Source organism: Sphaerodactylus townsendi, linkage group LG08 (genome assembly GCF_021028975.2).
Source record: "Sphaerodactylus townsendi isolate TG3544 linkage group LG08, MPM_Stown_v2.3, whole genome shotgun sequence".
Lineage (NCBI taxonomy): Eukaryota > Metazoa > Chordata > Lepidosauria > Squamata > Sphaerodactylidae > Sphaerodactylus > Sphaerodactylus townsendi.
Genome location: NC_059432.1, coordinates 46,730,917 through 46,875,095, shown reverse-complemented (window position 1 = coordinate 46,875,095; position 144,179 = coordinate 46,730,917). Strand labels below are relative to the sequence as shown.

General features: G+C 41.3%; 1 protein-coding gene across 3 annotated transcripts; it reads right to left on the bottom strand.

Annotated features, from left to right (window-relative positions):
- Positions 1–52,050: 52,050 nt before the first annotated feature.
- On the bottom strand, positions 52,051–138,939 carry CHST15 (carbohydrate sulfotransferase 15). 3 transcript variants are annotated; one of them, XM_048505841.1, is made up of 8 exons: positions 138,749–138,939; positions 79,172–80,207; positions 74,847–75,186; positions 68,817–68,966; positions 62,857–63,013; positions 56,407–56,563; positions 55,418–55,565; positions 52,051–52,641 (listed from the first exon to the last, which is right to left on the bottom strand). In XM_048505841.1, exons 2-8 carry the CDS (start codon positions 79,712–79,714, stop codon positions 52,451–52,453), a joined length of 1,686 nt encoding a protein of 561 aa, XP_048361798.1. In that variant the 5' UTR covers positions 79,715–80,207; positions 138,749–138,939; the 3' UTR covers positions 52,051–52,450. The 3 variants fall into 3 exon arrangements, with proteins under 3 accessions (XP_048361798.1, XP_048361799.1, XP_048361801.1); XM_048505842.1 differs by having other exon boundaries at positions 138,754–138,939; XM_048505844.1 differs by lacking the exon at positions 138,749–138,939 and adding an exon at positions 82,393–82,409.
- Positions 138,940–144,179: the final 5,240 nt, after the last annotated feature.

Here is a 144,179-nt window from a genome sequence, read left to right as displayed (position 1 = left end):
ATTCCACAATGGAACTGTCCAGAGTGCAAATCCCGCTGTCCATGAGGCTGGTTGACATGCACAGTCCTGGCTTCAGTAAGGCAGAACAGGGGCAAGGAGTCTATCCCAGTCAGGCAGCAGAGGCAGGGTGGTGAGGCGCTCAGATCGAGGCCAGCTCCCTGGGTTTTTAAAGGGCCACATACAAAAGAAGCAGAGGCAGTAGTGTTGGTTCGCCCCCACCCCGCGGATTTTCTTAGAAGAAAAAGACAAACTGCAGCTTGCTTTTAGTAAAAGAGAGCTGTGGCGAATATGGGTGAGGAAGTGGTTGGTTGGGTGTGAGGGAGGGAGGGAGGGCAGAATGAGGTGTGTGAGGATGAGCTGGATGTGGATGAGAGTATGTGTGTTGTGTGGTAGTAGTGGGTGAGGCACAGAGAGTGAAAGTTACCTGCATGTGTGGGGGGGGACACCCCACCTGACGTCTCACACGGCAAAGTGTGTATGTGTTTCACTTCCACTCGTATTACTTAACAGTATTACCTATTTTCACTGCTCATCTCTGCTCCTCTGCACGAACATTCTAAGCCCTCATACCAAGCCCTCAGGCCACAGACAGACAGGCTGCATGAACATTCTAAGGGTGACAGTTAAACACAGCCAGCTTCATGGCCTGGTGCACCAGGAAAAAGACGTTTTACCTGGCTCAGGTATGGACTTCTGGCAATTTGAAGGTCCGATTACCTGCCCCAACAGGGAGGGACATCATGTGAAAATTTGGGGGTGATCAGTCCAGCCGTTTCGGCATTAGAGAGTCACCAACAAACGGATGGTTAGCTTTTTATATATATAGATAGTCCTTCAGGCATCTCCCATTGTTCCCAGAGGGCATTCTTGTCATTTGTTTTAGTACATCCTGCACAGTTCTTTATGTATCTAGCCACTGAAGAACAAAAGGGCTCTTCCGCAATAGAGAGAGAAAGAGAACTGTGGCTCACTATGGCTCATTTCCAAGGGTGATTGACTGGAAACACACTGTGTTTCTCCCTTGCAAGGATCCGATTAGAGAAATATCGTTGCTCCAGAAGTCAGTAGAATTAAGGAAGAACTCAAGCTTATGCTGTCTGCTTGCAGCACCTGAAGTCAAAAACAACATGGATTTCTTTGAGAAGGAGAAGAAGAGTTTGGATTTATACTCTCCTTTCTCTAATGTAAGAAGACTTTAGATGACTTACAAACTCCTTTCCATTCCTCTCCCCACAACAGGCACCTTGTGAGGTATGTGGGCTGAGAGAGTTCCAAAGAACTATGACTAGCCCAAGGTCACCCAGCAGGAATGTTGGAGTGGGGAATAAAACCCAGTACTGCAGATTATAGCCCACCTGCTTTTAACTACTACACCGAACTGAGAAGGGTATTTTCATTTCACACAGTATGATTCTGGAACATCATAATAATGATCTCAAACAGCAATTTCCTTATATATCTTTGCCTTGGGCATTTTAATATGCATGCCCCATTTCATGAACACATGAAGTGGCCTTATACTGCATAATCACACCACTGGTCTACCAAGCTCTACTGTCGATTCAGACTGGCAAGAGTTCTCCAAGTTCTCAGACAGGGCTTTTTTTTAATCAACAGCTATTGAATTCTTTTAAGTGGAGATACCATGGATTGAACTTTGGACTTTCTGCATATCAGGCAGATGCTCTACCTCTGAGCCACAGTTGAACCTCAGTTCCACCCCCTCCTCCAGATCCTCATCAGATGCAAGTTCACATTTGTCATGGCTAATCAAAGGTCGCTTCCCCACTTGCCTGGGTGAGGGGTCACTGCGCGCTACTCCCAGTGTGCGTCATTTCTGACGCATGATGGGGCTTCCCCACGACTCCGCGCAGACATCAAAAGGTGCCATTTCAAAAGGCTCCAGGAATGTCGCGCGCTGAGGGGGTGCGACAGCGGCAGTGTCAGGGTGGCTGCGTTGTTGCTGCCCTTGTAATGGGGGGTGTCGGGGGACCCCGCGCTACTTGCCTACAGTAGCTTGGGGCAGAAGGTACGTGGGAAAACGCCCAAAGTTACACTGATCTAAACCCATTGCCTTCAATAAAATTAGAATAGGGCACTGGTTTTATGCCTAATAAAGGTTTTTTGGATTTGGATTTGGATTTGAAAATTAGAATAGTTTAACTCTTCTTGAAATTGTACTCTTAGTGCCTCTGGTTGCGTAAGTCTGAGCATGGTCCTTCAATATATTTAATACATTCACAATATTGTAAGTTTCTAGTCCTCTATGATTTAAGTAAGTTATTCTCCCAAACCTGTCTATAGTGCCTTGAATTTCGTGAGGACATAATGCCTGGATAGAAATTCAATGTGATACTTAGGTTTAACAATTCTGAACTATTATGTTTGAGAGAAAGGCTACAATCTATTATTATGTAGCAAAGCTTTTATTTATTTCAGTTACAGCAGCTCTGCCTTTCTGTTCCAGCTTTGTTTTGCATTTAGATTACTAATGTTGTTTACTCCCCCCCCTTGCCCCCACTCCAGCCCAACCACCTGCCAAGGACACAGGATAAGTGGAATAATTTAGAAATCACCAACTACCCCACATGATAAAAAAAAATTAAAAGTAGTAACTTTCCTGTTTTTGTGCTTGTTCTTGCATGCTGAGCTTTTCAGGGATCAAACACATCAACTTCCAGCATCACAGGACCACCTAGAGCACATTACCATAAGAATGATTTAATAACCCATTCCAAATTCCTCCAAGTCACCAGCACAAATCAGAAGAAACAAAGCCCATCAAAGCTTGCCAAATTATTCTAAAGTGCTTGTGACTATGTGCGCCATTTCAAGAACGAAATCTTTGTGTACACCAGCCACTTCTGTTGCAGTTCATTTTGATCCTCAGCTTTGAAAAATATCTAGTACTACAGATCTTGCTGGATGTTGGGATTCTAATCTAGACCAGGTGGGTAATTCATTAAAGGGTTTTGACTAGGCTAACCATTAGAGGCATATTATTCGAAATATGGAGTACTAGATAAAATGGTCAGAAATATTAGAATGCAATAATTTACATGAGTCTTAAAGCATACTGCTAAATTTTACCTTTCCTAAAACAGACTGGAAGTTGGCATATTAAAGACTGAATTTATTGTGGCCTATAGTTTCATTAAATACAGACATGTAACCACTGGTGGAATGTGCCATGACAGACTAACAGGACTAATCTTCTACATATGGCTTTGTCAAATTTCCTGGTTTGATTGCCTGTAAATAAAGTTCTTAGTAGGAACAACAAAGGTGTAGCAGATTGTGAGTGACAGCAGAATAAAAGTATTTCCCATATTCTTATGCCACACACAACTGAATGAGCCTGACTTAAAATGCTCTTATTTAATAAGCAAAGGCTGTTAGGAAGGAACAAGATCCTTACTGTCTCTGAATACCATTTTGATCTGTTTTTAGCTTCTTCCTCTTTCAGGTTTTGGGGTGTTTGTCCCTTCCATTGACTTAAGTAGTTCCAGCTGACTGAGAAACAGGTGCACTGTCTCCTCCTAGCATTATGGTCATTTGTTTAGATCTTAACTTGATTTTTAAAAGTAGCATCTGAAAAGATAAGAGGCACAATTTTTACTATTCCCTTTAGAGCTCTTGTCTTCATATGTATATTCTTCTTTTCTCTATCCCCCATTAGTTCTGCCATCCTCTCATCCCAGAGAAGAAGAAAAAACCATGTCCACAAAAAACTTTCCATATTGCCACATGAAATCCTAGAGCTGGATTCAGGATTTTTTAAAATGAAGTATAAGAAAAACAATACTGATATCTTGTCTCCTAAATAAGTGACAATTACGAACAAATACCTTTCTGATGAATATAAACAAACAGAAAATTCCTCATATTTCTCTAATTCAGTGATGTCACAGAAATAATTAGGTGAGGAACTATTTGTATATCTTATCTGTACCAACAAAAATCCCCTGTAATCATCCTTTGGTATCATGGTACATGTTTGGTAGAGAAGAGGAATGACTGGCAGCTATTAGTGGACATAGTTTTACCCAGAGAGCAATAATGCTACTTCAGTTTCTTCTGATTCCGGTTGCCCAGTGCTTGTTATTTTCCCTCTTATGTTTGACCTTTGTCTTTCTATGACTGCCACAATGTGAAGTTTCTAAGGCACTGGGATCCTAAAGCTCTGTTAACTTTTTATGAGGTTTTTATTCATCTCAATAAAAGGACTTCACATATAACAGTTGAAACAAAAATTTCTTCTTGAGATTCAGCCAACCCTGCTCTTTCTCTAACTAAAGAGCATCACTAAAGCATTTTCTTTTCAATCTGTTCAATGTTGACAACTGTGCTTCTGCCTGAGAAATAGCTACATACCTCCCATGACACTTGTTTACTCAGCCCAGAATACTGAACTAAACTCAAATCTGTACAGACAGGCACAGAGGACATAAGAAAGAGTCCTGTTCCTTGTCCTAGGATAAAAATAAATCTCTCATGCTGCACATTTGCTAAGAGTGATTCACACGGTGCTTTTGGTATACCAGGAAATGTATTGAAACAAGCTGGGTTGTGATTTTGCTCATTTGTTAAGAGGTCAGTGTGGAAGTTTGTGACAATTCACAATTGGTGTGCACTACGAACCATTCTTGAGCTATTATTTCCAAGCAAATTATCTTCCTAGATCACTTCAACATAATCCTGACAAACCAAAAAGTATTCAAGATGTGAGTTGTTTAAAACCGTTTATCTTGACAATTGTCACAGGATTCTGCTATTTTATTTAGTCATAAGTTTCGGATCTATTGTGGGAGGTGGAGATATGTGATTTGATGTGTAAGGGTTTTTTAATGTGGTGTGTTCACATAATATATTATCTGGGAATGAGAGGAATTTCATGCTAGGAAAGGTTTGTTACCTCCAAAGAGATCAGTTAGACTAAGAATGTGTAACTGACCCAAGGTTTAGGGTAGCTAGGCTTCCTGACATGGAAATGGTGTAGGAAAAAAGTTTAAAAAATTGTATCAGGATGATAGTGTGACATTACTTCCAGTGTAAGCCCAGAAGTGACATCAGTCCTCTCTAGGAATCATCATAAGCTCTGTGGTTTTGCTATAGAATTTCTAGTGATTTCTAGAGAGACACCACATCATTTCCATTTATAACCCAGAAATAACATCATGTCAGGAGTGCGCCCTCTCCACATTCTTCCTGGTTTCCAGGACATGCCTGGCAATTCTACCAAGGTCACTTAATAAACTTTCACAGTAGATTTGAGCCTAGGTCTCTCAGATCCTAGTCTGAAATTCTAATCACTACACAACATGGCTTTTGTGAACAGGTTGCTATTAAATGATAGCAAGCAGTAAGGCTTGGGTAAGTCATGCTAATCACATAGTATCAAGATATTTGGAGGCTGCTGCCAAGCCTAATACCTATGAGCTCTCCCTCAAAGGCCAAAAAGTCATGGAAAGGGCCCTGCTCCCTCCTGACCATTTCATGACAGAAACCAAGGCTTGAAGGCTGGCAATACTGTCTGGCTCTTTTTCTCCTTCCCATGAACTGAGAACTCCAGCTAAAATTAAACAAGAAAAGTAGAATGCTGGCACCTGAATACAGAAATTCTGACAAACTGGAGTTTAATTCAAGGCTTCCCAAACCATGATGCTTTTGTTGTGTACAATGGCAGTGCAGGAAGGGAATGTGCAAGATGCATAAGCACAATGAAAACCTGTGTTCATTCCTATCATGCTTATCAGTTCTGCTGAAATCCAGAATGTTCATTCAGCCCTTTTTGTTTACAAATTATGAGCCCTTGAACATCAAAAAACTGCTTTTTATACATTCAGAATTGGATTGTAAATGTTGTACATATGGTCTCTGCATTCCATACCCCTTCTGCACTCCATACCTCTTATCCGTTATCTTTGTTGTATGTCATATATTAGAAAAATAAAATTTTTGACAATGAGTTTTCATTTGTATTCCAGCTTCACTTATTTTGCCTGGTAATGGTGCTTGTCAAGTCTAAATTGCATTTAGGAAAGTCGCAGATTTTGCTGTATATGTGTTCAGCCTTAAAATATGCAGTTTTAGATTGTGTCAATCAGGCCAGTCACCTGGTGTGTTCGGTTTGGCACAAAATAACTCAAAACACCTACAAACGAGGTTTGCATCAATTATTTTCTGAACTGTAGATCAATGAAGATGCTGCTGATCCAACCATTAATGCTGCTAAGATTTATTTAGACAAATACCAAACTGTAGGATTCAAAAATACAGCATTTATTCATAACTAATTGATTAGTTCTGTGACTGAAGTAAATATCTTTTTAACTTCTACCAACTGAAGCAGCAGCCTAGCAAGGAAGTTGGGGTAGTAGAATTCAATCAAGCTGAGTAAAAACATCCTGGCATGAAAAGTCAATTGCCCTGTTAGGAAGGAATATGGTGTAGAAGCCTGTTGAACAGGCACAAAAATTGGTGAACAGGATGTCAGCTAAACTGGCAAGTGTTCAAGCTTCCTTAATCTCAACTATCACAGCTGTAGCTTTCCCTATAGGAAAAAAATTGCCCTATATGGAAATGGTGATTTCCTTGGAAATCTCAATCCTGCTTTTCCAAAGAGTGGTCAATTTTAGCTCTCTGCCTGATTCCCAAAGGCATTCATACTGGTATGCATTAGATGGATTTAGTCATTTTCACCCTGCTGCTTGGGAAATGTAGTTTGATCAAGGCAGTTCTGAGCAAATATCAACATGTTAAATGCTGTTGACCAGCAGCTATGCAGATAGAAAACAGACCATACATACAATGTGTGTGTTATGCACAGTCAAGTTCTTTTAACTTATGGTGACTCTGGGAACGAATGACCTCTAAAATATATCATTAACAGTTTTGCTCAGATCTTGCAAACTGAAGGCAATGGTGTTTTTTTAATTGAGTCAATCCATCTCATGTTGTATCTTGCTTTTTTTCTTATTGCCTTCAACTTTTCCTGGTATTATTATTGCCTTCAACTTTTCCTGGTATTATTATTTTTTCCAGTCTTGTCTTCTTATGCTAACATGGTTAATTTTAAATGGTGCTTGATCTGATTATGATGGGCCTGCATAATCCAAGGCCTGAATAACCCAAGGGAGCCAGTAAATTGTGAATAGGCATTAATAGCAGGGATCTGGCCACCCACCATGATGAATGCCTCTACTGTGCAGATGCAAACAATTAAATTGCTATTCTTTTTTTGACTAGAGCAGCTTGGCAAGGTGTTTGAAATGATGCAAAACTGGCTTTCAAACTAGTATATCAATCACTTTTTTTTTGCTAAATGCATCCCTGATTGAAATAAAAGCAAACCAAGAACATGTACTTCATATTGGGGGAGAGTATTCAAGGTGTGCTGCTGGCAGGCAGGGTGTGATCAGTTCCAGCCTTGCAAGGCAATACGGGCAGTGAGCACAAGTGTGGTCAGGTCACAGTACAATTGGTCAAGGCAGGCAAAGTGTAGTCAGGTCACAGTCCAATAGGTCAGGGCAGGCATGGCCAGAAAGCCCCAGGTCCAGAGCACAGGAAGCCAAGCAGGCAGAAAGGCAGGGAGCTAGAACAAGCACAGGAAGATCCAGTGGCAAGTGCATTCATTGCACTCAGGCAGAGCTAAGCCCAAGGCAAGGTTTATATAGGAAGCTCTGGTTACTGAGGCTGCAATCCTGCAAGAGCTCAGTCCTCCTCAGATGCAGATGCTTCCATCTTGCAGAGCCTTCTGCCATACCTGGCAGAGAAATGAGCAGTCCTCCTTTGGCTCTGTAGCTGCTGCTGCTGCCTCTGCCTGCTTTACACAGCTAGCTCATCACAGGGCTTGATGGAGGACTGTGCTAGTTGTCTCACCCGCCTGGCATCAGGTGAGGAAGGGCTGATAGATGACTCTGCTGCCTGAATTTCCTGCTGAGCAGCCTGCTCTGGCTGAACAGTGTGGCCAGCTTCTGCTTCCTCATGAGGAGCCACTTCTGAGGCCCCAGTGTTAGCAGGTTCTGCATCTGAGTCCTCTGAGTCCAGGCTGGCCCATTACACAAGGTCTGCATCACTACTTCATTATTTTCAACATGATTCTTTAGGATTTGCATTTGATTTAAAATAATCTTAAAGTGTGCTTGTATCTGCACATGCAGACAACAATATGTAGATCACTGAATGTAATGGGCACATGTGGACCACACACCATTTTTAGGATGAAGCACTCTTTTGCACTGTGTATCTGCCCCCAATGAACTGTGATCTGGAGCACCAGTCATTTAAACCTCACTTCCTCTTCTGAATTTCCTGTATCATGTCATTTGCCTGGACATGTGCAGTCATTCCAATTTCAGTATATGTGCTTCAGAAGTAACCACAGTCAGTTAATCTGATAAAATGGCTTATCTTTAGATCTAGCAGTCACGGCTAAGTCATGAAACTGAGACTAATGCTAACAATTTACTTAGCAACATTAGAACAGAAAGATGTTGCAGGGAGCTGGATTTCCCTCTGCAGCTGTTGTTTCTCTATAAAGCTATGCCAAAACTGAACAAATCTGTAAATGAAAAGGGATGATAACAATTTTAGAATGTCAGATATATCATTTAACCAAATTTCTCCTGTTACATAGAGCACAACCATAATTAAGATTATTTTGGAGAGGTAGAAAGCCAGAAATGGAAGATTTTCCCCTTTTACTCATGGTTTCTTGGGTCTGGTTTCATGCTAATGTTTGTAAGATGGTTTCAAACCCATTCTGTATAGGTAGCATTCATCAGTTTAAAAAGAGTGCTTTTCTGAAAATTACAATTCTCATGTGCAGACTAGATGAACTAGAAATAGCAACCCAGGCTATATTATTTCTCTCAAAATGCTGTATGATTCATTGTGTGATCATTACTGTGACTCTCAACCCTCAAATATGTCTCAATTTTTTAAATATAATTTTATAATACAAATATAATACAAAGCATGACTTTCCTGAAAGTCTGCAGTGTATCAAATAGTTTTTTAATGGATTTTTTTTTGAAAAACTAGATGAAGGACTTGTACATTGAAATAAATTTTACATTGCATGTTATTGTCAAGCCTGAATTTAATGCAACTTTAGTATTTTGATCCAAACATCACTATAGATGTGCAATCACAATGCAGTTATAGGTACTACCGGTAAAAGTGTGCAAACAGGAAAAAAACAGGATAATTGGATTCAGGTATATCGGACCCTCCAAAATTCAGATTTTGAGAATATTAGCAAATTGGGTTGTGGGGGGAATCTAATATGGGTTGTGGGGTGGGGGATCTGAAAAGAATGACTTCATTGTAACCTATGGGCAATCTTTTTCTTGTGGGGGCAATGGAGGAAAAACAGTCTTTTTCTCCTCCAGTGGAAAAGCAAAGAGGCATGACTTTGAGCAACTACAAGTCAGTGCCTTCCATCCCAAGAATCAACACAAGTCCAAAAGAACCAAACCAGAACCCAGGGATCCAGCAAAACCACAAGGTAATATGGCAAAGTCTAACAAACTAATGTCAAGCCAGAGAATCACAGAACAAAACAAAAAAGTTGAGGGAGCACTTTTGCTGGGCCACATGGACTGAATGAAATGTGCAGGTGCCCAACAGAATCCAGGTCCCCTCTGGCAGTGAAAGTTCTTTCATGGAAGAACCAAGAACAAGCCCAACAGAACCACTGAAGATGCCAGCGAATCAGACAGGACCAATATCAAACCAGAACATTTCTGCAGTGGAAACTTAAGAAGGGGCATGTTCACAAACTCAACAGCACCAGCAGAAGAACCCAATGCTACTGTGACAGAGCAAGCTCAACAGGACTAATGTCAAACCATAGAATCTGCAGACAGCAGAACAAATCCAAGCAGGGTTTTGGTGGGGTGGGAGTGGGGAGTTGCAAACACAACAGCTAAAAATACCTTTCAACCCAACACAAAGCAACCTTGACAAATAAAATACATCTTGAAATTGATAAACTGACAGAAGCAACCTGGCAAGTCATAGAAAGCCCTGGGAGAAAGAGAAACAAGGGGAAAACAGGGTGGGGTAGAGAGAAACATTCCTGGAAGCCTGAAAACTCTGGCTTTCTGGTTTATCCCAAATATTGCTGTGATCATTTTTTCATTTGGGAGAGGAAGGTGAGTGGAAGCCACTCTGAGACTCCTTAAAGGTAGAGAAAAGCAGGGAATAAAAACCAAGTCCTCCTCCTCCTCCTCCTCCTCCTCCTCCTCCTCCTCCTCCTCCTTCTTCAGTATCCCACAAAACTATAAAACTGTGAACACTTTCTCCTATCTGTCCAAAATTTGATCTTGTCTGATCCTGATCCTGCTGCACTGCTTGGGCCTTAGTTAGCCTCATGGCTTTTACTGCCCATTCTACTCCTTCTTGCAATGCTTTTCTGAGTTATGTTGGGTTTTGGAGCATGTTTCACATTTGCTTTCTCTCTAGTCTTGTCACAGCTTGTAGTCGACCCACGTGGTCAGCGTAAGAACGAGACGAGACGCGGAGATAACATCTGGTGGAGATCGCCAGCAGCGGGAGCCCTCCGAGGTCCGTAGTCTCTAATGAAGTCTCCCGTGATGCCGGGTTCCTGGCACCTTTTATTGTTATTCTATCGGGCGCAGGGAGGAGGGAGGACCGGGGGGAGCCCGGGAGAGCGGGAGGCGGGAGGTCGGGAGATCATCATGTGATGTATGATCTCATCTGGCTACGCGGCGGAGAGGGGAGCTGCAAGCTGCTCTGAGCCTAATCTCCTCACCTGGGGCAAGACCATTGTCCCTGCGCCCAGTGAGTGGGCCAGACAGGGCATGACCCGTGACGCCTGGGGGATGAGGGAGGGTGCGGTGCGACCAGGCGTCAGTAGGTCCAAGCATATTCCAACGTTTCTACTCACGGTAAAAAAAAAAAAAAGCTGCTGGGTCAGCAGTGCATTACTACACAGCTGTATTGGATGAGAACAGCATGAAGCTGGATCCATTTTGGGGAAAGGTAGCCTATGTGCCCGTTACCCTAATTTAAGGAATTTTGGAATGAGGGGTTATAAAGGACATGCCCAGTCTGGGGGCTGTCAAGGTACCCTCACTTCAAGAGGCAGTGGAAGATAGTCCTTGTGAAATCCTGCAAACTACCATCCTATAGGATTTTCCTCATATGAGCATGGAGGCTGGGGCAGGGTGAAGTGCATCAGCTGGCAGGCAGGTAGGTCATTGCTGAGATCCATTGCCCCATGCTGTGCCAAGGCTCTGTCAGCTGCTGTACTGATAAAGTTGTGGCCATTTTCAATACCAGAAGGTTGTTGTGTTGTTTTCATGTGTTTTGCTTTAGTGGGTGGGCAGAACTGTCTTTTTGCCTTTCACCACTTGGCCCACAACAAATGGTGTGGTCCCTGTACTGACCAACGGCAAGTAAGCTTAAGTAAGGAAAACTCCAAGTAGGCAGTAACCAAAGTCCCTCACGTCCTTTAATTCAGTGGCTTCTGATCCCACACAAAATGTTTTTAACACCAATGTTCCACAATAATTCCAAGCCTGACTTGTAATCCTGACATTTTATTATCTGGATGTGTTTTGCTCATTAGGCATATGTCAGCGTGAAGGATGTTTCCAAGACCACATTATTATCAAGGCTTCATCTATGAACTCTGAAGTGGCCTAACAGGTTTAGTCTCCAGACCTTTGAAAGAAAATTAGAAGAACTACATCATGACAAAAGAGGTCTAAGTGGAAGTAAATAAGAATTCAACAGAGAAAATAGTTTCTTTCCACAACAGTATGTTGCGTGCCTTTAGTTAATGAGGAATTTTGTTCCTTGGGCACATTGTAAACACTAAACATTAGAAGAGAAACTTTTCAAAACAAAGGAAATGTCCCCATGGCAGATTAGTTTCCAGAACAGTCTCAAGGGCAGCCCTACATTCAGTGAGTTAACAGAAGTCTAGCTTGGAGGTGACCATTGCATGGATCACCATAGCAAGGTTGGGACAAGACAGGTGATGCACCAGTTGTCTGGTCTGGCACCAATGGAAAAATGCCAGCCTGGAAATATGTTGAAACTGGGGCATCCAAGGTCACACCCAGGCTACTGATGGATTGTGCAGGTATTAGTTATACCCCATCAAGAGCTGGAAGCTGGCCACCTAATCCTGCATCCTCTTGACCCAGCCATAGGGTCTCTGTCTTCTATGGATTTAGTTTCAACTGGCTCAGCCTCATCCAACCAGTCATAGCCTCCAAACAGCTGGTCAAGGTATCCAGGGCAGTATCAGGCCAACTGCCCATCAACAGATACATCTGGATGTCATCAGCATATACTACTGAAAACCCAGCCCGAAAACTCCAGACCAACTGGGCACATCTAGATATCAAACAACATGAGGGAGAGGACTGCCCCTTGACAGATCCCACACATCATAGGTGTGGTGGTGAAATCCTCTCCCCTAATGCCACCCTCTGTTCCCGACCCTGGAGAAAGGAGCTCAGCTACTTTAAGGGTGTCCCACCACTGGCAAGATGGTGAATCAAAAGTTCATGGCTGACAACAGCAGATAATGCTGTCGGATCAAAAAGGATCGGCTGCGCTGACCTGCCTTGATCTATTTGCCTCAGGACATCTTCCTTGAGGGCAACCTAAGCAGTTTCTACCCCATGGGCAGGTCAGAAGCCAGACTGGAATGGATTGAATGTCTATATGTCCTCCAGGAATGTCTGGAGCTGCTCTGCGACCACTCTCTCAATTACCTTACCCAAAAACAGCAAATGCAAGATCTAGTGAAAGTTTTTTTCAAAAATGGTCATACCACCAAAGTTACCAACATTTAACAGGAATGATGAAACTCATTAATACTTTAGCAGTAGAAGCTCACACTTTTCAACAGCTCACTACAAAAAATGAATAAAAGGAGAGGGGAACCAGAGACAGGGGGAATCCAGTATGACTAAAGCAAAATACCTTCAAGCTAAACAAATGAGTTATTCAAAACAGTTGCTTTGATTTCATACAGCACCAGCATGTATTGTTCTTACACATTTTGTAGAAGTTGTATATAGATGGTGTCAGTACCCCTTGAAGATGATAGACATGATCTTTAATGCTTGGTAGTAAAGAGTCTTGTTTACATAAAAATTAAACCAGTCTAAAGTGGTGAACTCAATCCAAGATGGTTTTGTCAAGCACCTACTTGGGCCCCAGTACAAGGCTAGTATGGAGAAGAGATATTGTGTGGGCTAGGAGAAATACAATGCTGCATTCAGAGTTACAAATTAGAACCTATAACTAGACAGAGATTTGAAGAAGGGCCAAAATGATTTTTTTTATTATAATGGCTCTAGAAATAGTCTATTGCTGGCTGTGTTCGAGATGTGAAGTTAGTTGAACATCGAAACTTCAAAGGGAGGCTTCCAGTTTAATACATCATACTATTGCTATGCTATTCAAATAACAATCTGAATATACCCTTCATGTTGTGCCTTACATAATTCAGCCAGGATTTTTTTTAAATTCAAGACTCACCATGTGATCCATTTTATTGCCTTCAGCTATTGAATATATTTTTACCCACATAGACTGCACAGGGCTTAATTTCAACTGATTTTCATTACTATAGTAGTTGTTTGCCACTAGATCATCATAAGAGATTCATGGAAGGCATTGTGAATCTGCACTAGATCAATTTGGCATGAACATAGTAAAATTCAATTCAGGTCTGACTTTTACAGATTTAGTTGTTCTCCCCGCCCACTACTGTGAGGGGGTAATCAGATGTTCAGATGCACAGTTATGAGTTAACTGTACATTGGCTTGCCAGGTCCCCCAAGGAATCAATGGGAGACTTAATGGGAGACATAATGACATTTCCAAGATGTGCTGATTTTGCCAGAGATACACTGTTGTTGGTAATGTGCTGAAGTCACTTGCCATGCACCTGGCATTAGGGTATGCCAGAGATAGGCAAAACTTGCCATGCACCTGGCATTAGGGGATGCCAGAGATTAGGCAAAACCATATCCCTGCATCCCCAGACTTATGACATGCTTTTTCGTGCCATAACTCTGCCACTGACCTTTGGGGGGGGGGGGGGTTCTAGGCTGAAAGCCCTTTGGAAGTTGACCACTGTCAGCGCTGCCTCCAGAAATGTCTCCAAACCACACTCAAGCCTGCCGGCACAAGATTTTGTGCCTGATGGACACTGTTGCAGCCCATGCACTCCCGCCGGAGGTGTCCGGGTCTGCGCGGGTTGGCGATCCACATCCTGAGGCTGCCTCCCGCCCGGTGGAGAGTGCTGCGGCGAGGAGGCTAACGGTGGGCGGAGGATCCGATGTCCTGTAAGCCTTAAGCATGTCGGCCAGTTCAGGATTTTTGCAGGCCACGTGATTGCCCTGCGGCCTCCGTGAAGCGTTCTCTTTTGCGGCGCGCCCGAGAGCTCGTTTTGGAGCCTCTTCGCTATCTACCTGCCTCTTGGCTTCCTGGAGCCTGTTCACAAATCGGCATATTAGGGCTCTTGGGGTTTGCGGATGGAGGAGAAACTCTGGGTTGGCTGGCGGCATTGCCGGGGACTGGGCAAATGCCTTATAGAGGCACTCAGAGGCGACCGCCAGGGTGGCCTCAGGCAGGACAATCTGATCGTTGGGGTTAGTAGCGAAACCCGTAAATGGCTGTGTGAAGAGCATGGAGGCTGATCATTGCTGGCGAACTTCGCTTTCCCCGTCCACAAAATTGTGGGGCTTAGGAGCATCTTTGAAGATTGGTTTTCAGTCGTCGAACCATTAGGTGATTCCTGGTACCGCCAGCTGCCTCTCCGCGTAGGGGCTAGTGGTTTCGTCTGCGCGTAAACTGCGGAGCTCAGTGAGGATGTTATGGTTAAAGGCGATTTTCGACAACCCGCCCGAATAGCGCCACCCTCCCCTCAGTATCTGTGAAGTGGGCGGGCACAATGCAGAATCTGCGGCATAGATCTTCCGTCAGGGTTTCTTTCTTCTGCAGATCGTGGCTTCTCGATGAGTTTGGGAAGCCAGCGCCATTACGATGGCGTAGCGAGGAGTGCAATTGGCTTCAGAAAATGAAGAAGTGAACGGGGGGAGGCTGGCTGAGCGTGAGAGAGTTTGAAATAGGCTGAGGAGCAAGGGGGGGGGCAGAAGGAGGACAAAGCGTCCAATTTAGTGGATAGAGAAAATTCCGGGGTTGAAATTGAAGGTGAAAGATCGAGAAGGAGGCTGACCTACAGCAGGGAGCCATAGGTCTGCAGGCTGATGGCGACAAACTGTCTCACGATCAGCAGCAGCGACATCGTAGCGGGCTCTGTCACGAAGAGTCTCGGCGATGTTTTTTAGTCCTTAAGATTCAATGTCCCCTCTGGGTACCATGGACACCCTGAGCTTCAATCTCCTCAACCAATTTGCGCAGCTCCTTCTCTTCTGAGGGGACCCTGCAGCATTTCGTTAGCAGCTTTCGGATTAGATCAACGTGCTTGTCATAAGCCTCTTTGCACCAAGCTCCCATACTCACCGGTGTTCCGTCCGGACGAGAGGAAGTGTCCTAGGGCCAGCGTGTCTCTGGATCGCGATCCAGAAGGACAGCGATACGAAGCGGTGGTCCCTGGATAAGCCGATCAGCGGACTTGGTATCCTTGACCCTTCCCAGAAGCTGACGGTGAAGCAGGGTGGAGGTTGAGGATTCCGGTTTGACGCAACTTGTAGTGGAGCCGTGGTCAGCGTAAGAGCAGGCGAAGGCGGAGATATCTAGTGGAGATACGCCAGCGGCGGGTGAGCGGAGGTCCGTGTTCCTAGCGAGTCTCCGCGTACCGGTTCCTGGCACCTTTATTGTTATTCTATCGAGTGTAGGAGGGGGAGGACCGAGGAAGTTCGGGAGAAGCGGGGCGGGAGAGTCGGAGAGAGATCATCATGGCGTGCATGATCTCACCTGGCTTCGTCTTGAGGAGAAGGGCGTAAGCGTCTGACCCTAATCCTCACCTGGGGGGCAAGACCATTGTCCCTCGCGCTGATGATTGAGCCAGACAGTTCATGACCGTGACTCATGGGGATGAGGTGAAGTCGCGGTGGAAACCAGAAGGCGTGGGTCGTTGGCGTCTAGCGTTCTACCACGGTGCTGCTGGGTCAGCAGTGCATTACTACACAGCTGTATTGGATGAGAACAGCATGAAGCTGGATCCATTTTGGGGAAAGGTAGCCTATGTGCCTGTTACCCTAATTTAAGGAATTTTGGAATGAGGGGTTATAAAGGACATGCCCAGTCTGGGGGCTGTCAAGGTACCCTCACTTCAAGAGGCAGTGGAAGATAGTCCTTGTGAAATCCTGCAAACTACCATCCTATAGGATTTTCCTCATATGAGCATGGAGGCTGGGGCAGGGTGAAGTGCATCAGCTGGCAGGCAGGTAGGTAATTGCTGAGATCCATTGCCCCATGCTGTGCCAAGGCTCTGTCAGCTGCTGTACTGATAAAGTTGTGGCCATTTTCAATACCAGAAGGTTGTTGTGTTGTTTTCATGTGTTTTGCTTTAGTGGGTGGGCAGAACTGTCTTTTTGCCTTTCACCACTTGGCCCACAACAAATGGTGTGGTCCCTGTACTGACCAAGCGGCAAGTAGAAAGCTTAGAAGTAAAGAGAAACTCCAGAAGTGAGGCAGTAACCGGGGGGCCCTCCGTCCTTTAATTCGGTAATGATCCCACAAAATGTTTTTAACACCAATGTTCCACAATAATTCCAAGCCTGACTTGTCCTGACATTTTATTATCTGGATGTGTTTGCTCATTAGGCATATGTCAAAGCGTGAAGGATGTTTCAAGACCACATTATTATCAAGGCTTCATCTATGAACTCTGGAAGTGGCCCTAACAGGTTTAGTCTCCAGACCTTTGAAAGAAGAATTAGAAGAACTACATCATGACAAAAGAAGAGGTCTAAGTGGAAGTAAATAGGAATTCAACAGAGAAAATAGTTTCTTTCCACAACAGTATGTTCGTGCTTTAGTTAATGAGGAATTTTGTTCCTTGGGCACATTGTAAACACTAAACGTGAAGAGAGCTTTTCAAAACAAAGGAAATGTCCCCTTGATTGGTTTTAGAACAGTCTCAGGAGCAGCCATTCAGTGAGGTTAACAGAAGTCTAGCTTGGAGGTGACCATTGCATGGATCACCATAGCAAGGTTGGGACAAGACAGGTGATGCACCAGTTGTCTGGTCTGGCACCAATGGAAAAATGCCAGCCTGGAAATATGTTGAAACTGGGGCATCCAAGGTCACACCCAGGCTACTGATGGATTGTGCAGGTATTAGTTATACCCCATCAAGAGCTGGAAGCTGGCCACCTAATCCTGCATCCTCTTGACCCAGCCATAGGGCCTCTGTCTTCTATGGATTTAGTTTCAACTGGCTCAGCCTCATCCAACCAGTCATAGCCTCCAAACAGCTGGTCAAGGAATTGTCAGAGACATTATCAGGCCAACTGCCCATCAACAGACTACATCTGGATGTCATCAGCATATACTACTGAAAACCCAGCCGAAAACTCCAGACCAGCTGGGCACATCTGAATATCAAATATAGCATGAGGGGAAGGACTGCCCCTTGACAGATCCCACACATCATAGGTGTGGTGGTGAAATCCCTCTCCCTAATGCCACCCTCTGTTCCCGACCACTGGAGAAAAGGAGCTCAGCTACTTTAAGGGTGTCCCACCACTAGCAAGATGGTGAATCAAAGTTCATGGCTGACAACAGCGAATGTGCTGTGGGATCAAAAGAGGATGGGGCTGCTGACCTGCTTTGATCTATTTGCCTCAGGACATCTTCCTTGAGGGCAACCTAAGCAGTTTCTACCCCATGGGCAGGTCAGAAGCCAGACTGGAATGGATTGAATGTCTATATGTCCTCCAGGAATGTCTGGAGCTGCTCTGCGACCACTCTCTCAATTACCTTACCCAAAAACAGCAAATGCAAGATCTAGTGAAAGTTTTTTTCAAAAATGGTCATACCACCAAAGTTACCAACATTTAGCTTGGGAATGATGAAACTCATTAATACTTTAGCAGTAGAAGCTCACACTTTTCAACAGCTCACTACAAAAAATGAATAAAAGGAGAGGGGAACCAGAGACAGGGGGAATCCAGTATGACTAAAGCAAAATACCTTCAAGCTAAACAAATGAGTTATTCAAAACAGTTGCTGATTCTTGCAACCTCAGCATGTATTTCTTACATTTTGTAAGTTAATATATAGATGGTGTGTACTATATTGAATGATAGACATGATCTTTGTACTTGGTAGTGAAGAGTCTTGTTTACATAAAAATTAAACCAGTCTAAAGTGGTGAACTCAATCCAAGATGGTTTTGTCAAGCACCTACTTGGGCCCCAGTACAAGGCTAGTATGGAGAAGAGATATTGTGTGGGCTAGGAGAAATACAATACTTTCACATTCAGAGTTACAAATGCATTTCTCTCACTAGACAGGAATTTGAAGAAGAGCCAAAATGATTTTATTACTCTTGGCTCTAGAAATAGTCTATTGCTGGCTGTGTTCAGATGGCAAGTTAGTTGAACATCAAACTTCAAGGAAGCACAGTTTAATACATCATACTATTGCTATGCTATTCAAATAACAATCTGAATATACCCTTCATGTTGTGCCTTACATAATTCAGCCAGGATTTTTTTTAAATTCAAGACTCACCATGTGATCCATTTTATTGCCTTCAGCTATTGAATATATTTTTACCCACATAGACTGCACAGGGCTTAATTTCAACTGATTTTCATTACTATAGTAGTTGTTTGCCACTAGATCATCATAAGAGATTCATGGAAGGCATTGTGAATCTGCACTAGATCAATTTGGCATGAACATAGTAAAATTCAATTCAGGTCTGACTTTTACAGATTTAGTTGTTCTCCCCGCCCACTACTGTGAGGGGGTAATCAGATCATTCAGATGCTACAGTTAGCCAGTTAACTGTACATTGGCTTGCCAGGTCCCAAAGAGTCAATGGGAGCCAATGGGAGACATAATGACATTTCCAAGATGTGCTGATTTTGCCAGAGATACACTGTTGTTGGTAATGTGCTGAAGTCACTTGCCATGCACCTGGCATTAGGGTATGCCAGAGATAGGCAAAACTTGCCATGCACCTGGCATTAGGGGATGCCAGAGATTAGGCAAAACCATATCCCTGCATCCCCAGACTTATGACATGCTTTTTCGTGCCATAACTCTGCCACTGACCTTTGGGGGGGGGGGGGGGTTCTAGGCTGAAAGCCCTTTGGAAGTTGACCACTGTCAGCGCTGCCTCCAGAAATGTCTCCAAACCACACTCAAGCCTGCCGGCACAAGATTTTGTGCCTGATGGACACTGTTGCAGCCCAGACTTCCAGCTTTGGGTGCTGCATGCAGCACATACACACACACACTTATTCCACTGTCATATTTATCCCTTATGCCAGCAAGTTGTATACCTATGTCAGTGCAACTCTGTTCTGATTCCACAGTAGATTCACACACACACCCTTCTGGATTGGGCTGTTAAAGTTTAACAATTAGCTTTTCCAAAGTCCTTAAACAAAATGATGAGACCATAATTAAATTTCAAGCTCACAGCAGAGGCGGCTCATACTTCCCCTCTTCTTAACTCCATGTATCCTGCACCTATTCCACTTGCCTGCTTGCTCATTTCATTTCCTATCCTGAGTTGCACTTAATATGTAGTTTCTGTTGCTGCTGTTCAAAATGTGAGACACAAGACCTTGCCTCCATTTTGTGAATAAGCAGAACCCCTCAAGTGGTTTCCAAACTTTTAAACTAAACTGATAATTCTGACTATGAGGAACCCTTATGTGTGTCTCCACTTCACTCCTATAGCCAATCACTTCCTTTTCCTCTGGAAAGGAACTCATCAGAGTGGCAAATATGGTTCTTTCTCCTCAGTTTTATTCTCACAACAGCCATGTAAGGATGTATCATTTGAAAGAAGAGAAGTCATCTACTGAGCTCTCATGGCAGACTGAAGATTTGAACCCAGATCTCTGTGAACTAGTTTTATATTCTGACTACTGAAATAAAAGAGACTTTCAATATTGATAACAGAACTAGGAGTCACCAAGTGCAATTTCTGCATTGCTCATTCATGGCAAATAACATTTCTTCACATAAAGCAAAAATATAGAAACCCTTCCAGCATATGTGATGGTGACCATTAGCTTCAATGGCTTCCATGTGGATTTGAAAATTAATAGAAGATAGAACTGCCAATGGCTATTAAACATCATGATTAAATTGAACCTTGAACACAGGGACTTTTATTTTCTGAATATTAGGTGCAAGGGCTCTTCCTTGAGGATTTCCCAGAAAATCAAATTGACCATTTGCAAAACAATGCTAGATTAGATGAACCTTTGTTATCTATTCACCAGGGCTTTTCTTTCTTTCTTTCTTTCTTTCTTTCTTTCTTTCTTTCTTTCTTTCTTTCTTTCTTTCTTTCTTTCTTTCTTTTTTTCTTTCTTTCTTGAATTTCACAGGAATTGATGTAGGAAAGGTAGAGATCAAAGATGAAAGGAATTCTTTTTAAGAAAGTGATGTAGTGTTTTCATCACGAGAGATTTAGCAATGTCATTAATTTGGGAAAGGTTGGGAGGGAGGATATTATGATGTAGTGATTAGAATACTGGACTAGGATCTCAGACCCAAGTTCATGAACTTGTTCCACCATGGCTGAATGACCTTGGAATAGTTGTATACTCTTAGCCTTACTTACTTAAAAGGTTTGTTGTGAGAATAAAACGGAGGAAAGGAGAACAATGTAAGTCACTTTGAGTCTCAGTTATGTGGAAAGGCAGGATACAATGAAGCACATGAAGAACTAAATCAGATAGTAAATAATCTAAACCTGAATGACTGGTTTTGTGCCTTCTCTGAATAGAACAAATTGAAACACCAACCAATTGTTTCTAAATGGTTAACAAAAGATTGCTGCAGTTACTAATTAGTACATACAAATGGTGGTTCATCATTTGGTTAATTATAGAGATTTCTGTAATCATCAATGATAAAACAACGCCTACAGTGCTTAGTATTGTGCCGTAGAGGACAAAATAAAATGAATGTTCTGCAGTGCTCACTGTGATCAGGAGGGGCTGAATAAGTTCAGGGATGCTGAAACCAGAGATTGCTGAGCCTAGTGAGAGGGCCCAGAAAGCTTCATGTAGCATCAGAAAGCCTCAGATGAACCTTGAGCACAAGCAAGGGCTGAAAAGTCAGTGGAAACTACTAAGAAGTCCCAAAGAGCTGTGGAAGCCCAGACCCCAGCAGGAAGAATTCAGGAGACTCTCAGGCCCTTTCAGTGCAGCAAATATATAGCGGGTTGCAGTCAGGATAAAGTAACCTGCTTTCCTGTTTTTGTGTTCGCATGCATCCACGGACCCCTCAGAAACAATGCTGGTTGCTGTTGTGCCTTCGCATGGGGACATGTCCCCATGCCTCTGCAGAGCAATGGCAGCTGAGAGGAGGTAAGAGAGGAACTAAAGTGGCAGGCCCCATGCAAAGGTGGCGTTGTGGCCTGCAGGGGCATCAGGGCTGTTTGCACGACACCGTATTGTACGAATAAGAGGTTCACAAGCATTTGATTCAATGCAATAAACACACACACACACACAGAATTCCTGAGATATAAATAGGCTGGAAAATAGGTTTGGAATAGAAAGGGATATTATAAATATAATTATTATTATGACCTGATTGAAGATTTGGCGTTCAGAACCAAACAGCCAGTGTCGGATTCCAGGGGGCACAGTGACAAAGATGGAAAGGTGTCAATGGCACTGGGCAATTGGCCCTTTGGAGGGCAGGTTATTTATAGGGTGAAGAACCACCTTTGGGGAGTGTCAGGAAGACACTCAAGTATGCCGGTGCATCACTGCTCCTGAGGCCTGTGCAAAATGGGCCTGTGAGTTTGGGCCACAAAATATACTCTTGAAAACTTGGGAGATCTTCCTGGAAAATGACTTGAAAAGTGACCCTCAGGTTGCTTGGTTCTGGACTGTTTAATGTCTTGCTTAAATTATATAAAATTCTAGAACAAAATTGAAATCCAGTAACCATTTTGTCAGATAGTGCAACTCAGAGTAAGCTTTGACTCACAAATGCTGGAAAATATTGTTGGTATTTAGGGTACCAGTGGACTCAAATTTTATCCTAAGCAGAGTTGTTCCTTCTAAATCTGTTGATTTCAGTGGACTCTGTTTAGGATTGTTCTGTAAGTGGCTTATAAAATAGGAGTGGTTTGCTTCTGATTTTAATACTTTTCTCAAATTCTTTCACACATATTACTTCTCCCTCTTATACAATGGTTTACAGTTGCTTTATAAAACTATTTTTTAAATATTTGTGAATTTATCCTGCCCTCTTGTGGTATTATATTTGGAAATTATAGTTATATGCTCATCTTAAAACAACATTTAAATGAACACTCTTGTGCACTTTATTCTGTCCTCTATGGCACAATCTTTTGTTAACCGTTTAGAAACAATTCCTTGGTGTTTCAATTCCTTCTGTTCAGAGAAGGCATAAAACCAGTCATTCAGTCATGAGCTCACTAGATTACTTCTCTTCTTTCAAATGATACAACCTTACATGGCCGTTGTGAGAATAAAACTGAGGAGAAAGAACCATATTTGCCACTCTGATCCCCTCAGAGGAAAAGGAAGATAAAATGTGATTAATATTATAGGAGAAGGGAGACACACTGGGTTCCTCATAGTCAGAATTATCAGTTTAGTTTAAAAGTTTGGAAACCACTTGAGGGGTTCTGCTTATTCACAAAATGGAGGCAAGGTCTTGTGTCTCACATTTTGAACAGCAGCAACAGAAACTACATATTAGTATAACCCCTAGATAGGAATGAAATGAGCAAGAAAGGGGTGGAATGGTGCAGGATACATGGAAAGCAGAAGAGGGAAGCAAGGCTGCCCTGCTGTGAGCTTGAAATTTAATTATGGTCTCATCATTTTGTTTAAGGACTTTGGAAAAGCTAATTGTTAAACTTTAACAGCCCAATCCAGAAGGGTGTGTGTGTGAATCTACTGTGGAATCAGAACAGAGTTGCACTGACATAGGTACACAACTTGCTGGCATAAGGGATAAATATGACAGTGGAATAAGTGTGTGTGTGTATGTGCTGCCTGCAGCACCCAAAGCTGGAAGTCTGGGCTGCAACAGTGTCCATCAGGCACAAAATCTTGTGCCAGCAGGCATGAGGGTGGTTTGGGGACATTTCTGGAGGCGGAGCTGACTGTGGTCAACTTCCAAAGGGCTTTTAGCCTAGAAAACACCGCCCCCCCCCAAAAAAAGGTCAGTGGCAGAATTATGGCAAGAAAAAGCATGTCATAACTCTGCTGTTTCAGTGGGGGTTCTGGGTGGCAGGACCTTTTCTCTATTTCACTCTTTCTGTGCTGCCCTGAACACCTTTGAAAGCAGCAGGGCTACTGCATTCTCCACCCTCCGTCTGGATTGGGCTGTTAAAGGTCATGATTGTGTTGTGTTACAGACTTCTATGGTTGAATTATTGCAAGATTCATTCCAAGTTCTGCTCCATAGGATCCATAAGGTGAGGTTACACTGGCACCTGAAAATGCAAGAAAAAAATGTGACATTCCCTATGAAGTTTTGCATGGGTCAAGATGCATTGAATGAAAAACTAATTTTTTTCATATACTACCCTGGGTGTCAAGTCAGACTTCCTGATATCTTGTGACACACACGTTTCATCCAAACTTTCTGTTTTTAAAGATAAATTTAAAGTAACTTTGATGATACCAAAATGCAGTATGGGGTGGTCCTCGTTTTACAGTTTTAAAAAGCAACCCTAATTTTAAACCTCACATCACATCCACAGCATATTCTATTTAAAGGGATGAAGTGTGATCAGAGAGCAGATGTTTTCATGATTCTAAGAAAAGTGCAGACGCACAGGAAGAACTTGGCTTGACTTTTCTGGTAAAAGGGCTCTTCACGGTGGAGCTTTGTAGTGCTTCCAATAACAGTGTTCCGCATTTACCATGGCAACTGCTACTTTGGTAACAAGAAGCAATCTGAGAGCTCTTGGAGTATTTATTGTGCATGGACTTTCATCAACTTCTTTATGCCTGCAATGGATAACCAAGAGGTAACTAAACCATAGGCTGAGGAGAAAAATCAGTTAAGGAGCCTTAGAAAACAACAAAGTGTGCTTGTGACACATGGTCTGTGTCTTGTTTGCCATGTGTAGCCACTTCAAGGGGCAATCATAAAGGGATCCAGCTTCCAACCAAAGAGATGGAACTTGAAAACCAGACTGAATTGAAAATGCATTTTAAATTAAAGTAACTGCATTTATTATTTAGCCACAGCCAATGAATTCCCTTTCAAAGCTGTTCTGTTGAGGTATCCCATTAAAACGCAAATGAGTTCACTCTGCTCTTGTTTAATTAGGTTCATTTTCTGTCCCATGCTTGAACATCTGACCAGACACTACCACTGTCATGGGTAAAGATCACACAGTAATCACACTGCATCACTAGCTGCTTTGCTTCAGTGGTAAGATATCTGGAAAATATTGAAGTGAAGGGGATATTTAGTTTCTTTCATCCAAAGTATTTTCAAAATTGCTAAATCAAGCAATATATTTCAGTAGATATCAGTGGGTCAGCTGGAAAACTGGGAGCCATAGAGTTGAGTGAGGGGAAACTGGCTATTGTATGAAAAACTATTTTCGTAGAGGGGAGCACAAAACAAGATCATCTAATAAGAAGTGTACAACAGTGATCGTGAAGAAATGCCCCCCCTTCCCTTTTCCAAACAGGTATCATAGCTTTGGAGGACTTAAAAATGCCAGAGGGACATCTGAAAGAGCTACTTGACCTAGGGAGAAAAAACCCAGACTGACTCTGACAGAGGGGTGGGGCCTGGGAACTGATACATCTGCTGGGAACAGAGGGGCATGGTCTTCTGGGCTACTGAAGGGAGCAAAGTTCTTGCCTGGACTCTGGAGAGAGCAGCCATTTTTGGACCATGTGCTCACCCAGGGAGCTGACCCAATCTTCCAGGTAATGAGAACTCTGTGAGAATTGTAACCTTCTAAGCTTAAGAGCCTATCCTATTGTAACAACTGCTAGGGTATGTCTAGAGAAAGGGATAGCAGAATTGCATCTATATCTCATTTGTTTTGGAAGCCCTTGCTCAATCTAGTGCAGTGCTAAAACATACTTGTAACCATTCTATTTTTAATAAATACTTTTGAGCCTCAGTTGTGGAGAACAGTTCTCTGTACCACCTAGGCCTCCACCGTGGTGGATGTGCTATCGGAATAGGAGGGCACCAGGAAGAAGACAGGCAGTTGGTAAGCATCTGTTCCTCCAGTCAGCCCTGTGGAACCCAGAAGAGGGGAACCAGGGGAAACTGAGACTAGGCCTCAGAGTTGCAGAGCCCTGACCCTCCCCAGCCAGAAGTTCCTCAACTTCCTCCCAGAAAGAGAAAGCAAGTCCTTTCCAGGAAAAGGTGGCAACTCCTGGTAGAGGCTTGGGTGGAGTACGGCTTGCCAGGCAAAGCAAGCCCATTCCGCCACAGTGATAAAAAGTCTACAGAATTTACCTCATTTTCCTGCAGACTCCAAATATCAAGAAGGCAGTGGATCTACAATATGGAGACTCAGGGAAGAACTGGTGGGGGATGACAGGAAGGTCTGTAAACTGACAGTGCCAAGTAGAGCTGTTACAATTTTTTCTGGAATTTTTGGATTGAGGTTTTTTTGGACTCAACGTTTTTTTGTAAAGCTGTAAAGTCAAATACCCATACTGGTAAATGGTATTTTTCAGCTTTTTAGGGGAGGGGAAGAATCTGGAAAAGTTTGGTTCAACTAAAGTCTTTGAGGAGGAATTAAGTCATGGGGGTGGGGGCAAATTTTCAGCATAGCTGCAAGTGACTCTCCTTAGAAGAGCCTCCAGGTTTGGTGGCATTTGATTTAGGGTGTCAGTTGGTTACATTAGTCTCAAGTTACAATAGTCTCAAGCTTACAGAATGTCAAAAAATTCTTTCAAGAGGCTTGTGTTACATGTGGTGGAGAGAAAATGGATGGGATACATGCATGGAATTAGGACTGTACCCCCTTTTCAACCCTGTTTAAATGGGGATGGCAATATTTTATGGGAAAACACAGACTGCACTTTTAAAGCATGACTTTTAGGAAAGAGTCTGCAAATGTGATTTTGCATGGTTCAATTGACCATGTTTGTTACACCAAGGGATCTAAAACTTGTGGCTCTCTATGCTAATCTCTCTTCCTCTGTTAAAAAGTGCATCAAAAGCTAGGTGTCTTACATGGACTTCAATAAGACCATTTCCACACAACACAATCATACCAGGTCAGAATTGGCATCTTACAATCCGGATCTCTTTTATCCTGGGTTCTCTCTTTGCATGGCTGCCCATTTTGTGAAGGAATCCAGTGAAGACCAGGAGGAAATACTCCAATTACTTTCACACAAGCCTGGGTCTCTTGTATTTACAGTGCAAGCATATCCATGCATACCCGGTGTCCCACATTCTGATTGGCTGTTATTTTTGAGCGGCAGCTTGAATGAACATCAGTTGGAGAAATCGGGGGTGGACAGCGAGTTGGGCTGGGGTGGGGAGATCAGGCGCCTGGGCAGGAAAAATAAACTGGTTCTGCTCCCATAGTATTTGCATGGTAGCGGACTCACCCTGGGATTTTTTTAAAGAATTGCCAAATTGCCGATTTTTGAAAATCCCAAGATGAGGGAAATATCGCAAGGCAGACCCACTTTAGGACCAGGAACTGTCCGAACTTCTGGGCCAGACTGGGATATTTCCCTTGCTCAACCCAGGATATTTGGACTGTGCAAAAACGGCTTAACTCACAACCACAGCAGGACCCAATTTAGAATGGGACAACAGCATAGTATGGGGGGTTGTTGAGCCTTGACCATTCATTCTCCCTGTATAAAATATCCTCAGAGGTGCTATTTGCCCTGTAGAGAAACAAATGTACATTTTACAGGCAGGTAGTAGGTGGGGAGGGGAACATTATAGTAGGCAAAGCAAAACAAGAAGGATGTTAAAATCTTCCATCATGTAATACCCCTGTCCCAGTTCAAACCATGCACCTTTTCTGCAGCTGCTATTTATAGAGATTTTTAAAGACTGGAGGTGATCCCAGATCTCCAAAGTCTTGCTGTATTTGACTTTAAATTTAAAACAGGACTTAACAAATCTCAGGCACGAGGGCACCTGGAAATTTCATTGTGGCACTCAGTACTTTCATCAGTCATTTATTGTCGGTTCTTCTGGGTGATTCTCAGTAGAAGTACAAAGTTTATTTAGGTAAGAGATAGAGGATAGCTTTTTGCTGTGATGACAACTGGAGTTATTCTATAATTTATATACTACAACTTTTGTTATAACTGTAGAAAATGATAACTTTTGCAGAATTTAGGATTCAATTTTATAGTAGCAATGATACGAAAATGCAGTCATTAAAATATAAAACCTCAAAGGCCAAACAATAAGCCTAGGTCCTGAATTTTTTGAATGTCTCATAAAGCCAAATAAAAATGGTCAAAGCTTACTTTAAGAAGTTTCTGGTAAGTTCCTAAAACTTTAGGTTTACAACAGTTTCATTTTAGTGGATGAATGATTCAAGAAATAGGCAATGGTGCCCTCAAGTGGTTTTCAGAGGAGTTGAGTAAGCTATCTAGTAAACTTATAAGAAACAAAAGTATTTGCCCATAATGGGTCCTGGATCAGAATTTACATGTTTGTTACCAACAGCAAGGTAATATTTGTGACTCTGTAACTTTTCTAATATGCATGCTGCTAATTCTGAAAAAATACCAAAACATTTGTTTAGTTGACACGATTTATTGCAGACATGTTTATTTGAAGTAAACATGTTATGAGCCAGTCACTGAATTAAATTCACATTCTTTCTAGGCAAATGATTGGCCACTGATCAAGCTGTTCCACGACAACATGCAGATTTGCTGGTAAACATTCTAAATGCTGCACATCCTAAAGACCAGGTTATTTGGGATTCCAAAAGGGGAGACATTTGAATTAGGACAAATTCAGAAGCTCTACTTTGATAATAGATCTATGCAAATCTTTCCTATTTTCTTTTCATGGATGACCTGATAGTATTTAGCTTAAAAGGTTCCAAAACTCTGCGGGCATGAAGTGAGGGCAATTAAGAGGGTCTGCCATTGGAGAATGGTGGATCCAAGTATTTTTTATGGGGGATTCATGCTGGTCCAGCTGCAGTACTGTCAGTGCCCTGGTCAATCCCAGGGGTTAAGGCTTTGACCTGTGCTCTTGTTTAGATGCCCTGTCCCACCTAGTAGAGCTCATTTGCTGTTTTGTTGAGGAGCTTGGGCAAGGATGATGGTGAGAGCAATGGTGACAAGAGACAACAAATGGAAATGGGCTAGAGATTTAGAGGCTATTGTATGGCATTGATGGTGACAAGGAAAGTATTGTTTTCTGCTACACTTGTGTTACCTAGGATGGAAACACAGTCTCTCAATAATGTGGGGAAAATTAGTTCAGAGCAGACTGCTTATTAATATTGCAAGAGGCAGGGTATGGAATCTTTAATACCAACGTATATGAAGATCAACTCTTGGAAGAAAATCCACAGAGAGGAATATAAAGCAAATTTGACAACCTTTATTGTATGAATAAGAGGTTCACAAGCATTTGATTCAATGCAATAAACACACACACACACACACACACACACACACAGAATTCCTGATATATAAATAGGCTGGAAAATAGGTTTGGAATAGAAAGGGGTATTATAAATATAATTATTATTCTGACCTGATCGTGGCTTGAAGATTTGGGATTCAGAACCAAACAGCCAGTGTCGGATTCCAGGGGGCAATGCACTGGGCACAGTGACAAAGATGGAAAGGTGTCAATGGCACTGGGCAATTTGCCCTTTGGAGGGCAGGTTATTTATAGGGTGAAAAACCACCTTTGGGGAGTGTCAGGAAGACCTTTGGGAGGTACTGTAACCTCTGGGAGGGGTCCATATGGATTGTTTGAGAAACAATAAAGTCCATTATAAGGTAGTTAGGAGAAGTTAGTTACAGAAGGGAGTATTTGAGTTAAGATAATTAGGGGAGGCAATGACATCAAAGGTCTTCTTGTGGCTGGAAATGAGTATCCATTTAGCAGGGCTATTGTATTGTGTTGAGGACATATTTTTCTTTGGTTGTGGAGCTGAAAATGTGCTGCTATGGCAAGCAAGCTGAGAGCATGAGAACAGAAAGAACAAAAAAAGATTCCTAGAAGTTCCTTGTAGACAAAAGTTCCATTTGCCAGAGAATGGGTTCCCTGCACATCAGCATCACCCTCTAGGCTGGCATGCGGGCAGGAATACCTGTGAATAAGCACTGCTCCCTGCTATGCAGAGGCAGAGCTACCAGGGGAAGGGGTCGCACATTGCTCCGGGCATGCGTTAGGGGGCAGAAAATCATCCCCCACTGCCACCCACCTCCCCCCCACACACACACATACACTTACCTTAGTTCAGCCTGAAAGTGGAGGCTGGAAAAGCTGTCTGTTCACTTGAGGCTGAAAATGGCCTGGTGGGAACTACACTCCCCAGGAGACCTCGCGAGCCCTAAGGTCTCCTGGGAAGTGTAGTTCCCACCAGGCTGTTTTCAGCCTCAAGTGAACAGGCCGCTTTTTCCAACCTGCACTTTCAGGCTGAACTAAGGTAACTGTGTGTGTTGGCAGCAGGGTGGGGGGAGGTGGAAAACGCAGAGTGCGTACCGGGTTCAGAATGGTCCAGCTACGTTTCTGCTGCTATGCCAGGGTGTTATGGTTACACTTATATTTGCACAAATCCTGTTGTTGAGTGCTTTAGTACTTTGCAAGCTTTTGTGGGAATCAAAGGAGCCCTGAAAGGCATTTTGCAGATAAAATGACAGCAATAGCTAACACCTTGCAGCTAGACAGGAAGGATCTGGCTTCTGATATTCATGCCCTCTTGACATCCAAGTAGAACTATTGTAATATATTGTGAAAAGTGCACAAATGCTACAATTAGGTAGAAATGCAACTGCCAGATAGCTGGTAAAGGAGCAAATTACATCTGTTTAATCCACACTAGTTGTCAGTTTCTAGAACCAATTAGAACCCTTAACATTCTAGGTCGGTGGTGGCTAACCTATGGCACGGGTGCCAGAGGTGGCACTCAGAGCCCTTTCTGTGGGTACGCGTGCACAGAGTTCGTCATGTGGGGGGTGGAAAATCACCCCCCCACACACACACACACACACATCTAGGCTGGCTTCGGCACGATCCTTTATCTGGGAGTAAGCTCGGTTGCTGGCAATGAGGCTTGCTTCTGAGTAAACCCTCCTAGGGTCGTGATTCACCCATTTGAAGCGTTGCATAGTTGCTTCGCCAAGCTTACTCCTGAGTAATGGGTACCTTGGAACCAACCGTTTTATCTAAACTAAAACCTCAGTATTTAGGTTAAATTGCCATGTTGGCACTTTGCGATAAATAAGTGGGTTTTGGGTTGCAATTTGGGCACTTGGTCTCAAAAAGGTTTGCCATCACTGTTCTAGGTGGTCTGGGACCACAATATCTCTAGGACTGCCTGCTCCCATATATGGCAGCCTTTTTCAAATTAAGCTTCTGTTACTGGTTTTTTAATTGATAAATTCATTATTTTCTGATAATAGTTTTATTCTGATGCTGGTGTTAATAATGTTGATTTTCATAATGTTGGCTTTATGCTGTTTTATTGTCAATTTCTGAGTTTTTTTAATGTGTTCTAACTCACACTTTGGCTCTATTGTATGAATGTTATTTATTCATGTAAACATTTATATCCCAGAAAAAGTTTAGAACTCAGAAATGCATAAAATAAATGTATGGTGCTGTATAATATCAACATATTTTATCTTTTAATACTATAAATGTAAACAATTTCTTTTTAAAAGTTAAAATATAAGAAAAAGTAAAATTCAGACTTATTCTCTTGTATGAAGAGAAGGTCAACATTTTTATGTGAATTTCCAGATTGCAGGGGTACCCCACCCTCAACCTCAGTGATGCTGAAGCAATAACTGTATTTAAAGACAATGATAAAATAACATGGAGGAAGATACAAGAGGATATGCAAAGATTATCTAAATTGAAAATTTCATGGCTAGGAACCTTCCACAATAAAAATGAATGTATTACAAAACTTATTGTTAAAAATTTCAGCTGTTACCAATTTTTATACAAGAAAAACCTTGAAGGAATGACAGAGTTCATATGGTATGGTAAAAAAACAAGAATCATATTTAAAGTTTTACAAGATAAAAGAGAGAGGAGACTAGCAGTACCTAATATTGTCAAGCAGCTAGTCTGGATTGTGGATTGGATCAAAACGTCCAGACCAAAGAACAATAAAACTAGAAACTAAATCTAGAAGAAGGTTGATACACTTGTTTATGGACTGAAAGGTAAACTACAAAATAATAATAAGGAAGCCATATATTTAGAGATGGGGCATTTAGAATTTGGAAATTCTGAGATCTGATGAGATCAGGCTAGCCTGGAGCTATACAGGTCAGGAAATTCCTTTATTAGAGTCAACTGAAGAAAGCATTTAGCAAGCATTGGAGTTTGTCAGAATTCTTTTATACTAGTTAATAGTAGCCAACTAGTGTGAGATGAAGTGCTGTTTTGCTATCCATGTTACAATAATGAATGAACAGAAACCCTTAATGGCATTCAGATAGCAAGGATAATACATACTTTTAAAAATAGAAATTTGTAAAAAAACACACCATGTAACAAAATAGGGATCTATATTTTTAAAAATCCTCTAAAATGATGATTTAAAAACTGAATAAAATGCTTCAAAAATTACATTAAGAGAACCATGCAATTACAATATAGAACTTCCTGGCAGCCAACTCTAAGACTTCTCTTGACCCACTGTCCAGAAGGAAGAGGGTTTTCTGTTGGTCTGTGAGAATGCTGTTGTCAATCAGCAGAGGAGCCAGGAACTTCCTCCTAGCTGCGTTATATAAAGGACAACGGTGCAGGATATGATGAACTGACTCTTCACAAATCATGTTACAAATGCAAAGCCTTTCATGGTGTGGTATTTTCATCTCCCTACCAGATCTCAGAGAAGATGGGATGATGTTACATCTTGCCAAGGAGATTGCATGTCACAGTTTGGGATCAGGAAGTAAATATAAATAGTTTGATATGATTGTTTTCCCCAAGGAAATGCCAAGATACAAAGGTGAGCAGAATCTGCTAGCCTGATCAATCAGGCTCTGGTACTCTAAATCAGGGGTCTTCAAACTATGACCCTCCAGATGTCCATGGACTACAATTCCCATCAGCCCCTGCCAGCATGGCTAAGTGGCAGGGCTGATGGGAATTGTAGTTCATGAACATCTGGGGGCCATAGTTTGAAGACCCCTGCTCTAAATCATAGAGTCTGTCTCTGATTCTGTTGAACACTTCATTACAGGACAGCAGAACTAAGGAGTCTACCGGAAGCCCCATCCTTTCTAGTTGGCCCTCAATATGGATCCACTATTCCGCGCAATGCAGTACGGTTAGGGCCTGGTATGAAACCTTGCTCTCACGGGTGAAACAGGCAGGTCCTGCAACCCACTTGTTCCATTATTCCCCTTCTGAATGGTTAAAACTTCTATTTTCCAAAGAGAGAAAAATGTATTTAGATTGATATAAGGTCACTAAAGTTGGAGTTTTATTCTCAATCTTATTCCTAATAACTACTGGGAAATCATGGACAGATAAGACATGTGACTTCAGGTGTAACTTGAGGTATTCTGCCACAGTGTGAAGCAGAAATAAACAAACTTTCTCTAATGTATTCCTTTCTTTAATGTTCTGAGAATTTGCTTTAGCCTGCATTCAACTCCTATGGAATTCTGTTTTAATTCAGAATGTATTTTAATAGTGAAGCATGCACAGTCTGCCACAGCCTTCCATTCAACTACAGGCTTTCTTCTCAGTGTTGTCAAAGTACATATAAATGTTGAGAAAATGCTGCCCCAGAAGTATTCTTCATGTGATTATAAGAATGATTTCAAGATTCTTTGCTTGGAGAAAGGGATTATTGATGCAAATACATGTCTTCTTGTGAGAAGATAAGCCACCACATAAAAATAACCTTTTAAGAGCTGTGCATACAATTACATCAACTTGGGGAGGGGGCTTGGGGGGTGTTAAATAAATCATCTATGTATCCTAAGGCACCTGCACTCTGTACTTTGTGGAAAAGTAACATTTATGAAATCATATTTACAAATCCAATCAAACCGCAGTGCTTTAATATCTATATATATATAAAAATCTAACAGTGTGTTTGTCCCTGATGGTCTCCCTCAGAAGCTGCTGGACGGATTGCCCCCAGATTTTCACAGGACGTCCCTCCCTGTTGTGGGCAGGTAATCGGACCTTCAAATCGCTGAAAGTCCATACCTGAGCCAGGTAAAACATCTTTTTCCTGGTGCACCAGGCCATGAAGCTGCCTCTGTTTAACTGTCACCCTTAGAATGTTCGTGCAGCCTGTCTGTGGTCTGAGGGGTTAGAACAGGGGTAGGGAACCTGCGGCTCTCCAGATGTTCAGGAACTACAATTCCCATCAGCCCCTACCAGCATGGCCAATTGGCCATGCTGGTAGGGGCTGATGGGAATTGTAGTTCCTGAACATCTGGAGAGCCGCAGGTTCCCTACCCCTGGGTTAGAATGTTCGTGCGGATGGGCAGAGATGAGCAGTGAAAACAGTAAATAGGTAATACTGTTAGGTGATACGAGTGGAAGTGAAACACATACACACTTTGCCATGTGAGATGTCAGGTGAGGTTCCCCCCTCTCACACGCAGGTAACTTTCACTCTCTGTGCCTCACCCACTGCTACCACACAACACCATCCAGCTCATCCTCACACACCTCACTCTGCCCTCCCTCACATCCAGCCACCACTTACCCACTTCCTCACCCATATTCGCCACAGCTCTCTTTTACTAAAAGCGAGCTGGAGTTTGCCTTTTTCTTCTAAGAAAATCTGCAGGGTTGGGGGAGAACCAACACTACTGGCTCTGCTTCTTTTGCACGTGGCCCTTTACGAACCCAGGGAGCTGGCCTCGATCTGAGCGCCTCACCACCCTGCCTCTGCTGCCTGACTGGGAGAGCCTGCTTGCCCCAGTTTTGCCTTACCCAAGCCAGGACTGTGTGTGTCAACCAGCCTCATGGACAGCAGGATTCACACTCTGGACAGTTCCGTTGTGGAATGGGAAGGGTTATCTTATACTAAAAAAACAAGACAGCACCATATAACAATGTGCATTGAAAAGGGAAAGAGGGATTCCATTTGACCACCCCAAAAGGCTATGCTGGGTATCATTGGACCTGCATGGACATCTGTGTGGGTTGTGGACTGTGATGAGAAGGACAATTGCCACAGCAATGCGTGGCTGGGCCCGCTAGTGTTTAATAAGTTTGCAGTGCTTTATCAATATGCATCAAGGTACTGTGGCAACTGGGAGATGCAAATGAATCGATGAAACAAGTATTTGCCTCATACCATATATAAAATACAGTGAGGCAGTGAAGGATCCTAATGTATTGATTGCATGTTGGAAACAGGACTACATACTTCAGAATTCCAAAATTTAAAAATGAATGAATAAAAACAATTTTAATAATAGGCCATCACTTGTCAATGCAGTTACCATAACTTTTTTGACCAGGAGAAGGAAGCTTGCTCAGGCCAATTTCTGCTGTTCAGGTTCTTATTTTCATCTGTTTCATGTTTCTAAGCAACATTTGTTTATTACAGCTTCATAATTGAATTTGCAGTTGGGGTTTGCATTGAAGCTTCTTTTTATTGCATCCATAGAAAAGAATAAATGTCCCCATATTTTCACAGAACAACCCAACACCACAATATCTATAGACGTCCTTTATTTTTCAAGTTCTAATCTTACATTCTGCAGGACCCCTCTGGTTTCTTTCAGCTTTCAACTCAGCAGTCTATTAAACCCCAAACAAGATGACTTGAAGATGAATCATTCCAAGCACCATTGTGTTGATACAGCACAGAGACAAAAAGGCTGGAAGGTTGTAGCAATTCCATGAAAAGTTAATCTCCAAAAGGAAAGCATAGAAGGGTCAATAGGCCTTAGCCATTACTGAAACTAGCAGTCACCATCAGCCTGAGGAGAGTTTCAAAACATTTGCTCCCAGGACCCATAATATCAGGTTGGTTACTGAAATATTACCTTTTTTGTTGCCATATCAGAGAAAAGATACAGTTAACCTTTTACTAGCTGAACATTCTAGCCTGGTGAGTGGGTAAAAAGAACTACAAAATGCTTGATATTTGACAACATTAATGGCTTATTATGTAAGCAAAGGTTGACTTCTCATCTGTTTCTGGTGGACCTTCTGGTATCTGCTGATTGTTAGGATTCTTGCAACACAGAGAAGATGTGAAAAGTCATAGACATACATTCCACTGGTTGAATCAGGTTTAATCTCAAATTGCAGCCTGTACAATTGAATTCTTTAAAAACTTTTCATTTTATTAAGCCTTAGAAATTATTCTGGTATGGTTTGTATTTCTATTGAATTATTTTAGAGTTTTAAATGTTTTTAATTGCTGAAATGTTTTCATGTGTGCTGCCTTGGGGACCCTGTGAGATAAGCATAAAAATGTTTTGAACAAATATATAACCACAGTTAAAAAGAAGCTTCATTGCTCTAATACAGTCTACATAAAACTGCAGCTGATGGAAAATGTGGCCTGGGGGTGGACACATGACTGCGGGGATCATACTGCTCTTATTTAGCAATCTGTGAGCTGGACTTGAAAACCAATAGGCAACCAAAGCAAAGTGTGTGCGCTTACCTATAAAGATCTTCTTGGCTTGGGATGCAAATCTCTTTTGATAAGAACTCAACTACCAACTTCAGCAGCACAGCAGCACCTGCCTGTTATCCCAAACCCTGCACATCTGTGTTCCATTGCTTCCTACCCACTGGTTTTCTCTACAGTTTCTCCCTCCCAGTAGAACAGCCTTCCAGGAGAATTTAGAAAGACCCTGTCTCTTATAGTTTTAAGGGCTTTACAGTATAAGCGTCAAGCTTCTTTACCATCGCGAAGGGCCGGTCGGCGTAATTGACGCCGATCGATGACGCTGAGACCGTCCCCACGCGGACGGTCCCAGAAAAGAACCAGGGAGGGCGCCAGCTGGGCCGCCGCCTGGTCGCCTTACCTGTTTCTCCGCCTCCACGCCGCTGGGGCCTGGGGACATCGCCTCCCCTGCCCCGCGCTGCATGCTTCCGGTCGCAGAGCAGGGAGTATAATCCCCAGGCCCCGGCGACACTCCGGAGGGCCGGAGAGCAGGTAAGGGAAGCAGGGGAAGCGCCGGGAAACCGCTGCCGTTCGCGCAGCAGTGGCTTCAAGACGCCTTTCCCGAGCAAGAGCGCTTCCCAGCACTCTGGGAAAATGCCGAAGTGGGGACGGACGGACGGCGCGAGGGCGGCGCGGCTGCGATGCAGCTGCGCCCCCTGTGCGAATGGCGGCCTGTGGACGGCGTTTTTGCAGTCCCCAGGCCGCCATATTCCGCCCGTGCGGAAACGACCTAAGTTTCTCAGAGTTTTTGGAGTCTTGTGATGGCTTGTGCAGGCAGCTTTAATCATTTGATGGTTTAAGCTTTTGTGTGATTTATATTCTTATTACCTACCTTTGTTACCCAAAATGGTAGGGTCTGCTCCTTTAGGATGGGGAATTAATGGGGACAGACATTGCTTTGCAAGAGGGGATAACCACAGATCTTTGCCACTGGAGTTTATAAAGGTGAACCTCTGCAAGAAAAATCCGCAGGAATCAGAAAAGTAAAGTTTGACCATTTTTATTGGAAAATGAAACAATAAACCTACACACACACAATGGTAAAAACACAGTCACACAGAGGACTTAAGAGGCCTAGCATAAAAAAAGAAGTGAGGAGATAGGTCTGGAAAGGTCCAGAAGTAGAGTCCAATGCTTGTGCTGGATTCCAAAAAGATGGGGTAAAGCAGCTGACACACAGTGCAACCAAACCAAAGGCGGTCCAGAAGCCACAGGACATAGCATAACTAGACCAGAGTTCAATCAAAAAACACTGAGCAAAGAGTGCAGAGAGAGCAGCCCAGTTACAGGAAAAATTAGCCCTCTAGCAATGTTAATAGAGCTTAACCTTCCCAAACAAAGAAAGTTCTTGTCCTCCAGAAGATAATAAGGTGGATGACCCAAACTGGGAAGCATCCAGTGGTTGATTAGATTTAAGGTGAAACTGATGAAATCATCATTCTAGGGTTATTCCAGTTCAAAAGTGAATTGGTGCTTCCCAAGAATGAGGCAAGAAAGACATGATAGAATTAACGAGGCAGATAAAGCTGTCAGAGAGATCTGATTGTATCAAGTGGCTGGCACCTTAGTGCATCTTCTGTGAAAAATCTTTTGTGCTGAGTTCAGAGGGAAGAGGCTATTTCTCAGGGTTTGGCCATTGTTTCCCTAATAACTGCAGGAAGGACATACCTGGCTGGTATGCATACTGAATGAGGGACTGAGGGACTTGTCCAGACAGATTTTTTTTCCTATAGACAACATAGTACAGGGCTGGAGATAGCATCCATCTTTGAACCTATATTGCCAGGGTACTGTTCTGGGTAAACTGGTAGAGCATTCTCGGGAACAGACCCCCCTTGTCCTTCCACAGGCCAGTGTGGTAACACCTTGGATCCAATTTTCTAGGGGAAAGGCAGGGTTATCAAGTGTTTTGAGCAAAAAAGAGGAGTTTGGATTTATATACTGCTTAACAGTAAGAGTCTCAAAGCAGTTTACACACTCCTTCCCTTCATCTCCCCACAACAGACTCCTTGTGAGGTAGGTTGGACTGAGAGAGTTCTGACGTAATAGTGACTGGCCCAAGGTCATCCAGCAGGCTTCATGCGTACAGGCAGGGAAACAAATTGAACTCAGCAGATAAGAGGCCTCTGCTCATGTGGAAGAGTGGGGAATTAAATTAGGTTCTCCAGATTAGAGTCCACTGCTGTTAACCGCTATCCAGTGGTGGCGAACCTTTGGCACTCCAGATGTTATGGACTACAATTCCCATCAGCCCTTGCCAGCATAGCCAATTGGCCATGGTGGCAGGGGCTGATGGGAATTGTAGTCCATAACATCTGGAGTGCCAAAGGTTCGCCACCATGGCGCTATACCATGCTGGCTTTCTGAGTGGCATAAATACTCAAAATATTACTGATTTAAGTGACACTGGAGCATATAGAATCCACGCAATCTGGTAACTGGTAAACACTTACTAAGAGTGACTACTCAGCCAACCAGAGGCGTAGCTAGACCAGAGTGCACCCGGTGCACACTCTGGCTTTTACCCCCCCTGGTGCCCCCTGCCCCCCGCGGTGCCCCCCTTGCGCCCCCTTGCACTCCCCATCCCCCCCACGGTGCCCCCATGGCTTCCCCCCGCACCCCACCCCACCCCACTTACTTTTAGGAAAGGAACTGGCCAGAGAAGAAGGCCAGAAGCCTGCCTGCATTGCCGCTGGGAAATGTAGTTCCCACCAGGCCCAGGCAATGCAGGCAGGCTTCTGGCTTGCTCCATTCCTAAAAGTAAGTGGGGTGGTGCACTGCAGTGGGGGCGCTGGGTGGGGGCGCTGCCAGGGGTGCCACGGGGGGCACCAGGGGGGCGCAGGGGAGAGGAGGGGGATTTTTCCACCTCCATGTGACTAGAAATGGTGCGTCCGGTGCATCGCGCACCCCCTGCCCCTTGGTGGCTTTGCCACTGCAGCCAACTGCCAACTGCCATGAAGAATTCTGCCACCTCTGCACACTCAAAAAACTGTACATTTTGCATTTTGAACTTCAAATCAATGTGATCATATAGAATGCTTGACTCAAGAACAAAATGGGCATTGCAAGCCAGGTATGCTCAACTTTGAACCTGTTGTGCACAAAAAGCAAAGTTTTACAGATTAGATGTTTTGATCCCTGAGATATGACTGAATATTCTTATGCTGAGGATCACCAAACAGTCATTTTCTCAGTTGAAGCAATTTTGAGCAGAAACAAAGAGGGATGGAAAAATGGCCCTGAAAAAATTCCTTCAAAGGAGGAAAGGAGAGGCAACTGGCCCACTTAGTGGAACATGTGCTGCTCCACTATCATAGTAGTATCAGAGAAGCCTGTTGTAGAACATTCTCATCTTCCATCACATTCTATTTTGAGATCATTATATGCAGTCAAAGAGATCTATATGAGGTTGTTCAATGTGTGTTCCCTTTAAAAGGGGGAAATATTGCAAATTAATTTTTCTCTACTTTTAGAACCACATATATTTGTGTGTACACAGAAATTAGTTCCACCACTGGGCACCTTATGAATCTGTTATGGTAGACTCTTGACTGCTGAATTTTACACAGCAATAAATGTATCCAATGTTATCCTGGGAAATGGCATTTTCTGGCCTCTCTTTGTAATAACCCCACCCTCACCCCCTGCTGACCTTTGGATGCTTTTACCATTGGGTAGAGTATTTTCAGCTTGTGACTATAAGTTTACACATTTGATATGGCTTTGACCCAAAAAAGCTTGTGCTGCAATAAATGTTCTAGTCTTGAAGATGTCAGAAACCCCTTTGTCATTTTGACTGCCACACAGACTAACCCCCAGATTTATATTCCTCTTTAAAGTGTGACAATATTTTGCTTATACAGATAAATGCAGCGACTCTTCAAAATAATGAATCCTGGGGACTAGAAACCTACTGCTAAAAGAGCAATAAGAACACAGAACTCAAAGAGCTGGGAAAACCCTGTGGCTACTCAAGTCTACTGTCTTGTCCTCCTTGCACTGAGAGCAGTGGCACTCAATCCATGGTTTGCAAAGAGCCACATTCACAATTACATATGTATGTTCTGTCAAGTCACAACAAACTAATGGCAACTCTAGCAATTGGCTTTCAAGGCAAGTAAGAAGCAGGTGTGGTTTGCCATTGCTATGCACTGCAAAGTCTCTCTTGGTGGGTTCCCATTCTAGTTCTGACTCTGCTTTGCTTCTGAGATCTAACTATTTTGGCTATGACATGCCACTTTCCATCACAATGTATTCATAATTACCATCAATCAAAAGAACAACGCCTACCATAAATACTCGCATATAAGTCGAATTTTTCAGCACATTTTTTGTGCTGAAAAAGCCCCCCTCGACTTATACGCGAGGGAGGTGTATTTAAAATATATATTTTAGGTTTTTTCTTTGTTGGCCACCAGGGGGCGCAGTTTTTAGGATAGCAGCACCAAAATTACAGGGATTTTTAAAGAGACTCTCCAGACAATACCACCCAAGTTTGGTAAAGTTTGGTTCAGGGGGTCCAAAGGTATGGACCCCCAAAGGGAGTGCCCCATCCCCCTTGTTTCCAATGGGAGCTAATAGTAGATGGGGTTACATTTTGAGGGTCCATAACTTTGGACCCCTTGAACCAAACTTCACTAAACCTGTGTGGTATCATCAGGATAATCTCTTTCTGATACCAGCCTGGTTTTGTGATGTTTGGTTAAGGGGATCCAAAGTTATGGATCCCCAAAATGGGTGCTCCCATCCCCCATTGTTTCCAATGGACGCTAATAGTAGATAGGGCTACCCTTTTGAGGGTCCATAACTTTGGACCCCCTGAACCAAACTTCACCAAACCTGGGTGGTATCAATAGGAGGGTCTCCTAAAGATACTCTGAAATGTTGGTACTGCTAACATAAATATTCCTCCCCTGACAGGCACCCTAAAATTTTCCCCAGATTCTCCTTTTACATCTCCCCCCTTCTGAGTAGATTTAAAGGGAGAATCAGGGTTTACAGAGCTAGTTTACTGTTTTTCTTTGAAATAAATATTCAAAAAGATTTAACCTACTGATGCCTCAATTAATGTAATTTTATTGGAATCTATTTTTATTTTTGAAATTTACCAGTAGCTGCTGCATTTCCCATCCTCGACTTATACGCTAGGCTAGTCAATAAGTTTTCCCAGTTTCTTGTGGTAAAATTAGGTGCCTCAACTTATATGTGGGTACTTCCATCCCTAGCATGAGGCTTGCAGCTTACTTGTTCCTACGGTGGGGCTGTTTCAAGGTAGAAACTACCTGCCAACCACACACCCTACTGGCCAAGGGCCTTTCCCTGGAAACATAGGGCTGATGCCACATTGGGGAATGGTACTCAGAAGAACCACAAGTGGTATGTCAGCCTCATGAGGCTTCTAAGACACTGAGTGAGTATCACTGATCTAAAGCATACATGAATGTTTTTGCTTCCCTTTTAGAAATCTTTTTTCTTGTTGATATCTGAAAAGTGTTAACATATGGGGATGTCTGTCTTAGGCCCCTTCCGCACACGCAAAATAATGCGTTTTCAAACTGTTTGCAGGTGGATTTTGCTATTCCGCACAGCTTCAAAGAGCACTGAAAGCAATTTGAAAGTGCATTATTTTGCATGGGCGGAATGAGCCTCATTCTTTATGAGACATACCAGTCACATGCCAAAAGTCATTATATTGCCAATCAGTTTCTGGCCCAGACAATATGCAGAAAACATGCCTCAGTAGCAAGTTTTCTATAAGCTTTCGCTAAGCTAAGCACTGCTTTTCACTTCAGCCTTGACTCATGGGATTTTGCTTCTAGACCTTTTGACATTTTCATCCTTTTTGTTTTTAAGCATTCAACTTGAACTGCAGTGCTTGGAACTGAAATCTAACTAAATTATCTGGAGAACCCTTCCACACACATGCTGTACTAACTGTTTCTCAATCCCTAGAGCAAGGGTTCAACATCTATGACTCCAAAAAAAAAATCTCTTCCACATATTTCCTGTGTCTTCAAACGCCAAACAGAATAAACCAATCTGAAGATTTCTATTGAGTGACATACGCTGGGAGAGAGTTATACCTATATAAAAACCTGTGTCCCACTTTACAGCTCCTAGGTTGGTAGAAATTATGATCTTTGGTTGTGATGTAAAAGATAGGAAAGTGCTACTAATTCAGTTTTACAAATGTACTGTTCAAAGAACAGCTTTAACGACGCACACAAGGTGGCAGCACAGCAGAAGCTGTTCCTTTGTCAAGCATTTTTAAGGACTTGAAGAAAGCCTCTCCTTTAGTCTGAAGAATGCTAAAGAGACTATTACAAGCATTCCCTATTCAATCTGCATAAGGTATTCCATGGAAATTGCTTTCAAGCGACAAATTTAATATCTCCTTACATACAGGAGTGCCCTGATCTGGCTAGCCCAGGCTAGCCTGATCTCATCAGATCTCAGAGTCTAAGCAGGCTCACCACTGGCTAGTATTTGGATGGGAGACCTCCACAGAATACCAGGGTCATGGTGGCAAACCACCTCCAAATGTCTCTTGTCTTGAAAATCCCACAAGGACTTGCCATAAGTCAGATGTGACTTGATAGCAATACACACACACACATATACACAAGAGTGCCTCTGGCTTTGTTTGGAAACTTGGCTAATTCTTGGCAGGATCATAGATCCAAAGCTAAAGCAACTTCTTTGTTTATGTTGGGGTTATTAAATTTAATAATGGTAGGCCTGAACATTGGGGTCAAGCAGCAATGTATTTTCATTTCCTACATAGCTATAAAAGTGTTTGTTTTGGTGAAGGCTCTTTTTAATGCTTGTATTGAGTTTCTTTTAACACATATCTAAGAGTCATGAGTTTCAATCAGAGAACTTTATGGAGAATACATACCCCAGTCATTTCTGAAGGCACCAAACAGAAGTTAAAGGATGTTTTGAAATCTACCCTCTCCTTAATAATATTGGCTTTTCTAGTTTGCTGCAATTGAAGAATGATCACTGGGACTAAAAACATAAGGCAGAATTATTTTGTATTTTGAAGTTCAAGCTGTACTCTGGCAACAGTTCAAGATCCTGATGCAAAGAGTGTTTGTATTTTAAATCAAAAGTACCCTTCCAAGATAGTCACATGAAATGTGGATGATAATACTGTTAGAGAGTCTTGTATTTATTTTACTAGGCTCTGTCCAAACCAGATTACAACCGTTCATAGACTACTTATGTCTCATTACTCTTGAGGACATTAGGGTGAAGGAGCAAAGGAATATGGGAAAAAGATTATCTTTGACTGCAAAGCTAGTACTCAGACATCATCGTAATGTAAGGAGATGCATTTCAATATCCTGTTAGTTTGTCTATTTCCAGCCACCTTCTCATTGATATTTTTGCATAAACCAAATAAATCATTTTGAGAAAACTTTCTTCCATGGAGTGCTGCTTGGTTTATAGTCCAAAACGTTTTATTTCCTCCCTGAAAAGGTTTTGTTTTCATGGTGTTCCCAAGCTATTTTTTAAAACAGTTTTCTGGAAGCATTTCTTTTGTGGAACAATTTTTATTTGCTGTGCAGATCTCTTTAAAATGTTTTCCACACTGCTCTGCATAGCCAAACTTCCTCATTGGAGCCATTTTCTAAGCTAGTACAGGACATCTAACACTGTATTTCCATGAGTTTTTTTAAAAAAAATCTGGGAGTTGTGTCAACATAAACCCCTAGAGAATTGCAACATGAGGCTTTGAAGCCTTGTAGCATCAGATCGACAAACTGTTTTTTAAAAAACCAGAATAACCATAAAATGGTGGACAGGAAGCATTTTCAAGAGGGTGAATGCAGACAAACAAGGATTTTTTTGAAAACGTTCGCAAAATGTTTTCGGGAGCTTGTGCTGAAAGGGCCTTTGAGAAGCAAAATCTGGCAAGGTTGGGACACAGTTTTCTCATTGGTGGTACCTGCTGCTACCCAAAAGTTCTAGAATTCAGGGACTTCTGAACCCCTCAATCCAATTAAAGCTTGGCTAAGGAATTAAAGGTTCAGAAGTTCTGGCCAAGATGAAAAAAAATTCCAGCAGTAAGGGGAGGGCTTATATTTGGAGCACAAGATAAGCATTTTTGGTTAAACTATCCAGAGTTCAAAAATTATTGGAACTGTCTCTGCTTGAACTATATGGAAATTTAGGAAATTATTAATGGATTGATCAGTCACCAATCTGATCAAACCCTTGAGGCTAATTTTGAAATGGGGAAGGAAATAATGGAAGTGACTAAAACAGATAATGTTGTGATACTGAAAGACTTCAGCTACACTCATATTAGACTGGCCTGGGTAAACATTTGCTTGAGTCATACTATAAAAATTATCCCTATGCATCGGAACACTTGGTCATAGAGCCAATAAGAAGGGTAGTTGGACTTGACTATGAGCAGGACTCAAAACAGTGTGAAATATAGATGTTGTTGTACTAGTTAAAATAGTGACCATGTCATAAGAACATAAGAACATAAGAACTAGCCTGCTGGATCAGACCAGAGTCCATCTAGTCCAGCATTCTGCTACTCGCAGTGGCCCACCAGGTGCCTTTGGGAGCTCACATGCAGGATGTGAAAGCAATGGCCTTCTGCTGCTGCTGCTCCTGAGCACCTGGTCTGCTAAGGCATTAGCAATCTGAGATCAAGGAGGATCAAGATTGGTAGCCATAGATTGACTTCTCCTCCATAAATCTGTCCAAGCCCTTTTTAAAGCTATCCAGGTTAGTGGCCATCACCACCTCCTGTGGCAGCATATTCCAAACACCAATCACACGTTGCGTGAAGAAGTGTTTCCTTTTATTAGTCCTAATTCTTCCCCCCAGCATTTTCAATGAATGCCCCTGGTTCTAGTATTGTGAGAAAGAGAGGAAAGATTAGCTCTGTCAATAGTTTCTACCCCATGCATAATTTTATAGACTTCAATCATATCCCCCCCCTCAGGCGTCTCCTCTCCAAACGAAAGAGTCCCAAGCAGCTGCAGCCTCTCCTCATAAGGAAGGTGCTCCAATCCTTCAATCATCCTCGTTGCCCTTCTCTGCACTTTTCTATCTCTTTGATATCCTTTTTTTGAGATGTGGCTGACCAGAACTGAACACAGTACTCCAAGTGCGGTCGCACCACGACTTTATATAAGGGCATGACAATCTTTGCAGTTTATTCTCAATTCCTTTCCTAATTATCCCCAGCATAGAGTTTGCCTTTTTCACAGCTGCCATGCATTGAGTTGACATTCCCATGGAACTATCAACTAAGACGCCCAAATCCCTTTCCTGGTCTGTGACTGATAGCACTGACCCCTGTGGCGTGTATGTGAAGTTTGGATTTTTGCCCCTACGTTGCATCACTTTACATTTAAGCTACATTGAACTGCATTGCCATTTCTTAGCCCACTCACCTAATTTATCAATGTCAGCTTGGAGCTCTTCGCAATCCTTTGTGGTTCTTACCACCCTACATAATTTGGTATCATCTGCAAACTTGGCCACCACACTACCCACCCTACTTCCAGGTCATTTTATGAATAAGTTAAAGAGCACTGGTCCCCAAAACGGATCCTTGGGGGACACCACTCCCTACATCTCTCCATTGTGAGAACTTCCCATTTATACCCACCCTTTGTTTCCTGTTCCTCAACCAGTTTTTAATCCATAGGAGGACTTCCCCTCTTATTCCTTCATTGCCGAGTTTTCTCAACAGTCTCTGGTGAGGAACTTTGTCAAAAGCCTTTTGGAAATCCAAGTAGACAATGTCCACTGGTCCCTCCTTATCCACATGTCTGTTTACACCCTCAAAGAACTCTAGTAAGTTTGTAAGACAGGACTTGCCTCTACAAAAGCCATGCTGACTCTTCCTCAGCAGGTCTTGCTTTTCTACATGTTTTATAATTTTATCTTTAATGATAGATTCTACTAATTCACCAGGAACAGATGTCAAACTGACTGGCCTGTAATTTCATAGGTTCCCTCTAGACCCTTTCTTAAAGATTGGTGTGACATTGGCCATCTTCCAGTCTTCAGGGATGGAGCCTGATTTCAGGGATAAGTTGCATATTAATGTGAGAACATCAGCAATTTCATGCTTGGGCTCTTTAAGAACTCTTGGATGAATGCAATCTGGGCCAGGGGATTTGGTAGCATTTAGTTTATCAATGGCTGCCAGAACTTCTTCCTTGTCTACCACTAGCAGCTAGTTCCTCAGTTCACCTCCTAAGAAGCTTGTGGTTCCAGGTGCAGGAATTTTCCTCCACCTCCTCTTGGGTGAAGACAGATGCAAAGGAATTCATTCAGCTTCTCTGCGTCTCCCTGTCACCTTTTAGCAAACCTTTTGTTCCTCCATCGCCTCACGGACCTACAGATTCCCTAGCAGGCTTCCTGCTTTTGATGTACTTGAAGAACTGTTTGTTGCTAGTCTTGATGTTGTTACGCCCAGCCATGCGTTCCTCATAATCCTTTTACTCCCTTACAGCTAACTTGCTTCTCTTTTGCCACCATTTGTGTTCTCTCTGGTATTCTTCGCCAGTTAAGTTGGACTTCCATTTTTCTAAAGACATCTTTTTTTCTAATAATTACCTCAACCTCCCTTGTTAACCATGGTGGCTTTCTTTTGGACTGGTGGCTGCCGCTTTCCTAACCTCTTGAGGAACACATTCCAGCTGAGCACTAAGACTGTGTTTTTTAAATAACCTCCAAGCACCTTGGACATTTTTTGACTCTCTTGATTTTCCCTTTCAGCTTCCTGCGCACTATCCCCTCATCTTTGAAATTTCCCTTTCTGAAGGCAAATGTAACTACACTAGTAGTTGACACCAGTTAGCATGCAGCGATACTGAATCTGACAGCATTGTGGAGGCTGTGCCCGATCGGCTCAACACAACTGACTTCCCGCACCAGGTCCTGGGTGCCACATAGAATTAGATATAGGATCACATCCCCCTGGTTGGTTCTACAACCATCTGCTCTAAGCCACAGTCATTTAGCATATTTTTGCTTTTGTTGGCCTCTCTAATTTCTTTTCCATCTCAGAATCCTCTTGTGCACTTTGGTCAGGGGGACGATAATATATTCCTAATGTTAAACTTTGCTTCACCCCTGGTATTGATATCCACAGTGCTTCTGTAGAGGAATCAGCTCCCCCTGCATTGTCTATTTTATGTGACACTATGCTCTCTTTGATGTAGAGGGCCACCCCACCCCCAATACGCCCTGTCCTATCCTTCCTGTAGAGCCTGTAACCTGGGATAACAGCATCCCACTGGTTCTCCTCATTCCACCATGTCTCTGTGATGCCCACTATATCAATGTCCTCCTTCAAAACTCTGTACTCCAGCTCCCCCATTTTAGGTCGAATGCTTCTACTATTAGCATAGAGACACTTGTATACTCTGTCTCTGTCCTTAACCTGGGATTTATGTGTTTTGCCCTCTAGCCTTTTGTAGACACTATCACTTATCTCATTGCTATGCTCCTCGCTTGTATGTGGTTGATTTAGAAAAACCTCTCTCTGTGTCTGCATCCCCATGGACTCTGTATTCCGAACCGAAGTCACCTCAGCTCCTGTCGGCTTTCCCATATAGTTCAAGCAGCTCCTGTCCTTAAAGCTAATCCTAAGGAGGGTTTCAAAACAGAGAATTTTACAAAAATGAAGGGACTAGTTAGAAGGAAACTGAAAGGGAAACACAAGAGGATGCTTGGAAACTATCTAAAACTACATTAATTGAAGCCCAGATAAAATGTACTCCACAGGTTAGCAAATGTATTGCCAAGTCTAAAAGGATGCCTACATGGGTAATGTTCAAAGTCAAGGAAGCCATAAAAGGCACAGAGAAAGCTACCTTACTGAAGTGAAAAGGACAGAACACAGGATCTGGAAGAAATGTAAATCAATAATTAGACATGCTAAAAGCATCATGTCCTCTCTAAGTCCTGTACAGTAACAAATGTTATACCAATTTTTAAAAGAGGCCCAGAACAGAAACAGGAAAGTACAGGCCAGATAGCCTAATAACTATCTAAAGCAAATTAGTACAACTCTAATCAAACATAGAATTATTAGGCACATAGAGTAACAAATCCTGCTGAGGAAAAATCACCACAGCTTGTTCAAAGGAAAATCCTGCTTCGCCAGTCTTTTGGAGTTCTTTGAGACAGTGAACAAACATGTAGATCATCCTATAGATATTATCTACCAGGACTTTCAGAAGGTACCTCTCCAAGGATTCCTGAGTAAGCTCAACATTCATGGCATAAGAGGACAGGTCCTCTTGTCAATTACAAAATATCTAACAGGAAGCAGAGCAAAGCAATAAACTGACAAATGATTGGGATTTCCCTGTCCTACTGTGCAGAATACCTGAAAACTATAGTGTTTGGTGATAGTTATCTAGTCCCACACTTGAAAGGCCCAAAACTTTTAAAAATTGGATTTAGAACTGATATGTTTATCAGGATTTGATCTTGGCTTCACCCAGGCAAGTTGCAGCTACAGCATCCTTTACATAGGTATCTGGTTCCCTAGCAACTGGTACTGCTTGTGGAAAATGGTGGAACCACTGCAAAAGTGACCAGAGCACCAGACCATACTGTTGCAACAGGGGAAAGTGCCCATCATCTGCTAATAATAAAGTAGAGCCACAAAATGCATGCTCAGGTTTGGCATAATTTCTGTTTCCACAGTAGAGAAAGATATTCAACGCAGTATTCTGCTCCTGTGGAAATACTGATTGCTTGCCTTGAATATATCAGTATTTCCACAGGAGCAGAATACTGCTTCCTAACCTAGAGAAACAAGGCACACACTTGGTAGAAATGTCATCAAACAGATGTAGTGGTTTCTTTGGATAAATATGTGTGTGGTGAAATTTTCCCCCCTCCATGCCTGTCTGATGTCTCCATGCCTGCACATCTGGAAAAAAATTGAGCAAGAAACAGTATTATTGTATTGTTAGCTTACACTTTGATACTGCCTCTACTAAAGGTACACATACCAGACAAGGAGAGTAGGTTATTAAATCCCTTTATACTGGCAGAACTCAGAGATTCACTGGTGTCGTGGATTTACACTGGCTTAGCAATATCATTGAACAAGCATACTTTTACATCAAAATGTCACCACTGGTTCAAGGGGCAAAAATGCACAGCACGGAGCCGGTTCCCTTGGTGTAATTGCTATGATCTCTCAGATGTCAGTTGCATCACCAGTGCTGGAGTGTTGTTATTGCAGCAGAAGGTAAAACACTCCCATTGAATTGTCTATGCTGGAAAAGTCCCTGCCCCATAATCACATTACACAGGGTAGGATTGCAACCATCCCTGCAGCCAATCACAGCAGATAACCAGCAGTATATAAACCCCAACTAGGGAAGTACACTTACTGTATGCACATGCAGCTGGAGTTACATCACTCTATCTTCATGGCTTAAGCTTAGGAGATACAAGGAAAAATTTTGGCAATGGGAATTCTGATGGAAGACACTTGGCAAGAAGAAGAAAAAGAGGAAGAACTTGATATAGATAAGCAGCCAAAGCTGACAACAACTATATGATTGCTGAATAGATAACACTTTTGGTTTCAGAACGCATATAAGTCTGTAAGGCATAAGGACAGCATGTTTATGTAGACATATACCCCAACTTCATTGATACAATAGGTTTTGCAAGAACTATCTTAGAAGAGGACCCTACACATGAAGAGATGACACTTAAAGTTCCCACCAAGCACTGGTGAAGGTATAGAGAGAACAACCTCCTTCCTTTATGAACACAGGCCTCCCTGCACCACAAACACTGAAAACCAAACACTCAAGGCACAAAACACATGGGACAGAAGTACTGCAGAGTGCACCAGGACAGTGAATGAATTAATATTGAAGCTGTCCAAATACAAATATCAGGAAGTATCATAAAATAAGTGTACCTATAAGATTCCTCCCAAGTGCCCCAGCAGGCCTCTCTCACCCCCTCTCCAGCAAAAAGCCATCAAGCAAGAGGTTGGGGAGGGGTCATTCTCCCTCCTTCCCAACTCCCCTATCAGGTGGGATTTGGAATTCTGCCACTTCCTCTGATTTCTGTCTCCATGGCTTCCCCTCATAGCCCGGAGGTACAATGTCCCAGGGGTTGTTTTGTAGTACTGCAGTTCTACACAAATAGGGAGGAATCGATGCAATGTGTCTTAGCTAAATCAAACTTTATTTCTACAATACACTACAGTAAATAGTTACAGGGCTAAAATGCAGACTGAAAAAGAACAGCAACATGGGTAAGGTGATTAAGTAGGTGAAGGCATACCCCCTCCCTTGATGGAGGGTCACAGGTGGAAGCGTGCAAGTATGGATGCTGGTCATTCAGCATAATTTCTTGTTGTCGTACATATGTACACAAAAAGGATCAGTCCTTTTCAGGTTCCTCCTCCCCGCCCCCACCCCAATACACAAATGTAGCAAAGAAGGCATTTGCCAATCTGGACCTCAGGTTCCAAAAACCCATCAGGTCTAGCTTGTCCCATAAAGGGGTGCTTAACATATCAGAGACAGCATGTTTTCTTTCCCTTTTGTAAAAGCAGATCATCCAATTGGATGAGGTCTTTCCGAGTCCTGCTGATTCCTTTGGGGCCAGCCATTCTTCCTGTCTGTCAAACATTTGCCCTTCTGCCTCTCATTCGTCATATTCCAATTCTCATTTTTATTCATTCAAACCCCAATGAGCTATGTAGTTGCAAGTGGCATTTGTGGCAATTGATATCCATTTAATATTCTTATGTTTTTTCTTATTTCCCCATAACCATTCAACACATAGAGACTGACAAAGCATCCACAGCAACCAGTGCAATCATTTGTGCTTAGGAGACCATTTTTTGTTGCTGGAGGAGATGCTTGCATGGTTTCTTTACTGTGCATACAAAGGGGTTTATCTCAGGATTCTTGCCATCATCACATACTGGTTGCTACTTTCCACACATGGCACATTGAATAGTGTCATCAGGATAGATGCTGATGGGTGGGTGGGCATCATTGTTGCTAGGGTTTTAGTGTTGCTATGTTGGCTGTTTTTGTGTTCCTATTATGCTTTTGGTTCGGCTAGAATACATGTACGCTGTGCCAAAATGGCTGTTATCTTAACTGGACCACAGGATGTGGCAGACAGGAAGCTGTTCTGACCCTGAAAAGTAAAACAGCCATTCAGCTATTTTGAACACAAGAAGGGCTGCCTGGGGACAAGTGCAGACTGAAAAGAAGAACTGTCTCAGCAAATGTACAGACTAATTCATGTGTAGCTTTGCCTGGTATTGTGGACAGTGAGGTTTACGTCTATTGCTGGGAGAAGAATTGTGAAGTCTGTGTCTGGTGATGAGCAAACTACAAGCTTTAAGAAAAATTCACCACATAGCCTGTAAATAAATAATTTGTTGTTGTTAAACCTCCTGCTTCAGTGACCTTGAAAAGTAAGCTTTTATACTTGCCACACTAAAACATCTCAGAACTAAGGGGAAGGCTTATATCACAAAATCAAGCAGTTCATCAGAGAGGCAGGATGGGTTCCTTCAGTTTCAATAATGGGCTTGTCTCAGATGTCATGTTCAATTCTTTCTGGATGTCCAGATATATTGCTCAGTATAGCAATAGTCCCAGTAGCATTGTGCAACTATTTTTACAGGGAATATTGCTAATGTTAAAAAGTACTCTCTGTGTCTTCTGTAATTTTTTAATTCTGTGAAAGATGTGGATAGAAGCTACAATTAAGTAAAAGCTGTTCCTTCTTTGTTATGCTATATTTACCCTGATCTGATAGCCTCTTTGTGTTAGTCTGATAGCCATGTGTTTCCTCTCTGCTCTTTTTAATTTAATATTTAAGTAAGTATTTCTTAAGAAAGTTCTCTCATGCTACTTGGGGCCTACTGAAACACAATAATCCATTAAACAAGTCAGTTGGTTTTGCTTTTACTGCACTGAGTTATGTAGTCATTGCAGACTTAACAGGCTTATTAAGGAAGCAAAAATTCATTACCAGAGAGTGTGGAAATAAAAAAGCAGACTTCTGCATTTAAATCAATTAAATTTTAATGATTAAAAAGCTGTTTTGAATAGTTTCAAAAGAATGCAAGGCATATCTTAAAAATGAGAATGAATGTGCATTTTTAGGTGGCTAGTGCTAACTGCTGCATTGAAATTGCTTAAGAGATTATACTTCATAGTCATAACCAGAAAATGTGTGACTGCTTCATACCATTTGCACACTGTTCTTTTATGGAGACAGAAAAAGTTGCAAGAATTTCATAATCCTGAAGTTCTTGTTTCTTTGTACGCTAACTGTAGGGAGGAAGGCGTTGGGCTTTCTTGACTGCGGAGTGGGTAAAAAGTCATTACTGGCACCAGGAAACAGGATGTTAAAAGTTTTTTCTTCCCTTCTTAGCAGTGTATTTGTGTTGTGGCACTGAACAGATCAAGGCTTTTTCCATAAAAAAGCTTCATCGCAAAGAACTTGAGCCAGTTTTGCATTGAATGGCCGATAAAAATCTTCTAGAATTTCCTTTGTAAGAGGTAACATAGGTCCTAGATTGCGATCCTCAGGCCTTCTAGTGTTTGACGCAGGACTCTTGGTAATCAGAGCTTCTTGTTTTTCACTTAGGGCACCTGTAATAAACAACCCAAAAATATGTATGCACAATTTTCTTTATGATTTTTCTAAAACATTCCCAAGTGAAAGAGTGCCCTAAACAGCTTGGGTTTCACTTAGGGTGCCTGAGCAACTTGTGTGTTTTCTTACTTCTTCATAATGTTTGAACCAGAACCCACACCTTTGTCTGGAAAAATTCACTGACTTCTCATGAATTTCACTGCAAAGGCAAAACACCAGAACTCAGCTTCCAAAGGGACTGTACTATCTGTTAAAAGTCATAGTTGTCTGAAGACAAAGAGAATGCATCCATTAAGAACAGTTTCATGCAAGGTTATGGTCTACACCATGTAAATAACTTTCAGGTATTTAAAAGTTAATTGCATCTAAAGACATGTGGAAAAGCAGCTTTTTCTATATCAATGAATAATCTGCATGGTAAGCAGCCTCAGTCTTCAGAACTTGACTGTTCTCGGAAAACAAACTCAGCAGCGTCTACTGAAATACATTCTGATGTAATAATTATTTCCTTCTATTTTCATTTTTGGCTAGATTACAACTGAGCCACCTGATTTCACTTATCAAGCACAGAGGACAGGCACAAAACATGTCAACTGATACTGATCTATTTTTGGTGGAAAATGCAAAAAAATTACACTTTTTCTGGTGACCTTTCTCAACACTGAAATATTCACCTCCATAGAGAAGCGCATTTTGTTCTGTGCTTGCCAGCTGATTGACAGAAAGCCATTCCCTTACTTTCATGTGGGAAGGTACATGTACACTACAACTTGTGACAATCACATACTATAATGAAATGTATTTAATGGACACCTTTGAATTGTCACTCATTGCAGCATATGCACATTTTTAAAACACATGCCTCCAAGTAATATTTTATTTATTAATTAAAAATGTATATTAGCTGCCTTTCTCTCTTGTGGAACTCAAGACAACTTACAATATAAATGAAACAGAAAGCACAATAAAAGTTTCTGCAGTAAAGTGTCACATATGAAGTGGTCCTATGATAGTGCAAAAATATTATGTCCTTTGATTAAAGGAAGATAAAAGGCTAAATTAAAATAATTTACAGTGCAATCTGACAGTGAGTTACAAAATTCAAAATAAATGGGATTAACTCTCCTTAAGACAGCACTGTAAAATTTCTCCAATCTAATCTATATTGCAATGAAATAGCAGTAATAAGACACAAATAAGACTGTGTAAAAAATCAGCAAATTACACAGCTAGCTAGTAGGTGAGACTAGTAAATTATAACTTTTAACTTTTGTATGTTGTTGTGTTTTTAATAGATGTATTTATAACAGGATGTTTTAATGTAGTTGCCTAGAGATCCTAGGTGAGGCATAAATAAATAATATATCCCATCTACAATGCTTCTGAAAGAACTTTACAGAGCCCATCAATTTTTATATATCTCTGAAGTTCACAGATACATATCAGCTATGAAGAAAAAGCTAATGGTCAGAGCTACAGCAACATGACTTCCACTTCTACTCAGAACACTTGTGGAACTCCTCCTTTGTTAGTGCATGCTTCCATGTAGATAATCTGATCAGAACTGCCAATACCTCTAGAGGAAAGTGGGAAGCTCTAAAAACATACAAGTGGGAACCTGCAAGAAACTTGAGGGGCAAGCTAACACATTCTACCTACCTTTGCTTCCTTTCCTCTCCCCATACTTCTCTCAATCTCTCATTGGTCCTCCTGCCACCACATTTTTCTCTCCTCTCTTTCTGCCCCAATCACCCTCTCAGCCACTCACCTGTTTCTCCTCCCCCTCCCATAGCAGCAGCAGCAGCGGCAGAGGTTCTAAACTACACAGATCAGTTCCCTGTATGGTTGCCAGCTTCAGGCTGGGAAATTCTTGGAGATTTGGAAGTGAGGCTTGGCAGCAAACAATCTCACCAGGACATAATGCCACAGACTTAATTCTCCAAGGAAGCCATTTTCTCCAGGGGAACTAATCTGTGTCATCTGGAGATCAGCTGTAATTCTGGGTGATCCCCAGCCTCACCTGGTGGTAGGCAACCATAGTTTCTCTGGAGGAAATGGTTACTTTGGAGGGTGGAGTCTATGACATTATATTCTTCTGAGGTTCCTCTCTCCTCAAACCCTAACCTTCCCAGGTTCCACTCTCAAATCTTTAGGAATGCCCCAATCTACAGTCGCTTTGGAAAACTACATGTTTCTCCCCAGTGGGGACCAAAGCAACTTACATTAGTCTCCTCTCTTCCTTTTTAACCACACAACAACCTTGTGAAGTTATATTAGTCTGAAAGTATGTGACTGGTTCTAACCACTACACCACACCGGCTTTAATAGGTTAGCTGTTCTTGAACAGTAACAAGTAGGCCTAGTTGAGTTGTGCAAGTCAGGAGGTACTAGGTACTGGCCTAGGGTTGCCAACATCCAAGTGGGATTTGACCCCAGTGAGTCCTCCCTCAAAGGTTTTACTTTTACTTACAAAAACTGAAACCTGGAATCTATGTTTACTTAGCAACAGCCTCAGTTGCTCAATGTCACAAGTACTATTAATAATTTTTGGATTTTTAAAGCCCCCAAAGCATTTTTTAAAATTTCTCATTTTTTCAGCAAACCTGGGGTTTTTTTCAGATTTGTAGAAAGATTTGTCATGCCCATTCATAGCTCCAGTGCTCAGATTTAATATCCAAAGATTTGGCTGACTTCACTATTAGAATATAAGATAACAATGCAATGAAACTGGCAATAATGTTCTTAACCTGGAAGGATCAGAAAAGTGCCCACCTAGATCCAAAAACTGGAACACCATGTGCATAGTATACTTAACGTTGGATGCATGATCTTCTAAACGGAGAACTAGCATTTGATTTTTATTAAAAACTGTGAGCCAATCCAGGAGAAAAACAACATATAGACCAACTTGAAGTCGTACCTACAAGAATGAAAACAAAATTAATCTGAGTTTTGTAAAATAAATGAATACCAGCTCTTAAAAATCTCAGTGGGGTTCAAATTATTATTATTATTATTATTTATTAAACTTGCTATACCGCCCTATCCCTGGAGGGCTCAGGGCGGTGAACAACATAAAATCATACAAAAAACATAAAAATCTTAAAACAGGTACATTCTACAATAGGGCCCGCGAGACCCATATACCACCCTCTTCCAAAAATGAGGAGGGGTCCCAATGATGTTAGGGGACCCCTCCTCATTTTTGGAAGAGGGGCATTATCGGCGGCTGGACTCTCCAAAGGCCCGGTGGAATAATTCGGTTTTACAGGCCCTGCGGAACTCTCCAAGGTCCCGCAGGGCCCGAATAGCTGGTGGTAATGTGTTCCACCAGGCCGGTGCCAGGGCTGTGAAGGCCCTGGCCCGTGTGGAGGCCAGCCGCGTCATCAAGGGGCCAGGGATCTCCAGTAGATTCGCCTCTGCTGATCGCAGAGGACGAGCCGGGACATATGGGGTAATGCGGTCCCTCAAATGGGTTCATGTGTAGCTCATAGATCGATCATAAGAACAGGATGGAAAAGGGACAGGGTGAGCCTAAAAGAGGAGACTCGCCACAGTTTGCCTTTGCACAGTATGAGAAATTATATCCTCATACGGTGGCCATGAAATTCACTCATTAAATCTAGCACAATATGCCATAAATTCAAAAGCACTGCAGGAGCCAAATCCAAAATGGCCTGGGGAACGATTTTCCTTAAGGGGGTGGGTGTGGGGACTAGACATCCAAACATCACACTGAATAAGAGCCAAAAAATACTCACAGGCATGGCATTATTAAGAGTGTTGTTATACACACAAGCTCTTAGGGAATAATCCACCAGGCAATTTTCAAACAGCTGTAGTGATTCAGCAACCTTTTCATGGAAGTCTTCTACAGATTTGTTAGCACTTGCAAAGTAGAGATAGTCTGAATACAGTCTGCAAAAAGAACAGCACAAGAACCAGTGAAATGTAATTTCAGTCAAACTATGTGTCATAAAAATAAAGATAATAAACTGACAGATATTTTTCAGAGGAAGAAACAAAATGTACAGAAAAGGCCCATTTACAAAAAATACAAACGCTACTGTCATCCATTTTTTATTTGTTTTTCTCTAGCAAAACCCCTGGCAAGGGAGATTATCTGGAGACTATCTGGCAAGCAGAAGATGAAAGGCAGCTCAGACAGGTAGTGTTATCCTAAACAGACAGTCTCCATTTAAATTGGGGAATTAGCTGGAGACAGAGAACAAGAGTAGGTAACTGGGATTGATAACCTATATGTACCAGAATAGTCCTGGGTGAAAGCTCTCAAATAGGCAAGCAGTTGTGTATTAAAATTGTTTTGATTAAAGAATAAAAATAGTAAAACAAGAAATATATTTTAAGCAATAAGGGCAAAGGGAAGAAACACAACAGACACCTTGTGAGGTAGGTGGGGCTGAGAGAGCTCCAAAGAACTGTGACTAGCCCAAGGTCACCCAGCAGGAATGTAGGAGTGTGGAAACACATCCAATTCCCCAGATAAGCCTCTGCCACTCAAGTGGAGGGGTGGGGAATCAAATCTGGTTCTTCACATTAGAATCCACCTGATCTTAACCACTAGACCACGCTGGCTCTCACACAGGAACAGCTTGTTCATTAAAAAACAAAACATTTTTCTTCACCTGACCAATTCTGTTACACAGAACATGTGTGCTGAATCCATTCAGTGCTGCATAGTCAACGTATATAACTCAAAATTAATAAAATGCATAACTGGACCCCTCTGCTTTTGTGCCAGCAGAATGAACCATTCTAGTATCCTACTTGCTACTTACAGTCCCATCCAAACTTGATGGCAGCAGGTCGCAGTGCCAATATGGCACCACTCCATTGCTCCTAAGGAGGCTTCCCGGCATACAGAAGCTTGAAAAGTCAAAAAGCCTCCCCACCACCAAGAAGCCCCCATTGGGCTGAACAGACTTACACTGCCTTTTGGGTGGCACAAGTCTGAGGCCCAGGCTGCTGACATAACACCAGCAAAGGCTGGGAGGAAGCCAGCTAATGTTGGCTGCTCACCTGGCCATGCCCCCTGCCCATTCTCACTATGCTGGTGACAGCAGGGACCCTGGAACACTGGCATGGCATACAGTGTGATGTCCCAACACCGGGGCGGGGGGGCTGCGGCAACCACACACTAGCAGAATTGCCCATCCATTGGGGCAAGCATCCCAAGGAAGACAAATTTTCCAGCGCAGCCATGTGCAGCACCCACAAGTGGATTCGGTCCCCCACTTTGGATGGGGTCATTAGTCTGCTAACTAATCGTTCTTGTCTTTCTTTTAATTAATTAATAATTTAAATAGTTTGTTCTACCTTGTCCTTAGCCTGTCATGATGGTGTCGGAGGGGAGGGGGTTTCACTTTTGCAGGTGCAGTTTTATCACTTCTAGCTGTGGCCTTGGAGTTCTGCGGCTGGGTAGAAACTCCAGGCCGGACAATGTGAACTGTCAAACCTGAAGGACAACCACTTTATCTTCCCATCAAATGCCCCCTGAAATGGACTTACCACAGAGAATGTCTTTCACCTAACAGTTGCCAACAGGCAATCCTAGATAAGGGTACCACCAGGAGAAGGCTGAACAGGAGTATACCAGTTCAAAAGTAAATGAGGAGATGCACTTTCAAAAGTAAATGAGGAGATGCACTTTCTATCTTATCAAAAGATTCAGTGTTTGGTCCCATACTTAGCTTCTTCTATACTCTCTTTTTCAATATATGCATTCTCATAGCTTCTGCTACCATCTTTATAGTGAGTATATACTGACAAAGAAAGACTATGTGGTTATCCTGATTGCAAACTCATCCTTTTTTTTTAAGTTACTTGCTCATGGAACTTTTTAAAGAACAGCTTTTTTGTATCTCTCAAAGCTACTCTTTTATTGCTGCCTGGCTATTTTTTACCCTACCCCTTCCACTCATTTGAGAATTCATTATCTTTTTTTCCCTCCGTGCTTGTCTTGTTTGTGTCATGTAAACTGCAAGCTCCATTCAGCATAGCACCTAGCAAATTAATTGCATGAAATAAATGTTAACAAGGAACTGTAACAATTGTATTTGTCAATCTGCAGAAATGTTGCACGTTTAGACCCTACTGTGGCAATGTTTGATGCAAGAACAAGACCTTCACAGAGAAATTTCACAAATTAACCTTTGGATAAATGGCATATGAAAAACAACTGAGGAACATGATATGTTACTGGCTTTTGCAGGTTACTTCGAATCAATATGTGAAATTCTGCTCCCATGCACGTCATGCTGCACAGTTTCTTGATGATCCTTAGAACTATCAGATCACAAACCTCAATTTAAACAGAAGTTACCACTTTTCCTTGATAGAATTCCCTTTTATTTATTTATTTATTTATTTATTTATATTTTTGGATTTATATCCCACCCTTCCCAATAGGGCTCAGGGCGGCAAACATCAGAATACCGTAAATGTGCCATTTTGTGCTCTTTAAAGGTGAAGCCCTATATACATAGATCCTGTGCGTCTTGGCTTACAGACCTGAAACACTCTTGCAGATCTCGCTCTTCTATTCTTCCCTTTTATTAGCTTTTCTCTCCTTTCAGTTCCCCATACCTCTGGCTTTGTTTCCAAGCCCCACTTCCTTCTACTTGCCTTTCCCTCAGCATTCACTTCCTCAGTCCAGATGTTTACACTCAACCTGGATTCAGGTCAACCTGTCCACCCTTATCCCTTTAAGTCTCTTCTGATCCCCCTGTGCCCCTTACCCTTCTTCCTAGGCCTGAGCCTGATGCAAAATTATAGCTATCTCTAAGGCCTGTATAAAGATTATATCAAACCCAAACCACAACATTTCCTTCCCTTGTTGAAAACATTCTGACAGTATTGCTTACTCAGAAAGCGGGTCCAGAGGGGAGGCAGAAGGAAGAATGTACTGGAAGCAAGCACAGCAGAGATTTGTTTTATCCTCACAACAACCCTGTGAGAAAGGTTATTTACAGAGCCTGATAGGCTCAAGGCCATCTAGTGCATCTCTATGGCAAAATGGGAATGTAGACCTGGATTTCTCAGATCCTAGTCTAGCACTCTGTAACCACTACACCACACATGGCAGACTTCATTGAGAAATGCTAAAACCAATAATCAGGATAACATTTCTGCTTCTTAGGCCAAGCATTAGGTTGCTGTTAAGAGATCTGCCTGTAGAAGGGTTGGAATGGGGGCTTTATTGACCCAGTAAATTTAATCACATTTCACATATTTTGTTTCTTGTTTTCCAAGCTGCAGCTTTGTATACATAAAATGGAGGATTGCTTAGAAAATATAACCACAGCTACCAATTTAAGCTCCCAACTGATTTTCTTCAAGGGAAAAAATCACAGACTTAAAAAAAAATTTGACTCTCAGGTGTTTATGAACTTCCATCCAATGTAATGCCAACTCTTATATGGAGTATATTAAGCACAAGAACAAATTAAAGGGAAAGAAAAAGTAACAGTGTCTTGTTTTTAGTCTTGACAGTGTTTGTTTCTCCTTCCACATGGTACATGTTCATGTGTAAGAGAGGAGGAAATACTATAAAGCAGAGATACAAGACCAACCAAAGACAGTAATATAGTGCTTCTTACTTACCACATTGAATCTACAAGGTGTGGCAGGAGAGGAAGAGCGCAGTACACAAACAGAAAGATCTGGCTGCAGGTCTGATGTGGGTAAACAAGGAAATGTGCCACTCCCAGCTTATATTTCACTGACAATAAACAGGCACTGAATATCTGGCTGTGCTTAATATTTTATTGCCTTCAGCAGTTGCCCGTTTTATTGTGTGTGAAACTGGAAGGTAGAGTACCAGGAAGGTTGTAGCCAGCCATTTCATTAAATGGAGCTCTTTGCAATATTTGCCCCAACTCTGCAGAAATGTATTTATTTAGATGTAGCTCACTAATTCTTGAAAAGCATCAAGGAGGCTGAATCATGGAAGCGAAGTGATGCTGACAGTTTCATAGATTGGATTAGAAGCAGGCTGCAAAAGGCTGCAAAGCTGTACATTTCATTTGCATGATCATTTACTGCCAATACAATTTACCTGTATTTCCTAAATTATAGGCTGTTGAAGGATTTTTTAAAGAATGAAATAACTCTATACCAAAATATATTCTACAAAACAGAAATGTTGTTTGCAGGACTCAGGCTGTTTGATACTTACCAAGACAATCATTTTGAAATGTAGCTGGAAAGTTAGACAGACTAGAGAAGACCATTGAGAACTGGTATAAGGGAAACCCAGTAACCAGTTCATATCAGAACATCAAGAATTGCTGTGTTCTGTTTGTTCTCAAGACTTTTTCTTTCTCATGTTTTAAAACATCCAGTTTTTAAAAATGATTCCATTAATCCTTGTATGTGCTGCAGTCCTTTCCATAAACACTGCTGATCAGAAATACATGTGTTGTGGCTATGTTCAGAGTGTCTGCATCTCATGACGGTGCACACATATGGGCATCAGTCAAAGATATATGCTTAGTATGACAGACTACATCTATATCTCAAGTAAGTTTGGGGGTTTAAACTTTATAGTTTGGTAGTATGCTAATGGAAAATATTGTCAAGATGCAAACAACTTATGACAACCATGTAGGGTTTTCAAGGTAAGACATTCAGAGAGGAATTGCCATTGCCTACCTCTTGTGTCATACTCCTGGACTTACTTGTGGATCTCCTGCCTAGCTTCTGAGATCTTATGAGACTGGACTAGTTTGGGACATCCACATCATGCTACTGCATTTACCCACTATGTGAAAAAAATGCAAAATTCATGACTACTGGGCAAAAGCAGATCCTTCAGATTTGGAGGCAAGTTGTATATTAAGTGTACAGGAACTAGGGCTACAGATGGTTAGAATTAAAATCACACTAGAATATTTCCACACACACAAGTGAGCAGTGCACTGCCTGACACACAGGGTGGCAAGAGGTGACACAAACAATTGGGAACTAGAATACTGACAGATCTTATTCCTAAAATGGAAAACACTCACATCAAGGTGGCATATTTATCATGCTACTGTTTCCCCACAAGATAAAGGCTATTTTAAAAATGGATTAAAATTCTTTTTTTCTATACATGGAGGGGAAAATGAAGGAATTTGACAATGAAATTGTGAAAATTCTACAACACAATATGCAGTTGGAAATTACTGTTAAATAAGTGGAGAACCCACAAAGACATGTGGGGAGAACACTTCACTTCCCCTGTATCTTTTTCCTTACAATATTCCGTCTGTTTCTCCCCTGACAGCTATTACATCCTCTCTCATTTCCCTGCTTCCTTCTCTCCTTCCCAATCAAAAGCCATCCTTCTTTTTATTTGCACCCAGTCTTTTTTATTTGCTTTTTTAATACTCCACTTTGGAGACCCAAATCAGCTTATCTCATTCTCCTCTTCTCCCTCTTATCCTTGCAACAATCCTGCAAGGTAGATTGGGGGGGAGGAGGAGGGAGAGAGGGAGAGAGGGAGAGGGGGAGGGAGAGGGGAAAGAGAGGGAGAGGGAGAGAGGGAGGGAGGGAGAGAGAGAGAGAGAGAGAGAGAGAGAGAGAGAGAGAGAGAGAGAGAGAGAATGGTCCAATGTCACCCAGCAAGTTCTGCCGGAAGAGTCTGGGTCACCCAGATCTCAAATACCGTTACGGTTATATCACACTGGCTATCAGCTTTCTCTCCTTCTCTGGCAAAAATCAGGCCAGGTTGCAAAAGTTGTTTAGTAGTAACTCAATCAGGTGAATCAGTGGTGACCTTTTCCGGCCTTTGCCAAGTCATGAAAGTTGTGCAGAGTTTGCTACTGGGCACAAGCAAGTTGTGTAGAGTCATGTCATAGCTACCACCACACCTGATAAATAGTGTAAATTGCATTGTAACAGGTTGCCTGGTGGTTGCTGCTGGCCTTGAAGAGTCCTCCATGCAGGACAGGAGTAAGGTAGAAAGGAAATAAAGGTTTTCAAAATTTCACCAACTTAAATTAATTTTCCAAACACTGATACTGAGTTCAAAATCCTGAGAAACTGTAATAAGTCCATAAATACAGACACACTTTAGAGCTTCCTGGAGAAATTATAAAATTATATACTGTTCATAAAAATTATGAACTAATTTTGGAAAGTAAGCTAATTTTGGAAGGTAAACTGCAACTAATTTTATTTGACTGTCCAGAAATATTTTGGCTAACCTTTCAACAGGATCCCTAAGCATCACAATCAGCTTTGCATTTGGCTGGAAAGTATGGATAAAGTCCTGTATTAAAAATGGAGGCTCTCCATCTGTACTGTTGTCATAGAAGAAAATCCAAGCATTGTTGTCCCACATTGTCGAAGCACTCGCCTCTCCTAGAAATACAAAAGCCACATGTTCAATCAAATCCACAACCTTTTATTGACATAGTTAAAAGAAAAGAAAATTTTACAAAGTTGGGTTCATAAGAGAACGAAGCTGCATGGCTTGCAGTAACAATTTCACTACATCCACTGTTCTCTGCGGCTGGCAATCTAGTAAAAGAGAACAAACTTTCCCACTGTCAGTGAGGAGATGTTCCTAAAGTGTGTATCAAGATAGGAATTCCTCAAAAGGGCATATAGTTCACAATGTAACAGAATGTGACTGGTAGTTTCAGTCTGCCTCTGGGAACATGGGCATAATCTTTCATGGGATGGTATATAGACATAAAGCGGCCATCTAAAATTGATGTTGATATGGAGAGGATGTTAAACCATGCTTGCATAAACTTCCTTCGTAATTGTGGTGCAGTAAGTAAATAAAAATATGGTGGGAGGCGCCCATATGTAAGGGTTAGCCCATAGCCCAAGGGCGAACAGGTTATAAAAGTCGAGGAGAGTAAGATTTGTTTCTCAATGTCTTGTAGTCTCTGCTTAAGAGCTGAAAAAGCACCATATTCAGCAAAATTTTGGAGGGAATCCAAGGAAATACCCTATAGGAACCAGTTGATTCCAGGTGTGAAAGCCTTCAAGAATACAAGTTCAAGGGATTTTGTGTGTGTGTTAGTGCAAAATGGTGACCAAAGTTGTTTGTCTGCATGGTTTTTACATAAGAACACTGAAGACTTGGTTCTGATAATGTTAGGCACACAGTTCCCATTCCATTGGTGTTATTTTTTCTTCTAGATTTGCAATAAGAATTTCTACATTTTTAAAGACCATAAGGGCATCAAATTACAATAATTTTCATGATCATCTGTTTTGCACATAAAATGCTGGGGGAGTCAGTATCTTAGCATCTCTTTACAACTTACGGCAATGAATATTCTATAGAATGAGGAAAGATAAATTATGGATTAATACTGTCAACTTCTCCAACACTCAGCTCAGTGAAATCACTTATACAGACTATGTGCTGTTTATACCAGCACAACACAGGGTGTGTGTGGCTAGTCCACTTGTGTGCATTGGTGAAACATCCATGAGAGAAATCAGATTACAAGATACACAAATGGGAAAAGGATATATTAATTCTGTCCTCTTCATTGGATCTGACGAAATGTGGTTTTCTGCTAATTATTTTGCCATAGGTTTTGTTTGGATGTTAACTCTTTCATGTAGGAGGACTATTACAACTAGATTAATTTTGCTCTTTGCTAGCTCCCTCAAAATTTTAATACTTTAGCCTTGGTAGTGCTTTTCTGACTGGTTGTAGCAACTTCTTTTTGACATCACAATTTTAGTTTCATCTTTTCAACGATGAAGCCATATTCAGCTGATAATAAATTAACCACTATTATATTTATATATCAAATTACAAAAGCACAGTTCAACATATACCAATTTTTCATATAAGCTAAAAGCACATAACATATGATTAAACTGTCTGCTTTCATTAGCAGATGGATGTATAATGTCCTTATCCCAAGATCAATTGAATAAAGTCATGTTATGTTTTCATAAAACATTCTGTGGAATTTATCATAATAATGATAATAAATAAACCCTGTCTAGAGTGCCTGGAGCTGTAAACACAGTGTCTTCGGTAGAGCTTCCAAAAGCATCCTTTTCTCCATCTAACAAAATATAATTATAACCCAATAAAGATTTGATTCAGAGATGTTTTTGATCAGAAAATTACATTGCCTGATAAAGTTAGAGGAATGTTTATAGTTTTAATTACATCCTCCCTTTTTAATCATCTGAGGTTCAATAACATAGCTAGCTCCCTAAGAGTATCTAGGATTTTCATATATCTTTTTGATGCTCTCTTGACTAAATTGTATTTTTAACAAGGTAATAAAAAAGTTTCATATAATGAGCATATTAATCCAGATTTTTTTTCCTCCTGGAAATTTGACGAAGCGGAGCTTCTTTAAGCATTTCCCATGTGAAAAGTTTACATCCTTGAAAAATTGTGACAGAAGGAAGCTTATGAAAAAGGCACATTGTCATTTTAAATTATTATGTTCCCCAAAGAAGCTATATTTAACCATGAAACAGACCATACCTATGTTTCAAGTGGCTTCGTTACTAAAAATTCAAATGTATATATTTGTCAGATTATTCATATATCTTCAAGTGATCCACAATAGAAATCAAAATAACAACTGCAGCAAAATCAAGCTAATATTACAGAAAACATCTTAAAATACCTTAACACCACAGCACAACATTAGAAACTGTCTTCTGTATTTAGCAGTATAAAGAAAGCACAAAAAACTACCCCCTCAAGGAACATAAAGGATCATAAAATAGAACCTACTGAAATAAAGTGCATGTGCACTCAAAAGAAGATTAAGCCACAATAAAACCTAAGGTAAAGCAAATAAGATTTTCTTATTATTATTCCTGAAGCCTGGTAAACTGGGTGCTGGTTGAACCTATGTGGAGACAGCATTCCATAAATGAGCAGCCACTAGTGGCTCAGAAAGACATTTTCTGAGTAAGTCATTGGATGTAATTTCTGTGTTGCACTAAGTCTGTCGATCGCAGCTACCCTTCACAGGCTACGAATACAACAGCTCCCTTTACTTATTTTATCTTGCTTTGACGACATGGGTGGGGTCAAGGGCACCCTTCCTGGTCATGTGGGGGGTGGGGGGCAGAGCCATTTTCCAGGTCATGTGATCAGATGGCGTGAGCCCAGGGACATGAGGTACCCCATGTTACCGGGCAGATATGCCTCTGGTTCCCTCCCCTGATGAGATCTAGCTTTCAGAATACTTTCAGAAGACCAGGGTACACAGCTAGGGGTTTGATATGACAATTTTTTACTGGTGAGTATGTTTATATGAGAGAAGAGAGTTCTTCAAGTTCCCCAGTCCTAAATTTCTTGTGGCTTTGAAAGCAAAAATCAGTCCACTGTGTTGGAACTGAACTGGAGTGATACATATTCCGTAACCCACACCCATAAATAATCTGGAAGTTAAATTTCATACAAGTTGAAGCTTTCAAGACAGGCAGATGTTTTGTAATCTAATCCAGATGTGATCAGAGCACAGATTATTTATTATTAAGATAGAGCATCAGTTTATTGACCCCCATTCACTCTATTCCCACCTTCAATCATTTGTTCAGAACCTTTGTTCAGAGGGACTGGAGCACCTTCCCTATGAGGAGAGGCTGCAGCGTTTGGGACTTTGAGGGTGTAAACAGGCATGTGGACAGGGGTGAACTGGTGGACATTGTCTACTTGGATTTCCAAAAGGCTTTTGACAAAGTTCCTCACCAGAGACTGTTGAGAAAACTCAGCAATGAAGGAATAAGAGGGGAAGTCCTCCTATGGATTAAAAACTGGTTGAGAAACAGGAAACAAAGAGTGGGTGTAAATGGGAAGTTCTCACAATGGAGAGATGTCGGGAGTGGTGTCCCCCAAGGATCCGTTTTGGGACCAGTGCTCTTTAACCTATTCATAAATGACCTGGAAGTAGGGGTGGGTAGCGTGGTGGCCAAGTTTGCAGATGATACCAAATTATGTAGGGTGGTGAGAACTACAAAGGATTGCGAAGAGATCCAAGCGGACCTTGATAAATTAGGTGAGTGGGCTCAGAAATGGCAAATGCAGTTCAATGTAGCAAAATGTAAAGTGATGCACATAGGGGCAAAAAATCCAAACTTCACATACACGCTACAGGGGTCAGTGCTATCAGTCACAGACCAGGAAAGGGATTTAGGCGTCTTAGTTGATAGTTCCATGGGAATGTCAACTCAATGCATGGCAGCTGTGAAAAAGGCAAACTCTATGCTGGGGATCATTAGAAAAGGAATTGATAATAAAACTGCAAAGATTGTCATGCCCTTATATAAAGCAGTGGTGCGACCGCACTTGGAGTACTGTGTCCAGTTCTGGTCGCCGCATCTCAAAAAGGATATTGAAGAGATAGAAAAAGTGCAGAAAAGGGCAACAAGGATGATTGAGGGACTGGAGCACCTTCCCTATGAGGAGAGGCTGCAGCGTTTGGGACTCTAGTTTGGAGAGGAGGTGGCTGAGGGGGGATATGATTGAAGTCTACAAAATTATGCATGGGGTAGAAAATGTTGACAGAGAGAAATTTTTCTTTCTTTCTCACAATACTAGAACCAGGGGGCATTCATTGAAAATGCTGGGGGAAAGAATTAGGACTAATAAAAGGAAACACTTCTTCACGCAACGTGTGATTGGTGTTTGGAATATGCTGCCACAGGAGGTGGTGATGGCCACTAACCTGGATAGCTTTAAAAGGGGCTTGGACAGATTTATGGAGGAGAAGTCGATTTATGGCTACCAATCTTGATCCTCTTTGATCTGAGATTGCAAATGCCTTAACAGACCAGGTGATCGGGAGCAACAGCCGCAGAATGCCATTGCGTTCACATCCTACATGTGAGCTCCCAAAGGCACCTGGTGGGCCACTGCGAGTAGCAGAGAGCTGGACTAGATGGACTTTGGTCTGATCCAGCTGGCTTGTTCTTATGTTCTTATGTTCTTAACCTCGACCAATTAAACTGATTCATCAGTTACAGAGAAATGGAATAGTGTATGTCATCAGCATACACTCTGCCATTCCCTTGGAAAATATGGTCTAGCAAGATGACCAGTGCTGCTTAATGCCAAACCAGGATGAAATCCAGATGAAAATCAGTTTAGATAATCCATTTTATCTAAGGCTATCCGCAGCTAAATAGCCACTCAGCAGTTTACTCAAGTTCTATTTGATTTTGGTCTGCTGCCCCTTACACTTGCATTAAGTGGTATAGTTCAAAACGTGGCATAGTTCAAAACCCAAAGGGCTCTTGCTGAATAAATCCCAAGTAACACAACAGAATTAAAGCTCTGAATGCCTTTCAAAGCTACTTCACATATATGAACTTCACCTGATTGTTAAGATCATCAAGAAATTATTTGTTTGGCATTCTTACATGTAGTATGATTGCACCTGAGAAAGAATGAAGGTCTTTTCTGCTATAGTGTCCATATTCAGGAACACCTTTCCTTAGTGAGGAACAAATATCAGTTTCTCGATCCAGGGTACTGTAGTTTGTATGACTATGTCAGATTTAAAACCTTGCTCTGCCATGAAATTTATGGGAGTGTGCCCTTGGGTCAGTTAATGTCTCAAAGAATCAGAGTTGTTATAGGATAAAAATGGGTGGAGAGGGGCAATTAAGGCACCCAGACTTGCTTGAAGGATTAGACAAAATGTGATAGACCGTTTCCGCCAGCAAATGAAACTATTTTTTTAAAAGCTACTGCCAGATTCTGTTCAAAGTATACACCTGGTTATCATTGTCATATTTACCTGATTTTTTTTGTACAATAGTTGTTAAATTATTACTTAGACTGCTTATCATTTGAAAAGTGACTAATAATTTTATAAACAAATTAGTAAATAAATTAGGTTAATAGGATTTACACAGAAAAAAATGAAATGTAAACTTGAAGGGTACGGAAGTTGTTCTTCTCAGCATATCTTTTAATTTTTTTAAATTTTCATTACTAGCTGCACACAAACTTTTATGAAGCTGAAAAGCCTGCTTTCCAATTCACCAGCAGCAATTGTTCCGAAATACTATCACCTTATTCACTTTTTGTTATCTGAGCTTGTGTTGCAAAGTGGATACAAATGACCTCTCATCTTGACACAAATAACCACAAACATTATTACAGCAAATCTAGCGTCATCAACATGTACCCCAAAATAAAAAGTTTCTGTACCAATAACAATGTTGTTCATCTTGTTGCTATATCCTTTTGCAGCATCACCTTGTAGCACACTCTGAATCTGATGGGCAGCCAAGTCAAACAGATCTAGGTAGTCTTCCACTGGGTAGCGATCATGGAATCCATCTCTCAGACGAATTATCCCTGAAAACCCAAATTTAAAAAATGAGTAGTAGGTAATTTGATTACAGTCAGCAGTTGCTTCAGTTAAATACTAATCTGAAATGGGAGATGTTGTCCAAATATAATTATAAATTTTTCCCACATAGTAAATAATGCACTTACAATACACGTTCAGTGTACTTCAGCAATTGTTGACAAGTGAATTTTGCCATTTCACACAGTAAAGTGCACTAAAAGGGGATTGAAAGTACCTTATTCAGTGTCTGAGAAAACGCCTAAGAAACACTAAAGCAGTCTAAATTCTATCTAAATAATAAAATTCTACATTATCAATTATGTGTAGGAAACTGAATGCAATTCATGTCTATATAATAATGTGTGAATATGCATATGTGGACAAAGTGATACCAATTAGCTGTGCTTGTTATACATGACCATGTCACTGTCATTAGGAGGGATCCGTATAAACAACCACATTACTTGTAGAGAGAACTGGGAATCTAGGAGGAAGAAAGGTTTAGGACCAGCTTTTCTTTTGGGGTAGTAGTAGCCATTTTCTACTTAGAGCTCAACTGCTCAGTAGATGGTGTGTCCTGAGGTCTCCAAAGGCCTGTCCATACTTGCCCTCCTCTCCTCTTAATTCTTAGGAGTTTGAGGGTTGGTTCTAGTTGCATGCCTTTATGTCCCATTCCTGGCCCTCCTTAGTAATGGGTTGGGCCATTGTGTGAGACAGAATAGTGATCTAGATGGATCACTGGTCTCATCTAGCAGAACACTCTAAAGTTCCTATTAGAAACCCAAGATGTGAAAAAAAAATGAAACACAAAATAGATTTGATTAATTTAATGCATGTGGATTATATATGGTACTACAGAGTGAAGAGCTACCTGTTTTAATTGACTCTCCAAAACTATCCCAGCTAAACTACACAGCTATTTATTAACATGTCATATCATATCCACTGTAGAGCACAGTGGTGGAATCATTCAACTCCCCCTGCCCCCCATGCACACATACAATTAAATTTTTAAAAGACAACACAATGTTCAAAAATGCAAAAGTTATCTGATAAATAACCATGTACCAAACTTCATATGCATTTTCTCTCAAAAAGCAGTTTGATAGATAAAAACTGTACTGCTTGATCCAGTTGACCATAGGCCCAATACCTGTGCATAGGTATTCCTACAAAGTACAGCACAGTCCTCTGTCCTCTCCAGCCTCCACCCCAGCATAGACAGAGATACTGCACCAAATCACTAAAGTGCACGCACACTAGACAGGTCGGTCCATTTATTTCACACAATCAAGGAACACTGGGACCATATCATATGTGAGTAGCATCCTAAAATATTACTGAATCAGTCTCAGCACTCAAGTACTGGTGGATGAATAAGCCACTCATATGTTAATAGATTTCTCCTTGAACTGGCAGAGTGAAGCATTTATATATCCAAATGGTGCAATCTGTTAACAGGAGGACTGTGGCATGATAAGCTAAATTTAGAAGGGCTAGTTAGTATTGAGTTTACTTTATAAAAGTCAGTAGCATGCAGCCACAGTAAAAAAACTATTTTATTTGAATACTTCAATAAACAAGTAGACATTCTTCTTGGAAGGATGTGTTTTTCATTAGTCAGAAAAGTGCAAGAAAAAACTGAGCCAAAGAAAACCGCCCAGCATTCCCTACAATGAAGACAGCCTGATAATGTAGAAATGAACAAGAGAATATTAATAGATTTCAGAGACTCATGAAAATTTCTGAGGGAAGATGTCCAGGGAATCCATCCAAGACAATCCATCCAAGAGAATTCTGCAGAAATTTGTAGCGAAAACCCAACGGATTCTTTGTTGAAATGACTCCAAAGGAATACCAGAGTTGGTTTGTTGCAACAAAAATAAAGGGGTTTAAGCACCTTTCAAATAGCTTGATAGCATGTTAGCTCTGTGGCTGAACTAAACCCTGAACCCAAAGTGCTTCCAACTAACTGATGTTGCCTTCTTGACTTGACAGAGCTCTTGATTAAGCATGGTCTTTATATCCCTCAAAAGACAGCTCGAATAATGCTAGTTTCTGAGGAATCTTCTTCTACTGTTGCTTATGACTTGTTTTGTCTTCATTTCACTCTTCCCACCTTCAGAGCAGCACAACCAAAGGCTGAGACAATTTCCCATTCAGGCTGACAAGCCAAAACTTTGTGATTTTGAAAGATGGAAGTGCACCCTTTGCTTCCAGACCTCTATTTAGCTTTAGCATCAAGACAAAGTGGCATATATTTAAAAAATAAACAGCCCACATTGTAATTAACATATGTTTTAAAAGTTCAGAAATAGTTTACTGGGAAAACTACAGAACCCTAATGCACATCAGAGACACACAAAGTATTGATGAATGCAGAGACGCTTGGAAGAACACCACATGCTAATTAAAATCCCACTGAATTCAGCTGACTTTTACTGTGATTTGTAACCTCAGTTGCCTTCAAACAGTAATCCAGATGTAATGATTCAGTGCATTTCAATTTGCCACAGTTTGTTAGTGGTTGAACAGCAATACTAAAGATGAACTGCAAATACTACTGTTGCAAGTCAACTTTCTGTTCAGCTCCTGCTTGATAAACAAGCACATATTTGGTCTAATTTTTGTATAAAGAACAAATGAGCATACACAATGGAGATTTATGTCCATTCCTATATGGTGTAAACCTTAGCAATGTAGCTCATCTACAGCTTTAACAATAACCAAAAACATTGACATTCAAACTCACAAGGGCTCTACTATTTCCTTTTGTTCTGGGACATACAGAGAAGAATCAGCCAACATGACATGGGGGGGATGGAGAACTATCAATTCAATAACAAAAGCATAAGCTGCTTTGAAACTGGCTTCATTCAATATTTTAATCCTTGCTGTTTTTGAAATAAAAATATTGTCTGTTTTTCAATCTCTAAGGCCGTTTACAAACTAGAATACTTTTGCACAGCTCGATTTTTGCATTCAGCTGGAAGTGGAATTGAATTTGGATTCCATTCAACATATACTACAGTGCATTTGCAGAATAAAAAATCTTTTTGCAGTGTCTGTATCATGAGCAAGATCCTTCCATATGTTACTCAAAAGCAAATCTCATTCAGCAAAGGTCCTGCTTCTGCCTACAATTTTTTTTTCCCTTTGGCCAATCCAAGCCAACAACAGCATTCATTAAACAACTCACCCTTGATGGGGAGGGGTGATAAGAATTTCACATTGAGGTATGATGGTTTCCCATCCCCCAGATGTATGAAATGTATACAGATATATTCTGACCTACCCTAGGAAACTGAGGAGCTGAAATATCCTTTATTAGTATATGTCTGAATACAGCACATGAGAGACTGATATGAATTCTCAACAGAAACTGTTTTACTGTACTCTTATGGGGAAATGGTCAAGTCAAACTGTCATGGAGGTCTCAGGTATAGACTTGGCAGGCAAAAAGGCATCATGAATGAGGAAAACTTCGAACACACCTATATTTATTTATATTTATTTATATATATTTATACACACAGGGAGAGAGAGCTGTTTTTTCTACCAAATAGTGTTGGTAACTTGAGAGAGATCACTTGGCTGTTACTTCTTAGATAAACAGACTTAAACTTATTTGAGACAAAATTGCTAATATAAGCACAGGTTCCACTTCTCCTTCCTTACCACTTGATAGGGATTCTCCCACTTTCCTTGGAGCTATTTCACTCAGGGAAGGACAACCAGTTTCATTTCCCTGTCTCAGAATTCTCCTCAATTCTACACTACTCTCCTCCCACTCTCTAGGATCCAACCTCTAACTGCCATTCTCAACTGCCACTCTCCCAGGTCATCTTTAGAACTCTTTCTGAACCGCCTATCAATCTAGGTGCCCAGATCAGCATAACCAGCAGCTAGTTTCATCACAGCAGGCATAGCCACTGTTCGTCTGTTTTATTTTTAATGGCTGAAATTTTGTAGTCATGCCATAACCTGCTGATGCAACTGACTTTTATGTTAAATAAAAACTGCCAAAATGTGAGAAGACATGCAAAGGGGAGAAAAATAAAATGCGTTGCCAAAGGATATTTGCCTAGTCTATTAACTTTATGTGAAACAGTTACAGTAATTCTACATTGAATAGCTAGTGCTGAAGAAATGTAGAAATCCCAGGGCCACTGAAGAATGATACAAATACTACCCCAACCATGAGAGGCAAGGATGCTGTATTTTTAAAAAGTTAACTGTTGTCTTTAAAAACTGACAAGGCTACCTAAAAGATGTAGGTCAAGTGGAAAGACCATTAAGACACATGCCAAGGGTCTGTACCACTCTGCTTAGCAAAGCTGAAGTCTTCATCTACTTAAGGAGCCTTCCTCCAACTTAAGTGTCTCTTCCTCCAAAGGACAAGCTATACGATGGCCTTCCTAGAGCATGTAGACTGAAAAGACCACAAGGATTATATTCTTTTTTATATTCCTATCCCTGCTTCCAGTTCAGCACTTGAGGATTGCATATGTTCCTTTTCCTACATTGAAGAAGGTGGTATTAACCTCAATGAACCCCTAACAGAATTTTACGGCAAACTTCTAATGATTTTATACAAGTGATGATCAGTAAGATCGCTGTTTATATCTACTTGATGCAGCAAACGAGTTTCCAGTTCCCTCCAAAAGTAATGTGGTTGTTTATATGGAGCCCTAAATATTGGTCAGAACTAAGATTTACCCACCAAGACTGTAGCACTGAACTGATATATGGCATTTCCATGGATGGTAGCAATCTTTACCTGGATCACAGGTAACGCATCATATGCAAGTCTCCCCTTAAAGTCAACTTGGAGATTCCAGTTGGTGTAAAATCCTGCAACTCAGTTATTATCAACAGCAAGGCAGAGCAAGCAAATTACTCCCATTGGCTGCCCAGCAGTTCCAAAGTTCAATTCAAAGTATTGGCTATCACATATAAAGCCCTTCATAACCTTAGACCCTCATGTGATGTAGACCATAAGGAGAGATGTCTCCTTATATGCTCCACCACACCAGCTCTTCTCATCTGAGACGAGCATATGCAGGTGCCATTCTACAAATGGACAGCAGCTACAATGGCATGTGTATGTACATTCTTTATTGTGACCTCCACCTTACAGAATGGCCTATGAAATAAGGAAGGCTTCTACTCTCCTGGCATTCTGTAAACTATGCAAAACTGGATTTTTTGGGAGGGCATTTGGATGGCAGTCCACCAAGGAATGCCAAGGTTGCTATGCAGTCAATGGTACTCTGTGGGAGACTCTGTGGGAGTCTCTTGCCTTGAAAACCATAAGGAGTCTCCATAGGTCAGTTTTGACTTAATGGCACTTTACACATAATATGGCTGCACTGTAATGGAATGGTTCAGTAAATGCTTTAATAAAGGCAAATCAAAGAACTGTGGACTACACTACTATGTATAGTAAGCATAATCTGCTAGTGCATATATTATCCTATTATGTAATTTCTGCATCTTTTAACATGTACTGTTAATACTTCTGCTTTGCTTCACCTTTGTCTTGGTTTTAGATTTCACAAAGCCTAATCCTAGTACCTGTTTATTGGAGCCTCAGTTAAAAAGGCAGACAATAAGTGACATATATAAGTCAAAAATATATTTACCTACAGTAATTCCAGCTGACAGGCTTTTCTGCATTAGGCTGTTGGCTTAGAATTTGCTATGAGGTTTAAAGATGGAGCCACAACACAGCCAGACAATGAAGACTGACTTCTTGATTTCTAGCATTAGTTCTAGTGCTGCCTAGAGAACTGAAAACTTCAAGACTGATACTTCTTTCTAGAGAGTTAAGCAATCAGTTCAGAAAACCCATCACTAAAACCTCAGAGCACGTGTATACTCACCAAACCGTTTTCGTGTCCACCAGTGAGGCTCCTTAATTGCTGAGAATCTCACATCAGGATGTAGCCTGAGCCTATCATAAAGATCTGTTGTTCCACACTTTGGCTGACCTATGATGTAAAAATGGGGAAGACAGCGCAGTCGATAGTGCTTGTCCCTGTAATGGTGCAAATGGTTCCAAAATACCTTTCTGAGATAATCAAATATTGCCCGAAAACGTTTGGAATACAATGCATAGGAGTTTGTAGCATAGGGATCTGTGGTCAAGTTTCCACTGTATTCTTCATACCAACAAGGACTCTTGCTATTTGGAAGAAACTTGTTAGGAATTATTGAGAACATCTGGAATACAAACAAAAAACATGATTGCATTTCTAGTTACAATAATCCCAGTGTTTCAACATTCTAATCATCTTAATGCTTAGCTGCTCCATGCTGCAATACATATACAAGACAAGGGGATTGTACAGACCTGATGGTGAAAAGGAATATATACGCAAGCTCTAATTTTTAAACTCAAACAGGATTTTTTACTGTGAATCCTTCCCTCAATATAGAATTTAAAGCTCTAGCAGAAAACATACTGAATGTCAAGTCTGACACATCACATGAGAGGACAATCAAAATGCTTCTACATGGCCATCACTCCATATAGGGACCATAACATTTGCATTTATACTGTTACATTTATCAAAATATTTATATTCCAACCTTCCCCCTTGCAAGGATCTCAGGTTAGAACTATGACTATGTGGAATCCTCATGCAAGCAGCCACTGGAAATGCAGCGGAAAAGGAATTGCAGACATGAAGAGTAGGCAATCCAGGCTGAGGACTACTCCCAAAGCAATCCTGCCTACCAGACATTAAAGCAGCTTGGTTAATACAACTTCTCCTTTTCAGAATGTCTCTGCTGTGCCATGTCTACCACTAATTTATACTGGAAGTAGCCATTCTGGAAGTAGTACATAATTCATTGCTGCTTTCAGTATAAATCAATCCATGTACAAATCCAAACGTACTATAAAGAGTTTTGTGACATCACCAAGAATTCTACTGCCAGAATGTTTTAGAAACTTTCTAGGGTGTCTTCTGACTTCACAGAGGTCCCTATCTATACTTTATTCTGTGCATATGGGTAGATTGGCATCCCACTGCAAAACCAGCACCTGGCACAAGCACCAGATTATCAGAATTTAGAACTCGCACCAATAATGCCATTAATTTGAAAACATTATGATTAATGATGAAAAAATTAAAGAATGAGGTATGAATGAAGCAACACTGGAGGAAAGGGACTGGTTTCATTGATAGCCATTATGATGCAGTGACTAGTATCTGGCAGATGCAGGTTCAAATTCCAGCTCTGTTGTGGAAACTTGTTAGGTAACCCTGGGCCATTCACATTCTCAGCCTAACTTACCTCTCAGGCTTGTTGTGAGGATGAAATGAAACAGAGGAGATGATATAAGTTACAGTAGGTCCCAATTGGGAAGGGTATAAATAAATAATAAATAGCTAAAATGGTTGCTGGTAGATTTCCAGAAGACAATATAAGAAAAAAAGACAGTGGACTAGATGATCCAGCAGGCCTTTTATGAGAAAATAACATTTCAAAAACAAAAGTTTCAACAAAAACTCTCAGGCACCAGGTAGCTGTTATGGCTACTTCAGAGTAAATGGCTTCAATATAAAAGTCAGGACTAGACCACTTCAAACTCCCATGAAACCAAACTAAAAGTTTCTTGCTCTCAGTATTAGGGAAATAGAACTCAAATTTCAATAAGTGAATATGCATAGCAGGCTCAATGAACAAATCCTACAAGGAAACCTAACTGAAGTGTACTGAAATATGCAATTGAATTAAGAAATCTGGAAATGAGCTTGCAAGGAACAATAATTAGAAAACACAGGTTTAGATGGAGATAAAACAAGCAAATCAAATTAATGTTCTGGTTTAATTTGGAAGATATAGTATTTGCATATTTCACTGAATCACTTTCAAGACAGGAATTCTTCATGTCATAGCTGTGTGGAGATGGATCAGAATGTGTATTAATTTGTGTTTAATCAAGGAAGATTGATTCAAATAGAATCAAAGAGATTGCAAAGAATCAAAATGGAGTCTCTGTATAGTGACCAGCAAAAGCCTGCAGTTTGTAACAGGTCAAAGGAATGTAGGCTTGTCAGTGAATATGCAGGCCAGCAAGATAACATCTTTTGGTATCTTGGCATAGAGGGCCTACGTGACAGAAGACAAGATGCAATTTTATTACCTTGTTTTTGTGGGTAAGGACCTGCAATATGGGAGAGTTAAATCAAGGTGATTAGTTAAATAAGAGTTCTTCTATATAGTTAAATGAACATAGAAATAATAAGAGTGATTCATATTCACATGTATTTGTATTTCACTATAATTCTATTGTTGTTAGAATCATTGTATTAGAATTATGTTTCAACAAAATCAAACTGTTGGGAGACGTTTTATGACCCAAAGGAATCCTGCATTGCCTAAGGCATCTCTCTCTGAGAGCCAACCAAGAATAACGGGTTTTTCTTGAAGACAGTGAGCCAACTTTATGGCTGTAAGTCCTTTGTATATGCATATGGGCAAGGATGGCCATAAGCTTACAGCGTGCAGTTTGAATTACAGAAAGCGTGTGACGTAGAATAAGGGGTTTGTCTTATTGTGACCAAAGACAGATCTGACCAATGAGATTCTTAAGGGGAATGGACCATCATACGTAGAGTAAGGGGATGGACTGTGTGACGTCTTTGCAGCTACAAAAACTCAGGTTTTCCTATACGGGGTGTGCCTCTCACTTGAGAGCACCAAGGCCCCTCCTTCGGGAGAGGTCATCTCCTGTAACATTCTAAACATTGGATTGGGGTGTGCCTCCTTAGGGAGAGGTCACCTTTTGTAACTTATCTGTATTCTGTAACGTTCTGAATTCTGGGTCTATCACTCGAGGGCACTGGGGAGTGTTCACATTCTGTAACTTGCTATATTCTGCTAAGTAAACTGTTTTTCTAAATTTCAGATGCCTTTTGCTTTTATTTCTAACTTAGTTTTTCTTAAAACTAACCCAGCTGTGTAGGACCAGAGAGGCGGCTCTGGCCCCACAGCTGAGAAACACTTATTTCTAATTATTAAATTCAAGTTAGAACTCCATCCCCCACTGTTCCCTCTTTCCCTCAGCCCCTCTTTTTCCTGTTTCCCTCACTTCATCCTACCCAACAACCAACCTACTTTTAATTGCCCTCTATCTTTAGCTGCTCTTCGCAGTCTCTACTTAAGAAAATTGTGGTCTAGTTGTGTGGCATCAGCTGCTGGGCCAGGCCAACTTGCAGGGTAAGGAACCCACACAGACTTGGGGCGGGGAGACAGGACGCATCACTTCCCACATTTTTATTTGTTGCCACCTCCTAGCAACCCTTATATTCTCTACTTTTTCCCTGCCTCATTCTCTCCTTCTGAGTCATTCACCAGCCTATTTTTGTCTGTCTCCCATGTTTATATTTATTATTTTTTCCATTTTTTGGGAACCAAGTTACCTTATATTATTTTCCTTTTTATCTTAACAACAACCCTGTGGAGGAGGTTAGGCTGAAAGTATATAACTGGCCCATCACCTTGTGCTTCCAAGGCAAACTTATGTTTGAACCTGGATCTCTCAGATCAAGCATGAAGTTCTAGTCACTACACCCCACTGGTTTTTATAGTGGCTTTTGAACTGTAGCAAGCTGCCAGGCCTAGGTAAGTTATGCAAGAAGTTTGGTATCAGGTCACCCAATTGTTGCCAGGCCAAGCCCTGATAACTCCTCCCTCAAACACCAAAACAGCTATGGAAAATTCATGTTTGTGTCTGCCATTCATATTTCTACTGGCTTCCTAAAATATATACTAAATCCATGAAATTCTTGAAGTCACATTCACTCAGTGCAGATCTGACTGCTGAGTGTCCATGTTCACATATTTCCTATAGGTCCTTCCTCCTCTTCAACTAAGGTTGCCAGCTCTGGGTTGGGAAATACCTGGAGATTTTGAGGGTGGAGGCTGGAAAGGGCAAGAGAAGGGACAGAAGGGTCCACTAAGCAGCCATTTTCTCTAGGGAATCTGATCTTTATTATATGGAGCAGTTGTAATTGGGAGAAATCTCCAGGTTCCACCTACAGAGTGGCAATTCGATTTTCAACAAATAAGATCCCACAGGCAATAGTTCATATATTCAATGACATGACTTTACCAATGTTAAAAAGTATTCCTATGGGAAAGGTCAGTGCCAAAACTGCGAACAAAGTAAAAGAGTCTCTTTCTTTATACTCACATGCAGTTCTTGTTTCTTCAGATCTTCCAAGTGTGGATAACGTCTGGGTATGAATTCAATATTTGATGTAATAGTGTCAATAATTACTTTAATATTAGGATAATCCCTGGCATATGTAATATTCATTTTAGATGTTTGGTAATGATCTTTCACATCACAGAGAGTCTCACTGTCCATTAATTTTGAATTGCTAGCAAAAGCTCCATAATGGAATGTGGGCAGTATCAGCAAGAGGCCATGTTTGGCTCCAGTCAGTATATAAGATGCCATCACTAGCATCATTATCAATAATCCAAACATTAAGCTGCACAGCTTTCCTTTCTTCAGGCAAAACAGTCCAGTCCAGCTCTCACTGTGATCAGTCCTTACTTCCAGAACTGCAAGCAAGTTCATCTGTTTGCTATCCAAGTGCAACAGAACTTTGTTTTCTCTTTTGCAAAGATGGTAATTGTTGTTACTGTGACTTGGCCCTCGGCACCTGGAACAGTATTTGTGCAAGTCATTTGGTAACAGTGCTATGCAACACTGAAGGCAATGCTTCATACCATTAAAATACTGGTCAATTGTGCCATTTACAGCAGTCAGGCAAGAAGTCCAGATGGATGAAAGTAATTTCCATAAGAAAGAATCATGAATACTTTCTACAGTCACATAAAGATGTTACGTAAAAAGGTCACTGACAACCGGAGCAGATTTTTAAAAAATATGGCTGTATCTTAGGTATAAATAAAATATAATCAGGACATATTTTGTGAGAATTTGGCTCAATGGGAGAAAGGTTAAAAGGCAAATAAATCCTGTTCAGGTTTTTCCCATTGAGCAAAAGGTAGCGAAAGGGATTTCACTGTACAAAGTAAAGAGACATACAAAACAAAATGAATTCATTGTCCTTGGATTGTTCCAAAGTAATAACTGTAAGAAGAATATATGCTTTGAGGTTTAAATATATTCCTTTAACATGCGGCTTCCAAGACAGAAGAACTCTTTGGAAATTTTCATCATTTTAACAACGATGTGGAAGGTTCTGTTGCTGAACCTGAAAAAAAGGAGAGAAAGGACAATAAATATGGCTGCTCTGCATTTGTATCAAAACACTAATTGCTTTTTAAAATAAAGAACTATCAATAGCTGAAATATTAACATTGGTTGAAATTTCTTTGCTAAAATGAAAGAGGAAATGAATTCTTGTTGGAAATCTTGTTGGGAAATGGATTCTTGATGGTGAAAAAATATGAAAGGACAAAGATATGGAAGAGAAACTGGCAAATGCAAAAATGTGTGATACAGAAGGCTAAAATTATCTAGCAAGAAAGCTGTTGAAAAAGAAGCAGCAACAGTAGTCTGAGTGAAAGCTTACATAGTTAATGACAACATTTGAGGAGCAAGAGAAGTTCTTCTGAAGGGGCAAGCAGAGGCTGAATTAGTAGGCGCACATTTACACCAACCCCCAAAGATTCTTACAAAGAGATGAATTTCTGGAAAGTGTGACGATATGGTAGCTTAGGAATTACTCATAAACAAAACTCAGTTCTATTTCCAGGTCCTGCTTGTGCATACTAATTATTAACCTCAGCAACATAAAGATAATTAGCAACTACAAAACAGAAACACCTCTGGAGGTGAATTAATTGAATTAATTAATTGAATGCCCTTTCTTTCTGAGACCAATAAAGAATATTGTTTCACTCGAAGTACATTAAATGGCTGCAGAGAAAAGCTACAATAATAAAAATAGGCTATTTCCAGAATTCAAGAGAAAACTGATGCTATCAGAACATATTAACTTTTATCTAGTAAAGAATATAGGAAAGAACTCTTGGAGCTTTGGACGCACACATCATGGGAGCATCTGGGGTGGATCCAACCATCCTCCAAGTGGCTGTTCTCCAGCCTAGCCTTCCTCCATTCGATGAGCCAATTAATTTGAAGAAGGCTTCTAGGGGTGGAAGAAGGCTCCAAACAAATATGCTGCCACGGGAGGTAGTGATAGCCACTAACCTGGATAGCTTTAAAGGGGGCTTGGACAGATTTATGGAGGAGAAGTCAATCTTTGGCTACCAATCTTGATCCTTCTTGATCTGAGGTTGCAAATGCCTTAGCAGACCAAGTGCTCGGGAACAGCAGCAGCAGAAGGCCATTGCTTTCACCTCCTGCATGTGAGCTTCCAAAGACACCTGTTGGGCCACTGCAAGTAGCAGAGTGCTGGACTAGATGGACTCTGGTCTGATCCAGCATGCTCTTTCTTATATTCTTATGTTCTTATGAGCAAAAAATGGATGGTACACAAATGTTTAATTAATAATTAGAAAATATTGCTAAGTGGAGTGGAAGGAAAAAACACAATTCACCCCTCAGTTTTTTTTCTGGAAGGATCCAAACTCGTGACACACCAAACCTTCATGACACTCCACATCTTTATACAGTTTGCTTCATTATCCTTTGGACTAGTGTCTACATTGCTTAAATTGCATGTTTATATAGTCTTTAAATTATCATCATGTATTTATCATCAAAATATTTCAATTGAGATTTTTTAATTAAAAAGATACAATCAATCACAATGCTTTCACAGTATCTTTGAAATGGATTTCTTTTTGCTCACTTACATTTACCAAAACACACCCAAAAGGGAACAAAGTTAGCAGTCCTTGTAATTATAGCAACATGCCATACATCTTTTTATGAAGTACTGATCCATCCTCAGAGAGCTAAATGAGCAATGCACTTCAAAAAAAATTGTGCTCACAAGGTTCCCATCCAGGACTGTAGACATTATAGGAAAATGGCACTTCCCAGACTCCTTGGAACACAGCAATATTAAAGGTATTAGAAAGTTGGAGGAGACATAATTTTTTTCCCTGCCACTATCGTAGAAGCCACATTATGCAGGTTTGAGAATACAGAGGCAGGGGCATTCAATAATAATATCAGGAGCACAAAAGATTTCCAAAACTTTGGAATTCAGCTAATTACTAATTCTAATGCTGCAAATTTCAATATACATATCTGGGGAGGGAGGGCAGGTATAACACAAATAGTGCTACTGAACAAGATCCTGAACAAAATACTCCATATATATTCTGTATCAGAATGACTTTTACCTTATTACATCAAACTGTGCTCCTATGGACTTGCTGTCTACACACAAAAGGACCACTAAAAAAAGCCTCATAATTAAATCAGCAAGTAAAAGCGCCTGAAGCACACAGAATTTAACATACCCAGAAGAGGCCTTCACAATTTTACACCATCTCAAGTTTTGAAAGGAAGCTCTGGATAAAGCTAAAAACAGAATTAATTAGACGTTTTTGTGCATTTATGTAGAAATAAGAATCCTTACATAAAAATTCCCCCAAATGAGCTGAGCATCATTTCTAAACGATAATTCGTATCAGAAGAAGGGACAGATCACTGAATTTTCATGGTGCTAACTGGATTTTAATTAAGACAATAATAAGAAGGGAGTGACATAAATGAAAGCATTCTTTAGAAACAGATCTTATTTTCAACATGGCCCTATCTATGGATAGTTAAATCCAAAGACTAGACAGATCTGTCTACAAACCAGAGTAAAACACCAGGTTTGAAGAAAAATCTGAAACCTAAAAACAAACAAATCAAAATTAAAAAAACTCTTGGAGATTAATAAACCCCAAAATGAAAAAAATTTAGCACACTAATCTCTTCAATATTGCCAGCATTCAAGCCTTGATTTGTGTCAGTAGAGGACAGAGACTTTTCCAGGACTATTTTGACTTGCAAGGGAGGGGCTAGGCCTAGTAACAACTACCAGGTGACTTGCTTCCAGCTGACTTGAATGACTAACCCAGGCTTGGCTGCTTGCTACTGTTCCACAGCAACCACCCCATGAAAGTCAGTGTGGTGTGATGTTTACAGTTTCACAGTAGGATTTGGGAGACCTTACCCTATTTCAGAGATTGTTGAGAGGATAAAATGGAAGATGGAAGAGTGGTGTAAGAAAAAGGTGGGGTATAAACCAAATAATAAATGTAGCTGAAGATCAGGGGGAAGTTAAAGATAAGTTGGTAGGTGGGTGGGAAGGAAGCAGGGGAAAGTTGTGATATGGAGAATACTACAAGGAGGAAAAGAGGAAAGAGTATGAGGAGGGAGTTCAGGGGGAGATGAGGTGTCCCTACAAGTCCTGCAGATTCACCACTGTGCAACTGGGTCCAGTCCAGATGGCACTGTGCAACTTGGCAAAAAAATTTCCAAGGATCCCAGATGAAGGGAAGAAGGGAAAGCTGAAGACAGGAGGGTGGATAAAAGTAGGATGGTTGTTTAGTTGATGGGAAGGAGAAAAGGAAGCAGGAAAATGGGAGATGTTGTGGGGGCTGTCAGAGGAGGGACAGAGGGAATAATGGGAGAGTGTTAAATGAAAAGTCCTTGTGGGTCCCATGCTTGTGTAAGTCTAGATAAAACCCACAAAACAGCAAGATTGTTACAGTGATGATTCACAAGAGTTATTTCACTGTTATCTAAAAGTGTATTCACTCAGTAAATAAGTCTACAAAATAGTATGGTACCTTAAATTAGAACAGAAAAACAGAACTTCAATAGTTCTTAAAGACAGCTAAACTGGATGTAAACTTGACAATAGCAGTAAACAACCTCTTCTACCCATCATACCACTGTGTGGAGGTTGGTTGACCAGATCACTTACATTCGTAAAGTTAAAACACATGTTGAACTTGGACTCAGTGGACTTTAAATAGCAATCCCTGGTGAAACTTCAAAAGCTTGCAAGAACAGCTATTCAGACTTGCAATGGTTGTGGTGTTGAGTCTTTCAGAGAATCTCTTCTAGCAAAGACTAACCATAAATAACACTGTGCTTTTAAAAAAAATGTCTCAACCACTCTGTGAAAGCTTTTCCCTTTTGAACAGAGCCTCTCCTTGCTCTAAAATTGTGTTGCACACATTATGAAGTCTCATAGCTGTGTTGTAGAGTTGTCACTTTTTTTCTCTTAGCCCCGTTCAGAAATGAAGAAGGTAAAGCTTTTCCCGCCACTTAAAATGTACCCTATGAATACATTTAATCTGCTTTTTTTATGTCTGGCTGCTATTAAAGATACAAGATGAGGGTCAAAGAAAAGGTAGCAACCTTACTGTGTGGCTGCAAATATGTGTATGTATTTAGACATTTGGAAATTAATTAGAGATGAGTTGACAGAAAATTTTTCCAGTGCTTTATTTTACATTTGTAAAATTTGTTTATAAAGTTAACAGTGAATTGATAAGAACATAAGAAAGAGCCTGCTGGATCAGACCAGAGTCCATCTAGTCCAGCACTCTGCTACTCGCAGTGGCCCACCAGGTGCCTTTGGGAGCTCACATGCAAAATACTTTTGCTAATGCAGCATTCGGCAAGCTTGGCGGCTTCAAAATTATAATTAATGTTCAAGCGATTATCATGTAAACGTGTGTGTATGTTTTATTGATTTATAAATAGGGGAGGGATCAGCAATGTATATAATCCTAATTTAAAAATCCAGTTATAAATTACTGCTATGGAAGATAAATAAAAAAAACAAAAAAGTAAACATTTTTTAAAATTTATAGATATATTTCTATCCCACACTATACCCAAAGGTCTCAGGGTGGGTTACAACATAAAACATAAAAATTGCCAAAAAACAATTATCAACTGTATGCAATAGGATGGTTGTTTAGTTGATGGGAGAAATGTTAAAAATTTTAACCGGAATGTTAAAAATTTTAAATTCCTGAAAGACTATTACCATTTCTAAAAGCCTATTAAGCATGATGTCTTGCTGCTGCATTCTGTACTAAGTGCAGCTTCCAGACTGTCTTCTGTCCAGAATGGGATATAGCTGGCAAACCAGCTGAAGCTGGGAATAGGTACTCCTGGCCACTGCCTCTAACTGAACTTCAAGTGTCATAGCAGAGTCCAGGAGCACCGCCAGATTTCACACAAGTCTCTTCCAGCCCAATACAGCTCCATCAAGAACAGGATGTCTCTCCACTTCGTGGACCTGAAACCCAATGACACATAGAACCTCCAGTTTGTCCAGCTTCTGGTCTGAGCAATGGCAGGGGATGGCTGGACTCTGATTCATTCCAAGACCTGAAGTTCCAGTTTATGGCTTTAAAGATAGCTGCATGAATCTCCGGAGTAAGGAGAGTACAGGGGAATACTTTATTCGCTCCTGAGACAATCTCCTCAGGAGGAGACGACGCAAAACTCAAACTATGGAGTTTAAGTGGGATGGAGAAGTCAGAGCTTAGCAGCATCACCATCATTCCCAGCTGAAGCCACTTGCCCCCCCCCCCCCCCAAGCAGGGAGGATTGCATTAAGCCGTGCTACCTCTTGTTAATAAAATGAAGAAGAAAAAAGGGATTTTGAAGAGAAGCCCAAAACACACCCTAGATTATGTCAGAAATCAGATCATGTCATACCTAAAAGGTATGGAAGTTGAGGGGAAATTAAAAGTTGCAAAAACGTAAATGAATGTGAAAGAACTAACCTAAGCTGAATGGCTAAGGTGAATGGAATTGGAGACCTAAGGTGAATGGAATTGGAGATGTTGGTGAATGATTCCTGCTTGGCGGCTATGTGAGAATCTGACCCAGTCGTTTTTTGGGTTGGCAAATTGCCAGAGTAAAGCTGGAAAAGAAGATCCATTGATACAATCATAATTCCATAAAACAGAGAAGAGTGGTTCTGGAGAATATTTACTATTGTTTGTAAGTGACTGTTGTGAATCTAGTGCGATGTTAATCTAGTGGCCAACAGAGATATTGCAGATAGTTTGGCTGCTAATATATCCTTAAGAAGTTATAAGTTATGCAAGATATATGTTTGAATAATTTGAAAGATAAATGTTTAATTCGCTATGAAAGATTCATTGAATGCAGACTTATATCATATTATTTCCACATATTTGATTTCAGTGCAGATTACTCCAGTTAGGAGAGAAGTCTTTTGATTAAAGTAATTAAGTGTACGAAATTCCCAAGTAAGGGAAACAAAAATTTTAATTGTTTGAGATAAAATGTATGAGACTAAAATACGAATGTATAACTTGTATACCTTTTAGTATTTTTCAATAAAGCAAAATTAAAAAAAAAAGAAGAAGAAGTTATAAGTTATGAGAGGCAAAAGAGAAATAAGGAAAAATCAGAGACATAGTGGCTCAACGAGGATGGCTCAATCTTCTTTGGAGATAATGGAGTTATGCATAAATGTGAAAGCTATGTCTCTTAATATACAGACTTTGCAATCTGAAGTAGACACTCTAAACACCAGTACTGGAAATATCCCAAGAAAAGAGCTGGGAAATATACCAGCAACAATAGCTGAATTATTAAAGGATTTTAAGGAGATCAAGAATGATTTTTTAAAAGTCATATAGCTGGAAGAAGACTTAAAGACAATGAAGGAGGAGGTTAACGATTTGAAAAAAAAGTATTAACTCTGCACAAATGGACCTGAAACTTCATGACCAAGCCTTGAATATCTGATAACAAAGCCTTAAGACAAAGGTGGGAACCAGAAGTACAGGATCCCTCAAAAGATAATCTTATAAAGAAAATGGCCCTAATTGAGGCTGATTTTTTTGGAAGCTGGAAGAGGAAAAGATGATGGCTAAAATTGAGAAAATCTACAGGCTTGTATCTGTCTTGTTTTTTTAATGGAATTTTACAAAGATTTTAAAGATTTCTGGTTTTTGATATTAATGGAATCTATATATATAAAAAGCTAACAGTGTTTTTGTTGATGATGGTATAACTCAGTAACTGCTGGGCCAATTCCTCTGAAAATTCCCAGCCACTATAGTCAGCCAGGTGAAAGTGTTTTTAGATGTTCACATACCTGAATTTCACACCTGGCCCAGGTAAAATGCCTTTTTTCCTGGCGCTCCATGGTGAAGGACAAGCAGCTGCCTGTGTGTAACTGTCACCCTTAGAATGTTCATGCTGCTTAGAATGTTCACTCAGATGGCCAGATATGAGCAGTGAAAACAGTACATAGGCAGTAACTCGAGTGGAAGTGAAACACATACACACACATACACATGAGGGAAAGGGAAGGGAGGGAGAGGGAGAGGGAGGGGTGGCATGCAAGGGAAGAGAGGGAGGGAGAGGAAAGGGAGGGAGAGGAAGGCATGCAAGGGAAGAGAAGTGAGAGAGGGGAGACAATGAGGGGTGGCATGCAAGGGAGGGGAGGCAGGGGGCCCAGCATCTTGATATGACCCACCCACCCTAGCGGAGAAAAAGGGAAGGGAAGGAGGGGGAGGGGTGGCATGCAAGGGAAGAGAAGTAAGGGAGGGAAGAGAGTGAGGGGCGACATGCAAGGGACGGGAGGGAGGGGCCAGGCACCCTAGATTCCCTGAATACTCCGGTTACAGTTAAGAAAACCAGGCACCCATTACTCAGGAGTAAGCTCGGTACATGTGACATACTTTGAATGTAACCGTGACATACTTTGAATGGCTGCGTCGTGCCCCTCAGAGGGTTTCCTCAGAAGCAACACCCATTGCCACCAACCAAACTTACTCCCAGGTAAAGGATCATGACCAGCCATCCTAGATGTGTGGGGGGTGTGCCTTTCCATTCCCCCCGCCAAGGAATGCAGGCACACACATCAATGACATTCTACAGTATCAGGCTGCGTGTTTGCATGAGCACGTACTGCTGGCCTCTGCAATTGATTTGCTGCTACTGTTCCTTTTCCATTTTACCACAATAAGCCACGTGGCCGGGCCCCGCTAGCGTTAATATAATATGGATAATTTCTGCAGGGGATGATGGGTGGGAAGCCAAAATAGTTACGTGTAGTTTCCGTATGTATAGTGTAGAGGTTAGAGTGACTAGATTACTTTTATGTTAGTTTTTGTTTTGTGATAGATTTGTTGTAGTTATTATCAAATTAATTAAAACTATAAACAGAACTTCCATCTTGTTTGAATTCAGTCTCAAGTTACTAGCCCTCACCCAGCTCATTACTGCTTCCGTGCACTTGTCAAGAACATCAACTGCCTCTCCTGATTCTGATGGTATGGAGCAGGGGTAGGGAACCTGTGACTCTCCAGATGTTCAGGAACTACAATTCCCATCAGCCCCTACCAGCATGGCCAATTGGCCATGCTGATAGAGGCTGATGGGAATTGTAGTTCCTGAACATCTGGAGAGCCGCAGGTTCCCTACCCCTGGCATGGAGAAATAGAGCTGAGAGTCATCAGCATACTGATGGCACCTTACTCCACATTTCCTGATAATACCCCCCAGTGGCATACTGATGACACCTTATTCCAAATTTCCTGATAACCTCCCCCAGTAGCTTCATATAGATCAGTGGTGGCGAACCTATGGCACAGGTGCCAGAGGTGGCACTCAGAGCCCTCTCTGTGGGCATGCACAGAGTCCCCCCCCACACACACACACATTTAGGCTGGCCTGGCCACTGGGCTCGATTATTAGCATTAAACCTAAGACCTAGTTTTGGGGAAGCACTGTAGGTAACCCTGATAAGCACTGTTAAATTAATTAATTTTCATGCAAAGAACTAAAGCGCGATCCTTTACGTGGGAGTAAGCTCGGTTGCTGGCAATGGCGCCTGCTTCTGAGTAAGCCCTCCTAGGGTCGTGATTCACCCGTTGGAAGAGTTGCACGGTTGCTTCAAAGCAAAACCACCAACTACCACCAAGCTCACTCCTGAGTAACGCACACCTCGGAGCCAACCGTTTTTTCCTAAACTAAAACCTCAGTATTCAGGTTAAATTGCTGTGTTGGCACTTTGCGATAAACAAGTGAGTTTGGGGTTGCAATTTGGGCATTCCATCTCAGAAAGGTTCGCCATCACTGATATAGATGAAAGCATGGGAGACAAAATCAACCACTGAGGGACCCCACAAGTGAGTTCCCATGGTGTCAAGCAAGAATCTCTCATGATTACTCTCTGGTACTGGCCTTGGAGAGCCATCAAAACCACTGCCTCTCACAAGGAGATATTTACTACCTCCATATCAATCCTGTCATGCTCATGTGGCTAGCTTTTATAAGCCAAAAGGGGCAAAGATCTAAAAGACATGTTGTTGGCTGGACCCCAGCAAGCAACTTGTCCAAATAATTAAGCCTCATCAATTGAAACTGATCCAAGATAACTGAACTAGATGGTTCTCTGGATGCTCCCTCTGGACCATTCTCCATTTTGGCATCCAATTCCCTGCAGATCTGAGCGACTTTGCCCTCAAAGTGTCTTGAAAAGTCATCACAGCAGACATTACCTGGCCACTGCTCTTGTCTCCTTGGGCTTGATCTTAAAAGGCAATTCACTATAAAGAAAAGTTTTGCTGGATGACTACTTGAGAATGCAATGGTGGCAGAGAAAAAATGCCTTTTTACCACTGCCACCACCACCTGGTAGGCATGATAATGTGTTCCAACTTGTGTTCAGTCAGCCTTTCAGCAGGATTTATGCCACCTGCGCTCTAGCTGTTGATATTCCTGCTTCATTGTCCAGAGCTCCATAGAATACCAAGGAGTTTTATGGGTTCTACAGGTAAGGTGAGGGCACTTGGGAGACATTGTGCCTCCTTGCACAGTATGGAAGAGATATTTTAATCAACAATCTGATATGCAAGTGATATAAAATTAGTGTACTAAAAGTTTTCAACATCTTCAAGTTTTCCTAACATTTAAACAGTTCAAGGGAAGAACCTGCTATATTGTCTTTAATTTTTACACATTTTATTCCAGCAAAAACAATCTTCTCACAAAGCAAAACTTTGAATTTGTTTAAACATATAAACCACGTGTTCCCTCCATTAATTAAACATTTTGGATCATGCATTTTTTTGCTATTGGGACACACAATTAACATGAGGCACTTCCAAATTTTTGTTTCCTTAGATGTAAGTCATACTAACTGGATAGCCCCAGGCTAGCCTGATCTCATCAGATCTCAGAAGCTTAATGGTGTTGGCTCTGGCTAGTATTTCGATGGGAGATTTCCAAGAAATACCAGGGTGATGACATGGAAACAGGCAATAGCAAACCAACTCTGAATGTCTCTTGCCTTGAAAACTCTACAGGGTTGCCATAAGTCTACTGTGACTTGATAGCAAAAGAAAAAAAGACATGCTAAATAAGATCACACTCTATTTAAGACATTTGATAATTTTCCAATTCATTTTTTTCCAGAGAAGTCATATCATCATTGGGCATAACAGCCTAATTTGGAGTTGACTTCTGTACCGTGCTAGTCTATTGATTGTACTTTGCGTTCACGGAATTTATCTTTAATAGCTTGATCTTAGATTTCATAGTGGAACTCAGTTGTAATATCTACTCTTCGCTGACACAGAAGAGTGAGCTGCTATTTTACAACTCTCGTCAGCTCTAGGAATAAGTGTATAAACAATGAGAGTACTAGAGAGGAGTCTAGAAGAGGACCCTTCCATGGCTAATTCATTCTACAAAAAACTGTATCAATGTCAATGTATTTTTTTTTCCTGGAGAGTGATAACTACCCTATCACCATATTATGAGCTAATGGTATTGTGATTTCCAAATCTACCTTACCACTTCTCTTTCACCTTGCCCGACTCATTCCCTTTCTTTCTTCTTCTTTAAAGACCCCCCTGCTGGATACTACAATGCTCATTCCCCAACTAGAAAAAAATGGGATCTCATTTAGAATAAACTCTTAACTCTCAACATAAACTATTGTTGGTGCTTATGGCCTGTCAGATCTGTCTTTCAAATTCCTCTTTAATATTTCTCAGTACCATACCACTGTAAGATTTATGGCTGTTTCTAGTGTAGGCAAAATCATGTTTCCAAAGTATGGAATTAATGGATGTTCCAGTGCACTGAATTATCTTATCTTGGTTTAGGAATTCTAAATGGCAGCATAAGTGTCTTGACTGAAGTTGGTTCCTAACATTCTTCCTATCAGTGCAGATGGTCACAGTAGAAATACCCTGTGAAAGTATATCTGAAACAGAGAAGAGCTCCCCTCCCTTCCCATGGACTGTAACAGGATGGCGGCAGCAGCAAGCCAAGCAGCCTCCCCCTCTTTACCCCCTACCTTCTCCAGATTTTCAGAAGGTGTTTCAACAACATTTCAGAGCCCCCTAGGAACCGTAAAAGTGTCAGATGTCTTAATGACACTCTGGGAAGCACCTCAGTGTTTCTGGAACTGCTGATATAGCTCCAAGGCACTAGAGAAGAAAAAAAAAGGAAGGGAGCAGCACACTGAGCATCCGTCTACCCCTGCCCTGACGGGCCATCATCTATATCAGTTAATGTAGCAATAGCAAAGTGTATGTGTTTGTGCATTTGTGTGAAATGGTTGGAGGTTCACTGGAAGAACATGACAATTCAAAGAGACTGATGACCTCCCAAGGGAAAAAATTCCTCTAAGAGTTCCCCATTGTTCCTTGTAAACTGCTAGACTTTTTTTCTGATTCATGCCTTGGGAGTTTCTCCATCTGTAGTGATACATCTAGTGGCTAAGAGAGATGGACTCTAATCTGCAGAACTAGGTTTGATTCTCCATTCTTCCACATAAGCGGCCGACGCTAATCTGGTGAACCAGATTTATTTTCCTGTACTTACGCTTGAAGCCTGCAGGGTGACCTTGGATGAGTCACAGTTCTCTTTGAACTCTCTCAGTTCCACCTACTTAACAAGGTGTGTTGATTGTAAGTCACTTTGAGACTCTTAAAAGGTAGAGAAAAGCAGGGTATAAAAACCAACTCTCCTTCTGTAGTTTTCTGCTTATTGCTCCAGGAAATCCAGCCATTCAAATTAGAAGTATCTTCTCCCGTCGCCTCCTACTGGACAGACACTGTAAGAACCCAATTCATGCAGTTTATATCCCTACCGTATCATTTGTTTCATCCAACAAAGCCATTAACAGACAAGTTCCCATAATGCCTGAAGAGCAACCCTGAAGAAGCCTTCCTTCTCATAGGCCTAGTTTTTCCTTCTCTCCTCCACTTCCAGCATGCCAGTTTTGGCTGACCAGCACATGAAGGAATTTTAGTCAGTCTGGATGCTGATCTATTAGCACCCTCCTTGTGATGATCTACCACTTGTATAACTTCTGATGGCAGATACTACATAGAATACTATCCAAATATGCAGCACTAGTAAGAAAACTATATATGATATGGTAATCATAGTTAGATGTTAAAAATGCAACCCTTATTTAAACGAGGCATTCTTTTTTAGAGTTCCTTCTTCAAATTATTTCCTTTCCATCTATAAATAATTGTTCTTTTTTCATTCTAGATGCTTTCACTGCCGTGGCCTCAGGGAACTTGCCATCAGAAGGGGGAGTTATAGAATACTTTTGCTAATGTGTACACATAACTTGGTGTTGTTTATATTAAAAAGTTCTTATGCAATGTGTTTAGTATCTTTTAAAAGACACATATGTTCATCTGATATTTATTCTACATTAAAATAGTAAGTTGTATAGAAAAGTACTTGAATATTTTTCTGCAATGCATAATTCTCCAAAGTTAACTGGAAAGACAGAGAATGTCTCAAGGAATGGAAACTGAATTAATGGACCTCCTGTTGAGGATATCCAGTCAACTATTTTGTAATCGCTAAGAAAGTAACCATATGTTAGGTTTTCCCTGAGGAAAGGAATGTTCTGAAGTTGTACATTTTGCAGATATGCACAAGTCCAATTTGGATCAGAACCATGGCACATGAAGCAAAAGGTTAAGAACTCCCCTCCCCTGCCATTTTCCCAAACTGAAATGACTGAGGAATGCTATTTGCCACACTGGTATTTTCTGCACATCACAAGTAAAACATCTTACAATCTTTAAAAAAAAGTTTTGGCTTTTTTTTGTCTGCACAGTGTGGATAAAAAAAAAACATTGCCAGGAAAAATGGGTCTTTTTTCTTCCTTCCCCCCTCCACTAGCTGACAGAAGCTTGTCAATTTCATTTTGGTGCATCTGCCATTTTGTGCTGCTGCAGAGATTCTCCGTTCCTGCTTCAATGTGCTGAAGGTTTGCCACGGAGGTTTCTTCTGCTAGCAGCTCATCCACATGCAATTGCACTGTAAAAAGAACATGAATAAAAATTAGTTTAGCCTGGAGATCCTGTGCACATTTTTTCTTTCTTTTTTTTGTTTTGATGGAGGTCCTTGCGTAGCTACAATGTCACAAGATAAGAATTGCAGCTGTTCAGAGACTTGGTCTACCTCCCATTAAGAAGCAATGGGTAGACCTGTCCTCCCCGGAAGATAGGTCTACCCATTACTTTCAATCACGGGCAGACATGTCCTCTACCCATTGCTTCTTATGGGGGGTAAAGCAGCCCTCCATGCAGCTGTGATTCTCATATCATGACACTGTAGCTACGCAGACACCTCCCTCAAAACAACAACAAAAAGAAAAATGACACATGTGTGGGATTGCCAGGCAAAACAAACTTTGTTCATTCACTTTTCACAGTGAAATTGTGTGTGGATGAGAAGCTAGCAGAGGAAACCTCTGTGGGAAACCTTCAGCAAATGGAGGCAGGGATGGACAATCTGCAGCACAAAATGGGAGGCACAAGAAGCAAAAATGAAAGAGGTTAAAAATTTCTGGGCAGGAAAAATAATATATTTCCTGCATGCCTGTTCTCCGCACAGCAAGCTGGAAATGTCTTGACCCCTTTTTTGGGGGAAAAGATCACTAGTGAAGATGTCTTAGGGAAGAAAGCTGTGCAGAGTTCCTCCCTAAAACGCTTTTATAATATTCTCAAGACATTATATTTGTACGGTGCCAAATCTGCCACTGAGGGCTACACATGTACATGCTACAAGTTTCCACAGATAGGCAAACTGGGGCATTTAGGGTTGGAAAAATGGCATGAGGACAAAGGTCTAAAGAGGGCCCCTTCCTCTGTGCACCAAAACCCTAATCTGAATCAACCCCACATGCACCTGGAAAGAGTACCACATCTCCACATACTCTGGGGATGTCCCTGGCAAACCCATAACATGTAGTTAGGCCATAAACCTATATGTGATGCAAATCTGTCTCAACTTTGAAATGACACTATTGTGAGGTTACCCAATTATTCTCTCCAGAGACTTCTGCAAAATTTGATCTTTCTTCCAAGAGAAGACATTTGATTGAGACATTTGAGAAAATTTCTGTATGAATGTATGTCTTACTTCTAATTTCATCAAATATGAGATTGTAACTCCCAGAAATGTATTCATCCTAGAATAGACATATATGTATTACCATTCTCATGCCATACTGTACTTCATTCTTTGTGTTTGCTACATTATAGGTACAAAAAAGTAACATCTGAATTTTAATTGGAAAACATATTATGAAATAAATAATGGACTTCCTAATAAACAGTTTTTGTCAATTTTTATGTTCCTAGTGATCACAGCCAAAAAAAGTTCCTCCCCAGAAAAGCACTTGATTTAGGTGATGCGCAGTTTATCTGGGTATTACTGAATAATGTAACACACATTTTTTTCCTGTTGAAATTACTAATACATTATTTATGGCTATACAAAGAAATCTTCACCAAGCCATGTTTTCTAGGTCTTGAAGTTGGTACTGTAAAACTATGGGAATTAACAAATCTCAGTATTCAAGCCCACCTGGCTAGCAAGGCATAAAGAGGGCGGTCATGTTGTCAGCATAGGATATTGTTCGTGATAAAGGTTAAATACATAAAATAAATGTCACTCAACATGAGATCTGAGACAGAAGACTCAACCTTTAAAAGGTTGGCTTCAGATCCAAATTCCTCCTACCAAAAAATGATGAACATTGTGTGACTGATTTCATCAGAAAGCATGACAAGCAAAATGACCATGCTTTGAACAGGACATGTTACCATATTAAACTCATTCAACTAGGCTTAAAAGCAGATATATCATCCCCATCATTTTTCACAGTCAGAAGAAACAGTTTTGATAAGGGCAAGCTGGGAATGTAGAATCACATCCGTTGTTAGTTTTAAAATAATCATCCCAATCCAACACCAGTACATAACAAGATCATCAGAATGGCAGCAAAAGGGGTGCCATGTACTTGATGACAAAGAATTATTTTATCCTCCTTGCCACTTCAGAGCCAAAAACTCATCTGAGTTTACCTGCATTACATTTGTCCACTGTTTCATGCTTCATGTCTCATAATAATATGAGTTGGTTGCCAATAAAGATGATTAGCAAACGGTCCAGGACAGATAAATAAATCTTTATACAACATCAGACTAATGTATGGAACTAGCTAAGAAATAGTAATAGTCAAATGCTTAGATGCCTTGCATAAAAGAATTAGACAAATTCATATAAATTAGGTTTATTAGCCATTATTCTAAATTATGCTTTATGCAAAAGAAGTAATATCCCTCTATGATATATTCTAGGAATAAACAAAGAATGGCTGTCATCTTTATGTCATGTTATGAATAATGCCAGAGTAGACAGACCTTGGTCTGATCTTGCTAGACAGTTCTTAAAAGATTCAATATAATGCAATTTTCTCAGGCTACCGAATAATCAATTGAGAAAATGCCAATATTTCATGGGTCCATGGTTTCCAATGTGGTGCCTACAAACACCCTTTATGGCACGTAACAAGTGCATTTAGAATAGTGGCGTACTTTCAGAAATTCACACCAATGGAAAGTTCTGAAATTTCACCCTCACCTCACAGACAAAAAAAAATGCACCCTTTTCCCAAAAATTGTGCTCTCCCCTTAAACTGCAGCCCCAGGGAGGGGCAGAGGAAAAAGGCGCCCTCAACCCCGTGCCTACCTCTCCAGCGGGTAGGCAGCAAGCGATGGGTGAGTCAGGCAAGTGGCAGGCTGAATGAGCAAGCAGTCAGCCAGGCAGGCAAATGGTGACTGGGCAAGCAGGAAGAGCGGCAGGCTGGGTGAGCGAGTGGCAAACGTGCAGGCTGGAAGAATTATAGGTGGGCTGGGCAAGCAAGTGGCAAGTGGGTGAGCTGGGCAAGCAGTGAGAAAGTGGCCAAGGCAAGCAATGGGGGGGGGGGTTGAGCAAGTGGTGAGCGAGAGGGCCAGGAGAACAGTGGGCTGAGCAAGTGGTGTGTTCATGGGCTGGAAAAGCGATATGTAGGCTGAGCAAGCGAGTGACAAGACTGCAGGCTGGTCAAGCAGCAGGAGGACCAGTTGAGCAAATGTCAAGAGGTGGGGCGGGTGGGCAGTGGACAGGGCAAGTGAGTGTGAAATGGGAAGGCCAGACAAGCAGAGGCTGGTAGGTGGTGGAGCAGGGGGGAAGGGTTGGCCAAATGCACCCCTATTTGACCCCAGCAAGTGGTGCTTGGGTCATAGATCCCTTCTGTCCCCTTCAAGACACACCACTGATTTAAAAAGTGGGCAGGGGCAGGTGGTGTTTGCCCAGAAAGTCTCTTGAATAGCTGTGCAGATTTTTGAAAATGCAGCTTTTGTAGCAGCTGCCACCAAAGCACAAGGATTGTCAGTATGTAACTGAAACTAAACGGGGACAGTCATTTTGTAGCTGGCTCCACCTCCTGTAGCAGCCATTTTATGTCAGTCATCTACTGTCTGTTCCCATCATGCTGTGTCAGAATTACAAAAGTGCCCTCAGGCTCAAAAAGATTGAGGACCCCTGCAATAATTCCTACATAATTCTTTTCAAAGTTGTGGTCCCTGCAGCTGCCATGTCACTACATGCTACATTTCTGTCTCTTCAAAAGCTTTTACAAGAACATAATAGTACTAATTTATCACAAATGATGCCTTACTCTGTATTTCAAAAATTTTGTTAGTCAATGGTTTCCTAACTGACCTAAGCAAGGAACACAAATCTCTTCATGCCTTATTGCTTGGCATGTCAAAACAGAAAGACCTGTGCAATTAAGATTCCAGGCTGCGGTGTTATTGCTATATGTTTGCTGTACAGAAATCCCTTAAGTGATGCAGCAAACACCAATTGCTGTGTTAGAGCAGCAAATGGTCCTCTATTTATTAATATTTTACCCTCAAGAGCTAATGTGGATTTAGCATGACCGTGAATTTTTAAAAAGGATGGGAATAAGTGAAAAACATTTCCCACAGCTATATTAGGATATGAATAATATATCATCTTAAAAGTTCAAATTGTGTGATCAGAATAAATTATGCCAATTAGGTATAGTTAAGATAAATCAAACACATTTATGTAATTTAAATATGCACAGTTTGTTCCAATTTCTAAAAATCCCAAGGCAGAATAATTTCTTAAATAACTTTTTTTCTCCCATGAGCTAGAGGTGGTTTAATCAGAAGAGAGTCGTTGTGAGGACAGGGATATTCTCCCACTGCTGTTGTGGAGGCTATGGCCATTCAGATCCAATCAGAGCCATTCCAGTCTGCAATTTTTCATTCCAGCCCCAGAGCACAGATTCTGTTCCCAGAAGCTGTCATTACTGTGTGGGACCTGTCATTCCACTGAGAGAACACAGATTCTGGTCCCCGGGGTTTTCACTCCACTGTGAGGGATGTCATTCCAGTATCAGAGTAATCTATAAGGGTCCATAAACCGTTGTTAAAATCCATTCCGCATTTTCTTTGCAACCTTTTTTGCACTATAACATATTTCAGTGGAGCCTTATGCAAATCAACTGGCAATTCTCGTTCCCATTATTTGAAATGGGCCTTCCAACTTCCCCAATTGTTTCCAATGGGCAATATCTGTCATTCCTTTTAGTACATCCCCCATTAATGGGAGAAGTTCACAGAAGTAGATCTTTCCTACTTTCCTCTTACCCCAGAAGCCCTGGTACCCTTTGAAAAACCATTGGCAAAGATCCTTCCGAATTAAACAACATGTGGCATGAGAGGGGAAGGATTTGAGAGGAGACTGAGTAAAAATTTCTTCTCCCACACACTTGCAGAAGCAGAGTTTGATCCAATCAGTTGTGTTGGTGGACTAACATTCTAATAAGAACTATTGTTGTGGCCAACTGCATGGACTTGATAGACAGACAGGCAGGCAGGCAGGCAGGCAGGCAGGCAGAGAAGTGCAGTTATGACTTCAAGAAAAGAGACTAACAGAAGTGGTTTGCCATTGCCTTCCTCTGCATAGCGATCCTTGAATTCCTTGGTGGGTCTCCAATTGAAATACAAATGAGGGCCAACCCCACCTAGCTTTCAAAAATATACAAAAAGTATCACCAAGGTCCTAAATGTGCAATGATTTATCTGTAAAGAGTTCATCTAGCACATAGAAAGTGGAGGGTCCACAATACAGAATCAAAAGCTGACATTTTGAGGCTTTACAAGAGTCTTCTATATTCCTTTCTTAGATGCACTGCATGTTTGTTTGGAACTTTGTGGTCCCAGTCGAAATTGGCTCCTATGGTTCTTTAAAAATCATTTCCACACAGCGGGTATGTTAAAAACACAGTATATAAAAATCAATAATTTTTTAAGATCCCAAAAAATCAGATTAAAAAATTAAATTAGATTTTTAAAATGTTAATCCCTTCCCCTTTCCTCTCCTCCCTTGCATGCCACCCCTCCCCCTTCCTCCCCTCCCCAAAATTCCTGATGCCAGGCCCCCTCCCCTCCCTCCCCTCCCTTACATGCCATGCAAACAAAAGTGTTCCAATCATCACCAAGTGAAGACAACAAAACATCTATGAAATAAAATGCTTTTTGAGGAAAATCTATCTAAATATAGTTGAAATAGTTTCCTATTTAAGATACATTATTGTCCAAAGGTTATTAATTATGAAATAATTTGTGATAGACAATGGTACTTGGATCATTCCAAGACATCCTTTCCTATGACTAACTGAAATCCAAAGTTAGTTGCAGAAAATTTTACAGAACTCAATAGTCATGCAATGCTTAAAATTTTGGCTAAATGAATTTCATTAATCTATTCACAATGTCATACTTTTCCAGAGGCTTCTTTAAGATTATTTTAGGCAGGTTTTCTTTCTAGAAGATATTATCACAGACCAACGCTTTCCTCTTACGTTCTAAGTTTCAAAAAATTCAGTGAATAGAATATTGTTTGCAGTGGAATAGATCTGCACAAGAAGCTGAGTGTGAGGACAGAGGGGCAAGCAGTAAAAATAAAAGTTAAATATTTCAAGCAGACGTCTTGGGACCTTAGTATGTATATCGTGAGGTTTATCATATTATTCTCTTCCTGGAGGAAAACATCTATAATGGCTACATTATAGGCCACAAGAAAGGCCCAGTTTGGGAAAATCCTCCACCTGCGGGTAAGGCAAGCATGCATGGAAAACACAAACACTGCAACAAAGAAATGCAAGTCCTGGGGGTCCAAATGAAGCTGGAGATATAGTTCATTTTGTGATAATTTCATGCACACATACACACAAGGCCTTTATTAGCATTAAAAGAGATAGAAATTAATATACAATAGATCCAAGAATAACACAGCTGCAAGAACAGTTCAGAACCAACTGGAGAGATGAGGTACATTCCGTTTGTGGAATCTAGTTGAGTTCTGTAAAACTTTCTGCAACTAACTTTGGATTTCAGTTAGTCATAGGAAAGGATGTCTTGGAATGATCCAAGTACCATTGTCTATCACAAAACAAATGATCAATGAATTTAACATGCAGTCTAAAATAAAAAGAGCAGTATACCAAAACATGGCGATTCTTGCTCAAAATGCCCAGAGGGAAAAATTCTAACCAGAAATGGAATTTTTGTGATCTCTTCTACATAGCAAAGCAGAAGAGTACACTGAATCTGACAAGTATATATACTGATATAAGCTCTGCACTGGTGCAGACCACTTAGACATGAGGCATATAATGCTCTAACATCAAAGATTTTGATAATTTCATAATGTTTGATAATTTCATAATCTATTTTGAATAGTACAACCAAATCTGTAATTTTGATGTAACTATAAAACTAATCCAAAAAGTTATCATTCTAAAAATGAAACCTTCATCTGGTTGTAAATATTAAGATTACACTAGCAAATGAGTATGCAGAAAACCATGCTTTAAGTCAAGTCTTACCTAGTGATTTTAATCATGTAAATTGATTTGATTTAATCCACCCTGATTAAAAACCTCACATCCAGTGTGGTCCTAAGACATTGGGCCAACTGTATATCCAGTGCACCTCCCAAAAATGTCAACTGACTTTGTTAAATTCTGCCACCAACATTTTTTTTTAAAAGTCAACCTTCACACAGAGCAGCATAGGAATAGTTCCAGATATTCTCTCAGTTACCAGGATTACAAGACAAGATTTACTTTTCCTATTAGTATTTCTTATAGACAATTCTGGCAACCGGTGTTTGAAAGAATTTCTAATGGCTATGTGCACTGTAACTTCGGCAAATTAATTCTATGAATAATAAATGTAACAACAAGATTAAGAAATCATGTTGGGGACAGAAAGAAATGTGTTCTCTTTTGGCTGAATTTGATCACTTTGAAATTCTTTAATTAACATTTTGTTAATAAACTTTACATGAACTTGTGGCTGTTTACTTCTGAGCATTCAACTGTCTGCCAAAAAAAATCAATTATATGAGAAATTGCTACTCTCTGTGACCTCTCAAGGAAAAGGCATGAATAATGGTTTAGAAAGCTCATATGGCACATTAGGCAAGTCAGTGACCTTCTCCAACTAGGGTACTCACTCACTCTGCTTGACATTAAAAAAAATCACAAAACAACTCATGGAGAAAGAAATTTATAAGTATCTGTCAAATTGTCTTATTAAAGGCAAAACTTTACAACATGCTGGTTTTTCAAGAACCTCTGTGAACTATCAGAAGATAAATACAGAAAAGCTGCTCAGATGCAGGCTTGCCAACATTAAATTTTTAGAAAGACCAAACCCCCTCCACTAAGGCCAGTCACTGAGAAATTTAAGTAATGTAGGTTGAAAGAGTACAAACCCGATACTAAACCCAGACCCAAAAGGGATCAGATGGTGACTAAGTCTACATGCTGGCAGTAAGCTCCAACAGTGCTGGCCACTGTCAGGAGAAAACTGGACTGATGTAACCACTATGCCAGGAGAGAATTGTATTGTGTCAGGCATATCCTGCAGGTGGAATGGACTTTAGTTGACTTCCCAAGCCCTTCCAGTCTCAAATACACCTCCATGCCAGCACAATACTGTACTACAAGACTCCCTGGCATAGTTCAATTACAAAGCAGCCCATGAAAAGGAAAAAAAAACCAACTGACTCTACACTTCCCACACTGCCCCTCCAAAATTGGCATAGCTCAGGATGCAGATTAAGTGCACAATCACATAACTTCATAGTGGCCCATCACAACTCATCCCAACTTTGTATAAATCCCAGGATCAAATGATACATTGCATGATATGAGATGTTATCTCTGTCCTATGTTGGGCATACTTAGAGCATATAGCCTTGCAATTTGAATTAAACACCGAGAGTTTTTAGTATTGGAGGGGGGATTGAATTTGATTAAAACTGTTCTGCTCAGAACCCTTAAAGGTAATTAATCCCAGGACACATATACCAAAAGGGAGACCCAATGCAGGATGCAAGGACAACATGTTCCACACAGCTAAGCAATAACAGGGAAGTCTTTAGTCCTCACCCGGAACTGCAGCAATCACTTCCACTTGCTCCCATATGTACTCTGTATTGCCCCAACAATCCTGATTCCCAAAGCAGTTGCAAATATTAAGTGTGAATGGTACTGAAGGGTGGGTGGCAGACATACTGACATGTTTGGGATTTCAACTGGACTGCCTTAGGGCCCTATATGAGAATTGAAACAGTCTCTTGGGTATGTTTTTCTTGTGCCTTTCCTCTATGCAGTTTGTTTGTACATGCTTCCCTGCACTGCTCCATATGGAACATAGTAATACACACATGATCGTCAATTTTAATCTCTTACATAAAGTACTTGAGCTTCCATGAAAGGAAGCAGGCAGATGGCACATATGAGTAAAAAGGCTAACCATCAATATGAGATTAAAATATATAATCTTGTCATTCTCACAATCTTCACAAACATCCCACACTACCCTAGTGACTATTCACTAAAATGAGCGTGAGCGTGATGACGTTAAGCATACATTCCATCAGTATTCTCATCACGACAGCTTAGAAGTACTGCTGCAGTCTCACATTTCCACAACAAAGTGTACATTTTTAGAGCACAAACTGCTTGCCCATAAAAGCTTCTGATATTTCAGTTCCTTGTCAAGGGGGAATGAATATGCCACAGGCTTAAATGTTATAATGTGCTGCTTATGGTAATTAATTTGCACTCCTACTTATTGAAGTATTCAGTTGAATCAGAATGACAGCTAGAAAATGCACAGAGACCAACTGGAAACAAATTATGATACACATTATACCAAAGTAATTTGCACATTCATGGGTTTATTACAACTGAGGATTTTTCCAAAGCTATCATATTTCTTTTGTAATGTAACAGAATGATAGAGAGATCTTTCAAAACCAAATTAAGCTGGAAAGGACAGAAATATTACGAACAACCCATTGCAATGTCAGTGTGAAGTTGCTGGTTACTCTTTTCTTTTCTACACTGGGTATTATTTTAATTTATAGTATTTATAGTATTTATTAAAATATTTACATTTTGCTTTTCTTTGTGGTTCAGGGTGGCATACAAATCATAATTAAAAACTTCACAATTTTTAAAAATGACTCATACTCCAAAAATCATTTATCAGTATATTATTCAGCAGGATATAATGCCACAGAATCTACCCTCCATAGAAGCCATTTGTTCCAGGGGAACGGACCTTGGTCATCTGGGGATAAACTGTAATACTAGGGGATCTCTAGGTACTACCTGGAGGTTGGCAACACTAGTCACTGTCAGGAAAAAATGGAGAAGGGGAGAATGTTCTAGTGTCCACTGGAGAGAAAACTGAGGTAAAAATGAAATCAATAAATATGAGGAAGGCTAAGCTAAAGTGACAGCAACTGACTAAAGACCTCATCAACCTCAAATCCAGGATGTCATATTTGAATCAATTCACCTCTCTGGTTATCGTGGCTCTCTATATTTTTGAGGAGTGTAAGGGAAAAGCCACCTTGAGACTCCTTACAGGAAAGGAAGGCGGGATGTAAATCAAAACTTTTCCTTTTCTTCTAATATGGGAATAGAGAATAAGTTACACTGAATTCCATGGAGTTTATATCCAAATACACATGTACAGAATTTAGTTTAACATGTCATATTAATATTCCTGGAGTGGTTAGGTCAGATTCACCATAAAGTGACACATATTGCTCAGCAGGAAAATGTTGCTGAAAACTGTGTCTTTATAGCAGGCTGATGCTACAGCTAAGCCAAAAGTCTGATAGCAAATATTTTGACTAGAAAGGGGAACTTCTCAAAGAGTAAGGCTTCAGGAAAGTTCCATCACTCAAACTTCTCACTACCTTTCACTGCCAGCATAGCACTGCTCCCTGTGGCAATTTCAATCCACACAACTACAGGGTTCCAGGGTTTTTTGAATAAAAATGTTCAAACAGCAAAGCATGTCCTCACTCTGATTAAGCTTCAGGTGTCATCAGTAATGCAACCTAATTGGCTGAAACTCTTGTTGGCCATTTAGGTGCTATTGAACTCAAATCTAGTTCTGGTGACTTCTTACATAAAAAGGGTTCAAGCAGGATTCAAGCATGGAGGAGTGGTTAAGGGTGGTGGACTCTAATCTCAAAAACTGTGTTTGATTTTCCAGTCTTCCACATGAGTTACAGACTCTAACCTGACAAACCTGATGGCAAACTGAATACAAATTACTGTTTGCAATCCTAGTTTGTAGGATGACTGCAAACCACATTCACAGGTCCAGATAAAATAATAAACTACAATTTGTCACTAACTTGGAAATAATTATTTCCATGCATAAGCGGGTAGGAACAAATATGACGTGAATGAGCCTAAGGATACATCAAGGTTATTAAGATTCATAAAAGTTTTGTTACCAAATTTTTGTGTTTGTAAGTACTTGATTCTAACAGCACAAACGCACACAACAGTAAAATATTGTATACATATAAACAGTAATATATATATATATACACACACACACACACACACACACACACACACACACACTGTTAATTAAAGGTTTGGACTTCACAGTCAGGTCACTGTTTAATTGTAACAGACTGAAGGTCAACATTATCGAAATAGGACTCTCATTCATCACAAATTCTGAGCTTGAGCAAAATTAGTCAGAAAACACCAAGGGTGGGAAGGGGAGTGTATTCCCAGTACATATTACGTGGTTTTTGTTCTTGACCAGTTTTCTGGTATCTGCACAAGGCTTCTAATAATAACAAAAAGAGATCCTTTACAGAAACAATCTCTAAAGTTATCAGACATTCCCCCGCTTTAAGTCAATTCACTTTGGCATGAAAGATGATATACTCATTCTTATCCTTTTATCTAAACATAGACACCATCTACTTGATCTATAGCTGGGTTTTGGCCAACACAAAAAATCAATGTTCTTAATGTCTTTGATATTTTCAGCCAACTAAACAATTCAAAAATGATTACATGAACATGGAAAGGGGAAAGGTGTTGTGTTGTATTTATACACATTACTGCTGGGGGGTGGGGTGAGGGGTGGGTGGGTTCACATGTAACTTTTCTGGAACTTGAACTTTCCCTACTGCAGATACAGGGAAAACAACATGTTCATCAATGTAAGAATACAAGAAGAGTGCTGCTAGAGTAGATCAGTGGTCCAGCATCCTGTTTCATACAGTAGTCAATCAACTGCACTGGAAAGCCAAGTTATCTCAGGTTAGAATATTTTCTGGTATTTCTTCTTTTTCTGGTATTTCTTCTCGCACTGGTATTCAGGGGCTTCCTTTCTCTACATACAGAGAGTGTCTTCAGTTACCATGGGTAATAACCATTGATAGACTGTTCTCCGTGAAGGGATTTATTAAACAATAAAAATAACTCACAAAGTGAGACATATACAGTCATTTTGACTTCTAATCACATCAGCAGGCAATTAAAAAAGAGAATGTATAAAAATTGGAATATGCTGTATGATGTTCCACTTTGTGAAAAAAAATAATTTCTTTTAAAAGAACATCTGATTTCAAAGATGATACTCGGCAATACTTTTGTTCCCATGAAGCCTCAACGAACCATTCCAAGAGCAAGTTTGCCCAAAGGCCATTTTAGATATGGACATTGTACATGTTGTTAACCTAACTCAAAATATAAAAAGTTTCATTAAGCACTTTGACAAAGAATAATATATTTTAAACTACTGTACAACATGCAATTCAGTTAAGGTTATTTATGCCATCAAATGTTCTTGCAATAATATATATGTAGGAAAGAACTCTTGAAAGTTAAAGACATGAATAATTGAGCATAGAAGCAACATACATCCCAGAATACTTGATGCCTCTCTGGTACAACATTTTATTGAGAAAGAACATGGACCCACCAATTTCAGGGGGGGGGGGGTATATAAATCATTGTAAAGATTTTAAGGTTCCAGGCTTTGGTCCCTCATGGGCTAAATTCCCATCTGGGAATCTGGACCTCGCTCAGCTAATCTTCATATAAAAAGATTTTTGTCATTCTCCACTCAACAATGCAAAACAATTGCGGTAGAGGGGGCCATCACAAGGGAACTCTGGTCAATAGTTGTTTTATATATTTATGTATCTGTACTGTCTTTCTTCATGTCCACTATATGGAATATTTATCACATTCTATATTGTGTGACCTGTCTTAATTTTATTTTATCCCATCTTTGCAATTAATATCAATTGTAAGAAAAAGCATAAGGGTTTTACATGACAATAAAGCTGTTGCCTGTCATGTGGCATCTTTTTCCTGTTCTGGTTTGCAGGCATGTTGCTAGGTTAGCCCTATTTTTTTTCATGCATGCACATCTGTTGGGAAGTCACTGATGCCTCTATGACTTTCCATAGACCCTGCTATTCATCCTAAATTCCCTCCCTAGTATCGTTGTTGCCTATTTGTATATGAGTTGTTGGACCTAGGCATATTGTTATTCCTTGGACCTGATCTGCTGAATCACTTGATCCTATTCCACTCCAAACTTGAGATATCATTCCAAAGTCTATCTCTCAAGCACTATAACTAGTTCTGGTTGCCATATCTTAAAAAAAAAAGATACTGCAGGACAGGAAAAAGTACAAAGAAGGGCAATCAAGATTATTAGTAGATTGGAGCACTTTTTCCTTTGAGGAAAGGCTGGAGATGCTGGACCTTCATGATCTAGAAAAAAGAGTGATGGCTAAGGAGAGACATGATAGAGATTTATACAATTGTTCATGGGTTGGAGAAAGTGGATAGAGGTTGATTCCCCACTGCAGAGTAAACTAGATTCGACCCGGTTCCCTGAAAAGGAACTAACCTAGGTCGACTCCATTGTTACTCCCCACAGCAGCCAAGTTCGTCCCACCAGAGCTGAGCTCAGAGGGCGGGATCACCTCAGCGCCTCTTCTGCTCCTTGTTCCCGATTGGCTGTCGTGTTACCATGGGAACGTGAACGTGTGTCCTTTTTTTTAACATAATGGCAACATAGCCACAAATCAGTGCTCTATGTAGAAATTTCAAAAGCGCAGCTGCATAAAGCGTGGTGCTGTATTATATGTATGGCCATCGCTTCATGTTAGCCAAGAAAGGATTTTTTTTTTTTTAAAGCGTGCGCTTTCCCCCGCTGTGAGTCTTTCGTTCCCGGAGCACTACGCCCATAAACACTATCGGTAACTGTGTGATTGGCTGACCGGAGGGAACAATTCCTCAATGATTCCCCACTTTACCGGCTTTGACCTGAGTTCGACCTAGGTTCGTTGAAAAAGTTGTACCTCCCTGATGGAGTTGGAATTTGACAGTTTGAGGGGGTGAAGCTGGGACGGAACCATGTCAAACTCAGCGGCTGTGGGGAATACCTAAGTCAAACCTAGGTTGAACCTAGGGCAAACCTGCCAGTGGGAAATTGACCAGAGGCAGCTTTTTCTCTCTCTCATAACACTAGATATTGGGGGCACACAATGAAATGGTTGGGAAATAGGTCCAGGACAGACAAGGAAATACTTGTGCTTTGAACAAGTGATAAAACTGTGGAATTCACTGTCAGGGGAGTTAATGGTGGTCACAAGACCAGACTGCTTTAGTCAGACAGCTTCATGGCACATATCAGGTCCAACAATGGCTACCAGTTATGGTGACTGAAGACAGTCTCCCTCTATAAAGGCAGCATAGAACCAACCTCCATGACAACTGAACTAGATGGACCACTGATCTGATCCAGAAGGCTCTACTTATATTCTAGCCAATGCACTAATGCCATTTTTACCATGCAATTAAGTTCAGGTTTTTTTTAATTAATCTCCCTTTCCTTTATTTGCAAAAACAGTTAAGGCAGTGGGATCTCATCCACTGGGTTTTTTTTTAACCTGTGTAAATTCATTTTAGACTGATATTATAAGGCTATGGTATTATGGTATGATATTATAGGTGTATGGTATGATGCTTTTGGGTTTCCTTCCTTGTTAACTGAGGTTAGAATATAAGGGTTCTAAAGGGTTCTTATATAAGAGTTCTAATCTAAAATATAAGGGTTCTTATCATCATTAACTACCAAATGAAAATGATCAAGGGGGAGGGATGACATTGTGTGAGCTTTAAAAAAAAATGTGATCCTGCTTTAGCCCCACAATAACCTCTTTAGTTGTAAGAACAAAAATGAGTGTTAAGGTAATTTAGGGTTTTTTAAGCTAAAATTAATGCATATGTAAAAGCCTTATGGTACTCTACTAATGAGCTGAATATATAACCCTTAAGAGACAACATTTGATTTCCAGATTATGCATTTTACATAGATGTCCCAGAAGTGCACAAATCATAGCTGTCACCAGCTTTTGAAGTGCTTGAAGAATTTTGAGATGTGCAGAGTTTAAAATCCTATGCAGACGTGATAGGTTTCTTATCCTTTTTGTCCCTTGCCCAGTCTAAACATTTGAACTTGAAAGTATGAAAAACACAAACAGTATTTCCTAAAAGTTTTATTACTAGGACTGATTTTAAAAGGTCATGTAATATTTTTCAAAAGGTATTAAGTGATTTTGTTATTTGATTTCGTCTTAGACCAATTATGCTACCTGCAACATGTTTCTGTATTGCTAAGATTAATGTTTTTGCTTCTTTCTATGACCTTATACTATTTTCCTTTTTTTTCTAGTGGACTTTGTACCGTATATACAAATAATCTGACCACAGAAGTATACAGTTCAGCATACTTTCTGTAACAAGATTCTATTGATGTCAGTGGAACTATCTGAAGTCATGGAAAAGTGATTACAGATTGCACCACTGCTTTGAACCACAGGCCCATAGAGCCAAACTGGACAACACCACATTCCAAATTATTTAGTATGGATTGAACCACATATTTTCTGATTTAGGCCCCAGGGTAGGTATTAACCATCTTAGTGACTGCTTTTGATTGCCTAATAGCCATGGGACACATCTGATGGTTGAAGCCATCCTAGTGGAATAAAGTCTCATGAAGATAGTGATCCCATATTGTTGTTGGCAAGACAATGTATGATACTTGTTGTGGAAGTGGAATGTTCGATCCACGAAACAGGAACTCATTGCAAAGCCTGTATGAAATTTGATTGTGTAATAGTATCCACTGGATTTTGAACTTGTTCTTTTAATTCCACAACTATAACCCCAGACTTTGTTTCCTGGGGTCATTTTCTGTCTTTAATGTTTGAACTGTTGACATAATTGTAAAAACTGGTTAGAACTACAGGATTTATACCTGCAATGTTTGCATGTATGTTCATCGTTTAAATACGTTAAATATTTATATGCTGTGTTTTTCAGTTGGTTGTAGCCACTGTATAGTGCTTTGGGTTTTTCCCTTTAAGTTTTGCTGTCTGATACATTATATTTTTGATTTGGATTTTTCAGGCATTTTATGACACCACTCATACAATATTCTCAAAATCAGAAAAGTGCCCACAAGCTCAACAAGCCCAGGGATCTTTGCCTTATAGCATCTACCTTGAGCTAGTAAACACCAATAATCTTTAATCTTTTCAAGATCTTATTAGCATTGTATAGAAAGTTACACACATAAAATTTAAGTATTGTATATGTTTTGCATTACATTTGTAGTTAAAATTCATACACATATGACATAATAGACCACATTTCATATATATTATACTTCCTTATAGTAGATACAGTTTGGAATGAGCTTGTTGATACCAGAACATTTAAATGTCACCATATTTGTAAATACTTAAACTACTTTAAAATATTACTATAAGCACTTAACGGCTGAAGAAACTATGGCTATAAATTAACATAAAAAACCTGGCAGGAAGCACATGAACATAGCAAACACAATGGTATGTTGGGTGCAGAGACTTAGACAAGCTAGAGATGTGAAGGCACAGAACCCCTCACCCCCAAAACTACATGTTTTCCTCTATTTTTCAAAATGAGAACTTCTTAAATTATTCAGAAAACTTCCATTTTTTCTAGGGTGGTGGTAAAAGAACCCGCTGCTGACCATGGATTCAAAATGTCTAGAAATTTTACATCATCTAACAGATACACTTTTGAGCAAGGTATTTTGGAGGTGAATGGGGAGAAAGACTTCAAATCGCAAGCACCAAACTGAAAAGGAACATCACCTTGGAAAAAAATATTAGTGTTCTATTTATGCAAGAATGTTGCATTGGCATGATTCTGACAACACCTTATTGAGAAAATGGCCAAGACAGCTATGATGAAACACAGGCTTTTTACCAGTAACTTGCATATATGAGGGGAATACACTGTGTTTGTGTGACAAAAACTAATTACCTGCCTGGGTAATGAACAGAGCATAGAGACACACCCAGTAAGAACCCAGGTTAAACATAACTTTAAACCACTTGTGGTATACTATGAAGGCAAGATGACCTCAGTTATGCCTGCCACAGAGTCAAGGTGAAAATTAAATCAATTATATAATTATAATATGTTTCCATAAGCATATGGGTAGCCAAAATAAATCAGTCATTTAAAAAAATCCCCTATGCATTGAAAGGCGCTCTGTCATGTCTTATTCAAAAATGTAGTTTTGCTTTGACCTCATGCAAAATTTAGAAACTGCTCTTTTGATAAAGTGCAGACGGTTATAAAGACAGATTCCAACCAAAAACTGCCATTGATTTTGAGATCCCTGGTAAAGAAATCAACAGAGGTGTACGCAGTTAACCCTTTCCAGACCAAATGCCCAAGAACGGCTGGGTCTGAGTACTTGGTAAAAAGCTGCTGATTGACGGAACAGATTTGAGATAATATTTTTTAATCTGTAACACATACATTTGATTTTAATGAGAATTCAGCAAAAAGTGCTATAGTTAAGGATATTTAGCATTAAAATCAAATGAAAAACTTGTGAAAATCTAAACCTTCATATCAAATAACTGTTAGGTCCCCTAAGACGCAGCATTTCAGGAGGTATTGGGGGCAGAAGGGATAAGGACACATCTGCTGTAATTTTTGGTGTGATCCAAATTATGATATATACATTTGTGAAGCAGTTCTAAACTTTACATATTTACTTGACCTACATATTCCTTAATCCCTTGAAGGATGAAAATGTATGTTGGTGTACACTTCCAGAACACAGTGCTTCATTTCATGATCAAAACAAGCTTAACTTCCCTCTCCCCTTCAAGATATTCTTTTACCATTGCTAACCAAGAAAAGCCAAGTTTATTTATGGATTTTCAAAACTACCTTTCAGTGCTATTAACGACTTCAGTAAATAAGTTTATACCTATTGAGGGTTTCATACCCTTTTGGTCAGCCTGCTGTAACTTAAACAGGCAGCAAAAGCGGGTGAGGTTTTTTGATGGCTACGTAAACATGACAGGAAAAGGACAGAAGTGGCATAGTGGTTAAGAGTGGTGGACTTTAATCTGGATAATCTGGACTCTAATCTTGATTCCCCATGCTTCTACATGAGTGGAAGACTATAATCTGGTGAGCCAAGTTGATTCCTCAGACCTCCACATGAAGCTTGCTGGGTGATCTTTGGTTAGTCACAGTTCTCTTAGAACTTTCTTAGCCCCACCTACCTCTCAAAAAATCTGTTGCGGGGAAGGAAAGGCAAGATGATTCTAAGATGCTCTGAGAATCCTTAAAGATAGAGAAAAGTGGGGTGTAAAAACCAACTCTTCATTTTCTTCTTCCTAACTTTATTCCCAAACAAGCCTGGAACACTAAAGAAGAGAATTGCATGGGTTCTGTACTTTTCTTAACTTTTTGCAGCTAGCTACAATAGAACTCAGATTTAAATACCTCTGCACTGTCACATTTTCAAAGCATTTAAGAGGATGCTAAGTTACAAAAGGACACAAATGTAATAGAAAACATATTGTGGAAAAGGTGTCATAAAAAAACTGAGAACCAAGATATTTTCAGAGTATGGTTCAGCATACTTATGGTTCATCCTACATACTTGGAAGAAAATCACCATGCTCTATATTTCCCTCTTGCACATGCGTGTGTGGGCTATCAAGTCACAGCTGATTTATGGCAACCCTGTGGGATTCTCAAGGCAAGAAAAGTTCAGAAGTGGTTTGCCATTGCCTGCCTGAATGAGGCTAGCAGAGTTCTGAGAAAACTGTAACTGCCCCAACTTCATCCAACAGGCTTCACTTGGGCTGATTCCACATGGGCCAAAAACAGCAGTGTGAAAACGATATGAAAATGGTGTAAAAGGGTTTAAAATGGTGTAAAAGGGTTTATACTGTTTTCACACCATTTTCACACCGCTGTTTTTGGGCCATGCGGAATCAGCCTTGGAGATATGCAGAATTAAACCTGATTCTCCAGATTCAAGTCTCTCAACGACTACACCATCTGCATCCATTTTATCAGCTGATTAAGATTTCTGTGTGTGTGTGTGTGTGTGTGTGCATGTATTTCTGTGAGTCCCAACATTGTTTATTGTTCCATTTGAAACCTGCAGCCTGTAAATGTGAAAAGGAGTTATTTTGTGTTTGTAATGTAACAAAGTAAGTAAACTAAGATTCAACAGTTCTCTGTGAGGGAAAGGGTGACTTATTTACCAGAGTAACCACCTGATCTTTACCATGGAGCAACAGAGTCTTCAAACTTTCCTACCTACACTGTTTGGGATCCTATGGGGGAAAAAGATAAATTAATGGATCCAACTTAAAATTACATGTTTCCTTCATTTACTTCCATGTTTAAATAAATCACAACTTCCTTGTCCTGTTGCCTCCCTTTCTTGACCGAAGCATGTTCCACAGCACTTGAAAACTCTTTTCCTCTTAACATGGCCTTTGTGTTTCATACTGAATGAGTGATATTATTCTGACAGACTAAGTACGCTGATACTACAATCCAGCAGTTTATATTATTTCCCTAGACTTTTGCTCTGATTTAATTCCCCATCAAGATCTTCACCATTCCTTCCAGCTATGTAGGGGCAAATTGTCCACCCAGACACATACAAGCGTGCCTCATTGCCCCTCCCCCCACACACACCTGTGAAGTGGATAAAACATATATCCTACCACACAATCACTCCACACTGTGTCACAAAGAGAAACACATCTTAGTGTGACATACACATGTACAGGCATTTCACCATTTCACCAAAGACCAGTTGTGTGGACACTCTCCACACTGGAAGCATTCTTTTAGGAACATAAGGTGGCAGTTTATTTAATGCAAAAATGAGAGGTAGTTGATGGATGGGCTTTCCTTATACTCAGTTTCTTATAATGTGGATTTGAGCCGAATGGGAAAGATTGCCACAGATTTGAAGATCCATAGTACTCATCTATTTTCAATCACAAATGGTAATGCCATCATTCTCGCGGGAATAGGAACGGACCTTAACCTGTGGATTACAACCAACCTGTACATTTTAATATTCCTGAGCATTTTATAAAAAAAATACAAAACTGTAATGCGATTTTTGTACAACGTTTTCAGAAATGGCTGTGTAAATATTAAAGGGAGCATTCTGGAGATGATAGCATTACTTATTTAGAGTAGTAGTTTATTTTGAATATTGAAACTGACACTCCAGTTACCACTACTTTAAAGAAATAGAGGCCTAGCTTTTTGTTTCACATCATGGGCTGGTTCATGTGCAAATCTGTCACTTTATCTCTACACAATTCCTCCAAGCACCTTCAGTGAAGGGATCATTAGCCATCATGATCACAGAAGTTGTAGAGGCATTCATCCATGCAGCAGTGGTATACTACCAGTTTATACATTACATTTGTCAACTCAGGATAATATAAAAAAGAGTGAATTGGTTCTTTGTTATCATAAGATGCAAGGCAAGAGAAATCTCTTCCTCATACTTGGATGAACCTTGTTTCTTTATTCCCAACCAGATTTTACCAGCTTCCACAGCTATATATGTTCCTGAAGGATATAAAATATATAAACTAGTACTGTCAACAAAGCCATTCTCACTGTAACTTATCTGCTTCAGCAGAGCTCCCTTCAAAACCAATACTTGCTGTAGGAGTTATAGTCCCAAGTGCCTCCATTATGTTGCTTTATATTAACTGATTCTTCTAGTCCTTGACTTTTTTTCTAAGTATCCTAACACACACAATTTTGATGTGATTGAAAGTAAATATATTTCTCAAGACTCTACACAGAATTTTTTTTCTTTTTTCTTTAAAAAAAATCAGGGAATAATGGGTTTAAGCACACTTTCAGTACGCTTCAGTTTTGAAAGATAATGAATTTAGAAGTGTCTGTTTAATCAAAACTTATAGTCTGTTTGCACAAGGTCCAAAAGCTGTGCACACAATTATCATTCTATACTAGCTACAAACATTTATTTTTACCTGTGTATGCAAAGCAGTGGCTGTCTGCCCATCTATTTTCTCTCAAGCGTTTACCAGACAATTTAAATGCATGTTCTGATATTCATCAGTGGCCTCCATCTGGGTAGGCACACTGTGAGCAAATTTCTTATTGTTTACTGCAAGTCTGACCAATATTATATGAGATATGACTTAACGTGCAACTTTGGAATCTAGCCTGAAATTAGCCTCACAGCTAAATATCTATCCCAACTGTCAGAGCCCAGGCAGAGATGGAGCATTACTCGAGCTAGATGTAACACATTCAACTCTGCCATTCTTAGGGCCGACAGTTGAATATTCCACTTCAAGATAGAACATGTGCATATTGTCAGGATATTGCAGAAGCATATTATGTTTTCTTGCCCGAGGTATGCGTTATCTAGACTCTCCCTACTTGTCCCGGCTCTAGGGAATAAAAAAAGTTGCTTGGAGCATACAAAGACTATTCACGTGCTGAATAATAGCGATGGCGGAATAACTGGAAAACCTGCTGAATTTTATTAGAAGTGTTCAAGTCAAAGACATAATGGAAGCTTGATCGCTTCTTCTGTACCAACCTTACGTGCTTTGTCCAGTTTTATGTCCTGTTTTGACACCCGCTCTGTCCTGTATTTTGTTTTATTTTTACGATATGCCTAATAAAGGTCAGTTGAACTTGAAGTTGACTTAAAGTGCAAAAATTATTATACCATTCCCCCATCCACCATTTTTATTCCTACAGGGTTTCCCTTTTAGCCATTTTTCTCCCGCACAAGCTTACACACATTTTAGAGACACAGATAGGCTGCAGTCATGTAGTTCAACCATAAGTGTCACTTCACAGAACTTAGAAATATATTACAACAAGGTTTACTGAAGGAAGGCAGGAGAAGCACTGAAGGTAGTGGTTAAGAGCAGGTGCATTCTAATCTGGAGGAACTGGGTTTGATTCCCTGCTCTGCCGCTTGAGCTGTGGAGGCTTATCTGGGGAATTCAGATAAGCTTGTGCACTCCCACACATGTCAGCTGGATTACCTTTTCGGAGCTCTCTCAGCCCCACCCACCTCACAGGGTGTTTGTTGTGAGGGGGGAAGGGCAAGGAGATTGTAAGCCCCTTTGAGACTCCTACAGGAGAGAAATGGGGGATATAGGTTGATTCCCCACTTCAAAAGTGAAAATAGAGGGGACCCCTGCTCCGTGTTCGGCACGCGGTTTCAAAAAGGTGTACTTCTGACCAGGATCCGAAATTACGCACGCTGAGAGGTGGCAGGAGCGGCAGAATCAGGCTGACTGCGTTGTCACTGCGTTGTCGCTGCTGGTGTAGTAAGGAGTGCTGCAGGACCCCAGGGTATTTGCTATGAGGAGCGCACATCTAATGGTGGGTGGGGAATCGACCATAAATCCAAACTCCTCTTCTTCTTCTACACTCTATTTAGGCAATATAAGTACCAAGTGGGGACCTGCAGGAAAACTGTGGAGATTGCTTCCTTTCCTCTCTCCACTATGTCCAAGTTCTCGCTTCTCTCCTTCTGCCCCCATCCCTTATCTATCCATTTTCCTCACCCCTCCTCTCCTCGCCTCTTCCATGTAATTTTCCTCTTCTCTTTGTACCCCATTCCCTTCTCTAGCAATTCTCTTATCCCCTTTCTCCCCTCACGAATTGTAGGTCAATCTGTCCCTCTCCAACCCCAGTCCTTCTCAGATAATGTCCCCTTCTCCCCCATTCCTTATCAATCTATCCCACTATTTCTCTCCCTTCTAATTATCTTCCTCCAGTATTCCCCTTCTTCTTTGTTTCCCCCTCCCTCAAACAATCCCTTCTTTCTCTTCCTTCCAGCTTTCTATTCTTCTCCTTCTTTTTGAGCCTGGTGGTGGGATGTGCCCAGAGCAGCTCCCAGTGGCGGTCAGCCATGCAGCCTCTCCAATGTTCACTGCCACCCAGTACCCTTCACTGCAGCAGATGGGCCAGGGGCCTCTATTAGCATATGTCACCACTCCAGCTCCTTGAATAACCTGACATTACAATAGGTTCTGGTGGGTTTTCCAGGCTGTGTGGCCGTGGTCTGGTGACATTACAATAGTTTCAGAGAGTAGCTGTGTTGGTCTGCAACATTTGAGTTCAGTAGTCCCTTAGAGACCACAAGATTTTTAGGGTAGGAGATTTCAAGAGTCAAAGCTCCCTGCAACAGATATTTGATTTATCTGACAAAGGGAGCTCAGACTCTCAAAAAAATACACATCAAAAATCTTAATGGTCTCTAAGGTATTATTGGACTCTAATTGAGCTATTCTAACAATAACACAGTGTCTGCACAATATGCATGCACTAAGGCAGTGATGGCGAACCTTTTCAAGACCGAGTGCCCAAATTGCAACCCCAAACCCACTTATTTATCGCAAAGTGCCAACACGGCAATTTAACCTGAATACTCAGGTTTTAGTTTAGAAAAAACGGTTGGCTCCGAGGCGCTCGTTACTCGGGAGTAAACTTGGTGGTAGTTGGTGGCTTTGAAGCCCCTGTGCAACTCTTCCAATGGATGAATCATGACCCTAGGAGGGTTTACTCAGAAGCAAGCCCCATTGCCAGCAACCGAGGTATTCCCAGGTAAAGGATTGCGCTTTTGTTCTTCGCATGAAAATCAGTGGGGTTTAACAGTGCTTAACAGGGTTACCTACACTGCTTCCCCAAAACTAGGTCTTAGGTTTAATGCTAATAATCGAGCCCAGTGGCCCAGGCCAGCCTAGATATGGGGGGGGGGGCGACTCTGTTTGCGCGTGCCCACAGAGAGGGCTCTGAATACCACCTCTGGCACCCGTGCCATAGGTTCACCACCACTGCACTAAGGTCTATTCCAGAACACTATCCTGTATGACATGTGAAAGTGTTCTCAACAGATATAAAGCTTGTGTTTCCCCACTCTTCAACCAGCTTCCCCAAGATTCTTAACTTCTCTAGTAATCTAGACATCGCTGGCATAGCATATTAATGGCAATACCCAGAAATGGAAGTTTAGTGTCTGGGTCCTGTATGTCATCCTGTATTAAGGGAATTCCCAGGTTCCCAGTCAACAATTAAAATGCAGCTAATGTAGTCTGACAATGAAGTCCCTCTTCTACTATCAAAGACAATGTCATCTAAGTAACATGCCATAGTTGTATTCCCAAGTTTCTTTCAAATACTGTTCTAAAAAATGAACTAAACAACTCAAATGCTACACAAGAAATGGAATATCCTACTGGGAGTGCCTTGTCAAAGAAAAGTTCATCTTTGCATTCAAATACTAAAAGATTAAAGTCATCAGGGCCCACAGGGGAAACTAGGAGGTCAAACTTTATATTCCACTTCAACAAAAGATCTGTAACACCTGAAAACCATGCCATCTTTACTGCCAATGTTATAAGTGTACCCTTAGCAGAGCATATACTGGATCTGGAAGATTCGGGTTTGAATTTTCACTCTGTCATGAATGCTTGCTAGATGACTTTGGGCCAGTCATCCAGTCTCAGCCTTCACTCACCTGATGAGGTTAGAGGAGGAGTAGGAGGAGGAGTTTGGATTTATATTCCCCTTTCTCTCCTATAGGAGACTTCCTTCCCCCCTCACAACAAACACCCTGTGAGGTAGGTAGGGCTGAGAGAGCTCAGAAGAACTGTGACTAGCTCAAGGTCATCCAGCTGGCATGTGTTGGAGTGTACAGGCTAATATGAATTCCCCAGATAAGCATCCACAGCTCAGGTGGCAGAGCGGGGAATCAAACCCAGTTCTTCCAGATTAGAGTACACCTGCTCTTAATCACTACACCACTGCTGCTCCCAGAAGAGGAATATGAAGAAGCAAAAGAGTTCATTTTTATAACATTACTAGTGGGGCCCAGCCACGCGTTGCTGTGGCAATTGTCCTTCTCATCACAGTCCGCAACCCACACAGATGTCCATGCAGGTCCAATGATCCGCAGCATAGCCTTTTAGGGTGGTCAAATGGAATCCCTCTTTCCCTTTTCAATTCACATTGTTATATGGTGGTGTCTTGTTTTTTTAGTATAAGGTAACCCTTTCCATTCCACAACGGAACTGTCCAGAGTGCGAATCCCGCTGTCCATGAGGCTGGTTGACACGCACAGTCCTGGCTTGGGTAAGGCAGAACTGGGGCAAGCAGGCTATCCCAGTCAGGCAGCAGAGGCATGGTGGTGAGGCGCTCAGATCGAGGCCAGCTCTCTGAGTTCTTAAAGGGCCATGTGCAAAAGAAGCTGAACCAGTAGTGTTTGTTCGCCCCCACCCCGTGGATTTTCTTAGAAGAAAAAGGCAAACTCCAGCTCGCTTTAAGTAAAAGTGAGTGACTAACAAAGTCACTGTTAGCTTTTTATAGAGAGAGAGATAACTTACAAATGAATAAGTACTGTTTATGTAACATTTAACACACTAATTTTTTAATTAAACTTTCAAAATAAGTCTATAGATATTACTAGCCTATACACTGTTCTCACTAGCCTGTATGATTGTCATACAGTCACTTGTGGCATATTGCTGGCTTGGAAGAAACACAAATTTTCCCTTTCAATTTACAGAAGCTTCTCAGCTGGGTTTCCTGATGTGCCTTTTACCATTTGACCAGGTAAAGGTCTGTTTACAAATCTGTTGTAATTGTTTTCTAGTAAGTAATCCATGGTTTAGTGGAATTCTTGGTTGATCCCTTGGTAGATTAGATGTTATCTGAACAGAGAAGAGTACTGTCGGAATAGGACACTTGAGGTGACCAATGCTTTCACGTATAATTTGTCTGGATCAACAATTATTGGTTCTTTGAAATCCCCAACTTGAGTATTCTCAAGTTAGGTAATGATATAGATCAACCCAAAATTAAACAGTCGAACAAAATACATTAAAAGTTACTGTTAAAATTGATGAAAACAAATTCAGGACAGCGTGAGTCAATAGAATCAGCAGAAAGTATACTTTATTATGATCTCCAGGTACCTACCATAATAGAAACTAGGAGCAAGGTACTATAATTTCATAACAATGTGCCACTATTGATAATTATCTGCACTAAAGCACTGAACCAGGCTCAATCACTGGAAGATTCCATGCAGGCATACCTATGTAGATTTAACACAGCCTTTTCATGTGACAGAAATCCAGTACAAATTAACCAGTAACATGATCATTTAGATATAGCTAATCCTTCCCCATTCAGGAGTCTCTCAAACTAGAATTTTCTGATATTTAAATGTATAGATTCTCTGGCTGTCTACATAACATTAGGTTTGTAAATTTTATTTATTATTATTTATTAAAGCATTTGTACTTTGCCTGGTGGTTCAGTGTACTTTTCACACAGATACATATGTATCTCTAATAGTGAAGGGGGTCATCTGCGGATACTTAAATCCATAGATTGGGTCCATTCACATGAAAAGAATATTACTTATGCTTATTCGTAAACTATATAGCAACACCACTTGTCAGGTCAAATTAGATCAAACTGGTACATTATCTGGAAAAATTCCAATCACCAGAGGGGTCAGACAGGGATGCGTATTGGCACCTCATCTCTTTAACATCTACATAAACGATCTTCAAAACCACCTTAGCAAAGTCAATGGCCATCCTCCTAAAATTGGACAATGTCCCGTTCCACTCCTTCTCTATGCTGACGATGCTGTTATTTTATCCCAAACATCCATTGGACTCAAAAGATATCTAAGAGCTTTTTTTGACTACTGTGATCTCAACAAACTAAAAAACTAAACAGTGAGAAGTCAAAAATAATGCATTATTTTCCAAAAACTGGCGTCCTCTTTCCTGGAAAATCAACAATATTGAGATCAAGCAGGTACAATCCTTTAAATGTTGGGGATCACTTTCCAGCCGCAATCTAAAATGGTCCCTTCATAGATCCTGCTTAATCTCATCAACCAGGCGATACCATGTCTGGCATAATCAGGCCCCCACTACGAGGAAAGGAAACCAATCAGTAAAAGCCGTATTGATAAAATTTTCCAAAACAAAGTTGTTGCCTAAAATCCTCTACGGCATCCCAATTTTGGATAAGCGATTTCCAGCGTGATGTTGAACAAATCCAAGCATATTTTTCTGAGAAGGATTTTTTAGAGATCCCGAATAGTGTCACCTATCCAACTTTATGTCTCGAGGTTGGCCTCTCATATGTGGAAACAGAAGCTTGGATTGCCACCATAAAGTATTGGCTCAAAATACATTTTTTTTAAGATCACTTGCAGGTGATATAAACTCAAACCTTTTTAAAGACAATTTTCAATTCTATTGGTTCAAAGTCATTGAGAACAAAATCAGAACCATAGGATTTGATTTGGACAATGTCGGGACTGATAGTGAACTGCATATTTTCAATCAGCAGATCGAAAGACTGAGGGATCTGGAACATCATTGTTTCTATCCAACAAAGGCGGCTGTATGCTCTCCCCGCTCCCTCGGAATACAACCAAGTTACAGAGCAAGAGCTAAATATCTCTCATCTCTGTTATCCATCAACCAACGTCGTGCATTCATGCTAGCACGCCTCAATATTTTCCCATCAGCGGAAACCTCAGGGAGATACCTCCAGATCCCTAAACATCAGAGACTATGCCGTTGCGGATGTGGATCTATAGAAACCATAACCCATATTCTTCTGGAATGCTGTCTTCACAGTAACCTGCGCATGATTTTAATTCACCCTCTGCTGCTTCCAAGACTTGAGCACTCCAAGTTCCAGGCCACTCGCTTTCTGCTAAGTGACTGTAATCCATCGATCACCTTGGCAGTGGCTAAATTCTTGGAAAGCATTTTAAATACCCATATTTAAATGTTTTAAAAGTTTTCTCCTTTAAATGTTTTAAAAGTTTTCTCTTTTCTCTTTTAAATGGAAATAATTTGTATGCCATTAAAGGTTAAAATGAAAATGAAATGAAAAGAATATTTTTCAACAAACTTGGGTGACCCCTCGGATTTGCAGAAAAACCTGAGATTTTCAAACAAAAATGAAAGGGGGCGTTATATCAGCCAAAATCACAGTAAGGTTATCTGCACTTGCACACAGAATGTAACTCTGTCAGCTGACAGTTGGAGTACTGTCTGCTGCATCTTATCAGGCAGGCAGATGGAGGTTGTATGCAAAAGGGGAGAGAAAGGGAGGAAGAGAAATGGGGCTGAGAAATGGCTGCAGTCCCAGTGGGCAGATGTGGGGTCAGGAAAGAAGATGGAGAACTGCTGCACCCCCCACTGAGTTGCAGAAGCAGGAACAGTGAGAGCCAGTGAGTGGGTAGCCAAGTAGGGGAGAGGGAGAATGAGAGGGGGGGACTGATAAAGAGACAAAAATGAGAGAAGGGGTGGGAGGGAGGAAGATAAAATGATGGCTGTTCCCACAATTTCCTTGTAGGTTCCTACCTGAGCATTTCTAAGATACATTAGAATAATAAATAATAATATAGTGTAATGCCTTTGTGGGGTCAAAGCAGTAGCACAGAGATAACAATAGAAACAAGTACTACTAATATACAACCCCCCAGCATCCTATAAAACTGAAACCCATATCTATAAATCAATTGTGTACTGATAACACACTCATAGTATCCACACATGGAAGATGCTGATTAGTCCTCAGCCAAACCCCATGATATAAGCTGTTTTTGGCCACAAACAATTTATGGCCCAATATCCAGAAATATATCACATTTTGCGCATTGTGCTATTGGTAGAAAAGCAGTATTCAGAACCAAGAGGCCTCCTGGAAGAAGGGTTTGAATCCTTCTGTGTGAACACTGCTTTCATACAGACAGCTTCCATAACATTGTAAATGACCTGAAAGATGAAGAAAATGTTCTGTTTCCAGAGGGAAGTGAAATAAAAAGAACTACACCATCATGCTCACAGGAGATTACTATGAGCTACCCTCTGACTCACTGGAAAAGGCAACACAGTAAAAAATGAAGAATGTGATTTCAGATCCTATTCTTAAGGAAATGTAAAGGTGACCCCTGAAACAAGGAAGTTTCTATATTCTCTGTAAGCCCTTGGAGGGCTGTTCTCATCCCTTGCACAGAATCAAGCACAAATGTGCAGAGTGTAGCGGGAAACGTTCTAATTAATCTTTACATAGGGGTAGCAGAGTAACAGAAACAGAAAGAAGAAGTCAGTGTGGAAACAGTGAGGGGATGAGGAAGAGGTGATATATTTGGGTGGGGAATAGCTTTTACCAAATAGTTCTTACAATAATGAGGTTTTATTGGTGTTTTAGATTCCATATAACTTATACTTCAAAATCAGTTTTTGGCATAGGAAATCTGGAAAGGAAAAAATATAAAACAATATAAATTTAAAATAAATTATCAAGTTCATCTGACTCAAAATATGTTCTTTCAGATGGTTTGTTTTGTATGGCACTATAGGAAAAGATAAAACTTAGCTTGCTTGCTTGCTGAAGTTTGTGTGGAAGATGGTTTTTGTATAGTTCATTTCCTCTGTTTCTATTTACATTATTTTACTTTTTGTTTCTTTGGGATTTGGGATATCATTATGGTTCCACACTAGGCCAGTTTCCTCAGAGACCAAGGGTCAAACTAAACACGATGCTGCTATCATTTTAAATAGGCTCCACCTGTCCCGCCCCATGCTATTCTGGCAGTAGAAAAGGTGTGAGGAGGAACCAAGAATCCTTCAGCCTGCCATGGACTGGGACCAGATGAGCTCTCACAAGTGTTTCAAATCACTTAAAAATAAAATGATGTCCATGGATCATGTTGGATAATCTCCTCATAGAGATTAAACATTTACACAACAAGCAGAATGCTCAGAGGCCGAGCACAGTGGAGCATATCCAGAACATGTGTGTGAGCTTTGGCACAAAGAAAAGTCAGAGTCATTTATAGTTTCCAATCTAATAAAAAGAGTATTTATTAGTGAAGTCCATTCTGGATAGAAAGGTGGATAGATTGGTTTACTATTCTATTCTAATCTAGCTGGATGCACTCAGCATCCATGCTTTCTACGCACATGGTGCAGCAGAAGGTTGGAGAGCAAGAAGAGTGAGAGTGAGAACAGGAAAGAAGGAAGTCCCTGAGAGTATCAGTCTAACATCAAAGGGATAGTGCCAGCATGATAGAGTAAAGGTGTCAATCCCTAGGTCCCTATCTAGCAACTGGCTTACTAGTAAAAACCCCTGTGTGGTTGAGGCAGGAAACAGCGTAAAGTCCTTCTCTTCCAACAGATCAGACCATCACATCTACTTTGGCCCTAGTAGCAAAGGCCCCATTGTGATTTAAAATAATATTGCTACCAGTGATGACTAACCATGCCTTCAGATTACTGTCTCAGAATAGTAGGCTGATATTTTCTCAGTGGGAACTCAATGGTCAGAGTGATGCCTCTCTTAAGTAGCCTCCTTCCAGCTGTAGGTATTCTTAAATGTGCATTCCTGATTGCACAAAGAAAGAAACAAAAAGAAACTTCATCACACTGATCAATTAAAAACCTTTGGTGCCTAAAAAATACGCAGTGGCTGATTTCTTGAAAGAGAGGGAAGCATACAGATTTGTATTCTGTATAGGCAGTCGATGCTCAGTTTGCAATAATATTCTCAGACACCTTGATTGGGGAAAAGAAGGTTTATTTAAACACGGCTATCACATCACACCTTCATCTTTTTTTTCTCCAGACTAAACATACCCAGCTCCCTATGTCCTTCCTCATAAGGCACAGATTCTAGACCTCCTATTATCTTGGCTGCCCTCCCCTGGACATGTTGCAGCTTGTCAATATACTTCTTGAATTGTGGTGCCCAGAACAGGACACAGTATTCTAGGTGATTTGTTCTGCCAGGCCATATGGATGTGGAGAGGGTTTTTCCTGCGCTGCCAATGTTGCTGCAGCAGCCTAGCCTTTTCACTGTGATGATGGTGGGAATAGGAGAGGTTCCTCTAGCCCTGACATCAGCTCCCAGCCAGCCCCCTTAGCCTCAGGTAAGTACATGGAAACCTTTGCTAGCCCCAGACAATTATTATTACCTAAATGTTTGTCAAAGTTTGTTAGTATTTTTAAAGAATGCAAAAAAATGAAATGCACATTTCAGTTTTTCAGCAAATAGAAGCTTCTGGGTTGTTTCAGCTGCTTAATATGAACACACCTTTATATAATATTGGTGATATTTTCAAGTCATACCTATGACCATTCGTCTCTCCAGTATTTTGTATTTTTTCCTGCAACTACTAGCTGACATCCAAGGGAAGATCAGCTGCCATCAAGGGCTGAGCAAGATCCAGATGCTCAGTCCCACTCGCTTGTCAACCTGTCTCTCCTTTGTGAGATGCCAAGCTGTGCAATCTACTCTTCTATCATTTTAAAAACATTGCTAGCCTTTTCAAGAAGGAGTTTAACACTGGAAAGCAGGTTATAAAGAAACTGAATGATTTAAATAAAGGATGTAAAGTTTAAGTGACAAGAGCTCTTTGAGAGTACAGGAATTAAACAAACGTAAAGTGTTTGAAACCTAAATGGATACCTACATGGTATTTTTTTACAACTCATTCTTGAATGCTTTTGTCATTAACATCACAATGTGCCAGTACTGGAGAATAAAAGCCTGAAAGCCTGAGGAAATTATTATGCCCACTTCAAGACTACCATTAAATAACTATTAAATCCTAGCAGAAGCTTTTTATACATTTCATTGTGTGGTGCCAGAGTGAGATATCTCAAAATTGTAGCTTGTGCCATCCAAAAATTATACATTATTTAGTGAGAACACTTGGACGTGCTAAAACTGTGTTGAGTAATTGCTAGCGAACTGCAGTGGAAGAGACAGTCAAGGAAAATGCTTCAATCATAAAATTACTTAAATTTGATTTACCAAAACTAAACTGCAGTGACATTAAGCTAAAAGCTACTCATAAAATGTCAAGATGCCTAAAACTGCTAGTAAGATACCACAGATTGTGCTTAAGATTTTACTATGTTGCTCATACAACATTACTCATACAATAGTGGCCAGTAAGCTGAATGGTGATCAAGAGAGAAGATGATTCTGTTAGAGGCAGCCAAAAAGGGGAGTGGTCAAAGCAGAACCATGTAGCAGTACTGCTTATGAATATGACTGCTGCTCACTAATGTGGGCGAGTGCAGAAGACCACCTGCATGGTGCTGTGTGAATTCATGTCTTGGCTGCCTCCCAAAAGATTTTTCCCAAAAACAGTGAAGAGTATCCCTCTCCCAGTGGCAGTTCAATTTTTCATCCTCCCTCACCACCTGCCAAGAACGCTTGCCATTTCTGAGACAACTTAAGTGTATTACATCTTATGTATATACATTCATGGAAAGGAAGCATATAAATATTACAAACATATTACTATGGCCATTTAAAAGATCCTGTGACCAGGCACGGCCTACAGAAGAGGTGAGGGGATTCTTACCACTAATAAGAACACCCCTGACAAAAGAATTCGTATCTAACAAGCTTACAAACTAATTGGCATCTCAGAAAATGCAAACACTGTGAAATATTTTCGAGCAGAGGGATCAGCAAGTGGTAGGGAGAGCAGATAGTGTACAGAACACGTTTTCTGCTCCAAGCTTCCCTCCTCCGACCACCACCAGCCTGCTGATCAGGGCACTGGGGTTGGTGTGGAAAGCTCAGATCCCTCGTATTGTTGAAGGCTTTCACAGCCGGATTCAACTGGTTGTTGTGGGTTTTCTGGGCTGTGTGGCCATGGTCTGGTAGATCACAGCCATGGCCTGGTAGATCTTGTTCCTAACGTTTCGCCTGCATCTGTGGCTGGCATCTTCAGAGGTGTATCACAGAGAGAAGTCTTTTATACACTGTGTCCAGTGTATAACAGACTGTGACACATTTTATAACAGACTTCTCTCTGTGATACCTCTGAAGATACCAGCCACAGATGCAGGTGAAAGGTTAGGAACAAAATCTACCAGACCACGGCCACGCAGCCCGGAAAACGACAGCAACCACTCAAATCCCTTGTTCAATTAGTCAGTGGTGGCAAGGAGTGAAAGCTGAGGAGCAGAAAGTATACAGGGCGTGGTATAGGAGAAACTAAAGAGACCATCAAGGGAGCAGAGAATGGGATGCCCTACCCCATGATTCACTCACTTGTTATATATTTCTGGTAGAGTAACAGAGTTACTGGCAATCTGCATTCTTGGCTTTAATATCCCCCCCATTTCCTCTCATTTTCGTTCACTGTTTACTTATCAGATGCATTCTTATGCCTGGTACTGTCCTCTCTGTTGGTATACACGTTAGTAATCTCCCATTTTGCACAAGACTATTTAGTATTTTTTTACAGACTGGCAAACTATGATTTTGCTTGCCCTCCAAAAGAAAAATGAGAACTCATCATGATTTAGAATGTACTGTTTATTACATTTTATCCTACTCATCTGCCAAGGAACTCAGGAGGTGTACATTATTCTCACTTCCTTCAGTGAATCCTTAGAAGTCATTTATGCTCAAAAGGTGATTGGACCATGGTCACCTGGTGACTTTCATGGTAGAGAGGGATTTCAACATAGATTTCTACAGTCTACTGACTCTAACACACCAATCAGAACACCATGGGTCCCCAACCTTTTTGAGTCTGTAGACACCTTTAGAATTCTGGCACAGATGGGTTTATATTTAACAAGATTGCAAATTAAGTGGATGGTGACACCAGATGGTAAGCACCACCACAAAATGGTTGCCACAGGAGGCAGAGCCAACAAAATGTCAGGGTTACTGTAACAAACTGAGTCCATACAATAGAATCTTCATGAAAGCAGAAAGATCTTTATTAATATGGCTATATCGGTCATAGTCCTTGAGTGAACTAAATATCAAAAGTACAGACAAACATCAAGAGAACTTCAGTCCAGCCTCCTCCAATAGTTTCACATGCAAGGCCAGACCAGTCTGGGAAGAGCAGAAAGCAAAAGATAGCACAAACTGAAAACCGTGAAAACAGGTGCTAGCAAAAACCGTCACATTCCAATCCCCTCTTTACAGTTACACATAACGTCAAAAATTAAGCAAGAGCTCCATTTAACAGAATCTCTTTAAAATTAACGTACTATTTTAAGGCATTTTGTTCAATCATTCAGTGAATAACCGTTTGCTGTAGTGGCAGCTGGTACCAAAGAATTTTTTTGTGTGTAATGTGGACAATCATATCATCAATAGCCAATCAGAACCCCCATTAGGAAAAAAACACATGTTGCCCAGCCCACTTCCTAAAAAAACACTTGGCAGACTTCAGGAAAGGTGTCAAAGCCACCTTGGTACCTGCAAGCATTGTGTGAGGCAACCTTGCTCTACACTCAAGACACTAAAATCACCTGATTTAACCAAATCAACAATAGTGCAGTCTGCTGTATATACTCATCTCGCCTCATGCAGGGGATTCCTGGAGATTCCAGGAGAACTGGACAAAGCATCTCATGTTAGCTACATTTATTACTTAAGAGAGGTATTAATTGTATGGAAGCTTGTGAGTATGACTGTGGTGTGTGAATATATGATATTTTCATATTTCCATATTTTGATGTAATATTTTTTCACATTTTCACATCATTAAATATTAGCACTTTGGTATATTGAGGCTTGTTATACTCCTCTCTGCTCATGCACCCAGAACCAGTACCAAATAGTATAATGAACTATTTCGCAGCAAACTGTTTCAATTCATTTTTTTCTTTTTGTATTTTGCCTTATTCATATGCAGTTTTATTCCACAATGGGGATCTAAAGAAGCTTAGATCATTCTCTTCTCCTCCATTTTATCCTTCCAACAACCCAGTGATGTAGGTTAGGCTTAAAACATGTGATTGGTCCAATGTCTTCCAGACCCTAGACTGACACTCTAATCACTACACCATTCTGGCTCTCACTTTGACTTCTTGATACTGACAAATAAAGCTAGATTTATGATGGCATTACTGACAGTTTAAAAATATCCAGTAAACAATAAAACATTTGTGCTAAAATATTCATTCTCATCTTCTGAATATGCTCATATATTCCAGTCTTTATTAACATGTAGAGTTTTTCCAGAGACAGCATCCACATCTAACATAGGCTAAGAGAATGTGGTCACTTTTGCCCCTTTAACAAAACTGAGGCCCCTGAAGCTTATGTTCCTCATTTCAGTGTTACATCTCACATCTCATCATTCCACTGAAACTGTTTTACAGCCAATATAAATAATTTTGCAAAGAAATGCACGTGGTAAATGTCAACTGGGGTAGAAGCTTCATTAATCCAAACTCTTTTATTATTAGTGTGATTTATCTTGACTCATTTCTTCATGATGAGATTCTTAACTATTTTCATAACCTTCTAAATTATGAATTTTTGCAGCTAAACTGTTTAAATTTGCAAACATTCTACTGAACCATTCAAGATCTGGTTCCCGAATGAGTTTGCGTAATTTTAAAAGCATTACAAGAAGAGAAGGAAAAGCTTATATGTTTAACAGACAGAATTGCACTTGCTGAAAGTTTTGTCTAGTTTGCTCACAGCACAGACTGCCTCCTGGGGTCCTTTATAATACTACCTGATATCTCACAATATAAGTATTCAGGAAGGATGCAATTCCAAGTTGGGCAAAAATGAAAAACAGCAACAACATGTACACTGACTTATCAGCTTACAAATACTGTTCTGCTCAGGAGCTATCACCTCATATTAGGTCACAAGATCTTGGCTACCATTTTGAGGGAAGTGAGCAGGGAAGGAGAAGTGGAACCCATAAGGCAGCATTACTGAAAACAGTAGGAGGGAGATCCCTTGGTATGATCCAGATGGACAGGGAGGGGATGAGAAAGAAGGAGCTGCTGTCCCTGCTGAGTGGGAGAGAAGAATGGGATTCTCCACCACCACAATTTCCTGGGTCCTTGCTTGTGAAATTCTAATCTCCAAGCAAGCAATATCTTGGGTGTGAGGCTGTTGGAAAGAATAGACCCTTTACCTCTATTCCTGGCATGAGACCTGCAGTTCAGGTAGACTCATGGCTTACCCATCCTCTAGAGTCTAGGCCCTCTAGTAACTGCAGTGGGCACCACCTGCCAACTACAAGCCCTAATGGAAAATGGGCCATGTCCACTTTCCTGGAACATGGGGCAGCAGAGTTGTAGGGTAGCCAACCACAGGACAAGTGCCTCAGGGAGGGCAAATGACCAGTGCAAGGGTGAACTGCTCCCACTAGCCCTCCCCCCCCCCTTTGGATGGGGCTCCACATCAGAATGCTTTGAAGTATGGCATAAAAAATAAATGTGCATGAAGTTCGTGTCATTGACTGTTTATATGTAAACTTAACTTTGGACCATTCAGTGGTGGTAGATTAATTCATTTCTTAACCAGTTGATGTCTATACTAGATCCAACATTCAATTAAATGGAGTTTTTTAAAAGCAGTAACAGAATTATGACGAACTGGACAAAAGCTGGGTTAGGATCTGCCTTTTACCATGATGAAACCACGTGCTGTGATGAAATCCTAAAGATCAAGTTTCCCCTTCAGTCGTGTTCGACTCTGGGGTACCACTGCAAGCAGTGATTTCATAGGCAAGCTGGTTTTTTTTTGTGGGGGTAGTTTGCCATTGCTTTCCCCAGCTATTCTTTATCCTCTAGCTGTGTGCTAGGTACTCATGTACCGACCAAGGAATGACCAAGGAATGATGGATGGCTGAGTTGACTATGAGCCAGCTGCCAGGATATCTGACCCACAGGGGGCTCAAACTCCTGACCATGTGAGTGGCAGTGCAAGCACTTAACCACTATGCCACACGGCTCCTACATTTGCTTAAATTATAAAATAGTTTTGATACATGATAAAATAGTTTTGTCATAGCTTTAATAAAATTGTGTGGAGAGATAAGGGTAAGGTTTTGTTGAAAATAACTCATTAGAAAAGATGGCCTTAAAATACAGAATCTGACAGGCAGAAAAATAAGCTTGACTCCTAAATGTTTGGCCTGGCTTCCTACCTTAGAGAAATTACTATTCACTAAACTTGTAAAAGATTGAAGATTATGCTATTATCTGTACGTAGGTAAGAGTATATATGGATGAATTCTACTCATCTAGACATATACAATTACATATATTTACAACTAGCAAAATGACTGTTAGTAAATCTACTTACTAAATAAAAACATTTATTCTAAATCAAGGAAGTTAAAATTCAGGAAACTCTTAATGAAAGTTTGTCCCTAATGCTAGTAAAATTATAAACACTAGTAAAATTGTAAGCAAGAAAGAGTAATAAAGTAAATAAACAATCTTCACTGCCAAAATTCTTCTCCATACTGCAGCGCCATACCTTTCCAAAAAAAATTTAGAGAGACCCACTGGCATCTCTTGGGGAAAAGAAAAAGGCTTTTGTCATGAACATTATAATCTCACTGTAAATTTCATTATTTTCCTTTTTGGCTAGTACTTCGTTTTCTGACCCAGAGCTCCTAGGGAATATAACCATACTGGAGGCAAAACTGTAACTAATCTTGAGAAAGAGGTCAGGGATCTGGGAAACTTACAAAACCCTCCACCCCAAGAGCTCAGTAGCCATTTATTGGAGTTGTTCAGCAAAGTCTTTATCATAGGTAGGAAAATAACTACACCCAAGGAAGTGTGGATTTACTGACTGAACTAAATCTCTTTAGGAGGAGGCCTTTTGCCAGTACTCTCCATTGGCCATTGCTGCTGTGAGCAGCAGCTGGAAAAAAAATAAAGGCCGTTTCCGCACGAGCGGAATATGGCGGCCTGGGGACGGCAAAAACGCCATCCCCAGGCCGCCATTCGCACAGGGGGCACAGCTGCTTCGCAGCCGTGCCGCCCTCACACTGCCCGCCCGGCGCCGAGCCGGGGTTTCCAGAATGTGCTGGGAAGCGCACTTTTCTGGCAACGGCGGCTGGAAGCCGCTGCCATGCGAACAGCAGCAGCTTCCCGGCGCTTCCCCCCCCCCACTCCCTCCCTTCCTTTACCTGCTCTCCGGCCCTCTGGCGCGTCGCCAGGGCCTGGGGACACACACCCCTGCTCTGCAACACGGAAGCAGGCACACAGGCCAGGCATGTCCCCAGGCCCCGACGATGCGCCGGAAGGCTGGAGAGCAGGTAAGTCGACCAGGCGACAGCGCCCAGCGGCGCCGTCTCCCCGGTTCTTTCTGGGACTGTGCGGAAAGGGCCAAAGAAAAAAATCACAGCTCTGCACTGATATGTCACTTCTGGGTATGAGTCACAAGTGATAATGGATAGCTCTGGGGGGGAAACACAGTTTCCCCACTCGCTTCCATCCCCCCTATGCCGCGCGCTGCTCTCAGCGCACGGCATCCCAGGCGTCCCCACGACCCCGCGCTCTGTGCGGGGTCGTCAAAAGGCGCCGTTCAGAAGAGCGTCTGGGATGCCGCACGCGGAGGGGCGCAACAGCAGCAGCTTCGGGGCGGCTGCGCTGTCGCTGCCCCTCTCAGTGGGGAGTGCCGAGGGACCCCGCGCTACTGTCCTCGAGTAGCGCGGGGCTTAAGGGAAGTGGGGAAAGGGCCAGAGTTTCTAGCAGTTCCTAGAGCTACTCACTGTCACTACTGGATTGTAGCTGGAAGTGGTATCAGTGGCATCGCAAAGACCCATGACTCTGCCCACCCCTGCAATCCTCCCACTAGTTGCCAGGCTCAGCCTGGTGACTATAGTCAAAACCAAGAAAATTCAGGCAAGCTAGCAACAGGGAGATAGTTATGATTTTTTTTGCATTGTGGAGGAAGTTGGACTAGACAACTGTGGAGGTCTCCACCAACTATTTTTCTTTGCTCCTGTATGTTTCTATCTTAAAGCATCTGTATCTGTTGAACTTGTTTAGAATCCTGGGATCTAAGACATCCCTTCATTTTTGTAGGCATCTTGAAAAAAATAAACTGAAAAAGTCAGAGATGTCTATCCAACTTACACTGGCCTTGTGTTGCACTGGTTGTAGTGCATTCCAGTCTTGTTCAATGACAGGATTGTCTAGCTGAGTCTTCTTGGTTGTTGGTTCTGTAATTTTGTCCAGGTTTGTTCCATGGTATCCCACTGTAGTTGCTATGAAAACCAGGGAGGCCTCTATAGAAAGAAAGGACTGAGAACCATAACCCTCAGTGTTTATCTTCTACTTACCTAAGAATGGTATCACATTTTTTTTATTATTGGTGTCTATAAGAATATTACTTGGAGCTTCTCCCCCAGAAATAGCCAGGTGACTGAGAGAACCACCACAACCCACACCTTTAGGCAGAGGTGACAGTGGACCACCACATTAGATGTCATGGTCCTTCTGTTAATTTGATTCAGTGAAAGGTGGTGTCCATCACTAAGGAAGCTGCTCAGATTCAAGGTGAACTTTTAATTCACATCTGAATACACTCTCAGCTGTTTCCTCAGTTGCATAATATACACACAAGACATTAAGAAGGTAGCAGTTGAAGCTCTGATTGATAACATCAAAGCTTCATGGAACTAACAAAGGACCACCTCGCTCTGCCTGTTGGTGGTATCTTTTACCATGTTCTCATCTTCCTTTGCTAAGGCAAGCTTTGAAAACAGGCTGTCTGCTGGTGTATCAACTATGGGGACATAATTTAAAAACTTTGGGAGGAAAGGCATATATCTCTCAACCCTAACAGAAGGCATTACCCACTCTTACTTTTCCATTCTAAGGAATCTTGGAAAGGGAAAAGAGCAGCCTAATTCTTTTGTGGTGGAAAAAAATTTCTGGGGATTCAACATTATCTTTGAAATTTTCAGTTGTTATACCTTGGTGGGAGACAGTTGCAATATTTGTAGTGCCCTGTAAACCAATGGGGAAAAATAAGTGCTATGTCTTCTGTCTAAGCTGTAGAGGCTCATCTTTGGTGAGCTGGAATCTTTCTTATCAGTCTCCTCCAGAATCCTCTGAATCTATGGCAGATTCCGCACGGCCAAAAACAGCAGTGTGAAACTGGTGTGAAACTGGTATAAAATGGTTAAAAATGGTTTAAAAGGGTTTACACTGTTTTCACACCGTTTTCACACCACTGTTTTTGGCCCGTGCGGAATCCGCCAAAGTCTGAGTCACCTTCTCTAACTTATATGAAGAACAGTATGATTGCCTGAATGCCTAGTGGCAGCCTTGCGAGCACCCTTGTCAGACATGATATTGACTTGCAAACTCCAAGGGCTGACCCAGGTGAAAGAGATGCTATTTTGGTTAGGAATGAAGGAGAGACAGGAAGGAGGTGTTTGGTCAACCACATCCACAAAAATATGGTGGTGGTGCCTTTGCTAGTCACCTGAGCATATCTAAACACATGTCTAATAAGTCCTTTAGAAGCTAGGAGTCACACTAGGAGCTTAACTATTAGTCTGAATTGCATCTTTTGGATGCTATTTCAGTAATCCTCACAAAATAAACCTATTAAATCCACAGGCTCAGAGACATTAACTTATTAAAGCCCTGTAGTTATATCACCTAGTGGTGTAGGTTAACAATGGAATGAAAAATAATCTGCACCAAGGACTTTTCTTGCATCCAGTACCTAGAGACAAGGCCACTAGGGTAATGTGTTTATATTGGGCTTTAGTGAGCTCCTATGGGAAGCTAGATTTGTACTGGGAACTTCCATTCACAATCTTAATGACTGCAAAACAGCAGGCTTGACAATGAGAACTTTTCATCAGGATTTCCTGCCACTGCTTCAATAGCTCATTTAATCAACTTCTAATTGATTATGAGTATCAACATATCAGTTGAGCTGACAAAAACTCAATGAATTAAAATTCTTTGTTTGTAGCCTACACTTAAGATTTAGTTTCAACGAAACCAAGAGACTATACATTTTAGCTGGCTTTTTATCACAAAAATAATCCTTACCTAGGGTCTAGTCTAGACAACCCAGTAAACTTTGGAGGCAAGTAACCCCAAATAACAGTATAAAGAACTATCTAGTCTTCCCTTCCAGGGGGGCATGATATACTATACTTTACAATGCTCTTGCAAGTGTAATATGAAGCTGAAGATCCATAATTCCTATACTCTTCTTGAATATGGTACTATAAAGGAAGGGGGCACCATTTCTGCTTTTTCCACTACCTATTTCTGTGACCACCATGTCCATCAACCCTTGTGTTCCTATCTGTTACATAGCTAGAACTATTTCTTCTTCATTCTTTCCCAATACTCTGATGTTCATTATTCAAGCTATCCCATTTGATCCACCAATGCTAAAGGTGTTTGCGATGCACTGGTGGAGGGTAGAGATGATTCTCAAACAGAGCACAGTTTATTTATTTAGGCATTTCTACCCTTTCCTCATCTGAGGATTTAAACAAAAACACATATAATAAAATGTTCTAACATCCTGGGCAGGTGCTAGTTTAATTAAGTCCACTCATGGAGAGTTACAGATGACAAGTCCTCAGGCAAACAGCCAAAGGGGTCTTGGTCCTTGGGCTTGCATCTGTGGTCATTTCCACAGAGGGATAGAAGCTCATCCCATATCTCTTTCAGCTGCCAAAAAGATGTATTGAACCTTCTGGCCTGGTAGAAGTGCTTTTGGCCACGCTCAGGCCAAATATCCAATAGAGGAAAGAAGTGGATGAGCCTCATTCTCACCAGATGGTGAAGTGGCACTTAACATGGTGATCTTATTGTAACAGTAAATTGATCAAAACTGACTGGAATTATTCTCTCCATACTGTTGTAACATTTCCATTATTTCTTTTCAAACTCAAGAACAGAAGGCTTATCTACTCAGATATCATTTTCCAGCAACACAGTCAGAAAAGAAAAAAAAATGGAGAAGAGGAAGTCATACTTATTACATAAATGAATTTCAGCCTACCAATAAATGCACATTCAGCATATATGTAAGAAATATAATTTTACTCATAATGCTCTTGGGTTATGCAATTTCATAACTTCCTTTGAACATTAAAAATAACTGAAATATAGTTTTCTTTCATCTACTAACATGCTTACTTCTGAGCCTTGGTCTTTTATAGCTGGCCATAGATAACAAAACCTATTACAGAATGTCCCATTGTAATTGGAAACATTTTATAATGCAAATTCAAGGGCTTTTCCATATCTGCCTCTTATTCTTGTATTAAATAAAAGTTATACTTGTTACCATTTGTAAACAGCAAGATTATTAACTTCAAAAACCATGTTTGAAGTCCAAGTTGCCTATATTTATAAATACTGTATTTTTTTCCTGGAACCATTTGGAATAAACACTCATTAAAATATTGTTGTATGGGGTGACCTTTATATAAGCAAAGCTTTCTTTGCAGCATATAAATTAATTTTCTTCTCTTGGCTTGTAAAGAGCCAAATGACTATTTTGACTCAGTGCCCAATAGGAGGAAATGGCCCCAGTGACAAATAATAAGAATAATTTCAGGAGGAGCTTTTAACATCTCAGATGAGGACACATCTCCAGTATATATAGTGAACAACAGAAATTTAATAGGGTTTTCAGGAATCCCCCCCCAAAAAAAATTAACGAAAGCCAAAGACTAATGCAATACTAAGGACTAGGGCAATACTATTTAACTGTAACAAGACAAATGTTTACACCAGGGGTAGGGAACCTGCGGCTCTCCAGATGTTCAGGAACTACAATTCCCATCAGCCCCTACCAGCATGGCCAATTGGCCATGCTGACAGAGGCTGATGGGAATTGTAGTTCCTGAACATCTGGAGAGCCGCAGGTTCCCTACCCCTGGACTAGCCCAAACAGGAAAGTAGCAGTGCCAAAACACATCTGGTTCACCAGATAAGTCTTCCGCTCAGGTGGAGGAGTGGGGAATCAAACCCGGTTCTCCAGATTAGACTCCACCTGCTCTTAACCACTACACTACGCTGGCGCTTCGGGTTTTGTTTTTCGTGAAAAAAAGAGTGGAAGACATGTGAAGAACACGGTGGAGCTTGTTTCAGTTGGCACCACTGGGAGAAAGGTATGTGGTTTAAACCAGGGGTAGGGAACCTCGCGGCTCTCAGATGTTCCATAGGAACTATCGACCATTCCCATCAGCCTCTATCAGCATGGCCAATTGGCCATGCTGGTAGGGGCTGATGGGAATTGTAGTTCCTGAACATCTGGAGAGCTGCAGGTTCCCTACCCCTGGTTTACACTAATGAATTAGGGTTTATCATGGTTCCTGTACACTCACTCCTCATAGAAAACTGTAATTAATCTGTATTTCTTTGTAGCATCTAAAGATACTTTTGATTAGCTCAGTTTCACAAGTTGCTTATGGCTTTCCACATCAGAAAACAAAAGTAGTATGCCGCAGATTTTTTTTAAATGGCAGCTATACAAATCCAGAATGGGAATTAATAGCCATTAATAGCAGATGTGGGGGGGGGGGCAGAATTGGCATTTGGAATTGGTGGAAGCCTGTGCCAGCATATTTGCCACCCCCCTTCACCGGAATATGGGCCCCCCATTCCATCACAGAGAACCAAGACACTGGCATGCAGCCGCAGTCAGCTCTGCGATGGTCAGAAGTGGTGCCTCTGGGAAGCTACCGTGGTGTCCCAGTGGATGCCACCATTCCCAAGGGATGGAGTTGTCCTGCTTTTTCCCAGTACCGGTAAGTTGCTAGTATGCTTCACTTTGCAGGACTTCCACTGGACTTCCAGCCCAGGAACACCCCCCCCACACACACACACACACACACTGTTTTCCCAATGGAGCTTTTCAGGCAGCAGGAGGGGTTTTCAGCACAGAATTCATGGATGTGTACAACTAAGAAACAGATACAACAAGCGGCATGTCTCACTGTTATCAGTGAAAAATGATGAAGTGGTGAGAAGGGTCATTTTTAAGCCTCACTTTACAGGACTTCAAAATGGAAGGCAGTTGCAAAATATTGCTGCTGTCCTGCTTTTTCCTAGTACCGGTAAGTTGCTAGTACGCTTCACTTTGCAGGAAAAGATGAGGGGGAAAGGAGCATTAGAACATTTCAAGATCAGCAAGTTACCACTGAACAGTGAAACAGAACACATTAGCCAGTGACGGGGTCTTTCCGCCATGCAGTTCTGCAAATTATTTTTGCTACAAATTATGTGAGTGGTGCTGCCAAATAAAGACACCTGAAACAAAGTGTTTCTGACTGGGTCTGATCATAATGAAAACACAGCTTTCCTCATACTTCAGACTCTGCTAATGATGGAAGCACATTTATAGACCTTTTGCATAAATGTAGACATGTAAGCATTCATGTACAGGTCCACTCTATATAAGCGCTTCCAGAACCGTAGTTAATGAACTCCTGCAAGAGCCAGGATGATCTAGAAAAAAAAACTGGCACCCAAACATGCAGTGCTATACATCCTTGGAGCAAGTGTCCTTGGGTCACTAAAAAAGCAATATTGCTTATTAGCAGTATATGCACTCTCTCCATGCCCAACTGTCTGGAAACTGAATGCATTAAATTCACTCCCACACGTATATTTATTTCTCAGTGGGTGGGTACCTATATAATCTTGCTGGAAAATCCACTACTGTGTTGATACAATGCTGACCTTACAGCCCTGCTATGTTACACAGGTACACTAACCACACCCACTCTCTTTGCATGTAATTCCTACAGACAGTCCATTCTGCAGCATGTCAACTCAGCATTTCCAAGTGTCAGTGCACATAACGCAAACAAAGAGATGGCTTTTTTTGCGGCTTGGCAGGGGAGCACTGATCATGCCTCTGACCTCAGTCCTTCTTTATCCTCATATACACATCCTCCAGGGAGACTGCATCGCACTCCGATGCGGGCAGCGTCTGAGAGCCAGCTGGTGCTAAACAGCCCTAGAAGTACATTCCATGTTGAAAGTGGACAGGAGAAAGCAGGCGCAAGACTGAGAGGTCAACTATTCTGAGGTTCTCAAAAACACCTCTCCCTTTCGCCTCGGAGAACCATCATGACATATCTTGAACCGTACCCAACTGGTTGAATACAAGGGTTACTTTGAATCGCTTTGCGTTTCTGAGACAATCGGCGTAACGCGAGCACGAGGAAACAGGCATTAAAACCGTGAATAGCTTTAGGGAAGTCAGCCAAGCGCTGTTGCCGGGGAGGGCGGGGTTGCTCCGGGTACGCTTCTTTCTTTGAAAGAAAGGAGCCCCGAGCATACAGCCCAAAGCCTTGAACGCCGGTCAAGTTTCCCTACACCTGCGCGTGTTTCCTGCCAGGGGTAGAGAGATTAGGGACATCCGTGTCTGCATGGATGTTTGTTTCCTCATCAACTCTTCGCCACACGCTACTGCTTTCCGTCCCTCTCTTCCACCCGCCCCGGGGAGGTTCCTGGGGGGACCATTCTTCTAAAGGGGCAGCGCCTGCGCCCCCTTCCGCAGACACGCTTCATAAGCCAGCGCGCCTCCGACGGCGCCCTCCCTTCTGACCCCCGCGCCGCACAACTTCGCACGAAGTGAGGGCGAGAGAGCCGAGGCGGAGGCGCCGTCTGTGCGGACGCGCCGGCTCTCGCCTCTGACCTTGGGGGGCACCGACCGCTCCCCTATGCAGGTCTGAAATAATACAGCGGCACGTGCGGCGGCCTCCTCCCTCCCTGGGCGGCTGCAACTTCGCCTCTCCCGCCCGTGCCCTGCCTTGCCCTGCCCGCCTCCCCAGTCCTACGCGCCCCCATAACGCCTGCCTCGCGCAGCGCCCCTCCGCTTACCTCACCCTCGGCTTCCTCGCTGCGCGGCTTCGTGCTCGGCAGCGCAGCCGGGACTCGAGCTCGCCTCAGCCGGCGCAGCCTCTGGCTCGCGGCGATGCTGCGCCTCCGGCGGCTCCCTCGCTTCCCCGAGCCTTGCGCGCCGCACCACGCTGAGCATTGAGCGAAAGAAGGCGGGGCGGAGAGAGAGCGAGAGAGCGAGCGGAGGGCGGGAGGCGTGGTGCCTTCGACCTACCGCCTCCCCGCTGCCAGCTGTCGGGGTAATGGTCTGGCGCGGCTGCTCGACTGCTCGCTCGGGGCCACAAGGAGGAGGCTGGGGTTTTTTTCCAAGCCAGTCCCCGGCAGCGGCGAGCGCCGTGGAACCAAGCCCTTCCCAAAGCAGCGGGCGGCTACTTTCCAAGCACGCGGTGGCTCTCGCGGCTCCCCAGAGGGTTGGGCGGGGAATGAGCATCCGCAAGGCTAAAAATAAAGAAGTTCGATTAAAGTTCCTGGGTAGTCTCCAGAGCGGGAAGAAACCAGCTGCCAGAGCCAGGGGTGGAACCCGCGCGGCGGCACCGCCGGGGAAACGAGTGACCCTTCCCCAACTCGGGCCTTCCAGGGCTTCTACGCACGGTGGGGACCGCATGCGCACGTTTGCTCCGGGCCAGATAAGAGTTCACCGTGGCACTGTGCCGTTTCAAACACGCCTGCTGCTCACGACTAGCCTTACAAGTTTACCCAGATGGCATGCTTGCAGACCAAATGCAGACATGCTGGTGTCTCTTGCAACAGATTCCGCGCTGATTTTCGTACAAAAATTGCTTGTCAACGGAAGGGATCAAGACGAGCACAACTTATTTTGAGTTGAGTCCCAACCCTGAAATACCTGGGAAAGTACAATTTGAATGGATAGTTCTTCTTAAGAACTCGGGTACCAAGAAACTATTGCTCTTCTGTTACCACAGAACATTTTAAATACAGATGGCGGTAGCAGTGGAGGGGGGATTCAGATATAGACCTAGTGTTATTTATTGAAAGCAGGTTGGAGCTATTGCCAGGAGTAAAACAGTCTATATAAGGATGCCCTTGAAACTTCCTTTGGTACAGAATGTTGCAGCCCATCTGCTAAGTGAGACTAGGCATCACGTTCATGTAATATCAATAGTAAAACAGCTGCACTGGCTTCCTAAATATTGCTACTTGCTGGGATTTGCATATCTGAAGGACCATCCTTTCTTATATAAACCACACTCACAATCCCTTTTGGCACTGCCCTGATTGCCTCTTAGGAGAATGAAATCAAGAGCCTTTCCACTGTGGCCCCTTGCAAAATGAGATTTGGGGGTTGGTGATGAAGGCTTCATTCCTACCAGCCTTGAGGAAGACATTATACAGAAGACTTGGTCAGCGTAAGATGTACATTTGTTTGCAGATTTCTTTGTTGATTTCACTTTCTGAATTAGATTGCTTGTTTGATGTGCTATCTGGGTTTTACTGTGCTCTTTCAAGCACAGAATAGATATTCAAAGTTCAGTCCAAAAAATGCATTCCACTGAATACCCTGTGTAAGACTGAGTTAGACCCAATCAGGATTGTTTTCTTGGTGTCTCTGGAAACCAGAAAAAAAAAGTTTGGACCTTTGGTGGTACAATTCCTTCTTGTCTCACCACAAGCAGAAGGTTATTACAATCCACTGAATTTGAATTAAATCATCGAGAGCTTTGTAGCTGGCTGCATGTCATACCAATGAGGGAAAGCTCTATATTTCTATAAGCAAGTTCCGGAAGTTAAGAAGAAGCATCTGAGACCATAACCCTGAAAGTTGTTAGTTAAAAAATAATGCTTTTTAGCATGTGTTTTCAACTTACTGATGCTTTACTGTATTCCTAAGAGGAGCCATGCAGGAGCAGACCAATGGTCCATCTAGTCCAGCATTCTGGGGCACCATGGCCAGTGGCCAGCAGCCAGCCTGCTGCCACGGTGACTGTCCGAGCTGCCCCCAAGCCCCACTCCCAGGGGTCTGGGGAGGGAAAGAGGTGGCTTGGATAGGCACCACAGCAGGAAGTGGCTTGGGGTGGGGCTCAGAGGCACCTCCCCTGCGTCGACCCAGTTCTTCCTAGCCGGTTGGCACAGGAGAGAAGGGGAGCTCCCGGTGGCCCAAGAGCTGACCTGCTGCTGCGGTGCCCATCTGAGCCGCTCCTGAGCCCTGCCCCCGAGGGTCCGGGGAGGGAAAGAAGTGGCCACCACAGTGGGAGGCAGGGCCCCTCTCGTGTGCTAACGCAGCTCTTCCAAGCCAGGTCAGCATGGGGGAGAAGGGGGGCTCCCAGCCACATGGTGGGTCAGTACCGGTTAGGCACAACTGGTGCAGCTGGACAATGCTGGCACAATCCCTCGGTGTGGGAGAGACCTCCCCACCACATGGCTGGGCCTGGCCTCATGCACTATCACAATCCCCCGGCAGGGGAGAGGCCTCCTGCCTGTGCAGCAGGGCCTGGCCTTGGGCACCAGCGAGAATTGTCCCAGCACAAGAGGAGTCACCAGGTGCTGGCCTGGTCACCACGCCACAGGAGAGGCCAAGCACGGGGACCTGGCTGGCACCTGGTGACCCCCCCCCAAAAAAAACCAAAAGACATGTGCCCAGGGACATGAGTTACCCCATGTTCCTATAAGCAGTGCGCCACTGGCTGATAGCAGTTCTCTGTACCACATAGACCTCCACCTTCGTAGACATACTATTTTACAAAGGGAGTGCCAGGAGAGCAGAAGACAGGCAGTTGGCAAGTAATTCCACCAGGGCACACTAAAATGTCGATCGTCCCTGTGGTGTCCAGGATTGAAGAAGCGGGAAAAAAAGACGCGAGGCCTCAGAATGAAGCTGGGTGCTCCTGAAATGAAGCTGGGGGCTCCTCCCCTGTTGGAAATTCCTATGCAGGTGGTAGCAGCAGTTACCCAAGAGAGAAAGAGAGCGAGAAACCCCTCTAGGAGGAGTTGGGAACCCCTGAGAGAGGGCTAGGTAGAATAGAGCCTGAAGGTGAAAGCAGGCCTGTTCCACCACATGGTACATTTTTAACATTAAGTTGTTTAGAAAGCATACAGTGCTCACTGTGGAAAATACAAATTGGAACCAGCAAAATAACTTGCAGGGAGGAGGCATTACCCCTACTTCCCCCCCCTTCCTTTACCTCTCTGCCTCTCACTCTCCTTTCTGCCATGCCTTCTCTTATTCTTTCTTTCTCTCCCCCACCCCAACTCTTTCTCTGTCTTCCTGCCACCCTACCGCAGCCCACTTTCTGCCCACCTTCCCATCTCTCTCTTTCTTCCCCTGCCATTCCACACTCAGCAGCAAACCTGGACAGCTCTGAGCAGGTACACTGAGCCCCCCCCCCCCCCCCCCGTTCTTTTTCTTAACATCAAATCGTGGCTTGTCATTGGATCTGAAGGGAGCCACAGTGGCACGTGAATACAAAAGATTTTTGTATCAGTGTGTATTCTAACAAGAGGATAACCACTGGGGAATGCTATATTTGTTCCTGTAAACAACCTCATTGCACATATTAAGCAGAAATGTCCCTGCACTTTCAAATTCAGTACGGTAGTTTTTTTCTTAAGAACCGAGCAGCCCTTACTGTGTAGTTTCGTTCAGTAGGGTAGTGTGTGAAAAAGGTAATATTGGTAAACAAATCTTGACTCACCCTTAGCTAAAATATATGTATTCTAAGAAAATCTATTAATCAAACTTTTCCATTCAGACCTAGGACCTTTCCCAAAAGCTACATAGAGTCACCGTACACTATTCCCTCCCCCCTCTTTTTGTTATAAATTACTTGGCACTAGAGGCTCCTTAACAGATAAAAGTAACTAGAAGAATTTATTAAATACACAAGTTTTAAGGAGTTGCCACAAAAGAAATCAAGTAAGTTTAAAAATCAGGCAGTTGTTTACAACACTAGATTGCTACTTAAGTTTAGACACTGTTACAAGAGTCTGATGTGGCTCTCAGTCCCTGAACAGAGGTTACAAGTAACTTCAGAAGAAGAAGAAGAAGAGTTTGGATTTATATCCCCCCCCCTTTCTCTCCTGTAGGAGACTCAAAGGGGCTTACAATCTCCTTGCCCTTCCCCCCTCACAACAAACACCCTGTGAGGTGGGTGGGGCTGAGAGAGCTCCGAGAAGCTGTGACTAGCCCAAGGTCACCCAGCTGGCGTGTGTGGGAGTGCACAGGCTACTCTGAATTCCCCAGATAAGCCTCCACAGCTCAGGCGGCAGTGCGGGGAATCAAACCCAGTTCCTCCATATTAGATACACAAGCTCTTAACCTCCTACGCCACTGCTGCTCCCGACTAACAAAACTGTTTAAAAGCTGTCATTTTCTCCCGGGAAAGTTACAAATCTCAGTGGATCTGTGAGCCTTCTGACATTAGAGTTCTCAGATATCCTCCATTAGATAATCTGTGACAGGACGTTTACCCTGAGTTAAAAATCATAGCAGTCCACCTTTTCACCAGACTAAGGGAATTCTCCATGGAGATAAGTCCCTATTCACATGGAATATTTTTCCTTCTTTTCAGGATTCCCATTTCTGACTTTCAGAAGAATAATCCTTTTCTCTTTGGGCTCTGCCTGAGAAGCCTCACTGTGTCTCCACTTCAGAGTTTTCTCCTCCCCAAAGAAAACCACAATTCCCATGTGCGTCTGTGTTTTGTCTGCTACTAGGAATAGCAGTCTAGACCATACACTTGTCTGACACTTTCCCTCTGTAAGATTAGCACTCCCATCAGAGTACAGAGATGCTCTCTCAATCTCTGCCTCCAAAGCTAATCTCTCCAACCATTTTTTTTCCAACACCACCAACTGATTAACTGGCACTCTCTCCTCCATTCAATCAGAAGTTAGCTCTCATTTCCTTCTCTGTTTAACTCTTTCCAATCATGTTGGTTCTTGTTGGTTGCACATTGATCTTAAAGTCCTGGAATCTGTCACAGTTGCACAGGCATACAAAGAAATGATAAAATATTTAAACCCTTCCATATCTGTAATCCTTACTGCACTAAATAGCACCTGGCAGTTTTGTGCTGAGCACCATAGCTTGTTATGTGGGTGATCTGAAGACATTGTAGAACACGTCCCAAATGTGGTGCTCATAGCCACAATGGCAACTGCTAACATGTTTCGTGGTGCCCTGTCCACCAAGTGTTTTTAGAAAGTGATTGGAGCCAGGTGGGGGTTTTGTCCAGCAAGAATTCTGATCATCTATTAGAGAACTGATTGGCTATGCAGATTTTTTAAAACATTCATTTGGCAGCAGCTGATACCATAGCACAGGGGTCTGCAACCTGTGGCTCTCCAGGTGTTCATGGACTACAGTTCCCATCAGCCAAGTGGCAGGGCTGATGGGAATTGTAGTTCATGGACATCTGGAGAGCCACAGGTTGCAGATCCTTGCCATAGCACAAGG

Coding starts and splice junctions, on each gene's coding strand:
- CHST15 (XM_048505841.1), bottom strand. CDS start 79,714: ATGAAGCATTGCCTTCAGTGTTGCATAGCACTGTTACCAAATGACTTG. Junction 75,187..79,171: donor TGAAGAAACAAGAACTGCAT/GTGAGTATAAAG, acceptor TTTGTATTCCAG/ATGTTCTCAATAATTCCTAA. Junction 63,014..68,816: donor GATGAACAACATTGTTATTG/GTACAGAAACTT, acceptor TTGTATTTCTAG/GAGAGGCGAGTGCTTCGACA.